This window comes from Loxodonta africana, chromosome 6 (assembly GCF_030014295.1).
Source record: "Loxodonta africana isolate mLoxAfr1 chromosome 6, mLoxAfr1.hap2, whole genome shotgun sequence".
Classification (NCBI taxonomy): domain Eukaryota; kingdom Metazoa; phylum Chordata; class Mammalia; order Proboscidea; family Elephantidae; genus Loxodonta; species Loxodonta africana.
This window is the reverse complement of record NC_087347.1, coordinates 114,543,495-114,687,673: the sequence shown is the minus strand read 5'-3', so window position 1 is coordinate 114,687,673 and position 144,179 is coordinate 114,543,495. Positions and strand designations below refer to the sequence as shown.

At 39.1% G+C, this 144,179-nt stretch overlaps 3 protein-coding genes across 11 annotated transcripts in view; 2 read left to right on the top strand and 1 right to left on the bottom strand.

The window, feature by feature from the left end:
• The window catches only part of ACMSD (aminocarboxymuconate semialdehyde decarboxylase), a 120,505-nt gene extending 105,797 nt beyond the window's left edge, over window positions 1–14,708 (top strand). For both annotated transcript variants that reach the window (XM_010586348.2, XM_064287273.1), the window contains 2 exons: window positions 11,688–11,786; window positions 14,646–14,708. In XM_010586348.2, coding sequence (XP_010584650.1) covers window positions 11,688–11,786; window positions 14,646–14,708 — 162 coding nt within the window. The remainder of the gene's footprint in view (window positions 1–11,687; window positions 11,787–14,645) is intronic.
• A 19,805-nt stretch (window positions 14,709–34,513) lies between these two features.
• CCNT2 (cyclin T2) lies at window positions 34,514–78,510 on the top strand. Of its 8 annotated transcripts, none has more exons than XM_010586346.3 (10): window positions 34,890–35,074; window positions 35,874–35,955; window positions 60,395–60,523; window positions 62,151–62,211; window positions 64,855–64,917; window positions 68,257–68,302; window positions 69,965–70,128; window positions 73,734–73,804; window positions 74,334–75,492; window positions 75,594–78,510. In XM_010586346.3, the coding sequence occupies exons 1-10, from the start codon at window positions 34,917–34,919 to the stop codon at window positions 75,659–75,661; spliced, it is 2,001 nt and encodes a 666-aa protein (XP_010584648.1). In that variant the 5' UTR covers window positions 34,890–34,916; the 3' UTR covers window positions 75,662–78,510. The 8 variants fall into 8 exon arrangements, 7 of the variants coding, with proteins under 7 accessions (XP_023398778.1, XP_010584648.1, XP_003405914.1 ...); XM_023543009.2 differs by adding an exon at window positions 57,762–57,924 and having other exon boundaries at window positions 35,060–35,074; window positions 74,334–78,510; XM_023543008.2 differs by adding an exon at window positions 57,762–57,928 and having other exon boundaries at window positions 35,060–35,074; window positions 74,334–78,510.
• A 6,919-nt stretch (window positions 78,511–85,429) lies between these two features.
• On the bottom strand, window positions 85,430–125,578 carry MAP3K19 (mitogen-activated protein kinase kinase kinase 19). Its single transcript, XM_064287272.1, has 9 exons — window positions 125,423–125,578; window positions 114,008–114,101; window positions 107,429–107,507; window positions 106,223–106,482; window positions 100,446–100,489; window positions 95,856–98,300; window positions 92,549–92,698; window positions 90,597–91,294; window positions 85,430–85,530 (listed from the first exon to the last, which is right to left on the bottom strand). The coding sequence occupies exons 1-9, from the start codon at window positions 125,555–125,557 to the stop codon at window positions 85,464–85,466; spliced, it is 3,972 nt and encodes a 1,323-aa protein (XP_064143342.1). The 5' UTR covers window positions 125,558–125,578; the 3' UTR covers window positions 85,430–85,463.
• Between the last annotated feature and the right edge of the window lie 18,601 nt (window positions 125,579–144,179).

Genomic DNA, 144,179 nt, shown 5'->3' with positions numbered 1-144,179 from the left:
CAATGAGCATCCAAAATCAGGAAAGTATCAAAGATCAGACTGGGAAGGAAAGCAGGAAGCATGAATTGCAGAGGAGTGGTCTTCAGTTCCTCTTTTAAATCATTTGCTTTCTCCCCAGTGAAATAGAACAGACATTCTCCTTAAAAATGTATGTATACGTGAGGAGGCCGTAACACTGGGAACGGAAGAATTCTTGACTAGGGAGCAAAAATAATTTGTAAATTTCAATTTCATTTTAAAGTAATTGACAAATGTAATACAAGCATGGAGCTTTTAAAAATCATGTTCTGTTTTGGAATTGTAAACAGAGGTTAGAAATAAAGACAAAAGAACCTCCAGTGAATCCCAAGCAGGCAGTTAAGAAGGAGATCAGCCGTTGGCACAGATGTGGGTAGACATAGCCGCGGGTCTTCAGAGCTTCTATCAGCACGTGTATTTGCTTGGTTCCATACAGTAATGAATATAGAAATCTAGAATTGGACTTGTTAGTCTATCTACCGTGGGCTTCCTCTAAACTTTATTATAGAACTTTCCCTTATTATTTCATGTAAATGTATTCATAAAGCTTAAGAAAATCTTTTATTTTTGTAAAAATTAAAGTACAATTTATCCTCACAACAGCTTAGAGTATTTTAGAATATTCTAAAGTATTTCATGCCTAGTTAAAGTCAAATTCGATCTTCCATACATTCAAGTATTCAGTACTTCAGCACACACTTGTGAAAGTAACTCTCAAATGGATTATAAGCACGTTTTATTTCAAACTTGCCTCAAGAGAAGAAGCTTTATGAGAAGCACAATTCTAAGACTGAATCTTGGCGGAAATATTGTATGGGGAGAAAAGTGGTTAGATAACTATTGTTAGACTGGATTTAAAAGAAAAAGAAAATCTAGTTAAAGACAACGTCTTTGCAAGACTGGTTAAATGTGTTAGGTTAGGTCGAAGGCTATGAGTCAGTTGAGTGGGTTTCCCAGGAGAATCTCTTAAGCTCTTTAAAGTCCATCAGAAAATTGCTCAAGTGTTTTATCAAGAATTCTAATTGTCCCCCAGAAAGAGCAGCTAGTCACATCAGACCACAAAGTTCTGCTTCAGCTCAGATTTGGAACAACTTTCCTTCTCACATTCCTTGGAGGCCACTTATACCATGCTAAGGAATTTGGGATTTATCTTTTGGGCAATAGAAAATTATTGAAGGATTTTAAGCAGCATTCTGCCATGATCGGCTTTGTATTTTTTTTTATTGTATTTTAAATGAAAGTTTACAGAGCAAACTACTTTCTCAATAAACAATTAATACACATATGGTTTTGTGACATTGGTTGCCAACCCCACAACATATCAACGCTCTCCTCTTCTCAAGCTTGGGTTCCCTGTTACCAGCTTTCCTGCCCCCTCCTGCCTTCTCGTCCTTGCCCCTGGGCTAGCATGTCTATTTAGTCCCGTTTTGTTTTATGGGCCTCTCTAATCTTTGGCCAAAGGGTGAACTTCAGGAGTGACTTCAGTCCTGAGTTAAAAGGGTACCCAAGGGTCATACTCTAGGGTTTTCTCCAATCTCTGTCAGACCAGTAAGTCTGGCCCCTTTTTGTGTGTTAGAATTTTGCTATACATTTTTCTCCAGCACTGTCTGGGACCGTCTATTGTGATCCCTGTCAGAGCAGTCGATGGTGGTAGCTGGCAACCATCTAGGTGTGCTGGACTCATTCTGGTGGAGGCTGTGGTACTTGTGATCTATTAGTCCTTTGGACTAATCTTTCCCTTGTGTCTTTGGTTTTCTTCATTCTCCCTTGCTCCAGACAGTGTGAGACCAGTGGTGTATCTTAGATGGCCGCTCACACAGTTTTAAGACCCCAGATGCTACTCACCAAAGTAGGATGTAGAACATTTTCTTTATAAACTATGTTATGCCAATTGAGCTAGATGCTTTCCAAGACCCTGGTCTCCAGCCCTCAGCCCAGTAATTCGGTCCCTCAGGGAGTTTAGATGTGTCTATGAAGCCTTGGTCAAGTTGTGCTGGCTTCCCCAGCATTGTGTACTGTCTTACCCTTCACCAAAGCTACGACTTACCTATTGTCTATTTAGTGTTTTTCCCTCGCCACCCCTCCCCTCTCTCATAACCAATCAAAGATTGTTTCTTTTTGTGTGTAAACTTTTCATGAGTTTTCACAATAGTGGTCTCATACAATATATGTCTGTTTGTGTATGACTTATTTCACTCAGCATAATGCCCTCCAGATTCATCCATGTTGTGAGATGTTTCGGAGACTCATCATTGTTCTTTATCACTGTGTAATACTCCATTGTGTGCATGTACCATAGTGTGTTTATCCATTCATCTGTTGACAGGCACCCAGGTTGGTTTCATCTTTTTGTTATTGTGAACAACACTGCAATGAACATGGGCATGCATATATCTATTTGTGTGATGGCTCTTATTTCTCTAGGTTATACTCCTAGGAGTGGGATTGCTGGATCATATGGTTTTTCTATTTCTAGCTTTTTAAGGAAGCAAAAAAAAAAAAAAAATTTTCCATTTCATTATCCAAAATAGTTGTATCATTTGGCATTCCCACCAGCAGTGCATAAGCATTTCAATCTCCCCGTAGTCTCCCCAACATTTGTCACTTTCTGGTTTTATTATTATTATTATTATTTGTGCCAGTAATGTTGGGGTGAAAGAGTATCTCATTGTGGTTTGATTTGTATTTCTCTAATGGCTAGTGGGAAACCCTGGTGGCATAGTGGCTAAGTGCTATGGCTGTCGGCGGTTCGAATCCACCAGGTGCTCCTTGGAAACTCTATGGGGCAGTTCTACTCTGTCTTATAGGGTCGCTATGAGTTGGAATCAACTCGACGGCAACGGGTTTTTTTGGTTAATGGCTAGTGATCTCAAGCATTTCTTTATGTTTGTTAGCCTCCTGAATGTCTTCTTTAGTGAAGTGTCTGTTCATTCCCTTTTCCCATTTTTCAATTGGATTATTTGTCCTTTTGTTGTGGAGGTGCTGGATTTTCCTGTAGATGTTAGAGACTAGAATTTTTTCCCAGTCTGTATGTTTCTTTTGTGCTCTTTTGGTGAAGTCTTTTGATGACCATAAGTGTTTAATTTTAGAAGATCTCAGTTACCTAGGTTATCTTCTGGTATTTGTGCATTGTTAGTTACAATTTGTGTCCTGTTTATGCAGTATATTAGGGCCTCTAGCATTGATCCTATTTTTTCTTTTATGATCTTCATAGTTTTAGGTTTTGTATTTAGGACTTTAATTAGATTTCTATTTTTAAATTTAGTATTGATGGAAATGGATGAGACTGGAATCAGGGATATCAGGTAGAAAACTATAGTAGTGACTCAGTTTAATTCAACAAGTAGATACCCATATTAAAAAAAAAATGAACCTTGATCCTACCTCATAACATATACAAAATTTAATTTGAGAATGGTCATATACCTAAACATAAATGCTAAAACTATAAATTTCAAAAAGAAAATATAGGAGACTATCTTCTCAACCCAGAAGTTGGCAAAAGTTTCTTGGACAGAGCATAGAAAGCAAACCACTGCCATCGAGTCAATTCCAACTTATAGCAACCTTATAGGACAGAGTAGAACTGCCCCATAGGGTTTCCAAGTCTGTAAATCTTTACAAAAGCAGACTGCCACATCTTTCTTCCACGGAGCAGCTGCTGGGTTGAAACTGCCCACCTTTTGGTTAGCAGCTGAGAGCTTTAAGCATTGTGCCACCAGGGCTCCTATAGAAAGAAATAAGCATAAAATTTTTTTGAAAAATTAGACTTCATCAAACTAAATACCATACCATATCATAAGACAACATTAATAAAATGAATAGGCAAACCATAGAATGATAGCAAATAGTCACAAAACTTATATTTGATGAAGGACTTATATCCAAAATATAGAAACAACTACTACAACTCAATAATAAAAAGACAAACAATCCAATGTGAAAATGAGCAAAAGGCCTGAATAGCCACTTTCTAAAAGAAGATCTGCAACTAGCCAATAAACATATGTAAACCCATCACCCTTGAGTCAATTTCAACTCCCAGCGACCCTACAGGACAGAGTAGAACTGCCCTGTAGAGTTTCCAAGGAGCACCTGGTGGATTCGAACTGCCTACCTTTTGGTTAGCAGACGTAGCTGTTAACTACTACACCACCAGGGTTTACAAACACCCACTAGAATGGCCAAAACTTGAAGACAGAGAGGGCTTTGTGAAGAGGGTCAGCTGACAGGAGGCCTTTAGTTGGAGCCAGCCTGCCACGAATCCACAGGGTGGGAACTGGGAGATAAACACTTTCCCCTCATTTTCCCATCTCCTGTCTACATTGTTCATTAGCTAACTCCCCTGGAAGCCTGAGGGCAAAGGAACCCTGTTGTGTAGTTCATAGAGGTCAGCCTCCAGGAAGCCAGACAGGGGTGAAGAAGGATCGACTGGATCTAGAGGAGCAAACAAAAGATATCTAGAATACAAGACAATGATGGTCAAGGGACAGAGCAAGAGGGTGGAAGAGAATGAAAGTGAGAGAAACAGGGAGATGATGAGAATGAGCATGATGCTGAACAAATATTTAGATGATGTCCTCAATATTGGATAACATATTAAGTTTTAATTGCCTAGTGGAAGTGTCTACCAGGAAGCCACATAACCAGGACTTTAGGCTTAGGAGGTAAGTCATTGGTTATGGATGAGACTGCCCAGCAGCAAGAAAGAGTGACAATGAAAGACAAGAGGGCTACGATAGAGCCATAGGGAACATCAACACGGGGGGTGGAGTGGTTTCAGAAATGGAGAACAGACAGAGGATGCCCACAAAAGAGACACTGGCTCTCACAGGGAGAGCCAGTGAGGCGGAAGAAAAACCAGAAGGAGAAAAAAAAAGTGCAATGAGATAAATGAAATAAAGTGCTTAATAAATATGTAAAGTTTAAGAAAAGGGTAAGAAAGATAAGGATAGAAGAATGTCCATTACCTTTGGCAGTGTAGTGACAGGGAGAAAGTCAGATGCACTGGATGAAAAAGTAAATGGGTGGTGAAAAATGGAGACTTAAATGTAGGCTACTCTTCTCTTAGCTTGAGTTTTCCTCTGCAAGCAAAACCTAAAAGAAGGGTTTTATTTTGGAAAGGAATTCCAGAGGATGAGAATGGAGGACATGGAAGAGTTGCACAGTTTAAGAAGCAAAGTCAATACAAGGGTGTGTTATCAACTTGCCATCACTTAAGCAACTGGGATTCAATCCCTCTGGAACCTTCCAGGGAGCTATGTAGAATGTGCCTGAGAGTTGTCCACCTGAATTACGAAACGGGGGTGCAATTACATTCCAACTCCTATTCAAAATGTAATACAAGTGATAACAGCAAAAATGATAGTGTAAGGATCTCCAAATATTCTCTCCATCATTGTCAAAATTGTCAGAATCAACTTTTCAGAACTCTGGAAGTTAGTCAGGGGAGCTTTATTCAGGAAAAAACAGGCAAATTTTGATAAGAATATCAAGTCTTGTGGTGTTTTACTTACACTATATCCATCTATCCCACTAGCTCCAAGATAGCCTTGAAAACCAACAGCCCACAGGCCACTGGACGGGGCAGTACAGGGTTGTAGCTCCATCAGACTAAGGCAGAGGTGTAAACTGCTTAATTGAATGTTGAAAATATTCCCCAACATGCACACGTAGGCACTCAGCAAAGACTAGGAGATTTACTGACTCCCAGCATATAAGGAAATCTCTACCTAATTAATACTGATCATTAAGCTAACAGAGCCGACTTCAGTGGCCATACATGACAAGGAATACAGACTTTACAAAATTCATTCAGAAAAGTGACTGAACAAACAATAATTACTAAAAAAAAATCAGAGATGAAAGAGAGATTACTAGCGACCTTTGTTGTTGTTATTGTCAGATGCCATCGAGTTGATTTCAACTCATGGAAACCCCATGTGACAGGGTAGAATTACCCCATAGGATTTTCTAGGGTTCTTTATGGGAGCAGATCACCAGGTCTTTTCTCTGCAGAGCCTCTGGGTGTGTTTGAACTGACAACCTTTCAGTTAGCAGACAAATGCTTAACTATTGTGCTACCAGGGCTCCCTACTACCAACCTTACAGAAATAAAAAGGATTATAAGGGAAGACTATGAAAATCTGTATGCCAACAAATTAGATAAATGACATGGATAAATTCCCAGAAAGACACAAATTATCAAAATCTGACTCAAGAAGAAATAGAAAATCTGAATAGGCCTAAAACAAGTAAAGGGATTTAATCAGTAATAGTGATTTTTTAAAAACTTCCCTCAAGAAAAGCCCAGGATCAGATGGCTTCACTGGTGAGTTCTACCAAAAATGTGTGTGTGTGTGCGCGCGCGCGTGCTTTAGGTGAAGGTTTACAGAACAAATTAGTTTCTCATTAAACAATTAATACACAAATTGTTTTGTGACACTGGTTGTCAACCCCACCATGTGTCAGCACTCTCCCCTTCTTGACCTTGGATTCCCCATTTTCATTTGTCCAGCTTTCCTGTACCCTCCTGCCTTCTCATCCTTGCCTCTGGGCTGGTGTGCCCATTTAGTATCATATACATGGTTAGACTATGTGTATTACTGTTTGTCTTATAGGCCTGTCTAATCTTTGGCTGAAAGGTGAACCTCAGAAGTGACTTCAGTAGTGAGTCGAAAGGGTGCCCAGGGACCATATTCTCGGGGTTTCTCCAGCCTCTGTCAGACCAGTAAGCCTGGTCTTCTTTTTTGTGTGTGTGAGTTTGAATTTTGTTCTACATTTTTCTCCAACTTTGTCCTGGACCCACTATTGTGATCCCTGTCAGAGCAGTTGGTGGTGGTAGCCAGGCACCATCTAGTTGTGCTGCACTCGGTCTGGTGGAGGCTGTGGTATTTGTGGTCTATTAGTCCTCTGGACTAATCTTTTCCTTGTGTCTTTAGTTTTCTTCATACTCCCTTGCTCCAGATGGAATGGGACCAGTGGAGTATCTTAGATGGTCACTCACAAACTTTTAAGACCCCAGACACTACTCAACAAAGTAGGATGTAGAACATTTTCTTTATAAACTATGTTATGCCAATTAAGTTGGTTATCCCCCAAGACCATGGTCTCCAGCCCTCAGCCCAGTAATTCAGTCCCTCAGGGAGTTTGGATATGTCTACGGCTTTGCCTTGGTCAAGTTGTGCTGACTTCCCCAGTATTGTGTACTGTCTGAGACCACTATTATAAAAACTCATGAAAAGGTTTATACACAGAAAGAAACAATCTTTGATGGTTACAAGGGAGGGGAAAGGTGGGGAAGGAAAAACACTAACCAGACAATAGGTAAGTGGTAACTTTGGTGAAGGGTAAGACTGTCTACCAAACTTTTAAGAAGACTTAGCATCTTCACAAAATCTTTCAAAAAATAGAAAAGAATTAGCTCATTCTATGAGGCTGATGTTACCCGTATACCAAAACCAGACAAATAAACCACAAGAAAGGAGAACTGCAAACCAATATTCCTTTTGAATATAGACATAAATTCCCTTAACAAAACTATTAAAATGAACCCAGCAAAAAAAATTTATGTATATGTATAATTACACACCATGACCAATTGGGATTTATCCCAGAAATGTAAGATTGTTTCCACATGGAAATCAGTCAATAGATGTAGAAAAAGCATTTGACAAAATCTAATACCTTTACACCTTTTCACAATTAACACACTCAACAAAGTAGAAGTAGAAGAGAACAGTCTCAGCCTGATAAAGGGCATCTGTGAAAAACCCATAACTAACACACTAATGAAAGTCTGAGAGGTTCCATTCTTGTCACTTGTATTCAACGTTCCACTGGAGGTTTTAGCTGGGGCAATTAGGCAAGAAAAATGAATAAAAAGTATCCAGATTGGAAAGGAAGAAGTAAAACCATCTGTATTTGCAGATGACATGGCCTCGTATATAGAAAATCCTAAGGTATCCACAAATAAACCATTAGAGCCCACAAATGAATTCAGCAAGATTGCAGGATGCAAGATTAAAATAAGAAAGTTGATTCTACTTCTATACACTAGCAATGAAGAACCCCAAAATAAAATTAAGGAAACAAATCCACTTACAACAGCATAAAAAACAACAAAATACTTAGGAATAAATGTAACCTTAGAAGTATATGGTTAGATTACACTTGTATTCTGAAAATTGCAAAACTTTTTCAAAAGGAATTAAAGAAGACCTAAATAAGATGAAATATATCCTATGTTCATTGATTGGAAAACTTAAAACTGTTAAGATGGCAATACTCCCTAAACTGATCTCCAGATTCAACACAATTCCTGGCAAACTTCCAACTGCCTTTTTTGCAGAAATCGACAAAAATTTCTGATCTTAAAATTTATATGGAAATCCAAGGGACCCTGAATAGCCAACACAATTTTGTAAAAGAAGAACAAGGTTGGAGGGCTCACACTCGTGATTTGAAAACTTACTACACAGCTATGGTAATCAAGACTGTGCTGCACTGGCACAAGGACAGACATAAAGATAAATCGATGTACAACAAGGGTGCCAAGACAACTCAATAGGGATAGAATAGCCTTTTCAACAAATGGTATTCAGAAACTGGATATCCACATGCAAAAGAATAAAGTCAGACCCCTTCTTTATACCATATATAAGAATTAACTCAAAGTGGATCAAAGACATAAATGTAAGAGCTAAAACTATAAATGTTTAGAAGAAAACATAGGTGTAAATCCTTGTGAAATTGGATTATGCAATGGTTTCTTAGCACAGGCAACCAAAATATATATATATATAAATTGAACTTCATCAAAATTAAAAACTTTTCTGCTTCAAAAAACATTATCAAGAAAGTGAAAAGACAACCTACAGAATGCAAAAATATTTACAAACCGTATATGTGATGAGGCCCTAGTCTCCAAAACACGTAAAGAGCTCTGGCAACTCGCAATACCAAGACAATCCATTTTTAAAAATCTGCAAAGGATCTGAACAGACACTTCTCCAAAAAAGATACAAAACAGCCAATAAATACATGAAAAGATGCTCAACATAATTAGTCATTAACCCACCACTACCCAGTGCCGTTGAGTCGATTCCGACTCATAGCGACCCTATAGGACAGAGTAGAACTGCCCCCTAGAGTTTCCAAGGAGCGCCTGGCGGATCCGAACTGCCAACCCTTTCGGTATCAGCTGTAGTACTTAACCACTACGCCACCAGGGTTTCCTATTTAGTCATTAGAGAAATGCAAATAAAAACCAGGGTTTCCTATTTAGTCATTAGAGAAATGCAAATAAAAACCACAGAGAAACACCACTTCACACCCACTAGAATGGCTATAATCCAAGACATGGACAATAATAAGTGTTACCGAGAATGTAAAGAAGTTGGGACTCTTAGACATTGCTGGTGGTAATGTAGAATAATGTGATGGCTGTAGAAAACATTTTGGCAGTTTCTCAAAATGTTAAACAGGAAGTTAACATATGACCCAGCAATTCTACTCCGATGTATATACCCCAGAGAAATAAAAATATACATTCATGTAAAAACTTGTACACAAACGTTCATGGAAGTACAATAACCAAAAACAGGAACAACCTAAATGTCCATCATCTGATGAGTGGGTAAACAAATGCGATATATCCCTCCATACAGTGGAATATTATTCAGCCATAAAAAAAGTGTAGTACTTATTCATGCTACAACATGGATGAAACTTGGAAACATGCTAAATGAGAGAAGGCCACTGTCTTAGTCATCTAGTGCTGCTGTAACAGAGATACCACAAGTGGATACCTTTAACAAAGAGAAGGTTTTTGTCTTACAGTCCAGTAGGCTAGAAGTCCAAATCCAGGGTGCCAGCTCCAGGGGAAGGCTTTCTCTGTCTGTTGGCTCTGAAGGAAGGTCCTTGTCCTTCCCTTGGTCTAGGAGCCTCTCAGCCCAGGAACCTCAGCTGCTTTCTCGGTGGTATGAGGTCCCCCCGTCTTTCTGCTCACTTCTCTCTTTTATATCTCAAAAGAGGTTGGCCCATGCCACTATCTAATCTTACAGGTCTCATCAGTATAACTGCTGCTAATCCATCTCATTATATGATAGCAATAGGATTTATAACACATCGGGAAATCACATCAGATGACAAAATGGGGGACAGTCATACAATACTGGGAATCATGGCCTAACCAAGTTGACAGACATTTTTGGAGGACACAATTCAATCCATGACAGCCACATATTGTATAATTCCACTCATATGAAATGTTCAGAATCAGCCATTCTATAGGCCCAGAACGCAGATTAGTGTCTTCCAGGTGCTGAAGAAAGAAGGGAATGGGGAGTGACTGCTAATGGGCATGGGGTTTTATTTTGGGGTGATAAAAGTGTTCTAGAATTAGATAGTGGTGAAGGTTACACAACTTTGTAAATACACTAGAAACTACTGAATTGTGTACTTTAAAAGGGTGAATATTATGGTATGTGCATGTTATCTCAAAGAGAAAAAAAAAGGGGTTCGGTGGGGAGAGTTCTCCCCACCCCAACTTACAGCCCTTCTCCTGGGAAGCAACTAGTATTACTTGCTTTTTAGGTATCATTCCTGAGATATACTATAGATACACAAACATAAATTTTTGTGCCTTTGGGTCCCCTCTTAAAACCTTTTTTTCCCACTCTTTACAATACGATTTTGGGGTGTGTGATATATAGATATTTCCATGGGGCAGTTCACCTCTGTCCTATAGGGTCGCTATGAGTCGGAATCGACTCAATGGCACTGGGTTTTTGGGCATATATAGATAGATACTTCTCATTCTCACTTTAAGATATGCATAGTTTAGTTGGCCAGTCTTTTGATGTTACAGATAAGGCCGTAATTAATTTCCTCGCATATGTTTCCAGTACACATATGTGAATGGGGAATATCTCCAGAAGTAAAATTTCTGGTGCAAAGTTTGTTTTTCTTATTTTATTTTGATAGACTGCCAATATTGATTTAATGTCGCTCGTTTTCATTAGATTATGAGTTTCCTGATGACAGGGACTATGTCTGTTTTGTAGACCAGGGTACATCTAGATTTTGGCATATTGACTGACCTGCTGCTTCATATATCTGTAGACACCGATAAGGCTGTGTGCTCTGTTGCATAAAGTGTCAAATAGAAATGCAAAGCTACATCATTCAAAAAACAATGATTCGGCTGATAGAGCCAGGAATTGGTTTTGTGCTTGTTTTTTGACTTTTCATCCAGTTTTTTTATTTTTCAGTTTCAACTAGTAGCCTTTCAGAATTGGTGGGACCAATTGCAATAGTAATATTCTAAAAGGGATAGAATCTTTAATTTCATCTTAAGACATCAGTATGTTTTATTAACTAAATGCTTTCTAATATTTCAGTAGTCTGTATTTTAGTTACATAAATAAGTAAGGAAGGAGGACGGGGTTGATTTTCAACATTAAGAGACCTAATAGCGACACCTGCTGGGGAAAACATCACAATAAGTTTTGAATCCTTTAAATTTTAGATCGGTTCTATGTTTCTATTAATCAGGAAGAAATTTGTTATTTTACCATAGGAGTGCTTGTAATAAGTAAATATAATTAAGTTGAAGGTTCTTTCATGTTCTATAAAATTACAGATGAAAATATATTTTCTCTTTTTAGGACAAAGTTATTTTGGGAACTGATTATCCCTTTCCACTAGGTGAGCTGGAACCTGGGAAATTGATAGAGTCTATGGAAGCATTTGATGAAGAAACAAAGGTATATTATGCCTTTTACTTCACGGTCTTCTTCCTGAGTTTCCTGCTTTAATTGGGTTTGGTTTCAGAGTGCTTTGATAGGCGATCACAAAGAACACGGGAACCATTATATTTATTGTTCTTTGAAATGTTATTCTATCTCCAGAAATAGCTGAACTATTACAGGGCAAAGGAAAATTAAAAAGCCGATGGTTAATGAAATTGAGTCCTTTGAGTCAAGGAAAAAAAATAGTAACAATCATATTTACTATAAATATTTGTATCTTAGATGACTCATAAGACATATTTACTATAAATATTTGTATCTTAGATGACTCATAAGAATAATAATATCTAAGTTTTTCCTTTAATATTATTGTTACAAATCTACCACTCTCAAATGTTTCTGGTTATTTGGATATTAAAACTAAAATCTGGATCATCAGTGACCCAAGGAATCAAAACCCTCAAGTAACTGGTTCGTTTTGTTTTGTTTGCATTTGACTTTGACAGTGGGTAAATGATACTGAGATGTGCTACAATGCTGCCATTACTGTTCTACCCCTTGGTTAGACGCAGTCTTCTCAGATTCCCTTCCCTTGCTACTTCCACACCCCCAGCCCCACCAAAAAGTCCAGGTTCTTCCTAAGGGTTTCGCCACCGATCATTACCAGGAATCAGGGGTGGCCAAAAAAGAAAACATGGTGATGTATAAACACTTAATAAATGTTAGGAAAGTCTTATTCATAATCCTTTTGCATAATTTTTGGCTTTCTTCTGAACTAGAATCTAAAATTTTCCCTGGACTCTAACTCTCTGCTTCAATCCTTGAAGATTAAAAAAAAAAAAAATTGCCATTGAGTCAACTACCCCTACAGAACAGAACAGAACTGCCCCATACGGTTTCCAAGAAGCAGCTGATGGATTTGAACTGCCGACCTTTTGGTTAGCAGCCAAATCCTTAACCACTGCGCCACCAGGGACACTGCTCACCAATTTTTTTTCTCAATAGGCTTGAACCACGTCAATAGATGCCAAGTAGAGTCCATTCTGATGTGTACTAAAAAAAACAAAACCAAAACCAAATGTGTTGCCGTAAAGTCAATCGTGACTCATAGAGACCCTAGAGAACAGAGTAGAACTGCCCCATGAGGTTTCCAAGGAGAGGCAGCCAAATGCTTAACCACTGAGCCATCAGAAATGTACTAGTTTCAAATTATTAACTGGGAAATCTCAGACTTTTTTATGTAGAAAGTGTCCCCTTTGGCACATAACCATCTTAAGGCACTAAAAATCTTAAATTCTGGAATGTTTATTGAACTAAGTAGGAAGCTGCATTAAGATTTTTCTTAGCTTTTTCTCACAACAAAGGTTGAAAATGAAAAACTTTCTATACAGTTAACCAAAATTAAACTGAAATCAGATTACTCTAAATATCCCAATTAAGACTTTAATGAAATAATAATTTTTATTATTCTATGCCTTTTATTATTATTATTATTGCTAACCAGAAGCCAGCAGTTCAAATCCACCAGGTGCTCCTTGGAAACTCTATGGGGCAGCTCTACTCTGTCCTATAGAGTCGCTTTGAGTTGGAATCAGCTCGACGGCAACGGGTTTATTATTTATTTGTATTTGTATATCACTTCCAAGTTTTCAATAAAGACTGCATAAAAATTATTTATGCGATCACGAATTCAAAATGACATTCTGTACAAGGTTACTCATTGTAACCATTGTTTGTAATAACAAAAGACTGAAAACAATCTACAGGAGAATAGTTAAATAAGTAATAATTTACCCATGCAATGGAATCTATTCAACCATAAAAAAAGAATTAGAATTAAATTTTCAAAATATATTATTAAGCTAAAAAAAAAACTGTAAAACAATGTACATAGTATAATTTGCTTTGTGTACAGTATATTAACCATGTTTTAAAATACTGTCGATATACCTGGGTAGCACAAATGGTTAAGCCCTGGACTATTAACCGAAAGTATGGTGGTTCAAATCCACCCCAGAGGCACCTTGCAAGTAAGGCCTGGTGATCTGCTACCACAAGGTCACGGCCTTGAAAACCCTGTGCAGTTGTTCTACTCTGCACACATGGGGTCGCCATGAGTCGGAATCCACTCGACAGCAACTAGCAACAATGACAAACCTAAGCGTGAGTAGGTGCTCGCCGTTGGCAGCTGTCGTGGAGGCCATTCTGACTCGCAGCAGCCCCATGTGTCACAGAGCAGAACTGTTCCAGAGGCTATCAGAAAGTTACCCCTCAACTCACTGGTGCTTTCTCTGTGGAGTTGATCTAGTCTTTAGCTGAGGCGAAGGCAGAGAAAAATTTAGGAGTCCTTTTTTCATGTGTACATTATATGAGATGTATAGATTTATACAATATTCTGAGACCCTTCAGCCATATCACCTCTCGTTCCAAAAGGGCTTTTATTCAGGTCCATTCAAAAGGACAACACATATGCCTAGAAGCGGGGGGGATGGCCAGGTGACTTCTGGGCACTGTTTCCAGCTCTTTGTTCCACAGGCCCAAACTACCACTTCTCTGTATTGTCTCTAAATAGTCCTTAAGACATATTGGAGGGTCCTCTAGAGGTTTCCAAAGAAAGCCATTTTCCTAAGAGGGCTCTCTCATTTATAAGTCTCTTCCCCACCCTTTACTATCAAGTTTCAGATTTAGATTTCAAATAGTGGGGCAAAACACAGGTCAAGAGGATTCTGGTAACAGCTTCATTGTTTAACCTGCTAATGTTTTTCTTTCATCTTAGGGAGTTGATTTTTTCAAAACCCAGTAAATACTACACGATAAAGTACTTAAAAACAGCCCATAATGATTTAAAATAAAACCTTTCCTTTTCTTTTCCAGGATAAACTGAAAGCTGGAAATGCCCTAGCATTTTTGGGTCTTGAGAGAAAACAATTTGAATGACTGAATTTACTATAAACTTTCAAGAAGATATTCTATTTTTGTTTTAAAGTGTGTGTTGCATGCATTACTGAAAGCCTATTTTGAAATAGTTCACCCAGAAATAGAATATCCCCAAATATCCAAAATTATTCATAACTAAAATGATTCACAAGTGTTTTCATTCTGAAAAGCAGTACATTATTTCATCATGTGAATAAAAAGAATGATGTTTCCAGAAGCTTTTTAATTAGCGTGGCAGAAATGAAAAACAAAACGTCATTAGTGATACATATGGAGAAAGACCAAAACCAGATTCGTCCTAGAGGGCTCGGGTAGGTTATCTACGTTGCACAAATACATGTGAGCTGCACCCAAAATAACCTGTTTCAAATCATTTTTAACACTTTCCATTAGCCCAGAACTGACCAGGGAGAGCTTAGATTCCACAAAATAAATGACATACATATTCTATAACCTCAAGGAGCTAACAGTCCAGTTAACACAGTTAAGGAGGTAAGAAGACACATACTCATGGTATGATTACCAACACATACCGTGTGAGGGTCAAAAAAGAAGAATTCAGTTTAGGCTCAAACTGTTGGGCAGATTTTCACCGAAGGTGGAACGTGGACAGAGTACAGAAGGACGGATAAGTTTTCTTTAGGGTTGGAGAATGGGAAACAGGAAGGCAAAATTATACTATCACGTGCTGCAGACTAAATGACATCTACTCTGGAGAAAAGTTCAAGTCTATAAATTTACATTTACCAGAAGCCCTTTTAGTGTAAAATACTAAGCAGAATTTGTAAAGGTAGCTGCGGGAATTGGGAGGGCAGTACCAAGGCAGCCAGGTTCTCCTCACTTCACTGATGGCCCCAGTGGGCTGCTGAAAATGAGCGTGGTCCTTCGAGGGATGATGAGCATCTGTGGTCCATGTAAGTTTGCTGAAAACCAAAATCAAATATAATTTTTCAAAATTACTCTCTTACTTTGTATTCATTCACATTTCTCTTCCCCGAGTTGAGTATTGACATGCGATTTGTGCTAGACCTTCTCCAGAGTTGTTGTTGTTGTTGTTAGATGCCATCGAGTCGGTTCCGACTCATAGCGACCCTATGCACAACAGAACGAAACCCTGCCCGGTCCTGCGCCATCCTTACAATCGTTATCTTGAGTTCATTGTTGCAGCCACTGTGTCAATCCACCTTGTTGAGGGTCTTCCTCTTTTTTGCTGACCCTGTACTCTGCCAAGCATGATGTCCTTCTCCAGGGACTTATCCCTCCTGACAACATGTCCAAAGTATGTAAGATGGAGTCTCGCCGTCCAAGACAGCTTTGTTCATCCTTTTGGCAGTACATGGTATACTCAATGTTCTTCGCCAACACCACAATTCAAAGGCGTCAACTCTTCTTTGGTCTTCCTTATTCATTGTCCAGCTTTCACATGCATATGATGTGATTGAAAATACCATGGCTCGGGTCAGGCTCACCTTAGTCTTCAGGGTGACATCTTTGCTCTTCAACACTTTGAAGAGGTCCTTTGCAGCAGATTTGCCCAATGAAATGTGTCTTTTGATTTCTTGACTGCTGCTTCCGTGGCTGTTGATTGTGCATCCAAGTAAAACGAAATCCTTGACAACTTCAATCTTTTCTCCATTTATCGTGATGTTGCTCTTTGGTCCAGTTGTGAGGGTTTTTGTTTTCTCTATGTTGAGGTGCAATCCATACTGAAGGCTGTGGTCTTTGATCTTCATTAGTAAGTACTTCAAGTCCTCTTCACTTTCAGCAAGGAAGGTTGTGTCATCTGCATAAAGCAGGTTGTTAATGAGTCTTCCTCCAATCCTGATGCCCTGTTCTTCTTCATATAGTCCAGCTTTTCGGATTATTTGTTCAGCATACAGATTAAATAGGTATGGTGAAAGAATACAACCCTGACGCACACCATTCCTGACTTTAAACCAATCAGTATCCCCTTGTTCTGTCCGAACAACTGCCTCTTGATCTATGTAAAGGTTCCTCATGAGCACAATTAAGTGTTCTGGAATTCCCATTCTTCGCAGTGTTATCCATAGTTTGTAATGATCCACACAGTCGAATGCCTTTGCATAGTTAATAAAACACAGGTAAACATCCTTCCGGTATTCTCTGCTTTCAGCCAGGATCCATCTGACATCAGCAATGACATCCCTGGTTCCACATCCTCTTCTGAAACCAGCCTGAATTTCTGGCAGTTCCCTGTCTATATACTGCTGCAGCTGTTTTTGAATGATCTTCAGCAAAATTTTGCTTGTGTGTGATATTAATGATATTGTTCTATAATTTCCACATTCGATTGGATCACCTTTCTTGGGAATAGGCATAAATATGGATCTCTCCTAGTCAGTTGGCCAGGAAGCTGTCTACCATATTTTCTTGGCATAGACGAGTGAGCACCTCCAGCACTGCATCTGTTTGTTGAAACATCTCAATTGATATTCCATCAATTCCTGGAGCCTTGTTTTTTGCCAATGCCTTCCAAGCAGCTTGGACTTCTTCCTTCAGTACCTTCGGTTCCTGATCATATGGCACCTCTTGAAATGGTTGAATATGAACTAATTCTTTTTGGTGTAGTGACTCTGTGTATTCCTTCCATCTTCTTTTGATGCTTCCTGCATCATTTAGTATTTTCCAGAGTAAAGAGATCTAATTTTTGCTAAACTATGCCTATCCCATTACTTTCACTCTATTGAGCTCATTGCTCCATCTTTTTCTTGTCTCTCCTGTTGCTTTCTAGGACTTTACCCACTGTCTTAGCCTGGGATCTCTAGAGGAGCAAAACTAATGAAGCATATAGAGATATACAGAGAGAGAATTTACCTCAAGGAAATGGCTCACACAGTTGTGGAGGCTGGCAAGTCCTAAATCCACAGGTCAGGTGTCAGGCTGAAGGCCTCTGCTGCCTCACAGGATTGTAGGGGTTGGTGAATCCAAAATCTACAGGTCAGGCAGTAGGCTTAAGTCCCAAGAACCAGAGGTCAGGCGACTAGATGAATGCAGAGTTGAGAAAAAGAACGAGATTTGCCATAACATCCATTTTATACTGGGGGCAGGCCACATCTCCAAGGAAACTTCCCTTTCAACTGACTGGCTGCTCACATCTGATCCCAAAATGGAAGGTGATCACAAAGTGTCTGCCAAACGACTGACGATCACAGCCTAGGCAAGGTGACACATAACAGTAACCATTACACCCACCTACCACTCTGTTTATTATGCCAATGAGCCTAAAGAGAAAAACAAAGTTGAACAAATCAGCTATTAATACGGCTTCATATATGTTGTTATTTTTTCCTTCCCCGTTAATTGAGGGAAATGTCTATTTTTTCAAATATTCTGTATTTAAGTACTTTTAACATAGTGCTTAATGACTGTTTTTTATTATAGAAAGTAACCTGATCACTCCGTTCAATATTATATACACACACACATACATACATATTGTGTGTGTGCATTCATATTCACAGAGTGTTTTCTCTATGCCAGGGCTGTTCCAGAAGTAAACAAAAAGGAAAAGATTCCTTCAACAATGAACTTTACAAAGTTGAATGACCTTTACTTCAATGAGCATACAAAGATTCTTTCTTCAATGGGGAGAGGGGAACATAAATGAAGAAAGAAGAAAGAGAAGAAGAAATGAAGGAAGGGAGGACATTTTTCTTATACTGATAAATATTATGAAGAAATTAAAACAAGAAACTGTGATAGTGCCTGGGGGAAGCATGAGAAGTAAAATAGTAAATTGTGGAGGCAGAGAAAGCCTTTTTAAAGAGGACTTTGAAAACAATTTTTTTTTAATAAATAAACAAGGCTTTGAACTAAGACATGAATGATGGCCATGGGAAAGAGCCTTCCAGGCAAAATGCAAAGGCTCTGAGGCAGGAAAGAGCTAGTAAGCAAGGGAGACAGAGGTAGGAGACAAAACCAGAAAGCTTGGTCAGATCAGTAGCTCATTGTCAAGAGTTTAGATTTTTATATTTTGTCTCATAGGAAGCCATGGAGGATTTTAAACTGATCTGTGACATGCTCTGACTTTTTTTTTTTAATGATGTTAGTAGCTATATAAAGAATTATTACAAGATGGTCAAAAATGGAAGTAGGGAAATTAGCTAGGCAAGTAATAATAATGACTTGAGCAAAAGTAGTAGAATTGGGACGGTGAGATGTGGTGGTAGGTGGAGTCAACAGCACTTGATGAATGTGAGGGAGACAGGAGATATAGTAAAGCTGACTCCTTGGTATATGTACGTGTGTGTGTGCCCACGTGCATATTGCAGTTTATTCAACCAATTTCCTACACTTGGATATGCAAATAATTCCCCATATTTTGCAATTACAAATAATGCTGCAATAAAATTAGATTCATTTCCCACATCATACATAAGGACAAACTCCAACTCCAAACGGATTTGAGATTGAACTGTGAAAAATACAATCATGTAGGTACTAGAAGGAAACACAAGTAAATTTCTCTTTAATCTGGGTGTAAGGAACAGCTTTCTAGGCACATAATCCTGGGGACATTTAGACTTTCATATGTATTTATTGGTAGTAAACTCATTCACATATTAAACATAAACCCGTTGCCAACGAGTCAATTCTGACTCACAGCGACCCTATAGGACAGAGTCGAAATGCCCCCATAGGGTTCCAAGACTATAAATCTTTACGGAAGCAGACTACTACAACTTTCCCCCATGGAGCAGCTGTGGGTTCAAACCACCGACCTTCTGGTTAGCAGCCAAGCACTTAACCACTGTGTCACCAGGGCTCCACATTACACATAGACGCCTCATTCCCAACTTTTTACTTGAGCAGCTGGGTAGATTTATTACCATTTACCATTATGAAGAAGACTATGAAGGGAACAGGCTTGGGAGGGGACCGAATCAACAGTTTTGTTGTTGGACTTGTATTTCAGACATTTAACAGGCATTTAAGCAGGAATGTCCAGTAGGCAGCCGGGTATACTAGTCTGGAGAGCTCAGGAGAAAGGTTGGGAACAGCTCATCAATGTACAGAAGGTATTTTAAAAAATGCGATCAGATGAAATCACCTGGAGAAAAGCAGCAGCAGAGAACCAGATGGACCCAGGATTGATTCCTCGGACTCCCCAACACTGAGAGGTCAAAAGGCAAAGACAGCGTTGGACATTAAGTAGTGAGGTAGGAGGAAAATCAGGAAAACTTGTATCCAGAAGTCAAAAGAAGACAATGTTTCAAGAAGTCCTAACAGCTTTATACATAAAACCAAAACTACCATATTATGGTGTATAAAGGCCCCAACTGTAAATCAATCCTTTTATCCCAAAATTCAGCTCCACTTTCTACGCTCTCATTGTTCATTAATGGCATCGCCCCTTACCTTAATCCTCTCCTTCATCGATAGCAAATTTGTCATTAAATTCAATAGATTCTACACTTTCATATCTTTCATTTTTTGTCTATTCTTTCTCCCTTATAACTTCTAAATAAATTCATATTCTCCTCTCCCATCAGCACTATAATAATCTTATTTGTACCCCTGCCTCTGGGCTTATTCTGGTACAATCCATCCTTCACCCTGCTGCCAAAGAAAAATTTCCAAAGTACTTATCTAATTACATTGCTCTCTTTCTCTCTTAAAATTCCTCAGGACCTAAAGTGATGGCTTCTAGGCTTTGGGAGTTCACTGATCAGTGACATTTTTAAAAGGGGCAGGTACTGACAAAGATTGCTAACTTCTGATTTTGACAAACAAGGACATTTTTTAAAAATCAACTGCCACAAAAACCACATGATCTTATCAATTGATGCAGAAAAGGCATTTGACAAAGTCCAACACCCATTTATGATAAAAACTCTCACCAAAATAGGAATTGAAGGAAAATTCCTCAACATAATAAAGGGCATATATGCAAAGCCAACGGCCAATATCACTCTAAATGGAGAGAACCTGAAAGCATTTCCCTTGAGAACGGGAACCAGACAAGGATGCCCTTTATCACCGCTCTTATTCAACATCGTACTTGAAGTCCTAGCCAGGGCAATTAGGCTAGACAAAGAAATAAAGGGTATCCAGATTGGTAAGGAGGAAGTAAAGCTATCACTATTTGCAGATGACATGATCGTATACATGGAAAACCCTAAGAAATCCTCCAGAAAACTACTGAAACTAATAGAAGAGTTTGGAAGAGTCTCAGGATATAAAATAAACATACAAAAATCACTTGGATTCCTCTACATCAACAAAAAGAACACCAAAGAGGAAATAACCAAATCAATACCATTCACAGTAGCCCCCAAGAAGATAAAATACTTAGGAATAAATCTTACCAAGGATGTAAAAGACCTATACAAAGAAAACTATAAAACTCTGCTACAAGAAATTCAAAAGGACACACTTAAATGGAAAAACATACCCTGCTCATGGATAGGAAGACTTAACATAGTAAAAATGTCTATTCTACCAAAAGCCATTTATACATACAACGCACTTCCAATCCAAATACCAATGTCATACTTTAAGGGAATAGAGAAACAAATTACTAATTTCATATGGAAAGGAAAGAACCCCCGGATAAGCAAAATATTACTGAAAAAGAAGAAGAAAGTGGGAGGCCTCACCCTACCTGATTTCAGAACCTATTATATAGCTACAGTAGTCAAAACAGCCTGGTACTGGTACAACAACAGGCACATAGACCAATGGAACAGAATTGAGAATCCAGATATAAATCCATCCACGTATGAGCAGCTGATATTTGACAAAGGACCAGTGTCAGTCAATTGGGGAAATAATAGTCTTTTTAACAAATGGTGCTGGTATACCTGGATATCCATTTGCAAAAGAATGAAACAGGACCCATACCTCACACCATGCACAAAAACTAACTCCAAGTGGATCAAAGACCTAAACATAAAGACTAAAACGATAAAAATCATGGAAGAAAAAATAGGATCTACCCTAGGAGCCCTAATACAGGGCATAAACAGAATACAAAACATTACCAAAAATGATGAAGAGAAACCAGATAACTGGGAGCTCCTAAAAATCAAACACCTATGCTCATCTAAAGACTTCACCAAAAGAGTAAAAAGACCACCTACAGACTGGGAAAGAATATTCAGCTATAACATCTCAGACCAGCGCCTGATCTCTAAAATCTACATGATTCTGTCAAAACTCAACCACAAAAAGACAAACAACCCAATCAAGAAGTGGGCAAAGGATATGAACACACATTTCACTAAGGAAGATATTCAGGCAGCCAACAGATACATGAGAAAATGCTCTCGATCATTAGTCATTAGAGAAATGCAAATTAAAACTACGATGAGATTCCATCTGACACCAACTAGACTGGCATTAATTCAAAAATCACAAAATAATAAATGTTGGAGAGGCTGCGGAGAGACTGGAACTCTCATACACTGCTGGTGGGATTGTAAAATGGTACAACCACTTTAGAAATCCATCTGGCGTTATCTTAAACAGTTAGAAATAGAACTACCACACAACCCAGAAATCCCACTCCTCGGAATATACCCTAAAAATACAAGACCCTTCACACAAACAGATATATGCACACCCATGTTTATTGCAGCTCTGTTTACAATAGCAAAAAGCTGGAAGCAACCAAGATGTCCATCAACGGACGAATGGGTAAATAAATTGTGGTATATTCACACAATGGAATACTACGCATCGATAAAAAACAGTGACGAATCTCTGAAACATTTCATAACATGGAGGAATCTGGAAGGCATTATGCTGAGCGAAATGAGTCAGTTGCAAAAGGACAAATATTGTATAAGACCACTATTATAAGATCTTGAGAAATAGAAAAAACGGAAAAGAACACATACTTTTGTGGTTACAAAGGGGGGAGGGAGGGAGGGAGGGAGAGGGCTTTTTATTGATCAATCTGTAGATGGGAACTGCTTTGGGTGAAGGGAAAGACAACACTCAAAACAAGGAAGGTCAGCCTAATTGGACAGGATTAAAAGTAAAGAGGTTTCCGAGATAAAATGAAAGCTTCAAAGGATAGCGAAGCAGGGGCTGGGGTCTGGGGAACTTGGTTTGAGAGGACTTCTAAATCAATGGGCAAAACAATTCTATTATGAAAACACTCTGCATCCCACTTTGAATTGTGGCACCTGGGGTCCTAAATGCCAACAAGCAGCCATCTAAAATACATTAATTGGTCTCAACCCACCGGGAGCAAAGGCAAAGGAAGAACACCAAGGTCACACGACAACTAAGAACCCAAGAGACAGAAAGGGCCACTTGAACCAGAGACCTACAATATCCTGCGACCAGAAGAACTAGTTGGTGCCCGGCCACAATTGATGTCTGCCCTGTCAGGGAACACAACAGACAACTCCTGAGGGAGCGGGAGACCAATGGGATGCAGACCCCAAATTCTCAATAAAAGACCACACCTAATGGTATGATTGCGACTAGAGGAATCCCAGAGACAATGCTCCCCAGAACTTCTGATGGCACAGGACAGGAACCATCCCCGAAGACAAATCATCAGGCATGAAAAGGACTGGTCAGTGCGGGGGAGAGAGATACTGATGAAGAGTGAGCTAATTAAATCAGGTGGACACGGGAGAGTGTGTTGGCAACTCTTGACTGGAGGGGGGATGGGAAGATAGAGAGAGAGGGAAGAAGGTAAAATTGGCACGAAACGAGAGACTGTAAGGGCTGACTCAATAGGGGGAGAGCAAGTGGGAGAAGGGAGTAAGATGTATGTAAACCTACATGTGACAGACTGATTGGAATGGTAAATGTTCACTTGAAGCTTAATAAAAATTAAAAAAAATAAATAATAAATAATATAAAAAAAAATCAACTGTCACAATCAATAGAAAGACATTTTACATTAAGGACATTTTATTATAAAAAATGCAGTTACATCATAATCTCAGGATAAAGGATTGTCCATTTAATTGAATAAATTTAACTTTTTATGCAACTCAATTATCCTTCCGTTTCTCCTTCTGCTGTGATCTTAATTATATCTTCGTCTTCTATCTTCATAACCTCTAGCCTAAGATGAAGCCCAAACTCCTCAGCACAATCTGCAAGCCTTTCATGATCTGATCTCCCCAAAGTGATATGTAGTGTTTCACATCCTGCCTTACTTAGTTTTCCTCATTTGTCCTTTAAAATTAAACCAAAATATACCCTCTCAACGAAGATGTTCTGACACATACCAGAGTAGTGAATTCTTTCTGTCATCACTGCCATCCGTAAATACCTCTAACACAGCACCTCTATCATTTTGAATTGCAATTGCTTTTTCCACTGGCCTGGGACTTCCCTGAGAGCAGGACATATGTTTTCAATCACTCACTAATTCAACGGTATTTATTAGGGACCTATTATGTGCCAAGAACTATGCTAGGTGCTGGGATAGAGCAAAAAAAAAACAAACATGTTTCCTGCCATCAGTGGTGTTTATGATCTAGTTAAGGAGACAGGTATCCAGGCATCAAATAAGCAAGCAAATGAATATAAAATTGCTGCTATGACAAGAGCTACAAAGGAGAGGCACACGGTATATAGAGAGCTTATGAGGCTTCGTCAGAAAGTTGGGGAAAGACTTTTCAGAAGAAGTGTGGCTGAGATCTGAAGAGCAAACAAGAGCAAAAAGGTCCAGAGGCAAAGAAGAGTATTCTAGTCAGAGGGAATGGCATAAATGAAAGAAACCCTTCTGGCAGGAGAGACACTGCAAGAAAGAAGACCACTGGGCCTAGACATGAGAAAGCAAGATTTTCGTGGTATAAAGTGGCAAATCATACGGTGCCATAAATCAGTTGAATAATTTTGTCTATCTGAAAAGCAATGAGAAGGATTTTAAGTAGAGGATGACATAACTGTAGTTGAGCACACTGACTGTTTTGAACTGAAAGGTGGCAACAGCTTGAAGAGGAATTTAAGAGGAATAGCTTGGATCAAAGTGCTGCTGGTGGTGGTGGTGCTGGTGGTGAAGAAAAATGTAGACTCCAGAGATAATAAGGAGGGTCAACTGAGAGGCCTTGGTGATGGTTTAAATAATGGGAGGTGAGGTTTAGAGAGATAACAAAGACGACTTCCAGTTTCTGACCTGTGAAACTGAACTAATAGTGGTGCCGTTTATCCAAGAGGCACAGAAAGAAGGCCAGGTTTGTTGGGTAGGATCATGAGTTAAGTTTTGGACATACTGAATTTTAATACCTTTGAGACATACAAAAGGGAAGGTCACGTATGCAGACCTATACAATTTTAATTCCCTAGCATGTAGTAACATCTCCATAAATATCTGTTGAACAGATAAATACTAAATTCCTTACATAAAAACAGAGCTTCCTAAAACGAGCAAAGAAAGGAGCTAGAAGCCAGTCCTAACTGGGTGTGTGGGGAATTCATGTAATTCTAAGTGAAACCCAAATTGCTAGGCCTCACAAACTTGTAACTATTCACAATGGCTTGAGTTCTTACTATCCTGGTGGTAACCCCTCTGCACAATGCCTCCTCCACTATTATTTCTGGACTTCCCCAAAGGAATATCTAATATTTGCTCACAAACCAATCTAACAGTGTCCATGACAAGGTTACTATCTGGTGATAGGTGACACTCTCTTGATGCCATTAGCAGCTGTACAAGGTTCTGGGCAAAGGTTAAGAGAATAGCCTTAGTACCATATATGACCACCTGGCCCTGGAACAACACTGCTCACCACCATAATGTCACAAAGGCTCTCAGGAAAATCACCTTTTCGGCTTTCTCTTTATCTAATACAAGTACTTCTCCAAAATATACCCCTTGTGGGTGGGGGGAATCTCACCACAACCAGATTCCAAAGAAACAAACACCAGTTCATAGCCATCCAAGTACTTCTATCTTTCCCTTTGATAGTACCTTCCCTCCATCTCCCCTGAAAAGGGAGCCAGCTCTCACTCAACTCAATTTACATTATTCAACCTGAAAAACCTGTGTTCAAAGTAATCACTGAAAAGTAACCTCATCAAGATAAGTATCAGCTTCACTGCTGTTAGGTGCCGTGAGTCATGTCCAACTCATATCACCCCTTTGTGTGACAGAACAAAACATTGCCTGTCCTGCACCATTCTCACGATATTAGGTATGTTTGAGCTCACTATTGCAGTCACTGTGTCAATCCACCTCGTTGAGGGTCTTCCTCTTTTTTGCTGACCCTGTACTAAGCATGATGTCCTTCTCCAAGGATTAGTCCCTCCTGAAAATATGTCCAAAGTAAGCTAAACAAAGTCTCACCATCCTCATAAGGAGCATTCTGGCTGTACTTCCTCCAAGACAGTTTTACATCTGTTTAAATAGACCGTTCTGAAGAATTTTTCCAAATCAAAATTGAACAAAGGCACTCTGTCCCTCCTACCCTGCCTGGCCCAATTTCAACCTACCCCTCCCTAGCCCACTCTTGTATACCCCAGTACTTCACTCCCTCTCCCACATGTGCCCGACCTCTACCCACCCCAGCCCAGCTCACTCACATGCATGACAGCACTCCATTCCCTCACCCCAGCCCAACTCCAACCACCCCTGACTAGCCCGTTCACACAAGCCCCAGCACTTCATCTTGGCCTGACCTCTGACCTCTGTCTTCCCCTTCATAACCTACTCACACACATCCCAGCACTCCACTCCTCTGCCCCAGCCCAAACTCCACCTGCACCTACCCACTCCACCCATGCAGCCCCAGCATTCCACCCATGCACCCAGCCCAACCTCCACCTGCCCCAGCTCACCAGCCATGCTCAGTGCTCCATTCCCCCTCCCTGGCCTGATGTCCACCTGGCCCTGCCTGGCCTGCCCTTGTGTACCTGGTGCACAGCCCACCCCAACTCCGCCTGGCCCATGGCCTGTCCTGCTCCACAGGGGCTGAAGTAGACATTTGTGCCAAAGCTCAGGGACTGCACTCTCCCTAAAAGTTGTGAAGGGATCCTGATCACCTGACATCTGGTGGTTCACATCAGGAAGGGACCTGCTCTTGCACCTCCATACAACCCTCTAAAGGAAGTCATACACACCTAATGCCATTGGATCCCCAGGTGTGTGTGGCACACCACGCTTGTCAGTGAAGACAACAAGACAACCATCAGCACCAAAGTCATACACAGGCCAATAACACAAAACAACAATTAAAACAATACATATAAAAGGAAGCAACCCAAAGAAAAAGACAGAGGCTAAGCCCCTGATACATCAAAATAAAAGCAAAACAAACAAAAAACCAAACACATGATCTAAAAATATATATACATAAATAAACAGAATAAAATCCTTAATGCCTCAAAGACAACAGTCAATTACAAATTGCAGGCAAAAATGGCTAAACAAACACAATAATGTGACAGAAACGGTCGATGAAGAAGAACACGTAATAGATCTGCCAGACAGAGAATTCAAAATGCTACTATTAAGACTGTACAAAGATCCAGGAAAAAGACTAAAAGAATTCAGGAAAATAATACAAGAACAAAATGCCAAATTAAATAGAGAAATACCTAAGAAAACAGAAATTAGAAATTCAGAAGCTTAACACTATAATAACAGAAACAACCCAATGGAAAGACATAGAGGTAGAATTGAAACAACGAAAAGAAGAATCAGTGAAATACAGGACAAAATTTTTTTTTCTTTTTTTTTTATTATTGTCCTTTAGATGAAGGTTTACAGGACAAACTAGCTTCTCGCTAAACACTTAGTATATATATCGTTTTGTGACATTGGTTACCAAACATGTTAACTCTCCCCTTCTTGACTTTGGATTCCCTATTACCAGCTTTTCTGTCCCCTCCTGCCTTCTAGTCTTTACCCCTGGGTTGGTGTGTCCTTTTAGTCTCCTTTGGTTTTATGTGCCTGTCTAACCTTTGGCTGAAGTGTGAACCTCAGAAGTGACTTCATTACTGAGCTAAAAGTGTATCCAGGGCCATACTCCCAGGGTTTCTCCAGTCTCTGTCTTTTTTGTGTGTGTCTCTGTGCGTTCGAATTTTGTTCTACATTTTTTTCCAGCTGTGTCTTGGACCCTTTATTGTGATCCCCGTCAGAGCAATTGGTGGTGGTAGCTGGGCAGCATCCAGCTGTGCTAGACTCAGTCTGGTGGAGGTTGTGCTACTTGTGGTCCATCAGTCATTTGGACTAATCTTCCCCTTGTGTCTTTGGTTTTCTTCATTTTCCCTTGATCCACACGGAGTAAGGGCAGTGGAGTATCTTAGATGGCCACTCAGAAGCTTTTAAGACCCCAGGCACTTACTCACCAAAATAGAAAGTAGAACATTTTCTTTATAAAGTATGTTGAACTAGCTGTTCCCTGAGACCGTTGGTCCCCACAGCCCTCAGCCCAGTAATTTGGTCCCTCAGGAAGACTGGAAGTGTCTATGGAGCTTCCATCACCTTGCCATGAGCAAGTTGTGTATTGTGTAGTGTCTTACCCTTCACCAAAGTTACCACTTATCTATTTTTATTTTTTTTATTGTGCTTTAAGTGAAAGTTTACAGTTCAAGCTAGTTTCTCATGCAAAAATTTATACACACATTGTTATGTGACCCCAGCTGCTCTCCCTAAAATGTGACAGCACACTCTTCCTTCCCACCCCGGATTTCCACTGTCCATTCAATCAGGTCCTGTCCCTTTTTGCCTTCTCATCTGGCCTCCAGACAGGAGCTGCTCATTTAGTCTCATGTTTCTACTTGAGCCCCCCATGTGTCTGTCAGTTTGTCATACGGTGGGAGTTTGCCTGTTGCTGTGATGCTGGAAGCTATGCCACCGGTATTCAGATACCAGCAGGGTCACCTATGGACGAGAGGTTTCAGATGAGCTTCCAGACTAAGACAGACGAGGAAGAAGGACCTGGCAGTCTACTTCTGAAAAGCATTGGCCAGTGAAAACCTTACGAATAGCAGCGGAACACTGCCTGACATAGTGCTGGAAGATGAGGCCCCCAGGTTGGAAGACACTCAAAAGATGACTGGGGAAGAGCTGCCTCTTCAAAGTAGAGTCAACCTTAATGATGTGGATGGAGTAAAGCTTTCGGGACCTTCATTTGCTGATGTGGCACGACTCAAAATGAGAAGAAACAGCCGTAAACATCCATTAATAATCAGAGCCTGGAATGTATGAAAGTATGAATCTAGGAAAATTGAAAATCATCAAAAATGAAATGGAACACATAAACATCGATATCCTAGGCATTAGTGAGCTGAAATGGACTGGTATTGGCCATTTAGAATCTGACAATCATATAGTCTACTATGCTGGGAATGACAACTTGAAGAGGAATGGTGTTGCATTCATCGTCAAAAAGAACATTTCAAGATCTATCCTGAAGTACAAAGCTGTCAGTGATAGGATTTTTTATAAGGAAGACCAGTTAATACAACTATTATTCAAATTTACACACCAACCACTAGGGCCAAAGATGAAGAAATAGAAGATTTTTATCAGTTGCTACAGTCTGAAATTGATCAAACATGCAATCAAGATGCATTGATAATTACTGGCGATTGGAATGTGAAAGTTGGAAACAAAGAAGAAAGATCAGTAGTTGGAAAATATGGCCTCGGTGATAGAAATAATGCCAGAGATCAAATGATAGAATTTTGCAAGACCAACGACTTCTTCATTGGAAATACCTTCTTCCACCAGCATAAACAGTGACTATACACATGGACCTCACCAGATGGAACACACAGGAATCAAATTGACTACATCTGTGGAAAGAGATGATGGGAAAGCTCAATATCATCAGTCAGAACAAGGCCAGGGGCTGACTGTGGAACAAACCATCAATTGCTCATATGCAAGTTCAAGCTGAAACTGAAGAAAATCAGAACAAGTCCACGAGAGCCAAAATATGACCTTGAGTACATCCCACCCAAATTTAGAGACCATCTCAAGAATAGATTTGATGCACTGAACACTAGTGACATTAGCCATTAGAGAGATGCAAATGAAAACAATGATGAGATACCACCTCAACCCTGCTAAAATGGCACTGATTTAAAAAAACAGTAAACGACAAATGCTGGTGAGGATATGGGGAGATTGGAACCCTTATCCACTGCTGGTGGAATTGTAAAATGGTACAACCACTGTGGAAAACAGTATGGCACTTGCCTAAAAAACTAGAAGTAGAACTACCTTGGGATCCAGCAATCCCACTGCTAAGTATATACACTAGAAATCTAATACTGAAGACACAATCAGACATACACACACCTATGTTCATTGCAGCACTATTTACAATAGCAAAAAGATGGAAACAACCTAAGTGCTCATCAATGGATAAATGCATAAACAAAATGTGGTACCTACATACAATGGAATACTATGCAGCCATAAAGAATAATGATGATTTCTCAAAATATATGAACCTGGAGGACATTGTGCTGCGTGAAATAAGTCAATCACAAAAGAACAAATACTGTATGATCTCACTATTATAAAAAGACAAGAATAGGTATATACACTGAAACCAACAATACACTGGTGGTTACCAGGGATAGGTTTGCGGCAGGAGTGAGGATCAATCTCTAGATAGTAGACACGTTATTTTTGGTGATGGGAAATACAACACCAAATGTGGGTGAAGTGTGCACAGCTTGACTAAGGTAAATGATGTCACTAAAAAGTACACAAGAAAAAATGACATTTTTGTCAATGCTATGAAATACACAACTGTGCATCAAAAACTAAAAATAGGGGTGTGGTTAGTTGTGTACTTCTGTAAGTATGGACACGTGGGCATATATGCATCTATATGCAGATTTTTTTTCCCAGTCTTGAGGTTGTCTTTTTACTATTTTGATAAAGTCTTTAGATGTAAAGAAGTATTTAATTTTTATGAGGTCCCAGTTATCTAACTTGACTTTTGCTGTTTGTTATATATATGTAAGTGTATGCAGCCATATATATACAAATACACAATAAATCACATAGGGAGCACAAACACAGATACTCTTTAGACTTAACTGAACACCTCGAAGATTGGTTTATGGGGACTGAAGGCTTAAGACCATATGCTCGTGGGACAACTCAATTAGCATAAAATAGTACATAAAGTTTACGTGCTACATCCTAGTTTGGTGAGTAGCATCTGGAGTCTTAAAAGCTTTCGAGTGTCCATCTAAGATTCAGCTATTGGTCTCTATACATCTAGAGTAAAAAAGAAAGAAGGAAATCAAAGACTTAGAAAAGAAACTAGTCCATAGGACTAATAGTCTACATGAACCTCATCTACCCTGAGACCAGAAGAACTAGGTGGTGCCTAGCTACCATTACTGACTGTTCTAATCAGGAACACAATTGATGGATTCTGACAGAATGGAAGCAAAATGTGAAAGAGAACTCAAATTCTTAAAGTCCAGACTTACTGGACTGGTTCAGACTGGAAGACTCCTGAAGACTATTGCCCTGAGGTGCTCTCTAAACCTTGAACCAAAACTACTCCATGAGGTAATCTTTTAGCTAAATAACAGATCGGCTCATAAAATAAATGATACCATCCATGAGTACTGTGCTCCTTTAAAAAATCTATATCAGACCAAATGGTCAACATTTACCGAAAAGCCAAGTAAGGGGCAGGGAAACTACATTCTGGAACAACCAGAACAAAGTAATGAGAAATTTGACACACTGAAAAATGTAAACAATGTCACAGAACAAATTGTACAGAGGTTGTTAAATGGGAACCTAACTTGCCATGTGAACTTTCACAGAAAACACAGTATTTTAACTTAAAAAATTGAACAAAAGTGAATTTTAATTTCCATTTTTAAGTATAAAAAACTACTCACAACTTAAAAAATTTTAAGTGTTTTTGAAAAGTCAACACATACACATTAAAAAAAAAGGAAACAGATCAAGTTCAAATCATTCAGTCTCCCAGTCTCCACCTCCAGAAGGAACCAATTTTGTTTTTTGTATATTCTTGCAAAGATAACATATGATTTTAAAACTACTTACATGTTTACTGTATTTTTTTTCATTTTACTCAAACAGTAGCATCTTACTGTTTTTTCCCCCCCTACTAAATACTTTGGTGGTAATTCCACTTATCAACTGCCTCCTTTCTAATCACTGACTATTGCATAGATGTACCATAATTATTCAACCCTGAATTCACGGACATTCACGTTTCCAGTCTTTCACAATTATAAAATACTGCCGAGAACACCCTTACGACATATGATGTTGAGCTCTTTTCATAGTTGTACAGATAGTTGTCACCTGTATAATCTTTGGTGAGGCATCTGATCAAATCTTTTGTCCACATTTTGTCTTCTTCTTTAAAGTTTAAGAGTTCCTTGTGTATTTTTGGATACAAGTCCTTTATAAGCTATGTGTTTGCAAGTATTTTCTCCCACTCTGTACCTTACCTTTTCATTCTCCTAAGAGCATCTTTCCTAGACCATAAGTTTTTAATTTTAATAAAGTCCAAGTTATCAATTTTTTCCTTCACAGGTCATGCTTTTGGTCTTTTAGCTAAAAACTCGTTACCAAACCCAAGGTCACCTAAATTTTCTCCTATGTTATCCTTTAAGGATTCAGTTTTGTGTTTTACATTTTGAGTTAATTTTTGTGAAAGGTATACATTCATTTTTTTTGTTGTTATTGCATGTGGATGTCCAGTTGCTCTAGCAAGACTATTCTTTCTCCATTTAACTGCCTTTGCCCGTTTGTCAAGTACAGTTGACTATAATTGTGTGGGTCTATTTCTGGGCTCTCTACTTAGTTCCATGAATCCCTGAGTCTATTCTTTGGCCAACACTATACCGTCTTACTGTAGCTCTGAAGTGAGGTAATGTCAGCCCAACTTTCTTCTTCCGTGTTGTGTTGGCTACTCTAGGTCTTTTACCTTCTCATATAAACTTTAGGATCAATTTGTGCATACCCATAAAATAGCTTGCTGGAATTCTGAGTGGGATTGTGTTCAGTCTATAGATCAAGTTAGGAAGAATACTGAGTCTTCTAATTCATAATCCCAGAATATAGCTTCATTTGTTTCGATGATTTGATTTCTCTCATCAGAGTTTTACAGTTTTCCATATATACACCCTGTACATATATTAGATTCACACCTAAGTATTCCATTTTTTTTAGAACTATTTTAAATGGTATGGTGTTTTTAATTGCAAACTCCAATTAGTCATTGCTGGTATATAGTAAAGCTTTTGTATATTAACCTTGTATTCAATGACCTTGCTATAATCACTTATCAGTTCCACAGCTTTTTTGCTAGTATTTTGAGATTTTTCTACCCAGTTATGCCATCTGCAAACAAAGTTATACTTTTTTTTCCTTCCCAGTCTTTATTTTATTTATTTATTTATTCTTATTCCAACAGCTAGGACTGTTAGTACAATGTAGAAAGGAGTCGTGAGAGGGGAACATCCTTGCCTTGTTCTGGATCTTAAGGAAAAACCTAGTTCCTCATCACTGAGTATGATATTAACCGTAGATTTTTGTACATGTTCTTTACAAAGTTAAGGAAGTTTCCCCCATTCCTAGTTTGCTGGGAGTTTTTATCACGAGGGGGTGTTAGAAAGTGACACTTTTAAACCTTGTTTTAAGTCAATCGACCCTGGAACTTCTAGGCAGCTTAAGAAGTGAGGCAAGCAAGGCAGGTAAGAAATTACTTGAGCAGTTGTTCATGATGACTGTCCACTACGACCAAATCAATAGATCCTGTAGTGCAATTAGGGGAGGCAGCGCCAAGATAGAACAGTATGCTGAGCACAGGAACCCCAAAACAGAAATTACAAAATCCTGGAGCTTTACTCACGAACTTACAAGTAACGTTACTTGCCTTTTAGAGGTATGTCTGCTTGTACTGTTACCTTTGGCAAATAGTTAAAATTTTAAACTTTATTCACACACAGTAGGCCCTGGGAGTCCCAGAATGGAGCTCTGTGGCATTTTCTTCCAGGAAGAGGTGAAGGGATTAATCAGTAGGCTATGTGGGGCGTTACCGTATCAAATACTAACGACAAAATTTTCACTCAGTTCTCCCTGCACTGTCTGCCTCTCTCTAGCCTTCTCTAACACAAACTATTACTGTTGTTAGGTGCCGCGAAGTCGGTTCCGACTCATAGCGACCCTGTATATTACAGAACTAAACACTGCCCTGGCCCGCGCTATTCTCAATGTTGCTAGGTTTGAGCATCCCCAGTCTGGAATAAGACCTAGTTTACAGTCTCGACTCCTCCGCTTACTAACTGAATAACCTTTGGCAAGTAAAATAAAGCCACCACCTGCGTGGTTGTGGGATTCAAATAATACAGAGAAAAAAAGCACTCAGTGGCACAAACGTAACCCTACGGGGCAGTTCCACTCTGTCCTATAGAGTCGCTATAAGTCGGAATCGACTTGACGGCAAAGGATTTGGTTTGGGGTTTTTTGGGCACAAACTTGGGGAGTTATTTCCTACACATGTTCCCAGGCTGGATTCCTCTCAGAGCCGCCTGCAAGGCGGAGGCTGTTTTCAATGAACCTGAGAGTCGAAAGCCTACGAGATTGCGGGGACGGATCCAAACGGAGAACTTGGGGTTCCAGCGAGGCCGCGAGCAGAGCAGCTCATCTCTTGCCAAAGCGCGGCCACATTCTCATTCCAAGCACCCTCCTGCACTTCAGACTACACGCCCGGGGCAGACCCAACCGCGCAGCCGCCGGACTACTCCTCCTCCCCGTCAGAACCCAACCTTTTCCCTCCTCTCCTCCCCGCCCCCTCGGCCCACCAATCCTAGACCCAGAATGCACCACGCCAACATTTCCCGTCCGAGCGGGACCCCACCTTAAACAAAACCAAAACCCCAAGGCATCTCCAAGGAGCGCCTAGTGGGTTCGCGCTGCCAGCTTTTTGGTTAGCAGCCGTAGCTCTTTAACCACTACGTCACCAGGCTTTTCAGCCCCACCTTGGGCGCTTCCAAATGACAAGCAGCGCGGAGCATTGTGGTCTCACGGGCGAGACCGAGGCCGGGAGAAATTTAAAAAAAAAAAAAGCAAAGGATCAGAGCCGGTAGGGCCGCGCACGCGCACGCGCAAGGGCGGTGGCGGGGGGTGAAAAGGGGCGGTGCGCGGCCTACGGCGAGCGGAGTGGGGCGGGGTCGCGCGGCCTTGGCGGGGCGTCCGCGAGCCGGGAGGGGCGGGGGGTGGGTGAGGGAGCGGGCGGAGGAGGAAGTGTCATGGCGTCGGGCCGTGGAGCTTCTTCTCGCTGGTTCTTTACTCGGGAACAGCTAGAGAACACGCCGAGCCGCCGCTGCGGAGTGGAGGCCGATAAAGAGCTCTCGTACCGGCAGCAGGCGGCCAACCTCATCCAGGACATGGGGCAGCGTCTCAATGTGTATCCTTTCTTGTTCTAGGCCCTCCGCCGCTCACGCCCTGTCTCTCGTACTGTCCCGGTGGTCCGGCCTGGTGCTCCACGAACATGGCGCCTTGGCTGGGCCTGGGCGCGCAGTAAGGGAAGGAGGGCTCGGGCTCGGTAGGCCGCGAGGGGCCAGCGGAGGAGGGGAAGAGGAGAGAGGGGCCCGGGAATGCGGGCCGGGCGGCGGCGTTGTGTAATCTGTTTAGTGCCGCGCGGGGCGGCGGCGGGGGATGGGAGTGCCGCCCAGGCGAGAGAAGAATATTAGGAATAATCGCAGAAAAGGGGCGGCTGCTTCGGTTTTTCCCGATCCGAGAAGAGGTTGAGAGGTAGGAGGGTTAGAGGTGCTGAAAGGCTCTAGTGTTCTCCGCGGCCTTTCCCCGCGCTCCTCGCCGGTTTGATGGCGGTTCTCTCGTACCTTGGAAGCGCCGTGGAAGTCTTTATGTTCTTGGGATGGTTTTGTATGGATGTGTGCCCGTGCGTTTCAAGGTGTTTGATGTTGAGTTTAGACTAAGTCGTAGCCATTGAAAAATACTTCCTGGACTCTCATAATTGCTGTATTAAAGTGAAATAGACAGCAGTTGTTATTACTATTTTTTTTAGGCTCGAGTCTATTCTTTCTCCATCTCCCACCGGCAGGTTTTTATTTATTTATTACAGTTTTGTAGTTTTGAGAGAATGGGAGGCGTTAGGAAAGAACCGTAGATCAGGAATTTTCCACCAGTTGTTTTGGAAATGGGATCTTGTTTTTCTGAAATATTTCCTAAATGTTACGTTCCAGTTCTCAGCTTACGATAAACACTGCGATTGTTTATATGCACAGGTTTTATATGCACCATTCTTTCACCAAGTTCAACAGAAATGTAAGTATTTTTTTTTACTATCAATTTTTAAGGTAAATTCATAATCAGAAAAAAGTTAGTTGGTCATGGATTTTACTGTTGGAGTTAGTGTTCTAAATTAACAGTAAAGGTAGATCACGTGATAAACGTTTTACTTCAAATGCGGGGTGGTGGTTTTTGTTTTTTTATATTTGTGATCAATTAAACTGCCACGCACTGTTAGGTTTTGCCAGGTCCCTTGAGTCAAACGATGGATTTAAAACATTTTTTTAATCAAAGTATTGTATCAGTATTCTTCTTTTAAATTTTATACTTAACAGTTAAATGATTTCAAATGCTAATGTACAAAATGTAATTTGGGCAGGCTTATTAGTCGTTTCTATGATACATCTTAATTGTGTTGGACTCGTTTCAGATATTTCAAATTGGGCTTAATTTGTTGTGACTTTGTTTTGGAATGACTCTTTGAAACAGTTAAATGTTTGGCAGAAATATTTCATTTGCTAATGCAGTAATTTTTTAAGATGTCAAACCTTTCTGTTTATCACGCATTAGCTTTAGTTGTCGCATTTTTGGTGATTAACACATCAAATCTTCAGACATACTAAGTCAGATATGTTTATGTAATTAGTTTTGAAATAAAATGTACACTCATATACTGGGTACTGATCTCCAACATAATCTTTATCTCTTGACAAATAGAGTAATGGTGTTGTTAGGTGCCGCCCAGTTGGTTCAGACTCATAGCGACCCTACAGGAGGAGAGTAGAACTGCCCCATAGGGTTTCCGAAGAAGCAGCTGTGAATTCACTCTGCCTACCTTTTGGTTAGCAGCTGAGCTCTTAACCACTATGCCATCAGGACTCTAGAGTAATGATATTTAGTTGAAGTTTGTATTTTAAGTTACAAAAAACATGAGTTTTGGTGTTTGTTTATTTCAGAGTAACATGCGTACTGTGATGTATCTTAACAGATGTTTAGAAATATTTAACCCTGCCTTAATTCTTGCCATCTTTCTTTTTTTCACACTTTACTGCAGCTGTTTTTAGAATGTTATTTTGAGAGATATACGTAGGAAAATGAACCATAGAAGACTTCATGACATTTGTGTATACTCATTAGGACCATATTTGCTATGAAAACAAGCCTGTGAAAGGTCCTTAGAATATTTTTGAAATGGAAGGAAAAGCTTTATGCATGGTTTAGATTGGCTTTCTTTTTTAATCTCTTATTATCATTAATCTGATTTGGTTTATCAGATTGGCGTAGAGGTTTATCTTGAACAGTATGTGTTTTTATATATATTTTGCTCTCTTTCGGTCCCCCTTGCTTCTACATTTACTCTTTTAATTCTGTGTGATTCTCGTTCTGTTGTTTTGTTTTCCAAGTTATTTCTTGTGCACAGCACTTAGGTCAATGGCAGTGTGATGGAAGAGAAAGGAAGCCATTTAGTAGTATCATTTAGATTGAAAGCGTTAAATTTTTATTTAAGCTCTTCAAAGTCAGTAATGATCTAGTGAATATTAATATAAATGTGGCTTTCCTACCAGCCCTGGAAAAATGCTGGTAGAAATCACAAGCCTAAATAGTTCTGGAAATTCTTATGTGGCTACACATGTCCCATTTGCTGAATCAGGCTGACTTTTCTACTTCCAGTAAATGATCTCACCACAAGACTTCGCTTCTTTTTCAAACTCTCTCTTTCATAATTTGTTCCTATGGCCTGGTTGGTGTGCCTTTAAACAAATAGCTTGCTTAAAGCCAAAATTCATTGCTTTAACTTTAAATTGACTGAAGCCTAGGTCACTTGCATTCTTTCACCATTTTACTTAAATACCATTGTTTAGTAAAAAAAAAAAAAAAAAAGCCAGACTATTTTTATTACCCTGCTTATTGTCTTAAGTATATATGAACGCAAACTTCAGCATTTCAAGTTGATTCATTATTAGCAGGATAATTGAAATTTGATTTTAATTCCTCATTTGAAAAGTAACATTGCACCCTTCATATCTAACTGTTCTGTTTTTTATCTTTGCTATTATAATACCAAGTGGTTTTAATACCTGTTGGTGCACTTAAATCAGCTGCGCAGGCTCACTGTTTTATCTTTGTCTTCCCCCATTCTTTTAGGGTGAATGTGGTAGTCTCAAATTGAATGTGAGTCACTTTTAAATTCATGCTCCCCACATGATTAGGAAAATTTTTCTTAATAGGCTTATAATGGAATGTTAAAGAAAACTTACAAAAAGCATGAGTCTTTACCACCAAGTAAATTGAACACCATTTGGTATTTAAATCCTATGGAATAACAAGCTTAAATGTTACTGTGCTAGTGACAAATTATATCTAATTTTAGAGTTAACAAATATAAAAGTAAAAATTCCCCTTGAAAAAGTGCTGTGGTTTTCAGAATAAATTCCATGTCAACATGTGTGTTGGTGACCCAGAAGCTGTCTCTTATCATTGAATTATTGCCAGTTTCTCTTGGAGGGTTGGATCACAATAGCCTGCGCCCACAATGGGCTCAAACATATCAAAGATCCTGGAGATGGCACAGGTCTGGGCAGCATTTTGTTCTGTTACACAAAATGTGAAAGGAGCCCTGGTGATGCAATGAATAAGCACTCAGCTGTCGACCAGAAGGTTGGCAGTTCAAACCCACACAGTGGCAGTCTGCTCCTGTAAAGATTATAGCCTAGAAAATCCTATGGTACAATTCTGCTGTGTCACATGGGGTCACTGTGACCCAACAACAACATACATGAGGTTGCCATGAGTTGCAGCCAACTTGGAGGCAAGTAAAAACAACAACCTTTTACTCACTGGGTGCGGTGAGGTTTTATGTCATTGGGATTTGTAATCAAAGAATTTTCTTAGTGAATCAAACTCATGATCAGTCTTTAAAAAAAAAAAAACACACACCTGCTGCCACCAGTTGATTCCAGCTCATGGCAACCCTACAGGACAGAGTAGAACTGCCCCATAGGGTTTCCAGAGAAGGGCTGGTGGATCTGAACTGCCGACCTTTTGGTTAGCAGCCATAGCTCTTAACCACTGTGCTATCAGGACCCCATGATCAGTCTAGTAAAGAATAAAAGCCCTGGGGCCAACAATGCCTTTAAGGCATATACTGAGGGAGCGCATCATCTGCACTGTCAGCCTTAGAGTGGATACTGACCCAGCTTCCCTTAGGAGCTCTATTTGTTTGGTTTGTGATGCATTGCTTTCTTATACCACTTCCACATCTAGTAAGTTAAGGTCAGGTTGTAAAGTGCACACCCTTTCCTAAGTATTTTTGTTGATGCTGGTCTTTCTTATCCATGTGGTCATTTTGATTTTCTCTTTACTTTCTTTAGTTCTGTTGTCTCTTTAATTAACGTACAGCAATCAAAGCTGCATATTATATGCTGGATTAAAATGTATTGTTCTGTTTACATTTCAAGAGTACACAATGAGTTAAGGACCCCTTGGGTTGCAATGAATGGCAATCCACTGGAGGACATCTGGCTTGGTTTGGTTTTATAATGACATCTAAGAATACTTTTCTATGTCATATCTGAGCTTCATTTTGTACCTGTTAGTTTGGTCAGCCACATACAAACGCATATTTGTGTTAAAACTTGATGACCATGTTTTTGCTTTCTCATCATCTTTGTAATCTCCCCCAGTTGATTGACCGTTGATGAGTAGATGTCATTTAAAAATTTGAAGATGTTCTTTTTGCATTCCTTTCTTCACTTGTAAAGACTTTTAAAAGATTTAGAGGAGGGCTATATGTACCTAGAGAAGTGTTCACAATCCCTGTTCTTTGACTAAGAATATAGCACTTCCCGTTATAGTTTTTTAAAATAGTCCTTGGCAGTAGAAATTTATTCAAGGCATTTTTAAAAAAGATTTTATCCAATTCACGCTATCTATATGGTTATTAATACTCAGAGCTCAAAAACTTGTCACACGATTGCATCTCGTGGAAGAAAACCTACATTTTGGGGGGATTGGTCAGATAGAGGATTTTGTTTTAATTTTTTGTTACTGTTAATAGTATAATTTAACAGTTTCTACATGTACAATTCAGTACCATTGATGACATTCTTCAAGTTGTGCAACCATCGTCACCCTCCTTTTACGAATCGTTCCTCCCCCATTAACATAAACTCACTGACCCCTAAGTTTCCTGTCTAATATTTCAAGTTGCTGTTGTCAGTTTGATCCCGTATACTGTAGATAGTTCTTAAAAGAGCACAGTGCTCAAGGCAAACATTCTTTACTAGTTAACTGTTCTTTGATTTAAGGAAGACTTCAGGGAATAGTTTTGGTTTTAGGTTTAAAGATTATCTCAGGACAATAGATTTGGGGGTTCATTTGTTTTAAGTTTAATTGTGAAGGCCCTACATTTCTGTCAAACAGGAACGTAAGTAAAGTGAATGTAAAACGTCTCCTTCCCCTGCCACGGAAACTAGAAAGTAAGCACCGGGGTTTATCTCTTTCTTTGACTTTACTCACAATTGTTATTGCCAGTGTCTAGAAGAGTGCATAATGTAGAGAAGATGGTAAGCAAATAGAATCAATCAAATCTTGTTACTCACAGGTCTAATAAGTGAATCCTCCATTTTTTTCTATGTACATCGTTTATGATGGAAAGCTTATGTATACATTTTTTTTTTTTTTATAATTGAAGGCTTAATATAAACACCCATAAAACCCATTGCCCATGAGTGGATTCCAACTCACAGCAGCCCTATAGGAAGGAGTAGAACTGTCAGATAGGGTCTTCAAGGCTGTAATTTTATGAAACCAGACTGCTACATTTTTCTCCCATGAGGCGGCTTGTGTGTTCGAACTACGAACCTTTTGGTTAGCAGCCAAGTATTTAACTACTGTGCCACTAAACCAAAAAAAAAACAACAATAACAACAACCAAACTCAATTGCCATTTACTCAATTCCAACTCCTAGTGACCCTGTAGGACAGAGTAGAACTGCCCCCATAGAGTTTCCAAGGCTGTAAATATTGATGGAAGCAGATTGCCACTTGCCTCTGGGAGTGACTTATGGGTTTGAACTGCAGACCTTTCAGTTAGCAGCTGAGCACTTAACCACTACACCACCAGGGCTCCTAATATGGGCACATGGTGAATAAAAACAGTAGAAAAGAGGATATAATAAACCTTCCTATTCAAGAGCCACCCTACTCATACCTTTCAGCATCTGCTATTAACAGTTTTTGTGTATCCTTTCAGAAATACTATTTGCATGTATAAGCGTGTATGTACAGGTAGTCCCCGGGTTACGAACGTCTGACTTTCACAACCCGTGGTTACAAACCAACTCCTGTATAGCCTATTATATTAAAAATTCAAGGTATGTAAAGTGATTCGTAATAACAAATGGATGCTGCTTTGTGACATGCATCAAGACATTATTATGATGGTATTATAAGATGTTTTAGTGTGTTCGAAAGCATTTCTTTAATGCTTTTATGCATAGAAAGGTACACTATATACTAAGACAAGCATTGATTGAATTTGGATACAAACCAGCCGTACTTAATTGTTTCAGCTTACATACAAGTTCGACTTAAAGACAGACTTAGGAATGGAACTCATTCGTAATCCAGGGACTGCCTGTATATATCTTTTTCAGCATAAGAAATGGCTTTTCTCTCACAGTTATTGAATCTGGCACACAGCAGCAATATGGAACATACGGAATTGGGCTCCTCCTAGTTTGTGTTAGACGTGGCTATTCTGGGAAAGTAATTTTTAAGATGGCACCAGAAGGAATGGTATAGATTGAATGGTTCGCTACCGGGGTGATTTTGCCCCTCAGGGGACGTTGACAATATCTAGAAACGTTTTAGGTTGTGACAACTTGGGGCGGAAGTGCTACTGACATCTAGTGAGTAGAATCCGGGGATGCTGCTAAACATACTATAATGGATAGGACATCCCCTCCCCCACACACAATAATTATCCAAACCAAAATGTTAACAGTGCTGAGGTTGAGAAACCTTAGGTTAACCTAAAGAGTGGTATGAGTGAAGGTGAAGGTGAAGGCCAAGGGAATACTAAAGCTGTTCTTATTTCCAGTAGATTAATTTTGACTGATAAATTTTATATCTGTTAGTAAGAAATCAAAACTTACTAGTAGTCACTGTACCAAAAAGAATTGGTCGACTTTCAGCTGTTCCGGGAGGTAGTGTGTGATCAAGAACCAATCGTACTGAAAGAAGAAGTCCAAACTGCACTGAAGGGAATGGTGAAAAACAAGGCTTCAGGAATTGATAGATTGCCAATTGAGGTAGTTCAACAGACAGATGCGGCACTGGAGGCACTCTCTCGTCTATGTCAAATTTGGAAGACAGCTTCCTGGCCAACCGACTGGAAGAGATCCATATTTGTGCCCATTCCAAAGAAAGGTGATCCAACAGAATGCGGAAATGATTGAACAGTATCATCAGTATCACACACAAGTAAAATTTTGCTAAAGATCATTCAAAAGCATTTGCAGCAGTACACCACCAGGGAACTGCCAGAAGTTCAAGTTGGATTCACGAGAGGACATGGAACCAGGAATATCATTGCTAATGTCAAATGGATCTTGGCTGAAAGCAGAGAATATCAGAAAGATGTTTATCTGTCCGTTATTGACTATGCAAAGACATTCAACTGTGTAGATCATGACAAATTATGGATAACGTTGCGAAGAGTGGGAATTCCAGATCACTTAATTGTACTCAAAAGGAACCTGTATGTGGACCAGGAGGCAGTTGTTTGAACAGAACAAGGGGGTATGGTGTGGTTTAAAGTCAGGGAAGGTGTGTGTCAGAATTTTAGCCTTCCACCATGCAGACATTCAGTCTGTATGCTGAGCAGATAGTCAGAGAAGCTGGGCTATACGAGGAAGAAAGCAGCATCAGCATTGGAGGAAGACTCTTGAACAACCTGCATTATGTAGATGACACAACCTTGCTTGCAGAAGGTGACGAGGACTTGAAGCAGTTAGTGATGAAGGTCAAAGACTGCAGCATTCAGTATGGATTGCACTTCAACATAAAGAAAACAAAAATCCTCACAACTGGACCAATAAGCAACATCATGATAAAGGAAGAAAAGATTGAAATTGTCAAGGGTTGCATTTTACTTGGACTTATGATCCATGCCCATGGAAGCAGGGTCCAGGAGATCAAACAGTGTATTGCATTGGGCAGACTTACTGTAAAAGACCCCTTTAAAGTGTTGAAAAAAGCCACGATGTTTTCAGTCCTCTCATATACAACGAAAGCTGGACAACAAATAAGGAAGACGGAAGAAAAATTGACGCCTTTGAATTGCAGTGTTAGCAAAGAATATTGAATATGGACAGCCAGAATGCTCCTTAGAAGGATGGCAAAACATCGTCTCACATACTTTGGACATATCATCAGGAGGGACCAGCCTCTGGAGGAGGACATCATGCTTGGTAGAGTGTCAGTGAAAAAGAGGAAAACCCGCAAGGAGATGGACTGACATAGTGCTTCCAACAATTGGGCTCAAGTATAATAGCAATTGTGAGGATGGTGCAGGACTGGGGCACAGCTTCATTCTTTTGTACATAGGGGTTGCTATGAACCCCTCAAACTATTGCCCTGAGGTAATATTTAAACCTTAAGCCGAAAATATCCGCTGAAGTCTTATTAAAACCAAGCAATCGTAAAGACTGTCTGCCTTGAACATCATGCTCTTTTAAGAACTGTCTCTATGGGATTGAACTGACAACAGTAATTCAAAAAAATCAGATAGGAACTTTAGAGGGTGGTGAGTTTATGTTAATGGGGAGAAACAACTCAGAAAAGGAGGGTGAGAATAGTTGTACAATTTGAATATAACCAATGTAACTGAACTGTACATGAAGAAGCTTTTAACTGTCCATATTCAGTATTCTTTGCTAACACCGTAATTCAGAGGCGTCAGTTTTTCTTCCATCTTCCTTATTTGTTGTCCAGCTTTCACGTGTATATGAGGGGACTGAAAACATCATGGCTCTTTTCAACACTTTGAAGGGGTCTTTTGCAGTAGATTCGTACATGGGGGTCAGAGGCGACTCAACAGCACCTAACAACAGTAAGAAATCGCCTGTTTGTAATTCCTCACATTTGTAATCTTTTTTTCTAGTTGAGGGCTTTAGGGCAACTTTTTGATAGTCTTAAAAGTTTAAATTTAGTTCATTAATAAATGCTGCCTTTCTGAGAGGTACTAATGTGTTTCTTAGCCTCTTGTTTGAGTTTGTTATGAATTTCTCGTATATTGGTAGTAAATATTTTCTAGTTTGTCTTTTTAATTTTATGGAGCTTTTTGACATAAAAGTTTTTTTGTTACTCAAATCCGCCAGCCTTTAATTTTGCTTTATTTCGTTATATTTATGCTTATCTGGAAGTGTGTAAGTGTATTGTGTGTGTATATTTTTTTTAGCTTTATTTAATGATATCATGGGAAGGAGTTGTTTTTGTATATATGCTGTATTTTTATGGAAATAATGCATACCTTGTACATTTGTTTGCCAGTCGCACCCTCCCCCGTGAGGCATTTTCATAAGCGCGATACACCCTTTTTTTTTTTTTTTAACAGCAACACGTAAAAAAAATTGGCATAGTAGTGCTTATGAAAATACCTCGTGGGAGGAGGGCACAGTTAGCAAACAAACATAGAAGGCACATGTTAGTTCCGTGAAAATACGGTATATACTTATTTTGTTGTTGAGAATATACATAGCAAAACATACACCAGTTAAACAGTTTCTTCACATACAGTTCAGTTACACTGATCATATTCAAGTTGTACAACCATTCTCACCCTCCTTTTCTGAGTTGTTGCTCCCCATTAACATAAGCTCACTATCCCCTAAAGCTCCTATCTGATTTTTTTGAATTACTGTTGTCAGTTCAGTCCCGTATAGATAGTTCTTAAAAGAGCATCATGTTCAAGGTAGACATTCTTTACTGTTGCTTGCTTTTAAGAAGACTTCAGCGGATATTTTCGGCTTAAGGTTTAAATATTACCTCAGGGTAATAGTTTGAGGGGTTCATCCCACCTTGGTGGCTCCAGAAAAATCTGGATTCCATTAGAATTTGAAATTTCTGTTCAACATTCCCCCCCTTTTTGATCAGGATTCTTTTGTAGAATCTTTGATCAAAATGTTCAATACTGGTAGCTAGGCACCATCCAGTTCTTCTGGTCTCATGGCAAAGGAGGCAATTATTCATGGAGGCAATAAGCCACACATTCCATTTCCTCCTCTTATTCCTGACCCTCAGTGCTCCATGTAAATAGAGATCGATTGTTTTGTCTTGGATGGCTGCTTGCAAGCTTTTAAGACCCTAATCACTGCACAACAAACTAGGAGATAGAACAGAAGCACTAAACGTATTGTTAGGCCAATTAACTGGGATGTCCTATAAAACCGTGGCCCTAACCTCCAAACCAAGGAACCAAATCCCATGAAGTGTTTGGCTGTACATAAGCAACTTCAGCAGCTGCTTTTTTTGTTGTTATTGTTGTGAATATGTCTATCAGACAGCTTTTACCAGTTCAACTTTTTACAGGTGTAGAACTTACTGACAAAACTTAAAATAATCAGCTATGCAGCCCTACCCTCAAGTCAGTGAGATTTTCCATCACTGTAAACTGAAATTCAGTACTCCATAAGCAGTAACTTCCCCGTCCCCCTCCCTCCTGCCCCTGATAACCACTAATAAACTTTGATCTCTCTACATCTGCCTTTTCTTGTCATTTTCCGTAAGTGAGATCATACAATATTTGTCCCTTTGTGATTGACTTATTTCATTCAGCATAATATCTTCAAACTCCATATTGTAGCATGTATCAAGACTTCATTTCTCCCACTGGCTGCGGTACTGTTCCATTGTATGTATATACCACATTTTGTTTATCCATTCATCTGTTGGTGGGCATTTAGGTTATTTCCACCTTTTGGCTATTACGAATAGTGCTGCAATGAACATTAGCGTACAGTCTCTACTTGAGTCTTTGCTTCCAAGTAGTCGTAGCTACATGGTCAGAACCTCTCTAACTTTAGGAGGATAACGCAAATCAGGATCCGCCAGAGGCGGATCCCTGTGAGGTGAAGGTCGGACAGATCTCCATTCTTTGTTTATCCATCTGTTGATGGGCATTTAGGTTGTTTCCACCTTTTGGTTATTGTGAATAGTGGTGCAGTGAACATTGGTGTAGAGTCTCTGTTTGACTCTTTGCTTTCAAGTCTTTTGGGTTTTATAAAACGGTAGGGGTGCTAGTAGTAGCCTGGTCAGAACTTCACTAACTTCAGAAATTATAATATGAATCAAGAACAGCCTAAGGCTGATCCCTATGAGATGGACGCCAGACTTACCTCCACTCGCCAACCTTTTTCCCAATTTTGACACTGGCTTCCTGCACCCCTTCTGCAGCAGCACGCTGTACTTCTCATCTGGGTTCAATAATGCATTGCAATGGCCACAAAGAACTCACAGACAGTACTTACAGTTAAGTGGTTTATGAAGGAATAGGGTACAACTCAGGATCAGGATCAAGAAGGATCGGGAAGCATATAGGCAAAGTCTCCCTTCATCAGTGCAGGACAGCTTTCTCAGCTCCTGTCGACCATGCAGGCCTCCTCCCTGCCTCCTCAGGACAGGCTCCTCTTGGCCCTACCATCTGTCACCACCAACTCTTCAGCAGTGCCCCTTGGAATCCTGTCACTGAGTCCCTCCCCAGCCTATACTGTCTTTAGTGTTAACAGTCCTTGACCCACGTTACAGCTTATAGGCTTTTGCATTCCCAACAGCAATGGGAAAAGGATCCAGTTTCCCCCACATCCTTGGATAAGGGTTTTTTCTGGTTGTTTGTCTTGTTAAATTCTAGGGTTTATTTTGAAATAGTTCATAAATACTTATTTGAGATAATATCCTTTTTTTTTTTAATGGAAGTAAAAAAAGATAAGAATCATGTAAGGGTTAAATACCGAGTCTGAAGTCACACAGCTACAGGGTGACAAGAATTCACACCCAAATCTGGACATTGTAGCCCCATGTAGTCATCGCTATGTCTATTTCCATGAGTATGTGTTAGTAGGAATCTCTTCATAGCCCTGAAGTTTCTCACTGAGAGCAATATGTGTAAAGGTTTGTGATGTGTTAAGTGTAGTTCACCAACTACTTGCATTAGAATTATCAGGATGTTAAAAATACTTTTTACTGAGGAGTGCTTGGACCTATATAATCAGGATATATGTGGTGGGGCTTGGGATCCTCTCCTTTAGCAAGCCTCTCAAGTAATTCTAATGCCTGCTACAGTTGAAGACCTTTGGTTTAAATATTTTTCCTTTATGTATCTGATAATCCATTGTCATGTTGTGGTCATGGGTTTTCCATGACATTAGTTGTGCAGTCACCACGGTATGTTAACACTGTTTCCTTTCGTCTGGTTTTCCTGCATCTTCTTGCCTTTTCATCTTTGCTTTTGGTTTCATAAAATTGTTTATTCTATGGAGCACATTCTTTTTGGGTGTTACCGTTTATCTTACAGGCCTGTCTTTTGCTTGACCGGAAGGTGGTTTCTGGGTATAGCTATAGTTGTGAGTTAGAGGCGCATCTCAGGGCCATAGTCTCCGGGGTTCCTCCAGTCTCTATCAGGCCAGTAAATGGTCTTTTCTTATGGATTTGATTTTTTGTTCTACATTTTTCTTCCTCTCTGTCCGGGACCCTCCATTGTGATCCTAGTCAGAGCAGTCAGTAGTGGTAGCCGGGCACCATCTAGTTCTTCTGGTCTTGGGGTTGTATAGGCTGTGGTGCATGTGGTCCATTAAGTCTTCGGACTAATTCCTCTCTTGAGTCTTTGGTTTTCTTCATTCTCCTTTACCCCGGACAGGAAGAGACCACTAGTTGTATCTTAGATGGCCAGTTGCAACCTTTTAAGATCCCAGATGTTACTCACCGGAGTAGGATGTATAATATTGTCCTTATGTACTGTGTTATGCCAGTTGATGCGGTCATGTTTTATGGGAGTCAAGTCGAATTTTATAGGAACATGTGTTTTGTTCCTTTATTTACCTTCAAAAGTATCTTGTGAAACCTGAGTAGATGCTTATAGCATAGCACACTTCTACTTTTGCACTTTAATTAAGAAATTAATCCAAGAATAATCTTATGCTCAAAATCCATTAATACTACCTGGAAATATGCAGTGCTATCCAGTAGAGCTTTTTCGCAGTAATGAAAGTGTTCTGTATCTGTGCGGTCCAGTATCTTCGATACTAAACACACGTTTCCTGGATTATAAATTTGAGTTTATTAAACTAGATAATTTCAAAATTCCTTTTAAACTTTAAATTGCATGAATGAAAATTTATGCACATTATAAAGTATATGAGTCTTATTCTTCACAGCTAAGGCATTTTCCAGTTGAAGAAATAGACTCAGATAAAGTGACTTGTCTAAAATCATAGCAGCCTTTTATGTGATTATCATGTGAACCTAGGTCCCTTACCTAATCCCATGCCATAATTCTCACTTTTTTTTTCCTAGAGCTCTGGTGGCCCAGTGGTTAAGAGCTATTGCTGCTGACCAAAAGGTCGACAGTTCGAATCCACCAGCCACTCCTTGGAAACTGTATGGGGCAGTTCCTCTCTGTCCTCTAGGGCCGCTATGAGTCAGAATCAACTTGATGGCAACAGATTTGGGGGGGTGTGTGTTTGGATTTTTGGTTTAATATGTTTTAGAAATTGTGCACACTATGTGTTGATTCTAGTGATTTCTAAGAAGGAAATGGGTGAGTGGGCAAGTAAAGAATGAAACTATTCTCAGATTGTGTTGATTCACTTACTCAAAAATACCTGCTCTGTTGGACTAAATCCAATGAGACCTGCATTTATAGGCCCTAAATTGCTCTGTTAGTAATATATCAATCTTATATACTTAGCCTTTATGCATTGTGCATCCCTGCTTTTCCTTATGGTACCTTTTCCTCACTTTCCATCTGACCACAGTCTGTCGCTTTTTAAGACTCAGCTAAAGTTTCAACTCTGTAAAGCCTCCCTCAGACAACTCCACCCTTCCACTTTAAATTTTCTATTTCTGATCTTTTCCTTTGGGTCCTCTTCACATCCTGTTGTAGTTCATGTCCTTGATGTTCTTTAATGTCATAGTACTAATGTATATCTTGGTGAATTAGTTTTAGGCAAACACCCTTGTAACCGCTACACAAGTCAAGAAACAGAACTTTGCCAACTACCCCAGAAGCTCTTCCATGTGCCCTGTCCCAATCTCAGCCCCTCTCCTTCTTCCACAGAGTAACCATATCCTTGTAGTCATTACTCTAAGTTTTTTTTTTTGTTTTTTTTAATAGTTTTGCCATTTGCCGTAGTTCAGTCTGGTCTATTATTAAAGAATTTGATATGCCTTTCAAGTCTCAATATACAGATTTTTCTGCCATCTCTTTTTTTCACATGAATTTTATCTGTTGAAGGACATAGAACAGTTTCCAGCTGTCTGAATTTTGCTAGTTGCATACTTCATGGTGCAGGTATCCTGTTGCTCTGGTTTTGTACTTCCTGTAAATTTACAGTTGGATCCAGAAATTTAATCAGACACAAATTTAATCACTATAGGTAGTGGTCTTCCATCATGAGGCACCTAATGTCTGGTTGGCCCTCTTTTTGTGGTGTTGGCAGCTATTGAAATGCAATGCCTAAATCCTTTAATTTATAGGGGAATTACAAAATGGTGAGACTCTGATTCTATCATTTCTTTTTCATTTATTATTTGGAATATTTTTATAATGAAATATTTGCTTCATCTATTTTTTGAATATCCAGTGGTACAGTTCATATAGGAAAATCAGGATAAATACTTGATTCTTGTCCTGAATTTAACAGCTTTATTGAGGTAAAATGCACATACCATACGTTTTACCATTTAAAGTGTACATTTCAAGTTCGATTCAAGTGGCTTTTAGTTTATTCCCAGAGTTGTGCATTCATCACCACAATCAAATTTGAAGATTAAACTAATATAGTTCCATGCTTGGGGGGAAAATAGATGAAAGTGGAGGAAGTGGAAGTTCTGAGGACTGGGGACAGTCTTTAAATAAAAATAGGCGGCAGTAATTCAGAGAGGATACCAGATTTTTCCAAGTACTCCACATTCCTAACCATTTGTCACTGAGTTGATTCCAACTCCCAGTGACCCTATGTGAGTCAGAGTAGAACTGTGTTCCATAGGGTTTCAGTGGCTGATGTTTAAGAAGTAGATTGCTAGGTGCCATGCAGTGGATTTCTCTTCATATGTGGCTTCTCTGGCCCTGGGTTTGTAGTTTTGCTAAGATGATTTACTAGACCATAATCCTGCAGGGATTGGACAGTTTACAATCAAATATGGTACATAAAATCCTTGCAGGGATTGGTCAGTTACTGTGCAAACTAGGTGACCGTGGCCTGCTAAGAGGATTGGCCAGTTTTGTCATTCTGCTAAGCATATAAGGGCTAATCCCACAGGTTGAGGGGGACCTCACTACCATTAAGAAGAACCGGGAGTGGAGCGCATCCTTTGGACCTGGGGCCCCTGCGCTGAGAGCCTCCTAGACCCAGGAGAAAGAGAGCTATACCACTGAAGACAGCGAGAGGCAGCACTAGACCACCCGTGGAGTGAGAAAGAGCTGAGCACCCTCAGGCAGGAGGCTTGCTGGTAGAGTGGAGTGCCTCTGGGCACATGTTGGTAGAGCTAAAGAGCTGTAACACTTGCCTGAGCCGGGCAGAGGCCAAGAGGAAGCTAGTCAGCCAAGAAGCGCAGCCTGCCTATGAGCACAGCCAAGAAGGAGCTGAGAGCTGTCTTGGTTGGAAGCTGTCCTGATTGGCAAACCGTATTCTGTATCCTGTTAACAAGTTGATCCTCACCCTGAGTTGTAGTCTGTTACTTCCCTAATAAATCACATCATCATCATGGGTATGGTCTGTGGGTCTGCGTGGCCATGGTAATGAATTACTGAACACAGCACAGAAGTGAAGTGCCATGGGGAGGACAGTTGATGTAAAAATTGGTGGAAAAGTTGGAGAGTGGAGGTATATCTGACCTCCACCTCATAGGAATCAGCTTTGTGGGGGACGGTGATTCTCATCCCTCCCCCTGAAGTTAGGCAAGGTGTGATGCCATTAGATTACACTAGGCCTTTCTTCCAAGGTGCTTCTGGGTAGACTCAAACCTCCAACCTTTCACTTAGCGCCATCCAGGGATTCCTCTGTATTCCTAGTAGGTATTTTGTATTACTCTAGCTCAGTGATTGGGGTTTTGAATGCCTAACATGAGTAGCTATTTGCATTCATGGTGTGGTTCATTTCATGTAGACTTAGACATCTGTTCAAATTGTTTTTGTTAGCAAAACAACTAATGGTTTTCCGAAATAACTTCATAGTTTTGATGTCAGAGGTAATCACTATAGAAGAAATAGATTTATACCTTCTGAAAATGAAATCTAATTCTACTTTTAAATTAACAAATGTGCAATAAAGTTATACATGGTTAAGATACATGTTAATCACCAGTATTCACTGAGCTGTGATTAGGCTTACGGTAGACAGTTTCTGAACCATATAGCTTAGTAGCTAAAATTATATGGTCAATTTCTGTATGACTAGCATTTTCTTTTGTTGGTGTGTGAAAGTGGAATTGCTGGGTCATATGGTAACTCTAAGGAGCCCTCGTGGCGCAGTGGGTAAGCACTCAGCTGCAAACCAGAAGGTTGGCGGTTCAAACCCACCACCTGCTCCAGCAAAGAAAGATGTGGCAATCTGCTTCCGTAAAGATTACAGCCTTGGAAACCCTATGGGGTAGTTCTGCTCTGTCATATAGGGTCACTATGATTGGCCGACTCAACGGCAACAAATTTTATGGTAACTAGACACCAATCTTGGATAGCTTTTTAAAAATTGTCAAGCTGTTTTCCAAAGTAATCATGTCATTTTACTTCCCTACCAGAATGTTTGCAGATTCCAGTTTCTCCACATCTTCCCCAACACATGTTGCTGTATCTTTTTATATTGTAGCCATCCTAGTGGGTGTGAAGTGGCATCTCCTTGTGATTTTGATTTGCATTTGCCTAATGACATTGAGCATCTTTTCATATATTTATTGGCCATAACTGGCATCTGTACAAGTGGACCTTACCAGAGGGCATACGCAGGAATCAAATCAACTACATATGTGGAAAGAGACGATGAAAAAGTTCAATATCATCAGTCAGAACAAGGCCAGGGGCCGACTGTGAAATAGACCATCAGTTGCTTATGTGCACGTTCAAGGTGAAACTGAAGAAAATTAGAACAGCTCCACGAGAGCCAAAGTATAACCTTGAGTATATCCCATGTGAATTTAGAGACCATCTCAAGAACAGATTTGACACGTTGAACACTAATGACCAAAGACCAGACAAGTTGTGGAAGGACATCAAACATGAAGAAAGCAAGAGGTCGTTTAAAAGACAGGGAAGAAGGAGAAGACCAAAATGGATGTCGGAAGAGACTCTGAAACTTGCTCTTGAACATCAAGTAGCTAAAGCATACGAAAGAAATGATGAAGTAAAAGAGTTGAAGATTTCAAAGGGCGGCTCGGAAAGTCACTGACATGTGCAAAGACCTGAAGTTAGAAAACCAAGAGGGAAGAACACGCCCAGCATTTCTCAAGCTAAAAGAACTGAAGAAAAAGACTCAAGGCTTGAGTTGCAATATTGGAGGATTCTACAGGGAAAATATTAAACAACACAGGAATCATCAAAATAAGATGGAAGGAATACACAGAGTCACTATACCAAAAAAAATTGGTCAGTGTTCAGCCATTTCAGGAGGTAGCATATGATCAGGTACTGAAGGAAGAGGTCCAAGCTGCACGGAAGGCATTGGCAAAAAACAAGGCTTCAGGAATTGATGGAATACCAATTGAGATGTTTCAACAAATGGATGCAGTGCTGGAGGTGCTCACTTGTGTATGCCAAAAAATCTGGAAGATAGCAACCTGGCCAACTGACTGGAAGATATCCATATTTGTGCTCATTCCAAAGAAAGGAAATCCTACCAAATGTGAAAATTATCGAACAATATCACATACGAGTAAAACTTTGCTGACGATCCTTCAAAAGCAGTTGCAGCAATACATCAGCAGGGAACTGCCAGAAATATCATTGCTGATGTCAGGGGAATGCTGGCTGAAAGCAGAGAATACCAGAAAGATGTTTCCCTGTGTTATTGACTATGCAAAAGCATTCGACTGTTTGGAGCATAACAAATTATGGATAATATATGAAGAATGGGAATCCCAGAACACTTAATGGTGCTCATGAAGAACCTGTACATAGACCAAGAGGGAATTGTTCGAACAGAACCAGGAGATAACTGTGTGGTTTAAATTCAGGAAAGGTGTATGTCAGGCTTGTATCCTTTCACCGTACTTACTCAGTCCATAAGGAGCCCTGGTGGCACAGTGGTTAAGAGTTCAGCTGCTAACCAAAAGGTAAGCAGTTTGAATCCACCAGCTGATCCTTGGAAATCCCATGGGGCAGTTCTTTTCTGTCCTATAGGGTCACTATGAGTCAGAATTGACTTGACAACAACAGGATTCAGTCTGTATGATGAGCAAATCAGAGAGGCTGGACTATATGATGAAGAACGGGGCATCAGGATTGGAAGAAGACTCATTAACAACCTGCATTATGCAGATAACACAACCTTGCTTGCTCAAAGTGAAGAGGACTTGAAACACTTACTCATGAGGATCAAAGACTACAGCCTTCAGTATGGATTGCACCTCAACGGAAAGAAAACAAAAATCCTCACAACTGGACCAATGAGCAACTTCGTGATGAAAGAAGAAAAGGTTGAATCTGTCAAGGATTTCGTTTTGCTTGGATCCACAATCAATGCCTATGGAGGCAACAGTCAAGAAATCAAAGAGTGCATTGCATTGGACAAATCTGCTGCAAAAGACCTGTTTAAAGTGTTAAAAAGCAGAGATGTCACTTTGAAGACTAAGGTGCGCCTCACCCAAGCCATGGTGTTTTCAGTTGCCTCATATGCATGTGAAAGCTGGACAGCGAATAAGGAAAGACGGAAGAAGAATTGATACCTTTGAATTATGCTGTTGGCAAAGAATATTGAATATACCATGGCCTGCCAAAAGAACAAACAAATCTGTCTTGGCAGAAATACAGCCCGAATGCTCCTTAGAAGCAAGGGTGGTGTGACCAAGTCTCACGTACTTTGGCTGTGTTATTAGGAGAGATCAGTCCCTCGAGAAAGACATCATGATTGGTAAAGAAGAGGGTCAGCGAAAAAGAGGAAGACCCTCAGTGAGATGGATTGACACAGTGACTGTGACAGTGGGCTTAAGCACAATGGTGATAAGGGTGGCACAGGACCAGGCAGTGTTTTATTCTGTTGTATGTAGGGTCGCAGTGAGTTGGAAGCGACTCGACAGCACCTAACACCACCGCCACCATTGGCCATTTATATATCTTCTTCGGAGAAATGCAGATATTGTTCTCATTTTTTAATTGCTACTTTGTCTTTTATTATTGAGTTGTTAGAGTTACTTTTAATATTCTGGATGCCCGTAACTTATCAAATACACAATTTGCAAATACGTTTTCCCATTCTGTAGGTTGTCATTTCACTTTCTTGATAGTGTCCTTCGAAATACATATGTCCAGTTTATTAAAAATTTTCATCATTTGTGGTTTTGATATCATAACTAAGAAACCATCACCTAATCCAAAGTCATGAGGGTTTATTCCTGTTTTTAATTTTTGTATATAGATCTACAAACAGCCTACAGCTTTATTTTTTTTTGTCTGAGTATCAGTTGTCTCAGCACCATTTGTGGGAAAGACTGTTCTTTCTTGAATCGTCTTAGTGCTCTTGTTGAAAATTAGTTGAACATAGTGAATTTAAGGTTTTATTCCTCAACTCAGTTCCATGATCTACATGTCCTCCCTTATACTGGTACCACAGTCTTGATTACAGCTTTGAATGTAAGTTTTGAAATTGGAAAGTATAAATCCTCCAACTTTGTTCTTCGTTTCAGGATTGTTTTGGCTATTCTGGTCCCTTGGATTTCTGTGTGAATATTAAGAAGATGGGATTTTGATGGGAATTGCATTGAAATCTGTAGATCAGTTTGAGGAATACTGCCATCTTTACAATATTAAGTCTTATGTGTAATGCTAGTTCTTATTTGTTCAGTGGTCTGAAAGAAAATGTCCTTTTGTAAGATTTATGTAGAGTATTTGAATGACCTATGCAGTGTTAACTGTCCTTCTCAATACTATATGAGGGTATTATATTTGGTGGAATTTTTATTGTGGGCTGGTAGGAGCTGAGTCTGCATAAGGGAGAATAGAGGCCTACCTGTGAAATTCTAAGTGTACTTTATAAGCGGGTTTTTTTTTTTTTAGAAGCATACTTGTAATGCGGAAATACTCCCCCAAAAATAAATTCAAAACTGCCATGTTGAATTAAGCATGTTCAGTATGTATTGTTTAACTACTCTGGAAGTCAAGACTTGTTCTCTGAAGCAGTACTGCTTTTCAGCAATACTGAATACTAGTATTTTTGAGCCTTTATTAAGCCAGCTTTCTTTTAAATGTGATTAGATGGCCCAAGTAATATCAAGCCTGTAAAAGGTTTCTGAAATTCTCAACATAAATTTTCTTATGTGACAATATTATATTCACACATATTTGGATAGGTAAGAAAATAATAAAATGTCAGGTGTAGCATATATTTTCTGTAATGCTGATGTTTTCAGTGCAGCAAAATTGAGGGTTTAAGCTACTTTTTCAGGTAGTACTGGAATTTTGGGTCTATGGACTCAAGCTTGGTGATCTTTCCTATCAATAAATGGGCATTTTGACCTATTTCACTTTCTTCTTTGGAGGAGAGCCATGATTCCCTTGTCTTTCATTATATGTGAGTTTCTACTACTTCTGTGAGCCTAGGACCTTCTTTTTGTGAGCCTTTGCTAAGGTTATACTACTACCACCCAGAAAACCCAGTGCCGTCTACTACTACTTCTCCTAAACTATAGCCTGAAAGTTTATAAGACTCTATAGTCTTATGCAGGTGATTTCTAAATATTGAGTTGTGATACCTCCAACTAGATGGATATTTATTAATGAAGCCCTTTGAAAGCACAGGAAGTAGTTACCCTAGTCTTAGTTGGGCAGCTGTGTGTTTTGGGGGTAGTTAAGGAGCAGGGGAGAAATGGCTTCACCAGCCTATAGGACCTAAAGGTGAAACACAACAGCAGATAAGAATGGGCTCCTTGGCAATCGATGTATTAGCAAATAGAAAGTAGACTTGAAAGCCTTTTTTTTTGCTTCCATTAGGGCTTTTCTGAATGAGTAAAGTTGGAGAGTAATAATACAGCTATGACTAGTTCTTAAATACAAATGTACACGCAAAGTGTGTGCACAAAATTAATTATTAAAATAATGAGGGCCCCAGCAAAAGGACATAGTATACAGAGTAACTGGAACTGACTGATAAACAGCCATCTTCAGTGACTTAGAAATTACCCAACCTGTTAATTCAAACTGACCTTGTCTCCAGTTATCAAAGTTGAAGCCAGCAATGGAGAGGAGAGTGTAGAATGTCAGCAGTGGGGGCATCATGAGCAGAGAAGGGAGACAGCACCCAGGAATGGGCAGGAAAAGAAAGGGAGTCAGACCAACAGGTAGGAATGGAAACAGAGGAATAAAAAAGGAGAAGGGGGTAAAAACAACTGGAGCAAGAAGGAGCAAGAGTAATACAGATGTAAACCATTGAAGTAATGTCAAGTATCATGATTCCAGTGTTTGAATCTGCTGAGCTAGAACTCCAACACAACCTTTAAAGAGTTGCATTTAACCATGGACAGAAGAATGTGAACAGGAAAGAAGGGAATTAGAAAAAAAATAAGTTTGTTAAATCACTTTTTAGTTAAGACCAACACTGACAATACAAAATTGATGTTTACTTTTTCAACATACTAATAGTAATATTTGAGTCATATTGCTCAAATATTACTGGGCACTGTTTGAAGTGCTTTACATATGCTAATTCATTTAATACTCATCACAGCTTTATAAGCAGTTACTGTTACTCTTATTTCACAGGTGCAAAAACCAAGGCAAAAAGAGAATCATTTGCCTAGACTAGTCAGATATCAGAGCCAGGGTTTCAGTGAGGCAGTCTGACTATACTCCAATGTACGTATGGTGTATTTCTGTAGAAATTTGTCTTGTTTTGAGAATGTAAAAATCCCCTTGAAATGGTTGTACAACTGCTAGAGTGACGAACTGTGGACACTATTTAAAAGTTAACGTCCCTTTAGTTATTATTACTTTACAAAGTTTATTAAACTCTGGGTACCAGCACACAAAGATAGGTAATGCATGGTGACTGCCCCCAGTGAACTGAATCTCACTATGTAATTGTTTGTTCACTCAAACTGAACCGAGTGTCTCTACTCCTTCGCCAACAATACTGGTGTGAATTCTTTGGCTTTGAACCAAGTTCATACACGTGCCAGTGGATGTTTGTTGCCTTCAAAAGACGATGCTCACCTCTAAAAGCCATAGACCAACTAGTGATATTGCCATTACCCAAAACTTGTGAAATTCTTTTCTTTTAATAAGCCACACAGCCAAATCAGCTTTCCATTCAAAAAGCAGTAATACCTAGTTTGATGACCTTCCTTAAAGTTAAAACCTCATGTGGATATTCACAAAGTATTTATCTAAAAAGGTGTTTTGTTTTGTTTTGTTTTTACAGCCCTGATGGAGTAAAATGTTTGCAGGCTGTAGAGGAGGAAATGTGAATGGAGTTAGTGGATTTCACCAGGAACTTTGGAAGAGTGTTGGGTATTAGTGTTGCACTGGAGGAGGATGAGAATTGAGCCCTGTTTAGAGGGAACAGAAAGACTTCTGTGAGGAGTGTGGGTAAATAAACCAGGAATCTACTCTGAAGATCACTGCTTGGCTCCCTGAATACTTGATTTTTAAATTATTTGTAGAATTTTAGAATCATTCAGTAGTACACATACTTTGTTTCCATCGAGAAATGGAAAAATTGTGTAGTTTGAAAGTATTTCTTGATATTGAGGCTTACATTTACCACCACCAGTACTCCTAAAAGTTTGAAGAGAATAGAGCTTTGGGAATTCTGTAAGGTTTGACCCAGAAAAAAGCTCATTGGAGACTTTCATAAGTGCCTTTTAGGCAAGTAAGAAAACTTTTGGACCATCTGGCAGTTAAGGAAATTTAACTATCAAATTTGGTCTGATTTAGCTTTTGACTTGAGTATTAATTCTCTTTTTGATATATTGTTCTAGCATTCAAAGGCTGGGAGAAAAGGTCAAGGTTTAGCCATCTGCCTCTTGAATGAGATAATAAATGAGAGATTGTGGGAAACTGAGAATATCTTCATTTCATTGAATGTGTTCCTCACATTTCTTACATTGATGTTGGCTCTTAGATTTTTATTGTGGCATTTGGAATAATTTGAAATTAATATTGGTGCCTTTTTATGTTTACATATGGATTATCCACATCTCATTCTTTCAGTGAACATCGAGGGACAACTACACAATGCTGAGTAATGAGAACACAAATGAATAACTCATTCTCTGTGTTCAAGCCACTTCTAGATTGGAAGGGCAGATAAAATTAATAAACCAGCAGTTAGAATACAGTGTAAAGGCCAATGATAGAGGCATATATAAGTTCCTTTTGAGTAAAGGACTCAGGAACTTTCCCTTGGGAAGAGGTAATCTTTGAGTTAAGCCTTTAAATAGAAAAGGAATTAATCAAACAGAGAGAGTAAATGGTAATGATAGGGAGTTTTAAGTATGTGAAAAAATAACTGAGATAGGGAATAATTGTCTGCTCTCAGTTAACTTCTATTTTCTACTTCTCAGTCTGTCTCCCACCCTAGAGACGGCTATTTATCTGGTATTTCAAGGATACTAAGTAATATTGATGTTGCCTGATTAAATCTCTTGTAAGGAATAATAGTGGTTTATTCTAAACCTGTGAAAACTAAGTTGCTTTTATTGCACATTCTCAATTTTTTTTTCAGTCTTTCCCTTGTAATTTTTAATTTTAAAAGGTGGAAATAAGTTAAAAGCCTACATTGAAATTATCCAGCTCTTTCAGAGTACATTAGTTCTGGTTGTTGGGAGACAAACACACATGATTTTAGATGTTTTAAATATTTATATAGCAGGTAGAGACTCGAAGTGATTTGTACTCCATTTAATCATCTGCAAGTGCAGTTGGATCAGAGAAGGCCCCGTTTAGATACAAAAGCCAGTGATTAAATTCTGCAATGATTCCTACAAGGTGATTGTTTTAAAAACTCTCAGAGGAAAGGATCCATCTTCCCTATACCAGAAATTTTCTCCTTATATTACCTACCCAGATTATATTTTGGCATCATTTATGCTTGCCTCCTCCCAGCCGCCCCCATCTTTGTTTCTCTGTTTCTCTCTTTTTCGGCATTATTTCTGTATAGTGACTGATGAACCCCCAAGATACGGTGAGATGCTGATAATTCATCTCTTAAAAATTATATCCCTGAATCTTGATATTTAGAAATACCATTTCATGAGACATTTATTATATGTAATCTTAGAATGTTACTTGAGTTTAAAGTATACCTTTACCATGTCAGCAATTATTTGTTTTATTACTGACTGTTGGGGTAAATATTTACTCTAAATTGATGTTTCTTTTAGTCAGTATCTTTTTAGTGCTATATTCTTGTACTTTTGTCCTAAGAACATAATCTTGATCTCCACTTGCCAAAGTTTTTACTCTGGTGATTTGTCTTACAGGTTTTTACTCCCATTTTTTTACCTGCTGTAGTGAAGTAATAGAAATATTAGATAACATTTTCGTGGTCAGAATCCTCTTATTTTGCTCTGTAGATCCCTTTTTCTGTCCCTGAAACCAAGATTGCCTAGCTCTTAGCCACAAAATGAATCTTGGCTCAATTTAAAAGAGCCCTGGAAAGTGGCGACTCCATGCCCAGAAAGGGAGCAGAGTGAGGCTGCTTTACCTACTTTTCATCTTGTTTTTAAGCTGTGACTTCATTAGTTTGCTTGAGTTCTTTTTCTCTTTCCTTCTCAATGTGCAAATTAATATTTAAACTTATTTAACTAGCATCTTTTCCCTTTTCCCCTTTGGTATTTTGCTTGTAAAACAAGCAAAATAGATTTTATAGCGTGGGGTTACTAGTTCTGTTTAATGAATAGCTTAATTAAAATTCTTTTATCAATCTTGTCATAGCCCAACTTGCAGTTCATATTATTAATATTACATTCCTTTCCTTGCACACCCCTCCCTTAGAAAGTAGAGGGTTTTTCCAAAATTTGTTTAAGTGACCAAATTTTATCTTTTCTGCAGATAATATCACCCACTGCATTATTTTTGGCTGCAAAAGTGGAAGAACAGGCTCGAAAACTTGAACATGTTATCAAAGTAGCACATGCGTGTCTTCATCCCCTAGAGCCACTGCTGGATACCAAATGTGATGTATGTAAAGTCATGTTTTTTTTTTTGTTTTTCTCTGAAATTTGAAACTATTTCATAATTTGGGCCAAATAAAAATGTAAAGCAGTTAATGTTAACCATCCAAATGCTGCTTATTTTTATTACCACTTTAGAAACGTAATACCAGGAAGCAATCTGGCAGAATCATGTTTTATGTATGTTCGTGAACTCGAATGCCATTCTGAATCATATAGGGCTTTGATTCGAGGTACTTTGATTCAAAGGTACTTTTAAGTGTTTCTCATTTTCCCATTGATCTTCACAGCAAGCCTGTGATATATTTAGAAGGTAAGTCATATCACCTACATTGTTCAGGTGTATATGAGACCAGAGGGTAAATAATCATTTGAGATTAAATTGCCGGCCGATATAGGAATAGAAAACCTCTGAATTTACCTCTAGACCAGTAATTAGTCTTTTTAAAGAGTCGTTCCTTTATTAATACATATACGCTGTTTCTGATAAATGAAGATGCATTTTACCATACATGAATGAACAGCATTTTATTAGTATTTTAATTTTCCTAAAGGGTAATGTTAGTTTCCAAACAATTTGTTATCAGCAGGCTATATTTGAAAGCACCATTTAAAAATTTTCTTATATTTTCTTAAAATGTAGGCTGGAATTCTGTGCCTTTAAAATAATTTTTTGGCATAATTATTATAAGTGGGTTACTTAGGACTAAGTCTATCTACCAGATTATATTCATTCAGTTTGATTTGGGACAAATTTAAGGTTCAGATTAATTTACACTTTGGCAGAAGTATGTCTGATTTTATTACTGGCATGTTTTATCCTAGATGTTGGCTTTAACAGAGTAAAATATTAGTGTAACCATTGAATAAATATGGAATTTGCGATTATTCAAAGGTGGTTCTCATAGTTCCTGTTAATGTTACAAATTCAGAATTATTTCTAGTGAATACTTTAGGGTATTGTGAAAATAATAAAAATATGTTTTAAATAACAGCTCAGTTACCTTTCCAAAGGGGAGCGTCAGTAAATCGAAACATGCTTTCAGTCTCTGGTTTAGCACTGTGTCCTTATATAAATGAACATTTGTGTATGATATATAATTTTCTCACCACCTTAGTTAATTGCCCTGATCTAAAAATGGGATGGCTGAAGTTTTTCATGCCCTTTCTTCCCAGAGTGATTGCAGTAGGGGAACAATTTAAGTTTGAAACTGAGGGGAAAGGTCCTCTGCTGTTTACATTCCCATGGGTGTGTGATACCTTATTTTGGCATTTGTATTGGAGCCCTGATGACACAGTAGTTAAAAAGTGCCCAGCTGCTAACTGAAAAGTGGCAATTCAAACCAACTAGCTGCTGTGCTTTTCTAAAAATTAACCTACCACCTTTCATATTGTCTTTAGGTTTTTGTTTTTGCTTTGTTTATATTTCCTATGTATTAGAAAGTAATTCAGTTTGAACCTGTTACAGAAAATAGGTTTTCTCTATCAGTCTCAGTGTATTTCCCTCATATTTTCAAACTATTGTGGTTCCTTGTAATAAATCTGTAATTCTTGTGGGATTTAGCAGTCCCATAGATTAGTAATAGTGCTGTGTTTATCTGAAGCATTTTAATATTATTATTTTTACATGACAGGCTTACCTTCAGCAGACTCAAGAACTGGTTATACTTGAAACCATAATGCTACAAACCCTAGGTAAGTACTAATATTTTTTTTTTTGCATGTGTTGTTTGGTGCAGTACTCCAAATAAAATGAATATTTCTGGAATGATTTCATTATTGAAGAAAGTTGTTTTAAAACAAGTTTTGGGGTTAGAATAGTATTGTCTGGTTATTAGGAAATCATTTTTCTAAAGTTTAAGTTCAATTCTAAAGTTTAGAATTAAAGTTCAGAATTGAAGGGTAAACATAGCCTTCCCTGTGATTACTTAGGTTTCTAGATAGTTGGGTCACCCACCATAACTACATTTTTGGATTCACTCAGCCCAGGTACTGGTTGGCTCTGATGTGCACTGGAGAATAAAATGGTTCTTTAGAACTGTTGCTTATGATTGTAATATGTATAAACATACACAGCACTGCTTACTCTCCTAGAGCTTACAGTTAGTATTTAATGAATATGGCACACAGTCTTCAATGTGACAATAATTATTTAAATGTTGACCATCCTTTTCTAAAAGTTACATCTTCATATGCAAGGTTCTTGCAACTTAAGTGATCTCTAAAGATGATTTCTGGAGAAGGACATCATCCTTGATAAAGTAGAGGGTCAGTGAAAAAGGGGAAGACCCTTAACGAGATGGATTAACACAGTGGCTGCAGTGTGGGCTCAAGCATAGCAATGTGAGGATGGCGCAGGAACGGGCAGTGTTTCATTCTGTTGTGCATGGGGTCACTATGAGTTGATGGTACCTAACAAGAGCACATCACTTTACTGATGAGAAAATTGAAGCCTAAGAAGGTTATGACTTGTCTGAAGTGATGTAGTTAAATAGTGGCAGAGTTACCATGTTCAGATATTCTTATAAAAAACTGGGCACTCCTCCCATGTTTACTTCTGGAAAATTGAGCAGGTTATGGTGGGAAGAATAATGGGCTTTGGGAAGATCTGGGTTTAAATTTGTGGGTCTGTGACTTCCTTTGTAAGCTTAGGCAGTTTCTTTACCTGTTTTACCTCTGTTCTGTTTATGTGAGGTGAAATAGTAATACTGCCTTCCGTGGTTGAATTTGAAAATGAAAGACAATGTATAAAAAAGTTTGCCACATAGTAGATGTGTCATTAAAAAAAAAAAACCAAACCTGTTTCCATCGTTGATTCTGACTCATAGTGACCTATAGGACAGAGTAGAACTGCCCTGTAAGGTTTCCAAGGAGCAGCTGGTGGATTTGAACTGCTGACCTTTTGGTTAGCAGCCAAGCACTTAACCACTGCACCATCGGGGCTCCAGGTGTGTCATAAGCAGTCATTATTAATTATGGTAGTTACTTTTATTTATTATTCAATACCCAAGTGTTGAATGGAAGTGTGATCGTCAGCACAGCTTTTCATCATGACAGTCTTTTCATTACAAAAGTAGCTTGTTTGAAGTTTTTATAATATAAAGGATATAAAAAATAAAAGCGAGAATCTTCCACTTAATTCCCTCCAAGTCTAATGATTTCACATTAAGTTATTGTTTTATTATATAAAATATATAAATTTATGTGTATAATGGGAAAGTTAGACATTTGAATGATGAAATTAAAAATAATTATAAACTGCTATTATAAAGTTATTTCATTATGTAAAATCTTTATATTATATCTATATTATTTATGAAAGATTCTTAAGCAGGGAGAATGAATACTATTATTTTAAGGGATACATTAGAATTTAGAGGATATACCTGTATGGCCGCCTTTTAAATTATTATTTTGCAGGTTTAATTACAGTAGAAACAGACCACACAATAACATGATAAACCCAGAATGCTTTTGTTAGGATTTTATTCATTTACTAAAGTGAAGGTTCTAGATTGGTATTTACTTTAAAATGAGAGTGAGAAAGTCAGTCCCCCTCAAGGGTTTATTGGATACTGAAAGCTTTTCAACATTTCATCTTTGGTTTTAGCAACAGTGATTTAATGAATCTTGAGACCTAAATGGTTCACTTGCTTTAATGATTTTAATTATTAATGAAATGTAGTTGTAAGCAATCTGGTTGAGACGCTTTGATCTAAGGCATAATAAATAGATAGCTGCTGTTGAGTCAGTTACAACTCATGGTGACCCGTGTACAATAGAACAAAATGTAACCAGGTTTTATGACATCCTCACGATCACTGGCACTTTTAAGTTCATCATAGTAAGAAAATTTAGAAGACTATGTCATTTTAAAAGCGCCATTTCTACCACTGGAGTCCAAAGGTTATTTTTATGAAAATTTTTCCTTTCACATCTTCTAAAAAAAAAAGGTTGGGAAACGTGGTTGAATTCTCTGAGGGAAATTAAAATGGTGGGTCAAGCTTAATAACATTTTCCATGATTTTAGTTTGTTTTTAACTTGAGGACAGTCCCACTTTCATTACAACTTAATTTTAAATAAATATTACCCTTGTTCTTCAGCTAACTTTGATACCTGTTTTCATAATTGGAACAGTGTTTTTGAGAGGAGATAATTTCTTGTCATTGGAGGTATAATGAGCGTATGGAACTAATGAAAAGCTTTAACTTTGTCTTTGGATTTCTTTTTAATAATGAAGAATATAGTAATCATCTGTGGTTGTGTGATGGATGGCATTTCTCAGGCAAGTATTGCAGTGATAAGCAATTGGGGAAAAAAAGTGCTTTTCGTTTCAGGTTTTGAGATCACCATTGAACACCCACACACAGATGTGGTGAAATGTACCCAGTTAGTAAGAGGTAAGTAGTCCCTGAAGCTTTTAAGATGTGTTAGTGCTTTTAGTTACCTGTAATTGATTTATATGCTCTTTTGTGCTTATAGAGTTTTGTTAAGCTTTATTAAAATGAGGGGAAGTGTTATTTTAAAGTATAATTGTTTACTTTTCTGCATCTGCCTATTCCTCTAGTTCTGTTGTGGTTCTTCTGCCTGGTGAGTTAGCCTTCTTTAATCTTAGATGAGAGTCTCATTTCGTTAAAAAATTGAGGGTTTCCAAATCTTAGGACTCCTCCCAACCCCCACTGGGCTGTGCTAGTCCTGTTTCAGTTAACTTTTAAATTGTGGGCCAGTAATACATAGGTGCAAAAAATAATACTAATTTCTGGTTTATGCTGAATTTTCATTGACTTCTTGAAGAATACCAGTTTTAAGAATTTTGAGGACAACTATAAATGTTTCAGATGAAAATTGTGCTTGTTAGATTAGTCATTTTTGGAAATGTTTTGCCCATATTCATTTGAACAGAATTAATACATTTTTAACATTCTTTAGCATTACTAAAAAATGGTTTCCTTTTTATATATAGTGAGAAAATAAATACAGCATGATACATAGTTTGTGGTGTGCCTGTTAGACCTTTTATAAACAGTAGAAGTTTTTGCAGTAGTTGACTGCTTGTAAAGCCTGTGGAACGTCTGTCCCTCCTGTTAATGAATCCTGTGTATCTGTTGTCGCATCCCTACACATACTTCCTACATGTTGTTATGCTTCTTACTTCTGCTTTCCTGTTTCCTGTTTGAAGTGTATGTACTAATAGCAACCACTTGGGACCTGTAGCATGCCTTTTTCTGTTACTTTCTTTTTGAAAATGAAATTTTGCAGTTTCATTCTTTTACCACCAGACTTCTTTAGGTTTATCCTAATTAAAATGGGTAAGACATTTGAAGATCTTTTTGTTTTGTTTTTTGTCTTTACCTAAATATTCTCACATTTTATTCATTCTAAACTGAATTCATTTTATGCCCAGGTAGGATTTTATTACATTAATGACTGCATTCAAAAACAAAAAAAAGCTGTTAAGAACTGGACCTCTAAAATTCCACTTACATATTTGGTGTCTTTTTTTTTTTTTATCTTAAAAGCACATGCTGTGATTTGTAAGGTGTAACATTTAATTATGGTTTCCAGCCCTTATGGTTATATAAATGTATTTCATAGCACATTTTTATCCCCAGTATCACAGTATAGTATAGAATTATATAGATAGCTAAGTGTAAATGTTGAGTTAAGGAAAAAAGCTTAGCGTAGTTAAGCTTGGTCAGAGTAACAGCCATATGATTTGCTTCAAATTGAGCGCCTGTTGAAGGAAGCTATTGATATTGGTTAATATGTATATTATTTATATATTTTTAACTTAGGAAATGAAACTGGGTTTTCAGCTTAGTATTCTTGCTTGAAAGAGCCCTGGTGGCGCAGTGGTTAAAGCACTCAGCTGCAAATCAAAAGATTAACGGTTTGAACCCACCGTCCGCTCCAAGGGAGAAAGAGGTGGCAGTCTGCTTCCGTAAAGACTGTAGCCTTGAAACCTCTGTCCTAGAGGGTTGCTGTGAGTCAGAATTGACTGGACAGCAATAGGTTGTTTTTTGGGTTGTTGTTTTTTTTTTTTTAATTGTGAAATTTGAGTCCACTTCTTTGAAATTCTTTATAAAAGTTTAATACTTCCTGTAAATGTTCTTCTATATCTAATGAATCTAGAGGCATGAGGTCATTTCATCAACCAAAACAAAATATTTAAATCTGTTTTTTTTGTTGTTGTTGTTAATGTTTAAAATGTGACCAATTCTTAAGAGTGCAAACCATATATATGTTGAACTTCATTTTGTCTCACTAACATTTCAGAAAACTGTTTTACATCTCACTCCATTTAAAAAGCATTCTTTCATGTTTGGTGTCTCTTTTTTTTTTCCTTTATTACAACTTCCAGCTAACAAAGAACGTTTTCCTCTGCGTTATTCCTCTGTTGTACAGTGACTGTTCAGAGGTCTTTGAATTTAGATACACTCCTAGGTGAAAACTCCTACAGCAATTTAAAATTATTTTTCCTTCCTTCTCTACAAATTTTAGTGTTTGGGTGTGGAGAACATAAATTTGGTTTCTGTAAAGTCCTTTTTCCCTCCTTCGGAGATGAAAAGATTGATATTATGCTACTTCACTGTAGAATTGGCTGATGTCATTTTACAGGGACCTTTCACTTCTGTGATTTCTCCTTCCCTCCCCACCAGGAAAGAATGCCATACTTAAGTCACTGCCTACAAGACATCTGATACTTTGACCCTCTTCCTTAGCACAACTCTGCTAAGCCCAAATCCCTTTTGTAAAACCTTTGTTTTGGTGATCCACAGGGGTAGCAGGGATTACAGGTGCCAAGGATAAAAAATAGGAGTTGGAAAGGAATTTGAGGCCTATTAGAAAAAGGGTGGAGGTGAGGTGAACTGATCCTAGGTGAGCAGAGGGGAAAGGTATGTCAGTGATTTTGAATGTAATTGAACAAAAGGGGTATTAAAGCAAGGGTATCATCCCTCTTGGGAAGAATAATAAGAGACAGCAGAAGGGGGGTGGGGAACAAAACCGTTTTCAGTGTCTAAAGAAGCTAGTTGTTAAAAACTGCTTTTCTGTTGGGGACCACTGTTAAAGCATCCTTATTCCCCCCTAAAGTATCTTTTATAAACATTGTCTTTAATTGGATTCTGCAAATAATTATTGTTTTTAAATAATACAGTGGAGCTTCATGTATCTACACTTTTAAGATGTTTCTAGGTTGTTTATTTTCTGTTGATGTTTAGTAGCATGGTGAAAAACAGCAGTTCTGAGTTTTGGGGGGTGGGGGTTTGTTTTATTTTGTTTTCTTTGATGGAAGTACTTAAGCCAACTTAAATATGATGACTGAGGATTAAGTCTGGCAGGCAACTCTTTGTATTTTGTATTAGACTTCAAAATCTTCTCTTCTTCTTCTTCTTTTTTTTTTTTTTTTTTAAATCCAGGAGAATGCTTTATTGCACCTTTTAGCTGACTAGGTGCTTAACTTAGTAACAAGTTTAGCCCTTGTAACTGGCTAGCTAAAAGCAAATCGGCTTGTTTCTCAGATCTTTGGGGGATAGCAAGAAACATTTGAGTGAATGTTGTTGAAGATTTTCAGTAGTATAGAAAATGATGGCGCTCTTGTGATATTTGTAAGTAGTAAGTAAAATTTATTTTTTTGTGTACAAAACTTTGAAGTTTTTGTTGTGTTGAGAGCTTTTTTGATGGTAGCATGTTAAAGCTGATAGTATCGTTTTCGTTTTTTTTTTTCTCTTTTCTTACAGCAAGCAAGGATTTGGCACAGACATCCTATTTCATGGCTACCAACAGGTTGTTATCCTGACCCTCTTTGTTGCACTGTTGTAGCACACTATAGCTTCCTTTAATGCAGGGCCCCCTCAATGTGTCTCTTACCCTTGTTGCAACAGGAGACTGGACCATCTACTGTGGTGGTACCTTCCTGTTTGCTTTGCGGTGTATTGTACAAGGGACTTTTGGCACAGAGGGGTTAAATGCACAATGTGAAGTGTAGTGGTGCTTTCTGATGACATATTCTCGATTTGTGAGTGCATAAGTCTAAAATTGGTAGCCTGAATAGCAGCTAAAGATTACAAAGAGCTAAACTTAACGTAGAAATTCGAGCCACTTGGTAAGTATAAAGCTATTTCTAGTTTACAATTATAGTTAAATGACAGTTTTTAAAAATTTCACCTTGATCCAACCCTAACCTTAAAATAGTCATTTAAGTTTTTTTAAATAAAATTTACATAACTTGGGGTTTTTTGTTTTTTGTTTTTTTTTCCCTGTTAAATATCCACTAGTAGTAAACTAGAAGTAGTCAAGTCCTATCATTACATGGACTTGCAGAAGTACAATTTTACTTTCAAAAACTTCCTTTTCAGTTTACATAAAGCAAAGTGTGATGGCTTTGTGGTTGATCATTAAACATATTCATCAATTCTGAAACTGAACTTGAAAATTAGTTTTAAAGAGGCTTTAATATATATTATTCTGTTCTAGATTGATTATATTAATGATTTAAGTTTGTTTTTTAAATGGGTCTTCGGGGAAGAGGGAACCAAACCAGCTTTGTATCGTCCCTAATTTCTTTTGACATTAAGAAGTTTTATTAAAAATTTTAGATTGGCAAATACGAATCTGTTTTCTTAGATACATGCTTTTGAGATTTAACCTCTATTCTTTGTAATTCTGAACAAAAAAAAAGACAAAAATTTGGTTAGAAAAGGCCAGCTGTGACGTGTCATTTTTGGCATATAGTAGAGAGAAAAGTAGTATTTTTTTAATATTTAGCAACATTGGGCCTGGAAGCTGTTCAGCAAAAGGTAAGTTTTCTTTGTGGTTTGCCGAAAAGAAAACGGGGTTTACGTAGATAGGTGTTAAATTCTCTTTGACTTACTTGAGAATTTTGTTGGTCATAAGAATGCTGGTTAAGCCACACCAGATGGTATAACCCCTGATCATGATGTGACGTTAAAATTACTTTGTCAGTTTTATATAGTCTTCTGTTTCTTTTTCTTTACATTTCGCCATGAAATTACAAAAGAAACAAAAATACTACAGAAGAATTCAAAAAGTGTTGTGCTTATATATGTTACTAAATTGTGATTATTGCAAATATACACTAACTTGCCTGATTTTTATAAATAAAGACAAATACTTTGAATTTTGGTCCAAAAACAAATTTTTAGGAATATTGATGTACTCGTAGTATTGATAAAATATTATATATAGTAATAATAACCTGGAGAGTAAGGGCTGGGGTACTTCATAATCTGTATAGGTATTTCAGTACAGAATTTTTATATAACTTACAGTGTTAGCTTTTAATTTAATAAAATAAGGCTTTGTACTCAACTTAAAGAAGAAAACTTACCATTTTGTTTTTGCTCTGATCTTACTGGTAAATATTTTTCTTTGTTTTACATGTATGAATTTCTATGGCTGTTCATTTGCAAACCTGCTCTACAACAGTCTACATCTTACAACCTTCTGTCTTCAGTACAAACCAACAGTGATAGCATGTGTGTGCATTCATTTGGCTTGCAAATGGTCCAATTGGGAGATTCCTGTGTCAACTGATGGAAAGCATTGGTGGGAATATGTGGATCCTACAGTTACTCTAGAATTACTAGATGGTAAGTAGAATCAGGAAACCCTGGTGGCATAGTGGTTAAGAGCTAAGGCTGCTAACCAAGAGGTCGGCAGTTCGAATCCACCAGGCGCTCCTTGGAAACCCTATGGGGCTGTTCTACTCTGTCCTATAGGGTCGCCATGAGTCAAAATTGACTCGACGGCAGCAGGTTTGGTTTTTTAAGTAGAATCAAGGCTTTTAGAGAAACAATTTTTTTACATTAAAAATATTTCTTAAGCTTTTTATTATGGAAAAATTCTCTACTTCTGTATAGGTTTGAAAAATAGTAAATCCCTTTGCACCCATTGTCCCGTTGATTCTGCCCAGTTCAGCCCTGCCCCTAATTTGATGCTAAATCCCAGATGTCGTTTCATCTGTTAATATTTCAGCTTGTATTTCAAAAGACTCTTTAAAGCATAACTATAATTATATAAACAAATGAATAGAGTGAAGATAAGAATTCCTTAGCCTAAAGAAAAAAAAAAGTTGAAGGTATATTAACTGCCACTGAGTATCCAAAGCCCTTTCAGTACTTTTCACAGAAATATGGTCAATAATGCTGTAGGTTGGTAGTGCAAGTATACCTACTTTAAAATGTACTAATTTTGTTGAGTTTAAAATGTGTAGAGTCAAAGTTGGGTGTTAACTCTTCATATTAATATAAAATGTAAAGCAGTGAGCTAAAGGGATTTTCAGGGTGCCATAATTCTTTGCTTGGTAGTGCCACTGACGACAAAATGTATATTGTTGCCTTGCGTTAAATATGAAGAGACAAGGAAAAATTGGGGATACAAGTTCTGTAAATTATGAACATGGAATTTGGGGGTGTCCTGATAAGAAAGTAATTTCTCTAGCTGAGAAATAAGAGAAGCTGGCCAGAGATGGGAGATTTTGGGGAGTATTAGAACATTTTAACCAATACTGTAGATTTTGGAAAGAAATAAGCTATCTAACTGACCTAAACTGGTATGTCAGGTTTTTAGCTTTTTGGGAGAGGGGGCTTTTCCCAATTTCTTTTACAAAACGAAGTTAATGGGAAAACAATTTACATCTGTTGCTTCCGAGGACGTCTGTTACATAAAGTGAGAGACTCCTGTAGCTTTGAAATGTGATCTTCCAATAAAATCTTTCATGTTTTTTTAAAATAGGGGTCAGCAAACTTTTTCTGTGAAGGGGCAGATACTATTTAAGGGTTTTATGAGCCATAAGTCTCAGTTGCAATTGGTCCATTGCAACTGGACAGCTCTGCCATTGTAGCTGAAGAGCTGCTATAGATAATTTCTAAATGAATGGGTATGGGGTACACAAAAACAGGTGGCTAGGTCCATTATTCATTTGGGGAGCAATTAAATAGGAATCTTGGAAACTTAACACATTGAGAATTTTACCATATTATGTCATGTAGTCGCCTTTTCTGCTTTGAGCACTAAAAAAATAACTTAAAATTTAAGATATTAAAATGTTTCGGAGCCCTGGTGGCACAGTGGTTAAGAGCTTGGCTGCTAACCAGAAGGTCAGCAGTTCCAATCCACCAGTTGCTCCTTGGAAACCCTGTGGGGCAGCTGTACTCTGTCCTGTAGGGTCACTCTGAGTCAGAATTGACTCCACAGCAATGAGTTAAGATGTATCAGAATTTTAGTCTGGTGTCTGAAGCATGGAAACCCTGGCGACGTAGTGGTTAAGTGCTACGGCTGCTAACCAAAGGATTGGCAGTTGGAATCCACCAGGCGCTCCTTGGAAGCTCTGTGGGGCAGTTCTCTGTCCTATAGGGTTGCTATGAGTCGGAATCAACTCGATGGCACCGGGTTTTGGTTTTTTGGGTCTGAAGCATCAGTGTTTACTGAAATAACTTACTAAGTGTTCCAAAAATGAGACTGGCTTAGGAAACTTGACCTAGCTGTAAGGTTTTGTTGTTGTTGCTGCTAGTGCTATTGTTATAATGATTAATAATAAACCCCTTGTATATTTCTTTGTGTTTTGGATTTTTCTGTATATTAATTCTGGGTGAGAGGGACCTCTTGTTTTAAGCACCACCTTCTTGATTTTTGTGCATGTAGCTAATTACTTATGTTAACAGTGATTATTTGACAGATCCTTTTTCTCCTCTGCTATAAGTTTTAATAGAGTAGGAAACTTAAGAAAAACAAAGCTTACATTTGTGCTGGCTGTGTACCAAGTTGTGGCCCAGGAACTTTGCGTGCATTTTTTGACAACTCATCTGTTAAAGAAATTGAGTCAAAATAATTACATTTTGGACCCAAAAGTATCATGAATCTGCTAGATTTACTAGGGTCAGAGTAGAAACATGGTCTTTTTTTCAGATGAAGAACCGGAAGTCCAAGCATTAGGTTTTTTTCCAAACTAGATCAAAAAGCTCATAAGACTTTAGTAGAGAACATCTGTGAAATTGTCATAGAAATTGCATCTTGAGAAATCAGTGGCTAGGTTTCTGTTCATGGAGTAAGTATTAGCACACCTTTTCACAGGTTAGTTTTTGGAGAGTTATCACAGCTTGTGAACTTAAAACGGTATCAAATTATGTATGGTCACTGCTTTTTTGAGAGAAATTCTATACTGTATTAATTGTCAGTCTTCACATTTGCCTAGGGTAGTTTTCTTTGGGTATTTTTCCTGACCAGTATTAACAAGCTTATTACCGTTGTCTCTACTGAAAAAACAATAAATGAATGTGTATAGTCTCTGCTGAAGATCCACCCTGCACCTCCCCACCGCCCAGTATTGGGGTCAAATTGGCATTTGGTTAATACTAAGTGATATTCAGATCATTTAACTAATATTAACATTTGTCTTGAGAGTGGCCGATAACTTTATTAATACTATTTTGGGGTGTAGAACTATACACCACTTTGGAAAGGTGGGTCATCTCATTGTAGTCCTAACTTTAAGAAGAGATTGATGTAAAAATATGACCGGGGTAGAATATTAATACGTTGATAGTGTTTATTGCTAGGAATTTTTTTTTTTTTTCATTTTTTTAACATTTAATTATGAATTTTAAAATTAAAATGCAAAACAGTTCAGAGTTTCTTAATCCAACTTCTGCTAATGTTACATAACAATATCATTATCAAAACTAAGAAATTAACATTATTTCAATACCATTAATTAAACTACAGATTTTACTCAGATTTCCCCAGTGTGTTTGCCGGATTTCTCCACTGTAAAATTGCTATTTTTTCTCATTATAATTAATAAATATCTTGGGAGAGATGATGTTGAAATTATACAAATTCCCTGTTTTTCTTCAAACGTTTGCCCACTAATTTTAAAGAATCCACTGATGGCTGTTGTCTACAGCAGTTAGTACTGTGTTGATAGCCTAATGGAGATTTTCTATTTGGGGAGAATTTTATTTTTAATGCTCATAAGTTTTCTAGAGACTATAAATTAACATAATATCGGGGGGCAGGGGGGTAATTTTTTTTAAAGGATTTCAGCTTTGAAAACAACCAGTTCAGAGCTGTGTCTACTTCTGAATAGGAGGTAACAATGAAGTAGATGAAATCATGAAATTCTTTTTTAATATTGCCCACTGGCAAGAAATACATAAGACACCTTCTAAGTTTTAAATTTAAATTTTATTTTTAGAGCTAACACATGAGTTTCTACAAATATTGGAGAAAACGCCTAGTAGGTTGAAGAGGATTCGAAACTGGAGGGTAAGAGAATTGGTAGGGTTTAACAGAATACCAGTTTGTCACTGATCTAACAGTTATATTGCTAACCAAATTTTGAAATTTTGAGTTAAATATTATTCTTTCCCAGTGTTCCTAAATAACTATAGTATATTAGACTCATAAGTTTTATACACTTAGTTTATTCATCTTAATAGTAACCCTGTCAGGTGGACTTTGCTCTGTACTTTATACATTTTCCTATTTAATTCTGATAAATTATGTTGGAAGTATTATCTTCATTTTACAAATGGGGAAACTAATGCATGGAGAAGTTAAATTATTTTCTCGAATGCTGAAGTAAGATTTAACCTGAATCTGATTCTAAAACGAGTGCTTTCAACTTTTTATAGCTTTCTATTGTGCCTCTAATAAGACACTTTTTTACTGACAACATAAAACCTTGAACCCTAAGTGTTTATTTCCATATATTTAATATCGAGTTTTTATAAGCAAAGAAATCTGTATTAAATTCCTTTGCTGTCATTGCTTCTTTTGTGTTTTATTCAAATAGGCTAATCAGGCAGCTAAGAAGCCAAAAGTAGATGGACAAGTATCAGAGACACCGCTTCTTGGCTCATCGTTGGTCCAGAATTCCATTTTAGTAGATAGTGTCACTGGTGTGCCTACAAACCCAGGCTTTCAGAAACCATCTACGTCAGCATTCCCTGCACCAGTACCTCTAAATTCAGGAAATATTTCTGTTCAGGACAGCCATACATCTGATAATTTGTCATTGCTAGCAACAGGAATGCCGGGCACTTCATACAGTCTGTCATCACACCAAGGATGGCCTCAAGATCAAGAGTCAGCAAGGACAGAACAGATATATTCCCAGAAACAGGAGACATCTTTGTCTGGTAGCCAGTACAACATCAACTTCCAGCAGGGACCTTCTATATCACTGCATTCAGGATTACATCACAGATCTGAAAAAATTTCTGATCATTCTTCTATTAAGCAAGAATATACTCATAAAGCAGGGAGCAGTAAACACCACGGGCCAATTTCTGCTACACCTGGAATAATTCCTCAGAAAATGTCTTTAGATAAATATAGAGAAAAACGTAAACTAGAAACTCTTGACCTGGACGTAAGGGATCACTATATAGCTGCCCAGGTAGAACAGCAGCACAAACACGTGCAGCCACAGGCAGCCAGCAGCAGCTCCGTAACTTCTCCCATTAAAATGAAAATTCCCATCACAAACCCTGAAAAGCCTGAAAAATACATGGCCGATAAAAAGGAAAAGAGCGGCTCACTGAAATTACGGATCCCAATACCACCCACTGATAAAAATGCCAGTAAAGAAGAACTGAAAATGAAGATAAAAGTTTCGTCCTCAGAAAGACACAGCTCTTCTGATGAAGGCAGTGGGAAGAGTAAGCATTCAAGCCCACATATTACCAGAGACCACAAGGACAAGCACAAGGAGCACCCCTCCAACCGCCACCACACCAGTAGTCACAAGCACGCCCACTCACATAGTGGCAGCAGCAGTGGTGGCAGTAAGCACAGTGCTGACGGAATACCACCCACTATCCTGAGGAGTCCGATTGGCCTGAGCAGTGATGGCATTTCCTCTAGTTCCAGCTCTTCAAGGAAGAAGCTGCATGTCAATGACGCACCTCACAACCACCACTCCAAAATGAGCAAAAGTTCCAAAAGTTCAGGTAGTTCATCTAGTTCTTCCTCCTCTGTTAAGCAGTATATATCCTCTCACAACTCTGTTTTTAACCATCCCTTACCCCCTCCTCCCCCTGTCACATACCAGGTGGGCTACGGACATCTCAGCACCCTCGTGAAACTGGACAAGAAGCCAGTGGAGACCAACGGTCCTGATGCCAATCACGAGTACAGTACAAACAGCCAGCATATGGACTACAAAGACACATTCGACATGCTGGACTCGCTGTTAAGTGCCCAAGGAATGAACATGTAATCATTTGTTTAGGTCAATTTTTCCTTTACTTTTTTAATTTAAAAGTTATTAGAATGGAGAACTTCCTCCTGACCTAGCAGTGGCAACAGCTGCCGTTGCAGCCACTGCTTCAGTGTTTGTAAGTGCTGCTTTATTCTTCATTCTGAAAAGAAGAGAGATTGTAGTAAACAAATCTTTATCTCCACATATGATAGTGTTATAAATACTGTACAAGCATGGAAGGTGCAAAACTCAGTATTTCCACAATTGCAGCTAAGAACATTAGGATGAATGGCTGGCTGCTTCTAGGAATATGAGATGCCTCAAGCATTCGTTATTTATAATTTGAATACTGTAGCAAGTTTTTTGTTGCTTGGCTTTTGAATGAGTGTAAATTGTTTTCTTTTGTGTATTTATACTTGTATGTATGACTTGCATGTTTCGATGATAAAGGGATAAAACAGTATACTGACAACTGTTTACAAGAAAGTGGAGAAAAATGTACATACATTTTTGTATGTTTAGATATTACCGTAAATACTCAGGATTGGAGCTGCTTGTAAGTATAACAATATACAGAATAACTTTATTTTATCTTGTGTTGGAGTCCGTCACTAATCTAAAGCAAGGTGGCACTTTTTCATGTTAACCTTAAACTCTAGGCCTTACTGGAAGCCACTGAAGGGGGTCACTTCAGTACCGGATGGGTATGCAGTGCCACGGACGGTCGTTGATACTGAGGCACTGAACTTTTGCCCTCAGAGGTTCTGACCAGATTGGCTGCTGAAATAGCCCCTAGTTTTCTGAAGGCTTGAAGAGGAGAAAATAAAGTTTACATTCTCTTGATGTGAAGTGCATTTAAATGTTTGTTGGCTTGTTGCAGTGCTATAAACAGAGCTGTTAATAATGGTTATGTAGGTTATTATGATTTGGAAACTGAATTCACGAAAACTTACACAGTGAAGCATTAGTACTTCTTTTTTTCTTAAACAAGGAACTTTAACACTACATGTTGTAACAGTAAACGGATTGCTTTTCTTTAGCATTCAGAACGACACCATATTCTTAAACATACTCCTTCCCTGAAGTGTGTGTGTGATGCCGTATTTCTTTTTCAGGCGAATGCAGTCTTCCTTATAAAAATGAAATAAAACCTATTGCTCTCTCAATTCTTTTATATATTCTGAGAATAAATAAAAAGATCACTGTGCATTATACCTGTATTTGTAACTTCTGGTTGTTATCAGGAAACTCAGCCTCCAACTTAACCACTAGTGGAGGTTTTACATTTGTACATCTCAATATACTCCTGTTGAGGTTTGCACAGTCATCTGACTTCTGAACAAATGACAGACTAACTTGTTTAAAGCTTCTGTTAGATGCCAGTATATGGCTCTGGTTTATCAGCTAATCTTGAATTTATTCTGTGGTACATCTTCGAGCTGTTGAGTGTCTTTGAGCTGGGCTGAATTCAACTTCTACTGAACTGAAACCTATCTTCGTTTTTCCTCTATGTATATGAATTATTTTTGTTACAAAGCCACTGATATGTGCACAATTGTAATTTTACTCAAGCGTGTTCCAGTTGTAAATACTAGAGTTTAATCCCGTGTTTTATTTAGCAGTTATGTAATTTACCAGTAGTTATATAATTTTTTTAAGGTAATTGTTCCTTCTTTCGTCAATTTTATTTCAATTTAGGAGAATAGGAGCCTATTTCTAGGGACTTTGCCTAGCTAGCATGTCCTAACATTTGTTTTCTTGTCTTGCATAACTTTACTAATCTTTGTCATTACATGTAACTTTGTTGCTTTGTATGGCATAATATTGTATCCATAAACATAATTTTGATAACAGTTATACTTTTACAAGTGGTACATAATCCAAGGACTAGTGTAGAATAAAGCTGAGTTCAAGATGAGGGAGGGAAGGGTTTTGTTCTTGGTTAAAACTTTAGATGTGAAACCTCTAAGAAGCTATCATGTGAATCGAGATAGGGTTATTGTTCTACTGTATAGTTGGGAATGATAATACCAGGAATTTTAATAAGATTTTGTAAAGCTATTTGAAAAGTAGTGAACTTATTTTCAGTATGACATAGAAAACAATGTGAATATTTAAGGTCTGTGACTAAAACTTCACTAAGAATTTGCAGAATTGTTTTGCAATGTGGGAATAAAGGTAATTTTGTTGAATCTATATTGGTGCTAATGATGGACAGTTAAAAAAGGTAGCTAGTGTATATTGTTATGGGTCAGTACTTACTATTAGTACTTCCAAAATTGAATCTGAAATGCTATGTATTCACTTTTCACTCTGTAAATGTAATTCTTTACAATAACTTTATTTATTAAAGGGCAGCCAGTTGTAATTTTTACAGGATTGTGTGAGCTATTCAGACTCATTAACCTCTGAACAGGGTATTAAGCTTTCAGAACTACAGTGGGGATAAATATGGAAAATCCTTTTAAGGTTCATTTCCATTACATGAAAACTTATAATTCATATTACCATGAATTTGATTTAACCATCTCATTTGCATAAAATAGTCATCAGCCTGGTCCCAATAGGCTCAACCAAAGAAAAGACTCCGGTGAATGGACGTTATTACTGAGTCTTCTTGTAAGTAGCCATAAATAAACCAAAATAGTATCATCAAATTTAGGTATGAAATTCCACATGTGCTAAGTACTGTTAAGGTGATACATTTTGATGAGATTTGCAAAAATATTTGAAATATTAAAAAGCATTATCTTTAAACATTCTATAAGAGAGTGATTCATTTTTAAGTTGCGTTTTCCCCAGATCACAGGCTTGTTATCTTTATGCAGAAGCATATTGCAGAGAAAGGCTTTACTTCTGCCTCTTTCACCTTATTCGCCAACAGTGAGCTGTGTCCCTAATTACTTGCCTTGTTGTTGTTGTTGGGTGTCATCAAGTCGGTTCCGACTCATAGCAGCCCTGTGTACAATAGATCAAAACACTGCCCGCTCCTGCGCCATCCTCACAGTCGTCCTGTGTTTGAGCCCATTGTTGGCCTCCACTGTCAGTCCATCTTGAGGGTCCCCCTCAGTGTTTGCTGACCCTCTTGCTTTACCAAGCATACTTTAAAATATCAAGTTCTCTAGAACCAAATAAAAGGTGTTTATTCACAGAAACATTCTCAAAAGCCTAATTTTACAAAACTGGTGGTGGTATCCTTCAGTGGTAAGACTTTGCATACTTTCCTGGTTCCTTTTTCTTGTTTAACCTGAGATCCATTTCTTGTTGGAAGTGTTTAAATCCTGAAAAGTCATGTGATTATCCCTAGGTTTGTCTTTGAAAGCAGTTGCATGTTCATCTTGATCTTCTGTATGTATGCAGATTCATTCTGGTTAAATTTTTTGTATTCAGAGTCATTTAAAGAAAGTTTCGGCCATGATACATGGTTTTCATGTGGGATGTCATGAGGGACTTACTGCATTACTTTGTCCCAATGGGTTGTAATTGCATAGGGAACTGGTACATTTTTTGACCTTTCTTATCCTCTTTGAGGAAACCCTGGTGGTGTAGTGGTTAAGAGCTACGGCTGCTAACCAAAAGGTTGGCAGTTCAAGTCCACCAGGGTGCTCCATGGAAACTCTATGGTGCAGTTCTACTCTGTTCTGTAGGGTTGCTATGAGTCGGAATTTACTCAATGGCAACAGGTTTGGTTTTGGTTTTTTCTCCTCTTTGAACTAAAGAAATGACTAGCAAAGGTCTACTTCAGAAAACCAAATTTAGAATGTTTTTCTTAGTTACCAGATTCCTTGCTTTAAAAGCATTTCAAGTACATTTTTTTTTTGTATTTGAGAATTTAAATTGATGATTTTTATTTCTTAACCAACCTTTGAAATAAACCACTGCTTATATATGCATGAATATCGTGTACTCTGTACGTACCCTGAGTTGATTAGATGTTTCAGGGTTTTGTGTTTAATATGGAAAGAGGTGAGATCTATAAAAGAAGACAGCTTTATTCTCAAGATATCTTACCTTTCGGAAATATCTAAATGAAAAGCAATGTTTCTTGCCTACTACAGTGCTTAAATTGCTTGGTGATTTTTAGTATCTTGTTGGAGAAAAATTTGAGAGCTCTTGTTATGAAGACTCATTGGGTATTTCTGGAAATCAGGAAAGCTGGCGGCGTCTACCCCCAGAGGCTTACTTGGGAGGGAATATTTTACTGCATTTCCCTGCTGAAAGATCAACAAATCCCACTCTCGAGGTTAACTGAGCTCACGAGATGAAATGTGCTGATGTCATGTGCCCACTTGTTTATCGTAGGCTAGTTTAAACAGGAATTCTCGCGTTGGAAAAGCAGCACGTTATGCCCTCTCCTGGGACGCCGGGTTATACTGATGTGTTAATTGGAGAATTCAGAGCTACATTAATATCTGAAATCAGTGAGCAGTTTGATTGTCGTATGCCCGCCTGTGTGTAAGCCAAGTGATCAGAAGTTTGCTTGTTTTGTGAGAAAAGTTTGAAACACACGTCTTTACAGTAGGGATGATCTTGCCAGTGGGACTAGAGCGCTTCGTGTTTTGGGTCTGATACTATGCGTCCAACTCTTCTCCACGGTGTTGATTTGGGCCCAGCCAGCTTTTGCCTCTGTGACTCCCCTTTTTCTATTCTATTATTTACCAGTATCTATTCAGCTTGACAAGGAACCTTGAGGGGTGCAGTGGTTAAAGTACTGGGCTGCTAACCAAAAGGTCAGGGGTTCAAACCCACCAGCTGCACCGCGGGAGAAAGATGTGGCAACCTGCTTCGGTAAAGATTTACTGCCTTGGAAACCTTATGGGATCGCAATGAGTCAGAATCGACTCAGTAGCACTGGGTTTGGTTTTTGTGCCTGACAGGTTCTTTAGGTGATGAGTTGATAAGATAAATTGAAGGTTTATATGGCTAGAAGTAATTCTCATAAAGGTGACTTAACCTGTTCATTGTGGTTCATTAATCTCAAAAGTAAATTCCGAAAGTTATCTAGTTTTATTTATTTCCAAGTGTTGGAAGGAATCCTCACTTAAAACCTGAGTATTGACACTTAAGTTGGTTTAATTTGCCTATTTTCTTTGTTAAATGAGTACATTTTTATATTTTAAGGTACATTTGTTTTTCAAGCAGCTTCACTTGGTTTGAAAAACTTAACCTGTACTCATTTGTTGTCACTAGTGATTGTGATTTGGTTTTCTGAATGTACTCAGAACCCCCAAGGACAATTAAATAAGATGTTTGCTGAAAGAAAATCTAAAATTGGAGTATATGTCTATGTATATTTCAGCTTCTCGGTATCCATACAAGGAATTAATAAAATTTGTTTGTTGACAACATAAATCCAAGGCTCTAACATATCAGTGCGAATCAGAAATAACAGTTGGTGGGAATTAAGGTCTGTAATAAAATTGACTCTTTCGGTCCAAGTAACTTTGGATATCAGAAAGCGTGGACTCTGGGATCAGACTGTCAACCTTCCAGTCTCAGCCCTGCCACTAAGTAGCTGACCTTGGGTGAATGACTTGACTTTTTTGTGCCTTAATGTCCTTACCTACGACATGTCAAAGATAGTACCTATTCATAATGCTATGTGATTTCAGGCGTATGTGGTAAGGGAAGGGTAAATAGAAAAGATGGCATTAAAGAGAATCTTAATTCAAGAGTAGAATTTGGATATTAGGGCAATGGTGAAGGCCAATCCCGGTGCTTCAAAACTTGAGTGTGTTAAACACTTAGTGACTACTATGTCCAGAATTATCCTTAAATCATATTCCTCATCTTATGTTGATAAGACCAGTAAGAGTTTACTCCTTTACCAGCGTGTAATAAGTTAGATGGCTCTTATTTAAGAGCTTTACAAAGTCAGTAATTGCACTTAACCAAATACACCCAAGGCCATCGTTCTTTCCCTTTCTTTTTTCCAGTGTTGTTTTCAATACGATGAAAAAAATGGTGTATGTTTTTGTTTTAGCTCTAGTGTATGATCTGCCTTTTCTCTCTTCCCAATATCATCCAGAAGAAAGTAGGGCATCACTAACGAGGGGTTTGATCAGATTGCCATGGAATTAAGAGGCTTATTTAGAGTCTACAGATATTTAGGTATATGCCCAAAATCAGTTTTCCTTAGTCTTTGAAGTCATAATCCGTAGAAACAACTGCTCTAGGGATGAATTCAGCCATGGTTTTTCCACAGGTTCGAGCACCCACAGCAATAGAACAAAGTACTATTTCTCCAGGACTGTTCGCTATTTCGGCTTTACTGGGACATACACAAATAATGCTGTCTCTTTTCCTTGTTAACTTTAATTGCGGATTACCAGTGATGATAGAGACTACATTACATGTGGTACTTTAAAGTTGGCAGAATCACCTGGAAAGCTTTTAATGCAAGTTTCTGTATTTAAATCGCTGCTTTAAACGAATACTTGTAAGTGCAGCAAGTAAAGACTGGTACTGGTAGGTGATGGCGTTTCTTGCTGCTAAATGGGCGGATTAAGTGGGCTGTTACCTTGGATGTACTCATCACACTCTGGAAGGCCAGGAGTGCTGTAGCGTTCATGCAGAAGGGACTGGATAAAGCAGACGTGAATCCCCCTAAGCACGTACTCCAGAGTTCGCTGTTCACATCACGGCAACTCTCAAAGTCCGGCATGTGGGATTAAAGTAGGTCGAAGTTAGGGAGATTGTATAGAGTTGACTACTTTTAGAACTTGGGAGTTTAAATTCCTTTGGTTGAGCTTGGACCCAGAGCATAAGGAAAATTCAATACATAATGAAACACTTGGAAACCCTGGTGGCGTATTGTTTAAGTGCTACGGCTGCTAACCAAATGGTCGGCAGTTCGAATCCACCAGGTGCTCCTTGGAAACTCTATGGGGCAGTTCTACTCTGTCCTCTAGGGTCGCTATGAGTCGGAATCGACGGCACTAGGTTTTTTGGTTAATGAAACATTTTTGAATGTCATTTGAAAACTAGGAGATGTTGCACTTGGTGAAAAAAGAAGTCCTCATGGGGGGGAAGGCAGTATTGTTGATAAGTGAAAATGAAAAGCTTTTCACAGCATTTAAATAATCCAGAGGACTAACTGAACTAGTGAATTTGTTTATCAGCATCTCAGTGGAGGTTTTTTAAGAGTGAAACTTCAGGATGTAGCTGATCATAAGCTGGTTCTGTAGGAGGCAGCAGGGAAAGGGCTTTTTAAAGTCAGATCAAATCCGGGTGGCAGTCCCAACTCCCACCTACCAGAAAGTTTCTTAGCCCTGAGCCTTATTCTTCATTGATTAAAATGAAGATGATATTACCAACTCAAACAGCAGCCAGAATTAAATGATAATATGCCTCCTTCTAACAGCTTCAAACCAGTTCTTAGTTCAGTCATGGCTGAGGAAGTGACATTGAATCAGACCTGAGTTTTTAGAAGTTGGATAAACCAGAAGGGGACAAATTACAGGTAGAAGCCCTGCTAGAAACTTAATCTCCATTAAAACAAGGGCAGCGGGGGTGTTGCATAGCAACCAAATCTCTTGTCATCAGATTTCATGTCTCAAAGATGGCAGCTGACCACACTGCTTGGAATGTGTTGCTCTCTACAGCCCTGGCAATAATCCAATCTCATGCAAATCAGGCTCCTGAAAGGGTTCACGACGCCTGCCTCTTGTGAGTCTCCCAGGGGTTCAAACCCTGCCTCTTGTGAGTCTCCCAGGGGTTCAACCCATTCCCGTAGCCACTCAGATCACCCAAATTGTAAAAACTCAGATCTGTTCCAGTTCTGCGTCATTGACCATGACTGAACCAGTTCAAACTGGTACAAAGTCCTATTTTCCTGTGAGAGCTCAATGAATACTAGCCCTAACAGCCCCCAGCTATCTCCCAGCCTCCTTTCAGACCCTCTTCCTCCTAAATGAAGATATAATGAGGGAACACATACGGGTGATGATAATAAAGACCATAATTCCAAACAATTGGGTATCAAAAACTGAGTGGCAAAAACAACAGGAAGCCCTTAGGGTCAAGGCTTGCCTATACAAAACTTAAGAATTTTGAAGGTTCTGTTTAATACTGTATTCAGTATTTTATTATTTATCAATAGATGGGTCAATGTGTTAACTGCATATATCTATTACTGTGATGTCTCTATACCTGGTGGCAATGTGTCTTACTCCCTGCCCTTTTCCTATATGGTTTAACAGGCTTGAGTGTATAAATTGCTTCAAAATCAGGTACAACCATTCAGATTTGTAAGAATGCTGAAGATCTCTCCTAAAATGGAAAATAATAAGGTCTACCTTTACAAAATGACGTGTTTCAGGTCATGTTGATACATGAAGGATGTGTTCATCCCTTTTATTATTTTCAAATATGAGAATAAATTTGAGAGAAGGAAGTAAGATACACCCACACCAACCTGTCTAAAGTAACATGATGGCCAAAGTAAAATCTGTTTATCAAATCTGGGCTGCATTTCACACTTATTTCTCAAAAACTTAAAAGAAGCAGATAGATTTTGACAAAGCCTGACACTACTGTTAGAACGCACCTTATAATTCATTGTTTGTTGTGCCCTTTTAAAACAATGGTGACCAATTTAAAAAAAACCTGGTTGTAGCTTAAACCATTGGGTGTCAGTGAAATTGAGTAGATGAATGAGGTCTACAGCAATAGAAACCTTATCAGAACTGCTTAATCCATCAACTTAAAACAGCTTGTAATAATTCTTAACTACCCATTTTCACTATTACGGTGTTTACCAATGCTCTGGAAATAAAGTGAAGAGTGACTTCAGCTGGGATGTCCATTCAAGTGAAGTGAGCAAAGTTCTCTGTAAAAAGCTTGTATCCTCATTAGAGTTCCTCTTAACAGATCTAGCCTTTGTCCCACCAGCTGGTTTTGTTGTGGTTAGCTGCTGTCTAGTCAGCCCCAATTCGTGGTGACTCCATGCACAGTGGAATGAAAAACTGCCCATTCCTGAGGCATCCCCATGAATCAAACCTGAGTCTCCCATATAAAAAAAAAAAAAAAAAATTTTTTTTTAATTCTGAATGTGGTAATGATCTAATTTCACTCAGCAAATAGGTGAAAACCTTAAATCACTGCAAGTAAATAACAGGGAGAGCACCTTGAGGTTTATGGAACCACCTTGAATAGCTTGACTTGTAGGTGGAGGCATCTGAGGCATTCAGGAATCCTCTGATTATGAAATGTCATAACCCTTAGTTGCTCCTATTAGATCTTGAGGCTCCTAGAATCTACGAAATTAAGATTGCTACCAAAGTAAACTGTCTTCTCTCTACCCCTTTTAACTTATCCTCTTCCTTTCTCTAGTCTCCTTTGCAAGAATTGAATCTTTGCTTACAAATCAAAATACAAGTTGTTTTTACATTTTATTTAAACGAATGACTTTAAAGTTGACAGGCCAAAAATAAAAGGAAATTATCATAAAGCAAGAGATTGTGTTTTCTGGACAGTCAAAATTGTAAACACTAATAATTTTTTTTTAAAGAAAATTCTCACATACATAGGTAATCTTGCTGAAGTTTGAGGAGACTAATATGTAATCAAAACTTTCTGTTAGTGACATTTAGAGGATCAGGCTAAATAAGGTTAGACTGAATTTCCAGTAGGAAAACAGGTCCCTTAACCATCATTCCCCACAATTAAACAGTAACGGAGTACCTATAGTGGAACAGGGAAGAAAGTATTGATGCGTGTTCAGTGACTTCTCTTCAAGAAGGAGTGCTTCAGGAGCTGGAGAGCAGAAGGCCGCTCACGCTGGTCCCTAAGAAGGGAAAAACACCCAAAATGATACGCTGCCAACTGAGATCTACTTGACTCAAAATGCAGATTTCAAAGACGGAAGTACAACCTCCGGCAGTCAAACAGACCTAAGTCTGGACTCCAGTTTTCAGCTGTGTGATCTTGGACAAATGACTCAAATTCTTCCCTCATCTGTAAATGGGGATAACTAACTTGCTGGGAGAATTAAGTGAAATAATGAACTTTTAAACAGTGTGTGGCACGCAGTAAGAATTAAAAATATGGTCAAAAGGAATTATTAAAAAGTAGGCCCCACTTTTCCATTGTACTTTTTGTTCAATTTGGGGTATGATTTACACAAAGTAAAATTCACATTTCAAGGCATACAGTCTATTGCACTTTTAATTATTAAATTTTTACTTTTAAAATTTAGAGGTACTGGAGTCCAGAATTGAAAAGACTTTTAAAAGTAGACATTTAAATATGCTTTGGTAATTAACTGAAATTTCATTTTGGGCACTCAAGTGAGCATAAAGGGAGAGAGTTGCTCAGTTAGTACTGTTGTGGATTTTTTTTCCCCCCCTCAAGTAAAGGTTTTGGAAATGTATCAATCACTCAATGAACTAATGAACCAGTCAACAGTTAGCTGCAACGGCCTATTACAGCAACATTCTTTTCATTAAATGTGTTATTCTTTTATAATTTTGAAACCAAAATGACCCCCCAGAAATGGCCAAGTTGAAAATGGAAATAAAGTACTTTTAAAAGAAAGTGACCATACTTTCATTTCAAAATTATAACTTCTCACATACTGGAGGCGCTCTCTCCTGCCTTCAAAATATGCTGAAATCTCTCCTCTCCTCAAAAATCCTTTCCTTGGTCTGGTTACCACTTCCAGTTAACATTTCTATTCTTGCCAAATTTCTGTAAAATGGCCAAGCCCAGTGTTTTTTCCCCCCAGTACTCATTATCTCCTGAAACCCCAACCATTTGGCCCACTACTCCATAGAAATTGCCCTCTTGAAATTAACCATGACCTCATTACCAAATTTTAACGAGCTCATCCTCCTTGTCATCTCTGTAGCATTTGAAATATTCACTACCCACTCCTTCCTAAAACTATTTCTACTTATATTTATGGAAAACTGTTCTCTAAGTTCTTCTGCCACCTTGGGGCAACTGCCTTTTTTCCTTCCCTCTCTTCCTCCCTCCCTTCCAGTTATGTGCTAGACTTGATACTACGCATATTCTGTAATTTCCCCCCTTCCACGAGCATTTTCAAAAACATTTTCCTCAGCCCTCTAATTTTTTTTTTTTTTTCATGACAATAACTATCAGTGGAGCCCTCGTGGCACAGTGGTTAAGAGTTCAGCTGCTAACCAAAAAGTTGGCAGTTCAAATCCAGGAGCCACTCTTTGGAAACCCAATGGGGCAGTTATGTCCTATATGGTCGCTATGAGTCTGAATTGACTCAACAGCAATGGGTTTCGTTTTGATAATTATCACCCTTACAACAACTTTCAAATACGTACCTCCAGCCTTATCACTTCCCTGAGCTTCAGTTCCATATTTTGAAATGCCTCGTTGGATGATGGGGGAGTCCTCGTCAACTTCCTCCCCTTTCCTCTCTCACAACTCCCTATCATAATTGCTTTCATTATCTAGACCCCAGACCATGAAATCTATCATATTTCTCTGTCAGTCCTTTTATCTAATCAGTCATCTTCCTCTGAAATGTTCTATAATTTTTCTCTTTACATTCCCACTCCTTCCGCCACCATCAAGGTCTGAATTTCTTCATGGCTTTCTAATCTCAAGCAGCCTGCATTCAAGGCCCTTCAGTATGTAGGCAGCCACTTGACCTGCCTTCCCAAAGACATTTAATTCATAATATTTTCTCTACCCTAAACCATCCTTCTTCAGAGCCACAGCTCTCACTGCCTGCTGCAACAAAGCTAAACTCCTCAGCCTGACTTCCCAGAGCTTCAGCCTTCTCATAGCTGAATCCCCACCCACACTTACTTCTCCTTGCTCCCCAAAATTCATCTCTGTTCTCTTCAGGCCTTATTCCCAATCTATGCCTGATCACCTCTACTTCTGAATCTTTCTATCCACACCTGCCTCCAAGGAATATTTGTCCACATTCTGGGTCCTTAGGGTCCTTGCCATAGAATTTCAGAAGATAATTATATGCTACCTTCTATATGACACTAATTGGGTAAGGTATATTAGTATTCTCCCTAATGGTTATTAGCTATGGAGACCTAATTATGTATCCCATACTCTGCTAAGCAATTTACACACGCCATTTCATTTATCCTTCACAAGAAACCTATTAATTTATGATTGGGGTGTGAATTGTTTTGTTGATGAACAAATGGTTGCAAAGTAGAGCCTTACAATTTCCAAATGAAAAAGGCTTTGCTTAGAGTGGGTTCACATTTGAAAAGCCGCAGGATTGTTTTTAGTTTTTGTCACTGTATTAAGACAATCACTTGAAGCTTGTTCTTTAGGAGAGTTAGCATTTTTTTAAATCGTGAATTTACTCCATAACTCTCTACTATTTTAGACTCTTGGTATTCATTCAATAATTTATTCAGTAAATATTTGAGCGTCTAGAAACTGCTCTTCCAGGTACTGGTGGCTGAACAGTGAACAAAACACACCAAGTCCCTGCTCCCGTGAAGCTTATGTTTTAGTGGGAAGAGACAGGCAACAAAGATATTACAGGTCAGATGGTGACAAGTGCAATGAAAAGTGGGGCAGGGTAAGGGAGCAAGAGGGACATGGGGCACTATTTTAGCCAGTCAGGAAGGAAGGTCCTCTGAGAAGGAGACTTTTGAGCAGAGACCTGAATGAAAGAAGGGAGCCAGACATGAGGCCGTCTGAGGGTATGCCGTCCCAGGTAGTGAGGACAGCCTAAGCAGCCCTGAGACAAGAGTAGGTTTGGCAAGTGGGAGACCCAGGAAGGAGACCAGTATGCCTGAAGCAGAGCAATCAGGGAAAAAAGTGGTAGAAAATAAGCTTGGAGAGGCACCGCAGTACTGGTCAGGAAGGGCCTAATAAAGTCAGGGCAGGGACTGTGGATTTTATTCTGAGTGAGACGGAATTGTTTTCAACAGAGAGTGGAAGAGATTTGACATATGTATGTTTAAAGGGTCCCAGTTCTATTTAGCAAGATCACCCTATAGTCTTCTCCAAAGGAACTGAGCCCAAGCAGAAGCCAGGGAGTAAAGCCAAAACTCATGAAATGGAATCTTCAGGTGGTAAGCATTAAGGGCATCACTGTAAAGCATATTCTCAGTTGGTTCCCTCATACTCCTTTGAAGAAGAGTTGAAGTGTTGGGTAGAAACTGCCCTGACTTCCATAAAATGGAAGATTCTACCCTTTCTCTTTAAAGATCTTTTTGTGTGTGTACGAATAATGGCAAAAGAAAATAGAGAATATAGCAAGTATTTTTTAGCTATGAGCCAATAATAAACAATTGTTAAATTTGGAATAAAGCAACTAGTACTTGTTTTAATAGTCTCCAAAACTAGTACTGGTCCATATGATATACCCAACACCTTTTTGGCTCTTTTGCATGTTGTTTTTTTGGGGGGAGGTGGCAGGGGGACAGGGGCAGTGGCACTGTGCCTGGGGCTCTGTCCAGCATATCCATGTGGGGACAGGGACACTCATGGTGTCTTTGCATCTAGGGACGCACAGAACTACACCCCTGGAGTATGTGTTCCTGCCCTCACCCAAGTGATTCCCCTCAAATTATCCAGGACAGGCCGATGCACACATGTGTTGGGGAAGGGAAACAGAGTGAAAGAGAGAGGTATAGCAGGCAGACAGAGAGACCTGTGGGCTCTGGGCTTCATTAAGAAATGCAAAATGAACCCCTGGGAGTTGGGGGCTGCCATATGTACTTGCTGAAAGCTGGAGCACTTGAGTTTTTCATCTAGGAATAAGAAAGCAAAGACATAAGGGTGAAGGAAAGAACACTTCATTGAAAGACAGGAAATCTTTGAGTCTCAAGATTCCTCATCCTGCACATGCAACTAGATTTTAACCCTCACTAGGCTGGGTAGATTAGGCTGCTCTGTATCATCCTGGAGGGCATTTTAACCCTCACTAGGCTGGGTAGATTAGGCTGCTCTGTATCATCCTGGAGGGCATTTTAGCCCTCACTAGGCTGGGTAGATTAGGCTGCTCTGTATCATCCTGGAGGGCAGCGGTGAGCTCCAGCACCCCCACCCCTACTCTCTAACTACCTCTCCCTCCCCCCCGACACACACACATTTTAACAAAAGCCATCTCTCTACTTTTATATGTGTTATTCTTTGGATTAAGATTCCATATAAGCAAAGGGCTCCTGTCTATGAAAAGTTTGAAAACCATAACACCAGTAATCTTTAAATCCCTTACAGCTGTAATATTTTACCTAGAATTTTATTTGATAGGTAGGAAAAGGGATCAGAACACGTGGGAAATAGGCAACTTTCTGGGGCTTTTCTGCTTCCCCAAATATTCTCCATTTAATGCTTGAACTGCTCCAATTAGAGATTTGTTCCTCTGGCTCAAAATGTTTCTTCTCACTTTAAATGCAAGTATTTCTGAGGAAACCAATACACTAACCTAGCCTTTCATCAACCACCTAATATGAATGAGTTTCTCACACACTTTGCTGAGAGCTGGTTTTGGTAGGAAGGAAACCAGAACACTGGCTCCCTGAGATGGAAGGGAGGTTAGGAAAGGGTGATGCCATTTTCACCATGGACATCCCTGGGAGATGTCACATTGGTAAGTGAGTAGATATTTAGCAATTTTTGCAAACCCATTGGTTTGGGGAAGTATTATGGGGACCTGATAAAGCATTTCACTGAGGGACTTTCTACTTGAAGCATTGCCCCACATACTCTGATACAGAAATGAACATAATCACCCAATATGGTTAATCACGACTACTTCCAGCACAAAAATCACTCCCTACTTGCTTTCGTAAGAGAAGCAGAGCTTTTAAGGGGCCATAAGTTTCAGGAGAAATGACAGCTGCTTGTTATTTCTGGCAGATTTGGAATCCGGAGATTTCCGTTTCTTACCTGGTGAGGCACACACGCACGAAGTCTGCAGCGTGCTCTGAGAAGTGGTCTGGCAGAGGCGGCATTAGCCCTCGGTGCGCTCCGATGTAAAACATGGCCGCCATCCTGTCCATGGAGGCCAGCGGAGGCTTCCCTGTGGCCATCTCAAACACGGTGCAGCCAATGCTCCAGATGTCTGACTTCCTTCCATAGCCAGACTCGTTGATGACTTCCGGGGCCATCCAATATGGAGTCCCATGCATGGACTTGAGCATGTCACTGTGAGTGCCATTTAAGCCGGCCCAGGCCAAACGCTTGGCACAGCCAAAGTCAATCAGCTTTATTATTCCGGTTGGCATGAGCATGACATTATTTCCTTTGATATCTCGATGCACCACACAGTTCTCATGGAGATAAGCAACCCCCTGCAGGATTTGTTTTGTATATTTACAGAACACCATCTCAGGCAATGGCCCAAAACGATTTATAATACTAGAGATTGAACCGCCGGGAACAAACTCCATGAAAATGCTTACTATGTTCTCTTCTAAACATGTCCCCAAATAGGCCACAATGTTGACATGTTTCAGTACTTTGAGCAAATCTACTTCTTCCTGCAGTTTTCGGTATTCTTTTTCAGTAGATAATTTATCAGAGGTATCCAAAGCCACCTGTTTTACAGCTATTAGCTGGCCCTGGCTAGTAAGACCGCAGTATACCTAGAAACAAACCAATACCTTATTAAATACAATTGACATAACTTGTCCACAAAATGCCTCATGTGACATTTGCCTTTACCTTCTTCCCCCAAACCCTTGCCCTTTCTCTAAATTGATACATCCTCACCTAAATGCAAAGTATTTAAAATAAACAGATTCAATATTTCAGTGGAGCTAAGATGGAAATGAACAGCAATATGAATGGAATTGGTTAGAATCCTGACTTCACCATTTCCAGCTGTGGAATTTTGGGAAAGTCTACAGACTTCTGACCTTCAGTTCTTCTCATCTGTAGAACTGAAGTAACAACATTTGCCTCAGATTTCTAGGTTGACTACATGAGATGGTGGTTTGGGAAAATGCCTCACCCAATGAATGTTAATTTAAAAAATGTTTTTCTTTGAGATTTAAGTAGAAAAATCTCATGTATCCAACTTCCATCTGATGTCTAAAACAAGAAAACAAGAAATCCTTAAGTTTCAAGAATGTTATTGAAGAAAACTCCCATGTTAGAAACATTTGAAAAGCACCACAAAAGTCCCCATCTATGTAAACCATGGATTTGGTTCTAACCTCTGGAGTGTTGGGATTTACATCCAGCCCTGCCATGTAATGGTGTTGTGACCCAGGCAAGTCCCCGAATAGGAAGGACTGTGAAAAGCTCTAAATCTCTGTGATATCAGCGGCTTTATGTCTTTCTACCTTCTCACTGATTCCAGAAATGCCCCCAACTAGAGCTGAAACAGGTCCTATCTGGGGACCAGTCTTTTCTTTACTCATATATGTAAATGCTACCTAAAATGCTAAGGCTTTGGATGGTCTTTATGCAATTCGAAACCTTAAGGTGCATCTTCTGTTTTTGCCACCTGCAATGATTCTTCCAACTGCTGGTAATGTATCCTGAGCTGTTGAGGGCCTTGGACCTGGGAGAGTGAGAGTCTGCTGCTGCTATGGCCATTGTGTCACCACATGGAGCTTGTGAATGAGAGTCATACTGACAGATACACAGACCAGATCCTGATGACATTGTTTGACCCCTGAAGGCAGGATTGCCTGAAGCCAAACTTGCTCCAGAATGTTCAGTTACAATAAAGCAATACACATCGTTTTCCTCAAGCCACTTTAGGTTGGGTTTTCTGTTACTACCAACTGAAAGTCTTCTAAGTGAAAGAGTGTGTGTTGGAGCTAGAGAAGAGGGATAGGTCAAGGAGGGCTGAGGATTTCTAGTTTTATTGTGTTTCCAGTTTGACTTACTGTGCCGTAGGCTCCCTTCCCAAGGATCTCACCCTTGGTCCACAGGATAGGCTCTCCATACTTTAAACTATTTTCAGAAAATGTCTTCTTTTCATTTGAGTTGAGAAATTTCTCCTCCCTGTCATAAATCCTGAACCCATTACTGTACTTCTAGAACAATGAGACAAATAGAAAGGTCACCATTAAACTTTGAGACGTGGGGGTGGGGTAAGGAGTGGGTGTGCAGTAGAGCCTTCCTTTCAAATGCACTTGTCTTGGGCCATTCTTATTGTTCATGGTAACATCTGGATACATAGAGTTCCCAAAACATGGCCAAACAGGATATCTTCATTTTTTACCTCATCCTCGATAAACATTTCTAAGTCACATTTTGCCTGTATATTTTATAGGGGTAGGTCTTGGGCCTGCTTGACTTTGGACCTACATGGACCTGCAGGCTACTTACCACTGTCTCTTGAGAGTGAGTGCTCTCAAAGTTCCGATAATCAGAACGGACATACGTGTTAGTGCATGCTAACATATGTACACTCCTCAGCAACCCACCCCCTCAAGTCTGTCTTCAGAATTTCCATTATTCTGGTCAACTTGCCCATAAAACACAGTCAAGTTGGGACAGAGAAACATACACGTAGTCATACACAAATTCACACAAAGATGCATATACTCACACACACATATTTATATATGCATTTGCACAAATGTGCATACACACAAATACAAAATATACAATTCATAAATACACATGCATAAATATGCATCACACAGACACATATGCATCTATGCACATACACTAAAACACATACATACATAAACATATACACTTATATACGTACATACATACATACACAAGCACACACAAACACCCATCCAGGTACATACACACACACATGCACACGCACACGGTAGTAAAAGGAATTTTGGTGGTCAAGACCAGCATTAATAGACTGAAGAGTGATAGTCCCCTAAACCCTTGCTACTCAAAAGATAATCTGCCGACCAGCTGCATCAGCATCATCTGGGAGCTCATTAGACATGCAGAGTCTCAGGCCCCAGACATACCGACTCAACATCTGCATCTTAACATGATCCCCAAGAGCTTCTCAGTCACAGTAAACTTTGAGAGTCACTTCCCTAGAAGTCAGGAAATATATACATCTTTGTAGAACTTAGTCCATGTTTTCCAATTGGTTGGTCAGGACCAAACGTGCTTCTTTTTGATCTCCCGTTCTAGTAATCTTAAGGACAAATAGCAGCAATGATGCAGCAAAGGCATGGTGGTGGCACTTTGTAGCTTCCCAGCAAATCCCGCATGGTTTCCTTTCTCCTGAAGGTCCACGCGCCTCTCAGGGCCATCTGGGTTCTTCCTCACCATCCACTCATGTTTCTATCCAAACTGAAATTTAAGGACTACTTGGAAGGGAAAAGGTTACAAAAGGTCCATTTTTACTCCTTGATTGCAGAGTGGGGCTTTAGGGTGATTGTATTTACTGGCATGCTAGCTCTCCTTCAATTTGAAATTGCAGAGCTGTGGGCTCATCTCATAAACATGCAGGCGTGCAACCCACCTCCCAACCCAGCCTACAGGCATCTCTGAATCACTGCCACCTCCCAGCAGAGACCAAGTTCCCATGAGGGCAGAGCTGGCCTTTTAGGACAAGGAGCATTCTCACTGTGTAGTGATTAAAGGTGGCGCTGGAATCAGAATGCCTGGCCCCACCACTCAATAGCACCATGACTTCAAAGCCTCAAGTTGCTCATCTGCAAAATGGGAACATGTTAGAACCTCTAGTACCTATCTCATAGACCTATTATGAAATATAAATGATATAATGAACTTGATGCATCTCACCCATTCATGTAAATTCCCAATACACGTTGCCATCGAATCGATTCCAATTCATAGCTAGCCTATAGGACAGAGTAGAACTGCCTCTCTGTGCTCAACCACTGTGCCACCAAAACAGAAAACCAAACCCGTTGCCATCCAGTCGATTCCGACTCATAGTGCCACCAGGGCTTCTTAAAAATCTCAATAAATCTAGCTGAAAACCTTGGTGCATAGTGGTTAAGAGCTACAGCTCCTAACCAAAAGGTCAGCAGTTTGAATCCACCAGGTGCTCCTTGGAAAATCTATGGGGCAGTTCTATTCTGTCCTATAGGGTCGCTATGAGTCCTAAGTGACTGGACGGTAAGGGGTTTGGTTTTTGTTTTTTTTTGTATATAGGGTCACTATGTGAGAATCAACTTGATGGCAAGAGGTTTGTTTTTTTTTTAATAGTATAATTACTTACCTGTGTATTCTTCTAATCATCTATGTAAAATAGTTATTCTTGAGCCTGGTACAGTGTGATACTACCTGAGTTAGTGTTCAATAAGTAATATTTCAGCCTAACATACTACTTCTGTCTTTAGAATTACTGTACACTCTGAGGTTCGTGTACCTCATGAACAAAACCCAACTCTCTGTGGCTATTCTTCTCCCACACCCCTACTCTCATGCCAAAAAACAAACATTCCAGGATGGTCTGCCTATGCATCCTTGAGGTCAAGGGCTGAGTCTTGTGTACTACCCTGTCCCTGGATTTTAGCCCTGTGCCAGAAACACAGTAGATGTCAATAATATTTTCATTGTTTTCCAAAGTAGTCAACCATCTGAGAGCAGACGCTCAGCTGCGGGGGGATCTTTGCGAAATATACATTTCACATATTCACATGATTTTGGAAGAAGATGATGAACCACTTCAGGGGCGCTGTTCACTTCTTCCTATCTCACAGACCACCTGGGGCAAAGCTTTACCCATAATTATTTCTCTGCTGATATTTGATTGAAAAGGTCATCACTGAAGAAAACATTGCCCTACTTAAATAATTTTACTCTATTAATTTATCTAAATGATTCCATTGCAGTGTCAGGCTAGTTAAATTCCAGAAGTAAGGCAACATAATAAAAAACATCTTAGCCTGGGGTCAAACCCAAACCTGCTGCCATCGAGTTGACTCAGACTCATAGCAACCATATACAATAGATTAGAACTGCCCCCATAGGGTTTCCAAGGCTGTAAATCTTTATGGAAGCAGACTGCCACATCTTTCTCCAGCAGAATGGTAGGTGGGTTCCAACAGCTGACCTTTCAGTTAGCTGATGAACACCAGTGGGATTCCAACCTGGCTCTGGTATGAACACTGTGGCCTTGAAGAAACGATTTAATTCTTTAGGGTTTATGATTTGAAAATAAAGGGTTTGAACCAAATTGTCCCTAAGGCCCCTTCCAACACCAAATGAATCTCTGATTCTAACTATACCAACCTGTGTTTTGACATTCGTTGCCTCTCTGCCCAATTCTTGTGTCGTACTTACTCTCCTACTAAAGTCAAGATTTAGACTTTCAGGATCTGTTTCGTCTGCCATTATTTGGCAAGAGTTGTCTTTTTCATCAAGAGCTAATAGTTCCGCAGCTAGACAACATAAGAGTTCATCTGTCAATTCTTCATTCTTTACAGAGTTCAGAATTTCCTGGGAAATTGAATTTTCATCATTTAAAGCTTTCCCAAGCATTTGACATGTAATTGATGTATCTGATAAACTATCATCATCCAAAGAATATGCCCAATTTTTATACCTTTGGGAAGTTGCACTTTCTTGTTTCTCATGGAAAGAGACGCTTGTGAGTGTTTTAGGCTTATCTGAAACACCACCAAATTCTAGATCGTCCGTTAGAATTTGGTTGGCCTTTAAATTGCTGAGAGATGCTTCATTCTGCTTTTCTTGCAATACATGTTTGTTGGAATTCTTCTCACTGGGCATTGCCCGGCTGTTTTCTGATGGAATCTGGTGATGTAGCTCTTCAAGTTCATGCAGATCTCTGAGGCTGGTGGCAAGCAGTTGATTGTTAGAATCACCTCCTTCATTGGTAGACTGTTCCAGAGAGACCTCTTCAACAATGGACAAATCTGAAACAGGAAGGAATTCCTTCTGTTCAATCAACTGCTCAGGATACTGAGCCAATTTCATGGGCGAAACGTCATTTTTGAAAGATAGAAAGTCATTTCCGGAAGACTTTCCCTGCCAGTCTGGTTCTGCAATACCATCATCATTTTCACTGCCTTCTAGATTCCTAGCTACAGGCTTGCAACTCTTTTCTTTAGAATGTAAACTTTTGTGCTTTTGTTTAATGCCAAGAGAAGTCTTTGGGGGTTTACTATGTGGTCTTTTCTGAAAATGTCTGGTTCTGCCATTGCTGCTTCTCTCACCGTGTGAGGATCGACACTTGTTGGTGATACATCTGCCAGATGGAGCTGAGGATATCTCATGGTAATATTTGTTTTCATGTCGTCCAGCCTCTCTTACATGACAATAAATAGGGGTCCCAAACATTTCATAGATTCCAGGTCCATTGCCAGTCGAATTGATTTCTTTGAACATGTCACTATACTTAAGATCTAGGTAATTTAGGTTCGGTTCTGTTGGCTGAACAGAAAAAGGAACCGAAGATTTTTTTATTACCGGATTTTTACAGATGCAAGGGAACGATGGCCGTTTTGGCTTTAGAGCGCTGTAAGTTGATTGCTTCTTTTCTATCTGCGGTATTCTCCTTTGAAACTTGGGTGATTGCTGAGGCCTGGGGTCAATAAGCCCTAAAGCAGGGAAAACTTGGGTTTTTATGCTGGTTTTATGCATGGTAGGCTTAACGGACCCTTCAGTGGAGCTCATGAAACTCTGAGGTATCCTGTTACTTATCTTGGTCTTTGAATCCAACTTATTTCTATAGGGTTTCATCTTATGTTTGTCATTTTCTTGGTGTGCAAGTATATTGAAGCTATTGTTGTTGGTATGAAGAGTACCCTTTCTTTTTTGGAGGCTTGGTTTGGCTATTGCTGGTTCCTTGGGGTCTCCATCTCCAGGGAAAGTAATGCAGATAAGAGGCACCATTTCATTCATTTCTGGTTTGGTTGCTTCTGCTACTGATATTTTTATGTTTGTCTCCATGCCGCTATGACCTCCTGGGAGCTTTTCAGTGGGGTCACCGGAGACTATATTGGAAAAGCTTTTAAGCACAGGATACTCATCTAATTCTTCATGATTTTGCTCAGTTGCTTCACTTTTATGCACTGAAGCATGTTTTGAGTCGATTTTACCATTTCTAGCCTCTTCATCCTGGCCCTGAGTTACCTCTAAATACTGGGTTTCTTGGAGCTTGCTTGGGATGGTACAGGCAATTTCTGGTTCTTGTTCATAGTTTCTGAGTATTAAACACTTTTTATTTCTTGATGAAAGATATTGAGAGTCTTCTCCTACTTTTCTCACTTCACTTCCATGGTAGCCAGTATCCCCTTTCATATCAATGAGAATACTGTCTTCCTCATAATTCTCAAAGCACACCAAAGACTGCCCTTTTTCAAAGCGAGAGCTTTCAACTTTGTTACATCTTTCTGTTTCCTTGAGTTTCCAATTCTTCTCCACTTCTAGGTTTTCTCTGTGAAGGTGAGCGTTCTGAAAAGAGCACATGTTTCTGGACCAAATGGAGCTATCAGACGATCTGAGAGTCTGATCCGAAAACACCTTACACAGGGCTTCCTGTTGCTTGTTTGATGGTCTAAACTCATCAGATTGACTAGTGGGCTCTAAGATCTTAGGTACAAAGGATAGGAGGCTTGGAATGTGTTTTTTTCTCTCTTTATGAGCCTTGTGATCTTGTGGGATAGTAAGGAGACCAGGTCTCCTGGGCAAGAGTGACAATGGTGGCAGAGGGAACTAAAAGGAAAGAGAGAAAAAACTAATGAATGCTGATGCATGCATAAGTAGTTGTAAACTGGTTTAAGGTAACCTGAAGAGATTTTAAGATTCTCTTTAGGAAGGCCTTTAACGGACAAAGCTATTCTGGAGATCATAGTTTTTAAAACTAAAATCTCATTCCCAGTTTTTTTTTTTTTTTAAACCAAGACAAAATGATACTTATAAAAGCCAAGATTATAATAAATGTAAAGATTGATAGTTATATATTTAAAAATGAAGGCCCTATGATTTGAAGGTAAGAGACATTTTATTTGTCTTGTCTTTTTATTTATTTTCCATAAGATTGATCTAACATTTTTGAAATCCCCACTTAATTTTGAAATTCCCTCTTAGAACAGTTTAAAATCATTGTTCACATGCACTTTAACAATGATCATTAAGTTACTAACTCAGAATTTTTATGCAGGACATAACTGTTCTGAATTGTTTTGCTGGACTGTTTTACTGAAAGTAGCATATAAATGTGCCATGCTTTACACTTGAAAGTTAGCAATCCTGGATGGCTTTTAATTTCTCCTTTGCCCTCCATTTTCAAACTCAGCCAGTTTTTATTTATCAACCTCTAGAGGTCAGTGTAACCCAAAGCATAACATTCAGCTTTGTGGTCATTAAGTGATAAACTCACTTTCTAAGTATTTCGTATTTAACTTTACACTTCACTGTGGCCTTTCCCTATGTATGCAGGTTCAATACTAATTATATTGGCATTTTAATAAACATGGATCATGAGTCGTAATTGAAAGCTTTATATTCAACTACATTCTCTTGACACCCATGTGTAAGAAGGAAGGAAAAGGAAACCGATGCTGGGAACTTAGGTGTTAGAAACAGTGAGATGCTATGCAATCCTCCAGCTTTACTGGTAATATAATTTTCTTACGATTCTCAAAAGTAATTTAAGAAATAAAGGCAAATTCTCCCCGTGCTTAGTCATCTCCCTAGTAGCATTCATTAAACCTTTTTAGGTCATTAAACTTCTTTTTATAACACTAAGCAGTGGCCAAGGTCCCTAGGTGGTACAAACGTTTTGCACTCAACTGTTCACTTAAAAGGTTGGTGGTTCGAACCCACCCGGTGGTACTGTGGAATAAAAGGCCCAGGGATCTGCTTCCCTAAGACAACAGCCAAGAAAACCCTATGAAGCCGTCCTACTCTGTAACACATGGGGTCACCATGAGCCAGAATCACTTCAATGGCAACCAACAACAACAAACAACAGCTACGCATAAGTATGTTCTCAAAGGCTTATAGGATACAGAAGACAAACATAGTTGAGAGCGCTAAAGAATTGCAAAGGTCTGTCCAAATGCTTTACTCGAATTTTTTCAAAAATGATTTACTTGTTAAAAATAAATAAATAAAGTTGTCATTGAGTCAATTCCGACCGATGGCAACCCTATATGTGTCAGAGTAGAACTGTGCTCCATAGGGTTTTCAACAACTGCTTTTTTTAGAAATAGATCTCCAGGCCTTTCTTCCAAGGTGCCTCTGGGTAGACTTAAACTGCCAATCTTTTAGTTAGCAGTTGGCCACGTTAACTGTTTGCACCACCCAGGGACTCCTCACTTATAATTAAGACAAAACAAAACAAAAAACCACTGTTGTAGAGTCAAATTCCTGTGAGTCAAATTCCTACTCACAGGAAGGACAGAGTAGAACTGCCCCTTACTGTTTCCAAGGCTGTAATCTTTATGGAAGCAGACTGCCACATCTTTCTCCCATGGGGCAGCTGGTGGATTCAAACCACCAACCTTTCTGGTTAGCAGCTGAGCCCTTTAACCACCGAGCCACCAGGTCACCTTATGTAATTTCTAGATGTGTTAAAATAAGACAAATTAAAATATGTCTAAGACAGGCTACTTCTTTATATATCCTTATGCGGAAATAATGGGAAAGACCCCCAAAAAAGAAATGAACATAATAACATGGCATAATTTTCCCAGAAATTATTTGCTACTCTGTAAACTATATGAGTTATTATTTTTCCAAGATGTGATTGCTGAAGATTTTGATTTGAGTTCTTTGATAGAGTTTATCTCTAATAATAAAAAGTTCTTTGATTTTAATCCTCTAGTCAGAAACACTAAAATAGAGTAATCTTACCTCTATTCTTCTGCTACTGTGCTGCATAACAGAGGTAGAAATCTCTATAACAAGAAAAAACAGTAATAATTTGGTATTCTTAGTAGTAGAGTGAACGCAGTCAGACTTAGGTCAGAGTTTGGGGGTGGAGTGATCTTGATGGTAAGGTCTGAGGAAAAGTTACAGAAATTTGAAAAATTAAGAATTTTTTCCCCTGTGTAATCTATGTGGAGGTGGATATGGAATGAGTACACAAAACTTCAGGCTACTGCCACTGGGAGGGAGGATTGTTCTCTGTCTCTCTCAGACATACACACACGACTAAATACTTACATTCTGACAGGAAACATGAGATCTCTGGATCAGAGAACAAACCATCTATTACTCACAGGGCTTCTTAACACCAGTTTCCTACACCCCAATCCCTCACAGGGCTAGACGATGAAAGCCAGACTTTTACCCACACATATAGTGAGGTTGCATCACAAAAGGGAAGCCTGAAATTATGAGACTTGGAGCTTATATACAGGGTGGCTTGTCCTTCCGTCCATTTTACCCTCCAGAGAAAAAGAGACCTTTACTATGAAATGTAAGCAAATGTCTCCAGATGAAAGGGGAAATGTGTTTCTAGGTTTTATTATCCTAGATTGTAAGCAAACATCTCCTGGGGACAGAAGTCTCTAAATCTCTTTGGAGCAATATACTATCTCTAACTTCCAAGGCAGGTTTGCCTTTCGATCATCCTTAAACTTAATTTCCTGGTACTTTTTGTTCAGAAAGCCTGGACTGTGCAGACATGTAAAAATATCCATGGACAATTGTGTCCCAACTGTTGTTTGAACTCATACACGGCATAGATCATAGATTCTGTACAGCACACCCAAGGAGTGGGAAGAGGAAGGGAGAGATGGGATTTACTAGGTAGTATAAATTTTTTTTTTTTTTTATAAAACCTAGAAGATGTTCATTTCTTTTTTAACCAGTTGTGGATTTTGACTCATGGTGACCCCATGTGTGTTAGAGTAGAACTGTACTCCATACGGTTTTCAGTGGCTAGTTTTCCAGAAGTGAATCACCAGGCCATTCTTCCGAGGCGCCTTTGGGTGGACTCAGGCCTCCTACCTTGTCGTTAGCAGCCAAGTGTGTTAACCATTTGCACCACCCAGGGACTGCTCCCTTCTTACTAAAAAGTCAGAATGGCCCTCCAAAGCCCCACCCATCCACCACAGCTTAGAGTTGAGGCCCAAAACTCTAATGTCTTCATTGGAGTCAAAGCGAGTCGCATAAATGGATAAAGCGGGACAGGTGGGGACAGAAGTGAACTGAGATCATTTGCCCCAACTAACAAGACATCCATTATCTTACTCTAACTCATGGTGTCCATTCTAGATGGATGGCCCAGCACTGGCAGATCTTTCAATTGTCAAAAGAAGCCAGAGAGCTGGTGATTTTATGTGAAATCCCCCCTCTTTTTTTTTTTCCTTTAAATGTTGTGGAGATCAAACAAATTACATCTGTGGGTCAATTTCAGTTGTAGGCTGCTATTTGAAACCTCACTTCAGAGAGAAACAGAATTCTCTGAGAGGTAATGCAACTCAAGAAGCCATCCTCAGGTGAAAAATGGCCACCTAAGAAGAGGTTCCCAATAGAAGCAGTACAGGCTGGCCAAGCTGGCCAAGATCCTCCCCCCACCCTACATGCACAAATATTTATCGAGTGTCTAAAGAATGGCCACTGTCCCAGAAGATGGCAATATAGTCATAAACAAGAAAGACGAAAATCCTTGCCCTCATAGAGGTACAGTCTAGAGCAGGAGATTTTCTGTTGAAGCAATATTAGAAGTTAATAGCAGAAATACAACTGAATATAATTTATAGTTGGATACATATATCTAACAACCTGAGCTTAAAAAAAAAGAAAAACAACTTTCAGATATTTTTATAAATATTTGGACAGATATTATCCAGTGTGAGTTAGGATGGACGTGGGGCAGAAAGGCACTCTTAAAAATTTCTGGTAAGAATGTAAAGAGGTAAAATCTTTCTGATGGGTAATTCGGTGACTCATGTCAAAAGACTTGTAACATGTGTGTAGAATTCCAGTTAAACATGGCAGATTGAATGTCTATCTTTTTCTCCACTCTCTCTACGACCTCACAAAAATGATCATAAAAAATTAAAAAGTGTAAATAAAGACAAAGAAAATCAGAGCATAAAACAGCAGATGAGTGATGTCAACAAAATTTTGGACAGTGAAAACTGTATAGGTGGGTGTCTTAGTCATCTAGTGCCGCTGTAACAGAAATACCACAAGTGGATGGCTTTAACAAAGAGAAATTTATTTTCTCACAGTCTAGTAGGCTAAACGATGGCAGTGGGTTTGGTTTTTTTTTTTTTTTTTTCTTTAGTAGGCTAAAAGTCCCAATTCAGGGCATAAGCTCCAGGCGAAGGCTTTCTCTTCCTGTTGGCTCTGGAGGAAGACCCTTCTCATCAATCTTCCCCTGGACTAGGAGCTTCTCTGTGCAGGAGTCCTGGGTCCAAAGATGCACTCTGCTCGGGGCACTGCTTTTTTGGTGATAGGAGGTCCCCACATCTCTCTGCTTGCTTCTCTCTTTTATATCTCAAAAGAGATTAGCTTAAGACACTATCTAATCCTGTACAGCTCATCAGTATAACTGCTGCTAATACATCTTATTAACATCATAGCACCAGGATTTACAACATGTAGGAAAATCTCATCAAATGACAAAATGGTAGACAAATATGCAATACTGGGCATCATGGCCTAAGCAAGTTGACACATATTTTTGGGGGACACAATTCAATCCATGACAGTGGGTAATAACTTATTTTCTTCTTGTCAGTTTTCTCTATTCTGCTCAGAGCCTGCAGGAAGAGATCTCAAGAAGAAAAAAGAACCCCAGAAAGGCGCAGGAATTGAAGATACCAGGTGCCTCTGAAGGTGGGGATGTAGACAAGGCTTAAACTGGAGGGCTGCTTTGAAATCTGTACATGAAGTAGATTCCAGAGTTGCTCTTCTCCATTTCTGGCAGATGACTGGCAGTTTATTCTCTCAAGAGCTTGAAACAAAAATGCTAAGGAGCTAGGTACAGCTCAGAGCAGAAATGGGGTGTTGGACTGAAAATAAGAGGATTAAGTGAAAGTTGGGGTCCCTGGGTGGTGCAAAAGGTTAATGTACTCAGCTGCTAACCTTTCAAAGGCTGGAGATTGAATCCACCCAGAGGCACCTTAGAAGGAAGGCCTGATGATCTACTCTGAAAAACCAGCCATTGAAAACCCTGTGGAGAGCAGTTCTAGTCTGACATACATGGGGCCCCCATGAGTTGGAATACACTTAATGGCAACTGTTTTTTTAAGTGAACGTCTGCACACTGAAATGTGAAGCTCCTCGATGCCAAGACCATTGGCTTCCAGCTATACCTACAGGCAGCTGCTTGGCTCATTCCTCTCTAGGGAAAACTGGCCAAGAGAAGAGCCAACAGTTAGGGAATTCCTCAACCAACCATCCAGATCTCTGCCCATTCAGCTCTTTTGAGGCTCACTCAAGCACGCAGCACCTTGGAGCAGCTCCCACTTAAATACAAATAGACAACCAAAGAGCAATATATATGTGAGAAGATTAGGCCGCCACGATTCCCACAAATTAACATCGACCAAACATGAGCTCACAATAAGAGATCTTCAAACACTCAAGAAAAAGAGCCACCATCAGTGCAAGTAAGCAGAAACAAGAATCTACATATTTGGACCCCCAGAGATTTCATGTATTAGAATATAAGACCGCAATGTATTAAATGCTTAAAGAAATTAAAAAAAATCAAAACAGAAGACATTCTCAATAATGAACAAAGCGTATCTGAAGAACAAATAAAACTTGTAGAAATAAAATATAATTGCTGAAATAAAAACTAAATTAAAAAAAAAAAAGGATGGATCACAACCATATACAACTACTACTATAATGAGATACACTCCCTACTCACCAGAATGGCTAGAATTAGAAAGACCAACAATACCAAATGTTTATGAGACTGTGAAGCAACAGAGCTTATACATTGCCGATAGAAATGTAAGATGGTACAATCCCTTTGGGAAAATCTCTGATCGTTTCCCAAAAACTAAGCATGCACCTACCCTATGATCCAGTAATTCTTATCTTAGGAATGTACAAGAATAATCACAGCTGCTTTGCTTATAGTAGTAAAAAACTGGAAACAGCTCAGATGATCATCAATAGAAGACTGAATGAAGTATGGAATACTCATACAATGAAATATTATCCAGTTATAAAAAAAGGAATGAACTATTAATATACATAACAATATTGATAAATCTGAAAAACATACTAAGTGAAAAAGCCTTATACAAAGCAGTACCATATTTTTTGCAAATAACTCGTCCACACATATAACGCAAGGAAATGATGAGATTAAGTGCTGACATATACCACGCATGTTTTATGACATTTCTAGAAGTGAATTTCAGCCTCATTCACCCGTCCTTCTATATTACAGGTAAATCATATCGTTCTGTCCATTTTCTTTAATCTCCTGCTTATGTGTACAAGAGTCCAATATATTACTTTTGATCATAATTGTATAGTAAAGGCAAAAGCCATGGTCAAGAAGTCATGGATTGAGTTTGGTAGTCCCCTAGTGTTATGGATTGAATTGTGTTCCCCCCCCCCCCAAATATGTGTTGTAAATCCTAACCTCTATGCCTGTGGTTATAATCCCATTGGGAATGTGTTATCTTTGTTATGTCTATGAGGCAGGATTAGTGTAGGGTGTATCTTGAGTCAATCTCTTTTGATATACAAGAGATTAAACCCAAGCTAGCAAGCAGAGATGGGGAGAGAGAGATGCCAAGCCACATGAAGATCACCCAGGAGGAGAAGCTCAGAAGAGACAGAGCCTTCCTCCAGAGCGACAGAGAGAGAAAGCCTTCCCCTAGACCCAACGCACTGAATTCAGACTTGTAGCCTCCTAAACTGTAAAAAAATTAATTTCTGTTTGTTAAAGCCACCCACTTGTGGTATTTCTATTACAGCAGCACTAGATAACTAAGACACCCAGTAAACAAACAATCAAAACTGTGTATTTATTTCTACTAAGTTGATAATTATAGCACATTAGCTCAACAGCTGAATTGGAAAACCTCATCACACAGTCTTGAGTAAAACCATGAGGCTACGACGTTAAGTCTGCTTATTTCGTAGTTTGATTATGTCTTCTTAGTGTCAATGTCTTTGACCAATGATCATAAGTCATCTTAGTTGAATGCTTGCAGCAAGTAAAAAAAAAAAAAAAAATTGGCTTAGTGTGCTTACAAAAATAACAGGGGGATTGCACGGTTGGCCAAAAAAATGTATAACAAGTGCGTTATTTGTGTAAAGATACATTATATGCTGTAAACCAAAACCAAACCAAACCCAGTGCCCTCCAGTCGATTCCGACTCATAGCAACCCTATAGGACAGAGTAGAGCTGCCCCATAGAGTTTCCAAGGAGCACCTGGTGGATGCCAACTGCCGACCCTTTGGTTAGCAGCTGTAGCACTAAACCACTACGCAACCAGGGCTTCCTTATACGCTGTACCATTTCATTTATTTGAAATTCTAAAACAGGCAAAACTAACCTGTTATGGAAAAAACTCCAAACAGTTTTTGCCTTGCTCGCTTCTGTATCTTCAGCATTTAGAAAAGTGTCTGGAGCATAGTAAGCATTCAATAAAAATTATTTATAGACTGAAAGAATCAAAGAATCACTGTTCAGCTTACCTTCAGATTTTCTTTGCTGCCCTTTTGGAAAGTGAAGAACATCTTCTCTGGTTACAGACTTGGAGCTGCTTGGTTCTAAGCAAGCTCTTGGCAACAAAAAGTCCAAGTTCACATCGCAGACCTCCTTGGAACTTTCCTCTTTTTCCCGGAGGAAAGTCTGCATGGCCAGCGTCTGTGTCCTCAGGTCCGCCATCTCGATTTCATTTGGGAGAGAAGCAGACTGTGCTCTTGTCCATTTTTGATGTGCTGAGGTTATCTGACTAAAAGAAGTGGGGAGGGGGAACAGTTTGATTTAAAATTCACTCCCCAGGCTTTCTGGGTCTCCAGTTCTCAGTAGAGCCTGATGGCACTAAAAAGTTCAGAGAATTACTTCCAAATGGCACTGCTGAACGGAATGTCTGGATTTCTTAGGCAACAAGACCTCTTCACCCTCCTTAGTTGCTCCCCACCCTTGGCTGCCCTCCACTACTCTCAGTACAGTTGCCTGAATGGATGAGGCCTAGGTCTACTTCCTTGAGCAGAGAAAACAGAGGTGCAAAGAGAAAGCACAGGGAGGCACCCTTTACTTCTCCAAAGTGCTTCTCAAACTATCTCAATGAAAAACCAGTTTTTAAATTTCCCAATCCATTGTGGATGGCTACTTTTGTAAAATATAGTAAACACAAATACTACAAAAATGAAACAAGAAATGGGAATGTATAAAAAATAAGTCCCAATTTTTTATTATCAGATCAATGAACATAAAACTACTTTGTCAAATGGTCAAATACGTCAATTTTTCAAAATGATTACCCTCAAGTTCTGAACAGATCTCATTAGGGACTGGTCCCAGAAGGACCACGAAACCAAATTTTGGGTAGGACTGCTCTAGAACACAGATCGGCAAACTATCACCCCTTGGCCAAATCTGGGCTGCGGCCTGTTTTTGAAGATAAAGTTTTATTGGAACACAGTTCCACTCATTTGTTTGGATAACATTCATGGCCATGTTTGTGCTACCATGGCAGAGTGGAATCATTGCAACAGAGATCATCCAGCCCACAAAGCCTAAAATACTTACTATCTGGCTCCTGCCACAATAAGATTTATTGTCATCCTTACCCTTGGGGATTATTTGGGGCTGAATTGCTAAAAATGTAGGTTGCCGTACAAGTATCATCATTGATACTTACATTTCTACCTAACATTTCAAGGAATATTCCTTACTTGTTTTCTTTTGACTCTTCTTGGCTCTTTTCTTGGGAATGAATGGCATCTCTTGGAAAAGTAACAATAATCTCAACACCTATAGAAGCACACGACAATAGCAGAAGGAAGAAGCAAGTAATGAGTTCAATGATAATAAGGAAAAGCTCTTTGTTTTCAACTGTTTGGCTAATCTGTTCTTAACTGTTAAGGAAGAGACATTAACCAGGGACTGAGATTTAGAAATCTTTGTATCTTTCCTATCCAGCATATATGTTAATAAATAAATGGTTGTTTAAAGAGCAAATAATCTGTATAATAAATCTTGGCAGATTTAAGATAAAGTCCTAGGATTAGCAGTGTTGTCTCCTGATGGAGAAAACAAGGCTTAGTTCTGTAAGGAGGTACAGATGACACCCACCTCCCGGGACTATTTGAAGATGAAATGAGACAATTTATGTAGTCCATGGGAACTTGCTCGTACTTGTCATTTTGGTCATCTCCTGTCTGATTCTTTAGAACTATTCCCAATATAACCCTTAATACAGAAAGTTCCAACTTACGGAATTGATGTTTGCTTCTGTGTATCACATAACACATTGAAACTAATTTATATAAAACACTATGAACCATCCTAAAATTGCCTGTCCTTTACGGTTTGTTCACCCATTCATTTTTTCTCCCGTTCAACAAATTTTTATTAAGCATCTCCCAATCCCAGTGCTTTGTGCTGAAGAAGAAATAAACAAGATGCAGCTGTGGCCCTAATGTTTTTAGCTGCCATCAAGTCAGCCCCTGACTCATGGTGACCCCATGCACAATGGAACAAAACACATCTCGGTATTGCACCATCCTTATGATTGGTTATGGGTTGGACCTCTGTGATCCACAGAGTTTTCATTGGCTGATTTTTGGAAGTAGGTTGCCAGGCCTTTCTTCCTATTCTGTCTTAGTCTGGACACTCTGCTGAAACCTGTTCAGCATCATAGCAACATGCAAGCCTCCAGTGACAGAGGGGTGGTGGCTGAGCTTGAGGTGCATTGGCCAGAAATCCAATCCAGGTCTCCTGCATGGAAGGTGAGAATTCTATCACTGAACCAGCACTGCCCCCTGTGGGCCTAAGTAGAGAAGATAAATAAGAAAACAAACAGTCCAGCGAGTTGACCGTTGTGACAAGTGTGCAAATGGTGTTGTGGGAACACAGAGAAGTCTCCTTCCAGGAGGACACCATGCTTGTCCTGGTTTTTGTTCCAACCCACGTATTTGTCAGAGCCATTTATTCAGTCCACACATACCAGAAGGAGCAATGGTTTTAATAAGCTCCACTGATTGAATGTTAAGAAAGCAGAGCAGAGAGGACAAGGGTAGGGTCATGAGCCAGACAGATTTGGGTCTAAATCCCTCCTCTGCCACTTCCTGGGTAAGCCTAGAAAAGTTGCTTAATAGCAGCTCTCATCACTAACTCAATGACTAGGTTTTTATTATTTTTAAAGAGCTTTGGATATTTTGTCAAATATATAGGAACCACCATAGTGAAAACATTTTTATTATTCACTTGTCATACCTGTGTCATTTATGAGAGTAGTACATTAAAAAAAAAAAAATGAGTATTTGCAAAAGGAAAACTCTTTGTTTACAATAAGGTAAACAATAATAGCATTTACTGTCTTGGTCATCCAATATTCTATTTTGTGGTACTGTGAAAATGTGTCTAGTTCTGGTTCGCTTGATGTTTTTCAAATAAGACAACTTGAATGCATGCTTTTTAATATTACACAATAGCAAGGAAAGCTTATCTAAAAAAAAATTGAAGTTCCCTTGAAATGGTCATTTTTTTTTTTTTTTTACTTTTCAAGGATCCTGTCACTACACTAAAAAAAAAAAAAAAAATAGCACAAAATGAGAGGTTTGGAATTATATAGCTGAAAGGAACTTAGAGGTCATCTGATCCAAGCTCTTCACTATAGAGATGAAGACAGTGATACCTGTGAGTTTGTGTGACAAGCTCAAGGTCGTTCTTGTGTTTAAAAGGGAAACGGATGTCCTTTCATAACTTTTTTTAGTCATCCTTGAGCGTAAATGCCTAGCTGACATGTTTGAGTAAGGAAAACATGTAACACACATCCCTGACAACTGATCTGTCAGGGAAAAGAATGTTTTAGTACAAAGACTAGGAAGTTAGAAACTGAGTGTGATGGTTCGTTTTATGTGTTAAGTTGGCAAGGCTGTGGTGCTAAGTTGTTTGGGAAAACACTAGTCTAGTTGCTGTTATAATTAACATATGATTAAATCAGCAGATTGCCTTCCTCATGTGGATAGGCTTCAACCAGTCAGGTGAAGGCCTTAAGAGTAAAAGGGGAGTGTCCCTAGGGTGTGTTCTGCCTCTAAAATATAGACGTTTTCCCAGAACTCCCTCAGTCTTCACTCTTCCCATCACCTGACCTACAGATTTTGGGACGCAAGCCTGCAGGAGTCTCCAAACCTGTCATCTCACCTACGGATTTGGGACTTGTCAGCCCCCTACAATCATGTGAGCCAATTCTTTGAAGTAAATCTCTGCTTCTCTCTCTCTGTCTCTGTCTTTCTCTGTGTATGTGTAAATATGTCACTGGTTCTATTTCTCTGGAGAACCCTAAGACTCTGAGTAAGGTATATTCATATAAGCACATTCTTATGAATGACCACACTTTTACAATTATTGAGAATTAATAAACCCAGAATGTTTGCAAGTGAATTTTATGTTTTCAAAGGTCTGTTAATTTAGTAGTTTTCAAAACCAAGGAACAAAGATGCAATGAGCAAATATTAAAAATATGTATATGTTTTTTAGAAATTGATAATCGTTAACGGCTGCCATCCTAACTGTTGGTCCTAAATGGCAAAAGAAGAGTACAGGATATACTGATTATGAAATCAGTTGGGAACATACAAATGTTCGCTTCTTTCTGTCCCGTGAATACTGTGAGTGGCAGTGAAGTGGTGAGTGAGGCATCTGAGCTACCCAGGGCCAAGGCAAGGAAAGATGACGTATTATCTCCTGTAAAAGTTAAACACTTGCTCCTGTCTGAATGCCTTTTTCCACATAGGAAAGTATGGATGTAATCCTTCCAGAAAATGGAAATAAAAGGCAACATTTAAACATAGTCAGAAACATATTTTCTTCATAGCAGAGGTAAAAATGACATTCACAAAAAGTTGGAAAATGATCATTAGTTTGCGGTTAATGTTAAAGCCATCATTAAAATGAAAAATTTAAATGCGACTTTTTTTTATCCTCACATTCAATGAAGAAAAACTATTTTCTTCAGAAGAGTCTTGCTTTCTCCCATTTTCTCCTTGTTCTGTTTAAACCGATGGGTATATTTCCCTAGGTTTTGGCGTCGAGGTTCTCAATACTTTGATATGTGCTCCACATTTTGATAGTTTCCTAATTTGCAAATGTCACCTTCCTGATGTAGAATTTTTTTAAATGACGTTTTCCAACCTCCATTACAGTACAGATAGCTACCCTGAGAGACTGATTTGTGTGAATAACATGAAAACAGACAGAGTGCAGGTGAAAACAGGTAGAGCGCAGGTGAAAACAGAGTGCGGGTATCCTTTTTGCGGGAGTGGGTGTCGGACGAGGGAGGTGTTCTAAGGTTAATCGTGAGGGCAGCTCCCTGTGTGGCAGAAGGAGCATGAGCTGGGGGTCAGCGCAATCAGCTTTGAAATGTAGTTATGGGAATTTTCCCTGAAAATCCAGCCTAGAGTCTCTTCCTCCCCTGTGGTTTTTCATCAGCCTATAAACTTTAATAGCGCTTTTAAAATGGCTTGCTTTTTAACCCAGATAGAGTAAATTCTGTTATCTGCTACTAAGAATCCCAACGCATATATACTGTTACTAAAAAAACAATTTAGAGCCCAATCATTTCAGGAAATACGTTCTCATTTACCCCTGAAAAGAGTAATTTTGCATGCCCTATTCCCAGCCTGTGAGGTTTGCTTCTGTTATGTTCTGGGAAAATAGCTGATTGAGGAATGCAAGATTTTTTGCACTAAGAAAAAGAATAAGGAGTTTTTTGGGGTCTACAAATTGTATTTTACCCATTTTTATTTGCAAAGCCCATAACAAAGCAAATGCGTGCTGCAGGAATACTTACGTTCTCCATAAAGAATCTTAGGGCCTGTGGAGGGGTCCAAACACTGTGGAGTTTATGTATTTTTACTTAGTGATGCTCCTTTTTAATAGAATTATATGAGGGACAAATAGATACAAATTAAAGATTAAATGTGTATGCTACAACACAGAACATGCTGTCTACACCATAAGGTGTTGTAAGTACTTCAAACACTAATAACTTAGGGTACGTTAGAAACAAGATGTCAATGGGATTTAAAGAGAGTTATTCATATCTAGGAAACCCTGGTGGTGTAGTGGTTAAGTGCTACGACTGCCAACCAAAGGGTCGGCAGTTCAAATCTGCCAGGCGCTCCTTGGAAACTCTATGGAGCAGTTCTACTCTGTCCTATAGGGTCGACTATGAGTCGGAATCAACTCGATGGCACTGGGTTTGGTTTTGGTTTTTGGGTTGATATCTAAGATCAATACAATGCACAATGATGCCCAAAACATTCTTATTTCAGACTTCATGACTGAAAGCAACATTAGCTCAGTTGAAGTCTCTGTCAACTGTGAGAAGAAAATTCATCGGAAAGATAATTGTTCCTTACAAATTTGTAACCCAAGCTTTCAAGGCTCAATACTGCAAAGAACTTAGTAGAAATGCTGTATGATTGTTATGGTTCCTATATGAAAACCCAAAATGTTATGAATCATCTTAAAAAGAATTACCTTTTCATAACATAGTTTATAAAGAAAATGTTCCACATTCTACTTTGGTGAGTAGCATCTGGGGTCTTGAAAGCCTGTGAGAGGCCATCTAGGATATTCCACTGGTCTCACCCCTTTGGGAGCAAGGAAGAATGAAGAAAACTAAAGACACAAGGGAAAGATCAGTCCAAAGGACTAATGGGCCACAACTACCACAGCCTCCACCAGACTGAGTCCAGTACAAGATGATGCCTGGCTACCACCACTGACTGCTCTGACAGGGATCACAATAGAGGGTCTTGGACAGAACTGAAAAAAAATGTAAAACAAAATTCTAACTCAAAAAGAAAGACCAGACTTGCTGGCCTGACAGAGACTGGAGAAACCCTGGTATGGCCCCTGGACACACTTTCAGGTCAGTAATGAAGTCACTCCTGAGGTTCACCTTTCAGCCAAAGATTGAACAGACCCATAGCAAGACTAAAGGTGCACACCAGCCCAGGGACAAGACTAGAAGGCAGGAGGGAACACGAAACCTGGTAATAGGGAACCCAAGATTGAGAAGGGAGAGTGTTGACATGTCGTGAGGTTGTTAACCAATGTTAGAAAACAATATGTGTACTGTTTAACGAGAAACTAGTTTGTTCCGTAAACCTTCACCTAAAGAACAGTTAAAAAAAAAAAAAAGAATTACCTTTTAAGTAATTCAAACAAAAATCACCTCCAAGTGGAGCTGAATAAACACTTAACCTCTCAGGAGGTGCTTCAGCCACAAGGAACAAAGAGACTTCTGAGAAGTCAGGTTTGAAGACGTGAAAGTCAAAGGCAGACCACAAAGACCAGGATTTGTCTCTTTTAATTAGCTCCTTTCAGGGTTAATACTGTTAATAAACTTAAATGTTATCCAACTATTCTCTGCCCTCAGCCTGGGGGGAGGGAGATTCCTTCCGAGTGAGTTTGAGAGAGGCAAGAGGCTGCCCAGGAGGGGGCAGCATCGCGCAAAGGGCTGAAGACAGGAAATGGCTGCAGCACCCAAGGTTCAACGCAATGAGAAAAACAAAGGCATCTAAGAGAGCAGCTTCCTGGAGTGTTAGAAATGGAAGTCAGAAGACTGCCAGAGAGAAATTGGAGCACTTCCAATAGACATTTAATTTTAAAAGTTTACAAGCAAACAGGTGATAGACAAATGTGATAGCTGTGATGACTATTTTCTGAAGCAGAACTGCAAATATCTTGTGATCTGTTAAAAACAAGGGCATTTATGGGTATTACAGGATAACAAATTTTAAATGAGTGTTGTTCCAGAAAATTCTGGACTTATGGCCCTTAAAATAAAAGACTGAGACTTGAGATTCTAGTTCACTACCCCTAAACCTCAGGTCCCCTTCAAGGGAGGAGGTGAGAGACAATAGCTGATGGAGAAATCTTTGGCCGTGGAAGGGAAGAGATGCCTGGAGCTGATTCTGAGACGAAAGATGGGGGCGGGTGGGGGGTTTGTCATACAAGAGGGAAAGGGACAAAGAATGGCTGGCTGAGCTGGAGTGAGGTGGAATAAAAAGCCAGAAGAGGGGTGCCCGTTTGGGGAGGAGCAAGGACAGAAAAAGTTGCCAAGACTCACTGACCCACTGATATCGGCCAAGGAATAGGACTGTGAGAGGTTTTTATTTTTCTTTGTGTTCTTCTCTGTTTTCAAGGTTCTATACTGAGCACTTTTGAAGTTGGAGTTGGGGGGATCCCCCAAAATCAATGTTTTTTTTGTTAACATATCAACAATAGAAGTCCAGTACCTTCTGTCCTGGGTGGCCAGCCTTGTGTATCACCACTTGAATCTCCTTCACGAACCAATATGGAATGACTACAGTCGTCATCTTGGTCAAACTCCTAAAATATCATAAGACAGAAACTCAATTATTCAATGCGCTACTCTGTTGGCAAAGTGAATGGTGATTTTTCTAGGCTAAAGTTTCACAGTGTGAATTCCTTTTAAATTGGATAAAGTATTTAGGACTAAAATAATGGGAAAATATCTGCCCCTAGAGCACCAGGCTCAGACAAACGTGGATGTGATTAATTGCATAATCAAAAACAAAGATCAAAGCTAAAATCACTTAGACATGTAAAAATTCAATATTTTATAGTTTATCATGTCAGCATCCAGGCTACTAATCTTGCACAAATTCCATCAGGGTAGGTAACTGGAAACAATCCTTTTGCCACAGTCACGGTGAACAACCCCAAAGGGACATGATATTTTCCATATTGCCTTCCAGGGACACCATTTATAAATGATGACGATGAAAATCCCTGCGCCTTGTGGAAGCTACAGATATAACCCTAGACTAAAAGGAGGCAGCAAAGCTGATTAAAGTTTTCACTATGACGGCTTTCTGACTGAATTGTGGTGCTTAGCCTCTCAAAACTCCTCTTTCCGCTCTAGAAAATAATCATTATGCTAAAACACAAGGTGGAAATCCAACCTGGTTTATAAAAAGTACTTTGAGCTCTCCAAAGAGAGAATGTTTTCTTATGAGAATCTGTTGTTGTTCTTCGGTTCCTTCATTAGGAGCTGTTACTACTGATTCTGCACTTTGTAAAATTTCTGAAACCGTGGTAGATTCAGGTAGTTAAAGCAACACCATCACAATCCAGATAATGCAATTAGCTCTCTGACTTCTATGGTCTGGGTGAACCGTGTATTTGAGAGGAATTTTGCAGTCTTTGCCTTAAATGCAGGTGCCTGTCATCTGACAGTTCAGACAAATGGCCAGTCTTAGTCACAAAGGCTCTGATGTTTCATTCACTAATTCCCCAAAGAGCTCAAAAATCTTTTCTTCATTTGCTCTGTTCACTTAAGTTGTCACAGAAAATAATAAAATACTGCCGTAAAGATATGTTAGGTACTCAATCATAAAACTTAGTTGTCATACATCACTTTTATGTAGCACTTCATACTTTTAAAGCACTGTCTACCTTCTGGCAAAGGTTAGGTGCCTAACTTAGGCCACCCTGGCGAGCAGTGGCAGATGGGAGAACTGGACTGGTTCACCCTTCTCCTAGACTGTTAATTTCACTGCTTACTCTTCTCTGCATTTCAAAAGTTCCACCACCAGCGAGATGGATTGACACAGTGGCTGCAACAATGGGCTCAAGCATAACATCAACCGTGACGGTGGTGCAGGACCAGGCAGTGTTTTGTTCTGTTGTACGCAGGTCGCTATGAGCCAGAACTGACTCGATAGCACCCAACAACACCTCTGTCTAGCAAATTCCTTCTCCCTCCCAACCAGTTACAAGTAGGGTTTACTGTTTCTAGAATATATAAAAATAGAGAAAAGTATTATTTGAAAAAGCGGGAGAAAAAAAATTACCCATAATCTACCAACTAAAAAGCAAACATTGTTAATAAGTACAGTGGTTAAGAGCTACGGCTGATAACCAAAAGGTTGGCAGTTCAAATCTGCCTGTCATTCCTTGGAAACCCTATACAAAAAAAAAAAAAAAAAAACCCATTGTCTTCGAGTCGATTCCAACTTATAGTGACACTATAGGGCAGAGTAGAACTGCCCCATAGGGTTTCTAAGGAGCACCTGGTGGATTCCAACTGCCAACCTTTTGGTTAGCAGCGGCAGCACTTAACCACTAAGGCCACCAGGGTTTCCAATGGAAACCCGATGGGACAGTTCTACTCTGTTTTATAGGGTCCCTATGAGTTGGAATCGACTTGATAGCAACGGGTTTTTTTTTTTTTTTTTTTGGCTAATATACAAATCATACTTCCTTTACCTTTTCTCCAAGTTTTTTAAAAAAATTTATCTGGCTTTTTCAGTTTGATAAATATAAATTGCATAAGCAATTAGAGCTCAGCTGCTAACCAAAATGTTGGCAGTTCGAATCCACCAGCTGCTACTTGGAAACCCTGTGGGGCAGTTCTACTCTGTCCTATAGGGTGCTATGAGTAGAATCAATTCCATAGCAGCGAGTTAAGCAATTTACTAAGTAAACATCATTTTAATAGCATTTAAAACGCCTTTCCCTTAACAAATATCTATCAGAGGGCCATGCCATTATTTATTTAATAGATTTCATGATTCTTACAATAAAAAAACCCAGAACCCATTGCCATCAAGTCAATTCTGACTCATAGGGACCCTATAGGACAGAGTAGAACTGTCCTATAGGGTTTCCAAGGAGTGGCTGGTGGATTCGAACAGATGATCTTTTGTGTGTGTGTGTGTGTGTGCGCGCGCGTTAGATGTAAGTTCACAGCTAAAGTTAATTTCTCATACAAGAATTTATACCCATATTGTTACGTGACCCTAGTTGCAATCCCCACAATGTGACAGCATGCTCCCCCTTTCCACCTGGGTTTTCCGTACCCATTCGACCAGATTCTATCCCTTTCTGCCATCATGCTGCTGGAAAGGAGCTGCCCATTTAGTCTCGTGTATCTACTTGAACTAAGAAGCACACTTCTCATGGGTATTATTTTATGTTTTCTAGTCCAGTCTAATCTTTGTCTGAAGTGTCGGCTTCAGAAATGGTCTCAGTCCTGGGTTAACAGAGAGTCTGGGGACCATGTCTTCTGGGGTTCCTCTAGTCTCAGTCAGACTATTGTCTAGTCTTTTATGTGATTTTGAGTTCTGCACCACACTTTTCTTCTGCTCCGTCAGGGACTCTGTTGTGTCGCCTGTCAGGGCGATCACTGGTAGCAGCTGAGTACCGTCTAGTTCTTCTGGTCTCAGGTTGATATAAAGTCTGTGGTTTATGAGGCCCTTTTTTCTCTTGGGCTAATATTTTCCTTGTGTCTTTGGTGTTCTTCATTCTCCTTTGCTCTAGGAAGTTTGTGACCAATTGATGCATCTTAGATGGCTGCTTGCAAGCTTTTAAGACGCCAGGCTCCATTCACCAAAGTGGGATGCAGAACACTTTCTTTAAAAACTTTGTTATGCCAATTGACCTAGATGTCCCCTGAAACCACGATCCCCAGACCCCCCGCCCCAGCTACTCTGTCCCTGGAAGTATTTGGCTGTATTCAGGACATTTCTTTGCTTTTGGTTTAGTCCAGCTATGCTGACTCCTTCTTCTCCTTTGGCAGTTCCAATCACTTTTCATTTTTATTCATATAAATAGCTGCAACTGGTCATCTTATTGTGGTTTGAATTGCCATTTTTTGATTAATAGAAAAATTGGAAATAGTTTCAGATGCCTGTGGACCATTTGAATTTTTTCCTTTTAGTACGTACTGTTTTTGTTCAGACCCTTAATCTAGAGCACTCTATAAGACTTCAAACCATATCGTTACCATTTTGTATAGTTACAGTGATTCAATGGAATTTTTATGCTGAATGTTAGAAACCAGTAGTCTGCATTTAGAAGTGTTAAATTCACAATTGTACTGCTTTCCCTGCTAAACTTCTACTTTGATTAATGGACTGTGGTCAGTCTCAACTGCTCAATTTATTTATCAGTTGATTCTTTAGGAAAAGTTTGAAGACAGCAGAGTGTGGGCACGCCTACCTATAATGATGACTAGCATTTTTATCCATAGTGTCAGGCACTGTCCTATGCACCTTATATATATTAACTCATGTAATCCTCATGACAACTCTAAAGATAGGAACTATCTTCCCCCTTTTATACAAGAGACCCAGAGATTTTAAGTAACTTACTCAAGGTCACGTAACTAGCCAGCGGGAGAGCCAGAATTCACACCCAGGTTCTAAGGTTTGGCTCCAGAGCTCTTAACCACTCTGCCATATCGTCACCATGAAAAGTTTGAAACAAAGAATTCTAGCAAGAACCAGAAAGAAAAGAATCAAACACAATGAGCAAAATGAAGAGAAAAGATACTCAAACCTACCTTACAAGTTTTACACAGAAAAAAAAAAGTGTGTGATACCTACAGGTGAAGTGCCTGACAAAAATTTCTCCCATGGAATACACTGGAAAACAATAACATCACAAACAAAAAGAATAGGAAGTAATATCTTACTTTGAAGGTGATAATGGAAATGAAGATTCTATAACAGAAACAGCTCAGAATTTTCTTTTTAGAACGCCAAATATGAAAGGTTTATGATGTGCTTCGGTGCCACAAAGAGGAAAATTGAAATAATGGAACCCAGTAATCGCATCTGTCTGTCAGTTTGTCAGAAGCCCTGGTGGCGTAGTGATTAAATACTACGGCTGCTAACCAAAGGGTCCGCAGTTCGAATCCACCAGGTGCTCCTTGGAAACTCTGTGGGACAGTTCTATTCTGTCCTATGGGGTCGCTATGAGTCGGAATCGACTCGAAGGCACTGGGTTTGGTTTTGGGTTTGGTCAGTTTGTCATATACTGTGGTGGCTTGTGTGTTGCTGCTATGATGCTAGAAACTATGCCGCCAGTATTTCAAATACCAGAAGGGTCACAGGTTTCATGGTGGACAGATTTCAGTAGAGCTTCCACACTAAGACAGACGAGGAAGAGAGGCCTGGTGTTTTATTTCTGAAAATTACCTAGTGAAGACCCTATGGATCACAATGGAGTGTTGTCTGATATCATGCTGACAGATTAGCCTCCTAGGTTGGGAGGCACTCAAAATACATGATAGCAACAACAATGGACTCAAGCATATCAACAATTGTGAAGATGGTACAGGACCGGGCAACATTTTATTCTGTTTTATGTGAGGTCGCCATGAGTCAACTCAAGAGCAACAAACATCAGCCATAGTGAATGAAGGAGAGAAAACACCAGAATAGCAAATCCCAAACACAGATTGACAGTAACGCAAGAGATGACAAAGAAATGGATTATAGTGTTCTAACCTGCAAACAGTGAGGTACCAAACACACAGAAGAGAAAAACTGCAGAGAAATCATATGTAAGTAAATTTGGAAAAATGTTCCTCAGATGAAAAAAAGTTTGGGAGAATCCATAAAGAGCCTCTGAGGAGCAGCCCTATAAGCAAGACAGCTGCTTGTATTTGTAAACTATAAAAATCTATTGCAGACAGCCATAAAGAAAAGTGAGCTTTCATTCAAACGAAAGAAGTGGAGAATGGCCTTGGGTTTTTCAGTTTAAACACTAGAGAAGAAAAAACAAAGGAAATAGTAAAAAAATTAATTTTTCCCTCAAAAATAAGTTCTAAGATTATTTCAACCAGAATAAGAAAAAAATATAGTAGAAGTTCAAAAACAGTTTTCCTGTTATGGGGGCTGCAGGGTGGAGAGGAAAAATGTGCTGTCTTATTACAGGGAGAGCAGCTGGGAGTGCACAGGGGGTAGGGGGCGGTATATGGCTTTTTGTATGAGAGACTGACTTGGTTTGTAAACTTTCCCCTAAAGCAGGATAAATACACGAAAAAAAAATGTTCTAAGATGAAGAGGTTTTTAATCCTTTGAAAAGTAAAATTGCTTAAATATATCATAAAAATGAAAAGTAAATGTGTTTGTTTTTTATCAATTTCTAACACCAGACAGTAACTTTAAATATTGGCCCCTAGATATTTTGTTTATATTACTATGTAACATTAGTAACCAAAAACAACACAATCTGCAATATTGTGACAAATCTACTGGATAGCAGGGTTTCTCAGCCTTAGCACTACTGCCATTTGGGGCTGGCTAATTCTTTGTCATGGGGCCTGTCCTATGCATTGCAGGTTGCTTGGCAGCATTCTTGGCCTCTGTCCACTAGATGACAGTAGCACCTCCTCCTTCATTGTGACAACCAAAAATGTATCCACAGTTGCCAAAAACCCCCTGGGGGCAAAATTGCCTCCTGTTGAGAACTACCATAGTAAGCATCTTTGGAAAAGCCTATTAATAATTGCTACTATCCTTCACAGACTGACCTATTTAGAAAAGTTATAAATGCACAAATATTTAAATATATAAAAATATATAAAACATTTCCATCGTACCTCACCCCACCCCATGACCCAGAAGAGTCCTGATTTAACCATTTTCGTATTTTAAATATTTAATTAATTTAAATTTTTATTAAAATCCAGCACGTACATTTTCTTAAAACCAAATAATGGGAAAAGACATTAAAAAGTTATGTCTCCTTCCCCACCTTTTCCCTTAAAAGCAACCACTTCCAACATTTTAGTACTTTCTTCTCCATAATGCTAAGAGAGATAATATATTTATCCTGCTATCTCTTGAGTCATTGAAATTAGACATTATCTACTGACTCCTTATTTTGGTAGATGGCAATTTAATTTTCTTCTACCTTTCTCTCCCATCCTCCCCGAAAATTCACCCACTGTCTCTTTTTTGGGTTTTGTTAAAATAATATTCAAAATTCAAATTATGATTATGTGGGTATTGCAGTACGTATTAGTACAATGGTAAACCAAAAAAATCAAATCAATTCTGACTCTGGCGGCCCCATAAATTACAGAGTAGAACTGAACTCGATAGGATCTTCTTGGCTGCAGTCCTTGAGGAAGCGGATCACCAGGTCTTTCTTCTGTGGTGCCACTAAGTGGGTTCAAACCACCAACCTTTTGGTTGGTAGTCGATCACAAACCACTTGAGCCAACCGGGGACTTAGTACGATGGTTGTTGTCAGGACTCATACAGACCCTACATAAAACAAAGCAAAACACTGCCCAGTCCTTGGCCGTCTTCACAACCAATGCTGTGTTTGAGCCCATTGTTGCAGCCCTGTGTCAATGGTAGTGTCATATAATGATGCTTTCTTTCTCATATACATTTTTTTCCTGAATAAAACTCCAATTTCTTTTCTAATTGTTTTATTTATTTTCTTCTTCTTCTTTTTTTTTTTTAATGCGTAAGTCTTCCCAACCTCCAGTGGCCTCCTAATACAACTCTCCACTTCGGTAAATACACCAGACAATATATCATTTCCATTTCCTCCCTGGAAAACTCCATTTTCTTGCTCCAATGAGTTCTTTGTTCTCTATGCCTGCTACAGGCCTGAAGTCCTGGGACTTGCCTTCTCCATTATACCAGGGATTTCCTCCCTCTGATGTGTTAGATCCCAAATCCCCTGAATCATAGATCCTATTGTTTCCTCTATCGTCATTTACTTCCTTAATTTAATAGAGCACATAGCAGCTTCCTAAAACAGATGTATGAGAAATAAAATGTTTGAGCGTTTGTGTGTCTGAAGCTCTAATAGTTGGTAGACAGTTTGTCTGGGTATAGAATCCTAGGTTGAAAAGTATTGTTTTTCTCAGATATTCGAAGGTATCTGTCCCGCTTTTCTATTGCTTTTAAGTATAGTATACATTCAGAAAAGTTTACATATCATATGTGAATTTTTATAAACATAACACATTCAGGTAACCAAGACTCAGATCAAGTAAAATAATATATCACCAGTACCCCCAAAAGACACGCTTGTGCAGCCAGCACCCTGCATTCTAACACTGTAGGTTTGTTATGCTTCCTTCTGAACTTCATTTGAGTGAATCATACAGTATTTACTCTGTTGTTTCTGGCTTCTTATGCTCAGCATTATCTTTGTGAGATTTGTCTCTATTATTGTGTGTAGTTGTAGATCATTCATTTTGATTCTCATTTATGTATACTTTTCCACTATGTGGACATACTACAATTTATTTGTCTATCCTTTCTATCGTTTATAGGCCATTTGGGGATATTACGACTATTTCTGCTACTACATGTCTTTTCATAAACATGTGTATGCATTTCTGTTGGGCATATACCTAGGAGTGGAATTGTTACCACACTTACTGCTAACCAAAAGGTTGGTGGTTTGAATCCACCCAGAGGTACCTTGGAAGAAAGGCCTGGGAATCTACTCCCAAAAAAGTAGAACATTGAAAACCCTGTGAAACACAGCTCTACTGTGTGACACACATGGGGTCACCATGTGGCAGAATCAACTTGATGGCAACTGGTCCTTTGTCTTTCTATATATTCAGCTTTAATAGATACAGCCAAACAGCTTTCCAAAATTATAACAATTCATAAATACATGATTGTGCTATACCTTGCCAATCTTTGGAAGTTTTTCAATTTAAATTTTAGCCATTCTGGTGGCTCTGCAGTGTTATTAGACTGTGGTTCTGATTTACATTCGGTTTAATGACTAATAAGCCGAGCATTTTTCATATATTTTATTGGCCATTTGGGTATCCTCTTTTGAAAAGTGCCTAATCAAGGCTTTTGCCTACTTTTCCAGTAGGCTATCTATCATTGATTTGTGGGTGTTTTTTTTTTTTTTTTTTTGATTTTTTCTGGATACAAGTCCTTTGTCAAATTATATAGTATAAATATATTATTTCACTTTGTGAGTTGCTTTTTTATTATCTTAATGGTGTCTTTGGATGAACAGAAGTACTTAATTTTAGTATAGTCCATTTAATCAAATATTCTTTTGGGGCTAGCATTTTTTAATACAATTTATTTTATTTTGTTGTGTTGTTAGAGAGGTATCCCACCACATCCCACTGATTGTATGATACATCATTATTTTATTTTAAAAAATAAAGCACTGATAATTCAACTATGACATTTGTAAGCCATCTGATTTCAAAGCTGTTAAAACACAAAATACGCATCTTAGAATTGATAGCAGCTAGACGGAAGAAGAAAGACAAATTGACTGTTTACAAAAGTGTGAAAGTAATTCAGTGGAGGAAGGATAGTCTTTTCAACAAATGATACTGGAACAACTGGACATCAAAAGGCAAAAAATGAACCTAAACTTGACATTTTATAAAAAATTAACTCAAGATGGATCACAGACCTAAATGTAAATCGTAAAACTATAAATCTTTTAGAAGAGAACATAGGATAAAATTGTGATCTAGGGTTGAGTGAAGCTTTCGTAGACAAACACCAAAAACATGATTCATAAAAGAAAAACTAGATAAATTGGTCTTCGTCAAAATTAAAACAATCCATTCAGCAAAACATCTGTTAAAATGATGAAAAAACAGCCAAAATTTTCTCACTGACTGGAAGAAAATATTTGCAAATCACATATCTAGAATATATAAAGAATTCTCTAAATGCAACAGTAAGAAATAAATAATACAATTAGAAAATGGGCAAAAGACTTGAACAGATAATTTACCAAAGAAGATGTATGAATGGCAAATAAACAAATGAAAAAATGTTCAACATCAGCCATTAGGTAAGTGCAAATTAAGACCAGAATGAGATGCCACTAAATACAAGTTAGAATAGTTAAAATGAAACACATTGGTAGTACCAGATACTGGTGAGGGTATGGAGAAATTGGATCTCTCTTCCGTTGCTAGTGGGGATGTAAAATAGTACAGCCACTCTGGAAGAGTCTGGCAGTTTCTTTAAAAGTTAAGCATAAACTTACCATATGACCCAACATTTGGACTTCTGGGCATGTGTCCGAGAGAAATGAAAATTTATGTTCACACAAAAAATCTGTGCATGAATGTGCATAGTAGCTTTATTTGTAAGAGCCACAAACTGGAAACAACTGAAACAACCGAAACATCCTTCAACAAGTGAATGGCTACACAGATGGTGAAACCCATCCACACGGTGGAATACTACTCAGCAATAGAAAGGAACAAACTACTGACACATGCAACAAAGAGCAGTATGCTGAGCAGGAAAAGCTAATCTCAAAAGATGGCATGTATAATTCCACTTGGATGACATTCTGGAAATGACAAAATCATAGAGATAGAGAACAGATCAGTAGTTACCAGAGTTTAGGGAAGGGCACCGGGTGTGACTATAAAAGGTTAGCATGAGGGAATTCCTTTGTGGTGACAGACCGTTTCCGTATCTTGATTGTGGTGATTCGGGGACTATAATGTCATAGAACTACATACACAGAGAGAGAGAAAGAGAGAGACAAACACACAAACAAAATAAAGTGTCAATGTCCCTGTTTTTATTATGTACCAAAACCAAAACCAAAAAAAAAAAATCCGTTGCCGTCGAGTCAATTCCAACTCACAGCAGCCCTATAGGACACAGTAGAACTGCCCTATAGGATTTCCAAGGAGCAGCTGATGGATTCGAACTGCTGATCTTTTGGTTAGCAGCCGTAGCTCTTAATCACTGAGCCACCAGGGCTCCCTATAATGTACAGTACTATAATTATGATAATAGTCTCTATTGGGGGAAACTGAGTGAAAGGTACATGGGACTTCTCTGTACTATTTTTGCAAGTTCTTGAGTCTATATTTCAAAATAAAAAGTTTTAAAAATTAGTTTTTTCTTTGTTGTTTTGGGATGAATTTTGGAAGAAAAAAAGAAGCAAAAGGTCTTTATTCCACTGTCTTAAAAACCACTTTACTTTCATTCTTAGATAATATAGTCCATACCTCATTAACTTTTTAAAAAAATAAACCACTCTGTGACCATATTTTTGTTAACAATAAAATATAGAGTAGAAAGAATTTTTTTAACTCTTTGGGCTATGTTTATTTCTTATGTAAAATTCAAAAGGTACGAACAAGTACACAGAGCAAAATAAATCATCAGTTTCTTCCCTGCAGGCAACCACTGTTAACAGTTTCCTGTGCATCTTAGGTATCATTTCACAGGTTTCTATGGGTCACGATTTTTATTATTTGTACTGTCACCGTACGGTAGGGGGCTCACAGGCAGGGCTAGTAAGCAGCCAGGAGAAGGCATCACCTCTGTGGAAACTTGTAACGGATTTGACACGGTCAGATGAATGATCTTTCCCTTTTCAGTACCAACATACATAGAGACAAACTACATTTTATTATTTAATACGGACTCAGCTTCCATAATCTTCCATGTTATTATATAAACACACACACACCATGCATGAGACTCAGAGTTGCCTAGCTAATCCCTGCTCTGAGATTAAACTCTTAGAGCGCTGTCTTACCAATTGTGCTTTAGATTTTTTTATTACGCTTTTAAAAAATATAATAATAATATGTAAGCCCCCCCCTCAAAAAAATAAGAAAACACCCAAACTCGTTGCCTTTGAGTCAATTCTGACTCATAGTGACCCTACAGGACAGAGTAGAACTGCCCCATAGGGTTTCCAAGGAGCTGCTGGTGGATTCGAACTGCCAATCTTTAGGTTAGCAGCCATAGCTCTTAACCACTGCGCCACCAGGGTTCCATAATAACATATAGTTGTTATAAAATATTCAAGCAACACAAATGAAGTATATGGAGAAGGTTATTGATCTTTTGTTAAGTAGTTTGGTTTTTTCTTTTTCTTTAAAGGAAGTATCTTACCTCACTGCTGCTGAGGCTTTGCAAGGTTATGTTTTGATTTTTGGTAACTGTTATCGTATCAGTTGGAGAAGAGTTTGTATCATGACAAATGTCAAGCAATGATTCAGCATGTCTTTCTGCCAAAAGAAACATCATAATGTGTTTTGATAAGCTTTAACTCCAGCAATTTCACAGGAAGATCTAGAAGAATGCCTCTAGGTTTTAAAATCAGCTCCATTTTGTCAAAAACTTGCCTGAAATAGTGGTCTGGGATGCTGAGGCAGCTCTGGTGACAATTTTCACAGGGAGACAGAATGATTGAGGAAAAACAACAACAACAACAGGCTTTGGTGGTAACCGCTATTATTGAAGGAGAAAAATAAACAAGTACCTTGGAATTTTGAGCAAAGGAAACATTTTTAAGAGAGCTAGGAAGAAATTGACATCTGAGTATCTAACATATCGTAGGCTCTATGAGAAACAGAAGTTACCAAGAGTCAGATTTGGTTTGACATCAGTCCAATCACCTCATACTTAATGTCTACATTCTTCTTGGAACACCTTCTCCTGGGTGCTGGGACGTGAGCAATAATGTTTTAATTATTAAAACTGTCAACAGCTAATGCAGATTAGGGAAGTCCTCCTCATCAAAGGTCCATACATAGAGAAAGGACATCTGTCCTTAATGTTTCTGGAAGACGACCCTCATCATGGACTTCCACTGGTAGAGGGTTGGAGGAAAAAGCTCTAGAACGCTTCCAACTAAGCCCTAGTGCTTCCATGCAGTCCAGGGTAGAGAAGGCCAGTGCTGGCTGGGTTGCCACTGGATCTTCCTTCTCTGAACCTCCATGCTACTCTGGAGCATCTACAGTCATTTCAAGGGGAGTAGGAGTGATCTCAACACAATGCAGCTAACAACTGAAATCAGAGTCCAACAGACCACCCACTAATTAAAAAAAATTTTTTAGATTACTTTTTTTCCTTAGTGAACAGAATAAAAGATATCATGAAATAAAATAGTGGTCAACTGTGATCACTTCAAAAGTTTAGGATTAACTGATTCGCTTCAGGCAAATTTCCTACATGAAACCTCCAATAATGAGCTGGAAGTTGCATCTGCTCTATAGCTTCCAAAGAAAAAAGTGCTCAGCTACTCTAAGCACACTGGTTTTTCCTGTGTCGTACTTGGAAGTCAATGCAATGGACAGAATTCTGAACACTAAACAGTGACTCTCATTTAGTTCCTGGGGGACATTGCTCTCATGTGTATCACCCTCTTGTCATCCTGACTACTTCATATAAGTATGGACTCTTCAATGAAAACTTTCTCCTCTTTCAATGGCTCTTCCGTTTATCTTGTAACTGAAACAAAACTGAACAGGCGATATAACTCAGAACTTCCATTTTTTCACTATATTTTCCTTTAACCTCTACAATCTATCCTTTGTCTCCTTCCTGTCACTGAAATGTCTCACTTCCTTAATACATCTGTTTTCTACTTTCTTTTCCAATGTGATATTGTTCCACACCTTCCTTCTGGTAACTCTTTCCTGATTCCCCTCCTACCATTATCACTCCCTACTCCCTATGTACCCACCACTATCTAACTGTGGGTGCATCCCTTGACTCCATCCCCTACACTTTTCCCACCATCATCAATCCTTTAACAATCTCATCCACTCCCAGGTCCTCACAATATTCTTTCTGTAGATAACTCCCAATCAAACATATCAGCCCATCTCTCCCACAAGTCTAGTCCTACAGAAAATTGCTACTTGAGAGATCCAAGGTTCCATCAAATTCAGTATTTTTAAACTCATTACCCTGACCCTGTTGCCGTTGAGTTGATTCTGACTCATAAGGTCCCTCCTGCCCAGTATTCTCACCAAATCAGAATATTCCCCATTTTATTGGTTGTCTTCCTATCTCCTCTTGTCCTAGGCCTGAAACTTTGAATAATCTTTGACTCAAGTCTCAAATTTGTCTCTCTGTCCCCTCTATCCACTTTACATCATTAAGTTCTGAAACTTTTTCTTCCACAACATCTCTCAGACTCACCATACCCAACACCTCTCAGGCCCACTACCACCCCACCCAAGGATTCTTTTCCTGGATCTTATCACCGCATACATGGGCACTTCTATAGTTTCTTATGTTCTACTGCTATCCATAAGGTTTTCACTGGCCAATTTTTTCAGAGGTAGATGGCCTGCAACTTCTTCCCAGCCTGTCTTGGCCTGGAAGCTCCGCTGAAACCTGTCCACCATGAGTGACCCTGCTGGCATTTGAAATACCAGTAGCGTAGCTTCTAGCATCACAGCAACAGGCAAACCACCACAGTACAACAAACTGACGGAAGAGTGGTAGCTGACAGACTTCAGTATGGATTACTCCTCAACATAAAGAAAACAAATATTTTCACAACTGGACCAATAAGCAACATCATGATAAGTGGAGAAAATATTGAAATTCTCCAGGATTTCATTTTACTTGGATCCTCAATCAACAGTCATGGAAGCAGCAGTCAAGAAATCAAATGACTCATTGCACTGGGCAAATCTGCTACAAAAGACCTCTTTCAAATGTTAAAAAGTAAAGATGTTGCTTTGATGACTAAGGCGTGCCTGACCCAAGCCATGGTATTTCCAATTGCCTCACATGCATGCAAAAGCTGTACAATGAATAAAGAAGACCTGAGAAGAACTTCTGCATTTGAATTATGGTGCTGGTGAAGAACAATGAATATACTATGGCCTGCCAGAAGAACAAACAAATTTGTCCTAGAAGAAGTACAGCCAGAATGCTTCCTTAAAAGTGAGAATAGGAGACTTCATCTCATGTACCTCATGTTATCAGAAGGAACCAGTCCCTGGAGAAGGACATCATTCTTGGTAAAGTACAGGGTCAGAGAAAGAGAGGAAGACCCTCAACTAGATGGATTGACAGAGTGGCTGCAACCATGGACTCAAGCATAGGTGCAGGACTGGGCAGTGTTTCGTTCTGTTGTACACAGGACCACTATGAGTCAGAACCCACTCAAAGGCACCGAACAACAACAGCATAGTTTCTTAGTAGAGCTCTCTACCATAAGTCTGTTTCCTGAGTCCCTTGCTTAATATTCCTTAATGAGTCTGTTTTATTAAAAAAAAAAAAAATAAGTCCATCAGCCTGACGTTTAAGGCTCTCCCCTAAATGGACCCGGTTTCTTTGGTACCTGGTCATATGTTTTCCTTTTCTCTAACATGAACTTTCTTTTCCAGTCTCCTCTTTTCCCCTGAATAAGCCATGCTTATCGCATGGTGCCTCTGCTTCACACAATCAAATCTCACACTGTTTTCAAGGATCAGATTGAGTCTCATCTCTTCCATGAAATCTTCCCATGGTAGAAAGGCTAGTCAGTCCCTGGGCAGTGCAAACAGTTAACATGTTCAGCTACTAACTAAAAGGTTGGAGGTTCCAGTCCATCCAGAGGCACCTCAGAAGAAAAGCCTGGCAATTTACTTCAGCAGGATGGGGTTATTAGGCATTGAAAATCCTGTGGAGTACAGTTCTACTCTGACACACATAAGGTCACCATGAGTCAGAATCGACTTGGCGGCAACTGGTTACTGGTCAATCATTACCTGACACAACCATACTTCTCCCAGGAAAAATCCTCGTCACTAGACTCTCAGCAAACCACATGACACATTTTGGTCACAGTGGATTGAAGTAGGAGTCACCTTACCCAAAGCAGCCAATTTACAGCTTTGCTAGGGACTTGTGATTGTGTCTCAGCCCCAAAACACAGGCTCTATCAATCAGACTCCTCTTTGGGAATATAGAATTGGAAAACTGAGTTACTGCTACTGAGAGCTCAGGATGTGGCCCCAGGGCTAAGGCAGGCATTTGGGGGGCTATGTGGAAGCTACGTAAGCAGAGGAAGCTGGTCTGTGAGAAAGGAGAACAGAAGTGAAGCAGAAGCCAGAGATCAGGTGGCCCTAGACAGAGATGGAAAGAATTACTTTCTTAGTTTCTTCTGTTTTCCACTTGCCAGTTTATATTCATGTGCAGCCCAGCGGTCCCTTACTTTCTGACACATGTATGACCTTATTCTCCCCACCCGGTATTTTCATGAAGCATGAGAATAGTGCTAAATTCTCCAAATAGCAGAGTACATGTTCTGTCCCTCCCTTAGTCTGGTACACGCTCATCCCCATGGGAGAAATGACTAACTTAATTGGTGGATCAATGAGACCCTGACCTACACTACCCATGGTGGGGTCACTGTGCTAAGGCACCACATCTTGCTGCCTTGGACCCCTGGTTTCCTGGCACAGGGCTTTCCTTGCATTTCTGGTGTCCACGCAGTGAACGCCTGTGGGCAGGCCCTCACCATGCTGTGGGGAGGAGAAGAGGGGGAGGGTAGGACACTTCTCAGCTCTGATCAATTTAGGGTGGGAGCTGGGAGACTCCAGCACACCCCACACTCATACCACGATCACAGAACCCAACACAGCAAGTGGATCTATCAGTGAAGTTCTGGAGGTAGTCAGTTCATGAGAGCCAATTGTTAAATTTTGGCGAATTTTGCAAGCTAGTTGTTAAACACAGCTATTAATAAAAACTGAAAAACCCGTTGCTGTCAAGTGGATTTCAACTCATAGTGACCCTACAGGACACGGTAGATCTGCCCTATAGGGTTTCCAAGGCTGTGAATCTTTATGGAAGCAGATTGCCACATCTTTCTCCCATGGAGTGGCTGGTGGCTTTGAACCACTGACCTTTCAGTTAGCAGCCGAGCACTTAACCACTGCACCACCAAGGGTTCTTTATTAAAAACTAAATTACTGACAACATTCCATTGAGTGAAATAAGTTAAAAAGGCAAACACTGCATGATCACACTTATATGAAAAATACCTAAAAATTTATATGAGATACCCAAATATATAGAAAATAAATACATCGTGGTTACTAGGAGTGGGAGGAAAGGGGAAAGAGGGAACTTTTGCTGAGGGGGCATTGAGTTTATGTTAAGATTGGTGGAATAGTTCAGAAAAGGATAGTAATAATGGTTGTACAATACGAAGAGTATAATTGTTGAATTTGTGAGTGTTCAGTGCATGCAGATTCACACATAATAATAAAAATAAAGTATGTAAGCTTACAATTAAGCAAACTATAGTAAAGAAAAAGCTAATATATACTCAAAACCCATCACTTCTAAATTGTTTACAACACTTTGCTATCCGCTAAGTTCTACATCCTGCATGGCGGGAACACTGTATCACGCTGTGCTCTGCGTACATCCTCCCAATGCTGCATTTAGAGACATCAAGTTGGTAGCTTGTAATTGGCTCTGGTGGGGGTATTTACACCATAGAATGAGCAGATGCTGCAAAGCGTGACTCCCAGTCCTCTCTAAGCGACTGCTGTTAAACATTTACCAGCATGCCACTGTTTCCTGGTCACTTACTTGCCTGGCCCGTTGATAAAACTCATGCTTTCATTCTCATTTGGGGTTTAGCAGCCCAGTGGAAAGGAGTAGTAAGCCTTCAAGTTAGACTGTTTTCCCCGTTTATATCAAATGCCCTCTTCTTTTTCACTTCCTTCTATATCATTCCAGCCTTCAAGAACCACTGTACGTCCCTCTTCCCCTTCCAAGTCTACAGCAACCCCTTTCTCCTGAATTAGTTGTGTCTCCAACAACAGTGTACACTTGGGAAAGTCTGGACCGCTTCTTAGATTTCTTTGCATCCCTAGAGCACCTAGTCATGGCTCTTGTACAGAGTCAACTGCTCAATAAATACTTGCTGGTTTGATTTCTTAAAATGGATTCATCAAATAGATGTAGAGAAAGAAAGCTTTCTTTTTTAATTTTATAGTTTATAATTGATTGTTGTCATTTTTGAGAATATACACAGTGCAACGTATACCAGTTCGACAATTTCTACTTTTACAGTTCAGTGGCACTGATTCCTTTCTTCCAGTGATGCAACCATTCTCACCCTTCTTTCTGAGTTGTTCCTCCTCTATTAACATAAACTCACTGCCCCCTAAGTTTCTATCTAATCTTTCCAGTTGCTCTTGTCAATTTGATTTCATACAAATAGATCTTAAAAGAGCACAATGCTCAAGGCAAACATTCTTTACTAGTTAAGCTAAACTATTGTTTGGTTTTAAGAAGATTTCAGGGGATATTTTTGGTTAAAGTTTAAAGATTATCTCAGAGCAATAGCTTTAGGGGTTCGTCCAGCCTCCATGGATCCAGAAAGTCTGGATTCTATAAGAATTTGAAATCCTGTTCTGCATTTTCCCTCTTTTGATCAGGATTCTTCTATAGAGAGAAAGAAATCTTTCTACTAGGGATTTTATAGACAAGGAATTGTGTACATGCAGTAGAAATACTTGCCTGGTTTTGGCATAGAATTCATTAGAATGTCCAGTAAATGTTGTTTCCTCAAACTCTTTATTTGTGACACATAATGTATTGCTGATTTCCCACTAAAGTCACAGAGTTTAGGATCTCTATAAAGAAGATAATCAACAAAGATTATTTAGTTAAATCTGTTGAAAAATAAAATCAGCATCTTAAGAGAAAGAAAACATTGACATCACGTAAGCAAAAGCAATTTTATGAAGTTTGGATATAATAACAACGATTTCAAAATGTGTGTGATACAGGATGATATTTTTCAAGATTTAAATGATAATATTATGCTTTATATCTTATTCCCACCCTATTCTAAAAAAATTCTAATATTTGCAGAAATTTTCCAACTTTGGGCAAAAATTTTCATAACTTTTTAAGGATGTTTAAATCAAGTAAAAATGAAAATGTCTTGAGGAATTATTGTCTTATTGTCCAAAATAGCTTTTTTGATTGTTTCATTTTCTTTCTTTTTTTATTGTGCTTTAGGTAAAAGTTTATAGCTCAAGTTAATTTCTTATATAAAAAATTATACACATATTGATACGTGACACTAGTTGCAGTCCCTATAATGTGACAATGCACTCCCCCTTTCCACCCCAAGTTTCCCGTGTCCATCCAACCAGCTCCTGTCCCTTCCTGCCTTCTCATCCTGCCTCTGGACAGGAGCTGCTCATGTGGTCTCATGCATCTGCTTGAACTAAGAAGCACACTCTTCACAAGGATTATTTTATGTTTTATAGTCTAGTCTAATCTTTGTCTGAAGAGTGGGCTTTGGGAATGGCTACAGTTCTGGGTTAATAGAGTGTCTAGGGGCCATGACTTCGGGGGTTTCTCCAGTCTCAGTCAGACCCTTAAGTCTGGTCTTTTTACAGGAATTTGAGCTCTGCACCAGAGTTTTCTCTGCTCCCTCAGGGATTCTCTGTTGTATTCCCTGTCAGGGCAGTCATTGGTGGCAGCCAGGCACCATCTAGTTCTTCTGGTCTCAGGCTGATGGAGTCTCTGGTTCATGTGGCCCTTATTTTCTTTCTAATGATTTAGCTAAACTGCTTGCTTTCTTGATAGCTCCCTTTACCATCAAACATGCAGAACAGCATAAACTCCGTCTTTAAACTTAAACTAATATGCTTATTTCACAGGCTCTTGGCTGAGCAGAGGGATCTTGTCATAAAATCCAGAGTTTTCCTCTTGACCTGAACTTTCCATTTCTCCTTTGCCTTGCCCTATGGTACTTCTGCCCAACTGGCTGATTTTAGGGCTCTTTGCAACAGCACAAATAACCTGTTATCTTCTCTGTACTGTACTGAACCCTAGGATTAGTCACTGGCTCAGAGAGATCTAAAGTAAATGATGAAAATCCTATTCACAGATTATGGTGAGTGAAACAATGATAAAACTTGATTCACTTGTCACACGCTGGTACAAGGAGCAAGGATCATGGTCTCCAACCTAAAACCAAACAGTAATATGTTGTGATCCACAACAATATTCTCTTACAGCCTTTTCTCTACCAAATGTCATGGTCCAAAGGAAACAGCCCAGACTAGGAATTGAGGACTGACTATTGCGTGGCCTTAAGCAAGTTGTTTAACTCACTGGGCCCTCAGTTTGCTCATCTGCCCAGATTAGTGTTTTTCTCAGTGGGCGTCCTTTGATCTCCTGTATTCTGGATCCCACTCCAGACCTACTGGACACCATCTCTAGGGTAGTATCCAGGAATCTTCATTTCCAACAATATCCTCAGATGTTTCTTAACGCTAAAGTCTAAACTACCTTCAGAATTTCATATTCATTAACTGAGCCTTTTATAAGATCAGGAGTCCCTGGGTGGTACAAAGCGTTAAGCGCTCAGCTATTAGCCAAAAGGTTGTCAGTTCAAATTCACCCAGAGGTGCCTGGAAAGAAAGTCCTGTAGGTCAGCTTGCAAAACTTCAGCCATTGAAAACCTTATGCCACACAGCTCTATTCTGAAAACACATGGGGTTGCCATGAGTTGGAATTGACTCAACGGCAACTGGTTTGGTTTTTGTTTTCTACGAGATCTTGTGGTCTTGACTATACTTTTGTTCTTGATGTTTCCTTCTCCTTTTTTCCCCGGAACAAAATTCATATGAAATGGTGAGAAAGGGCATGTGTTCTTGTTTGATGGCAAAATATCCTGATACCAGCTTAAGAAAATGCAATTCTAACAAGACAGGCTGTTTATAAACCCTGTATTTTTTTTTTTTTAAAGTCGTTTACCTCCCTTCTTCTAAAATGGCATGTTGACATATGGTAATTTTTAGATAAATGGAGATCCCTATTATAAATGGGCTTTGATAGAGTGACACGATGCTTTCTGAAAAAATTAGTAACATCCTGGAGGGGAGAGAGATACACCCTTAAGAATTATTTGACATTCCCATTAACTACTGAAGCAGTAATTATTTGCACAAGTAAAACAAAGAGGTGGATATCATAAGAATAATAAATAGTAATGTACTAATATGTAACATCTGTACACCACTTTGCAATTGTGAAGTCCCTTTGTGAACATGCATATGCATTTTACATGTACAACAAAAACAATCTGTATGTCTAAGTTTACAGATTATTTCCCCAAATAACAATGGCATAGTTGCCCTACAGCTCATGTGGACTGACCACGCATACTCACGCGTGATGTCTGAGGAGCTCGGACAGAACTTCCGCAGGTCTGTAGACTGTTAGCATGTCAAGACTCTCAAACAGATCCACATCTCTCACAGCCAGCATCAGAGCCGTCAAGCCATGTTGGTTTGGGAAATTTATATCCAGGAACTTCTCAGATGTCTTTAAAAACATGAAAGTTTATTTCTGTTATGTTTTTATTGTTTTGTTATTTATACGAATCTTTGCATTTTCATTGCTCGACCAATTTCTCATTGTATCTTCAATATATTCACTCACGATTATCCATCCTGAGAGGAAGCTGATGAGGTTGAAGAACACAGGCTTGAGTCTGAATCTTGCCTCCTTAACCTGGTTGTTTAACCTCCCTGATAGGGTTGCCGGGCAAAATAAGGGACACCCAGTTAAACGATGAGTGATTCTCATTGGAACATACTAACACTAAAAAAATTATTTGTTTATCTAAAATCCAAATTCAATTGGTGTCTTTTTTTTTTTTTTTTTGAACTGAATCCAGCAACCCTGTTCACTGACATTCAGAGCCCTCAACTGCAAAGGAGAATTAATAGTGTCTTCCTTGCTGGGTTGTTTTAATGGTTGTTGTTGTTGTTAGTTGCTGTCAAGTCAATTCCAATTCATGGCAACCCCATGTGTGCAGAGTAGAACCGATCCAGAGGGTTTTCAAGCCTGTGACCTTTCAGAAGCCGATCACCAGGCCTGTCATCTAAGGTTCCTCTGGGTGAGTTTGAACCACCAAACTTTTGGCTAGTAGTTGAGTGTTTAATTGTTTGCACCACTCAGGGACCCCTGTTTTAATGGTTAAAGGTAGACTATGAAAAGCATTTAGTAGAGTATCTGATACATCATAGGTACTCAGTAAGTATTTGTAGAATGAATGAATGGTTCACAATAATAAAGCAGCTCACTTAACTATCTTTATACAGGCAAACTGAGGTAGATGCCTACAAGTCGTTTGTTTCATTGAAGGTGAAATTTAATTTGGATAATTCAGAACAAAAAAAGCCACTTTAAGGCTAGATTATCCAAACTATTTATCTTATAAACCAAAGTAACTCACTAATTTCCATTTCTTTTTCTCTTTCTGTCATTTCAGTATAGTCAAAGTGTTTCCACCTCAATTTCTCCAGGGACAAAACAAAGATAATAATATTACCTCAGAGGGGAGCTGTGGGAATTAATTAGTTAATTTTTTTTTTTTTCAGTCCCTGGAAAGAAGTCACCTCTTCTATCAATGTTTGTTATTAGTTGGACCCAACATGAAGGTTTTAAGCTGAGAATAGTCTTGCCAGAGCACGTCAATTCAGCATCTGTTGACTAAGCTCTGGATCCAGTTATGGGACGAGTTTCTTAAAACACAGCTAGTAATCCTTAGGTTTAAAAAACGTGGTTATGAAAGCAGACACTGGGTTACAATGCAATCACAGCTGTCACAAATACCGTTAAATGTGCAATGTTTAAAAAAAAAATTCTAAGCCTCAGATCATGATGTGTCACAATTTTAGACTATCATTTAGTACAACAAAAGCATTTAAAGAGTCCCTTAGATTTTGTTGCATCTACCCATGGAATCCCTGGGTGGTGTAAATGGTTAAGCCCTTGGCTACTAACTGAAAAGTTAGTGGTTCGAATCCACCTGGAGGCACCTTGGAAGAACGACCTGGTGATCTACTTCTGAAAGATCGCAGCCATTGAAGCACAGTTCTACTCTGCAACTCATGGGGTTGCAATGGCCGGAATAAGCTTGATGGCAACTGGTTTTGCTTTGTTTCCCACCCCCGTCCCCGCCACCTTGAACTATAGGGTGATTAGAATATCTTTCACTTTTTTAAATCTGTTTGTGTCTTTACCATAAGGGAATGGAAGAAACTGTTTCCTAGCAACAATTGATTTTTTTTCCCCATTGTAAGGTCATGTGGTCTGACAGTATCTTTGCAGGTAAATACCAAGAGTATGCATTTACCGATCACCAATAATTAATGCCCTTGTTCATGCATACGGTTTTGTAAATTGCTTTGGGAAAAAGTACCTACAGGCAGAAAATCTAAACAAGAAGACCAATACCCTAAGAAGACAGCACTTTAAAAACATTTCCTCTTGACTGTTTTAGTCACAGCTAAATATTGTGCAAGGCACATAGGCTCTCTGATTCCATTTTCAGGATAAAGATAATAACTGCAATTGGCCCAAAGGGAGCTAAACAGCAACTGTACAAATGGCAATAATGTCAAGGGAACCCCTTTGAGCAAGTTGACAGCTGTCCTCTGAGGACTTCCTGGGAGCACATCATTTCCCAGTGGTGCCGCGTGACTTCTTCTAGCATTCAGATGAAGGAAAGTGGAAATAGGCTGCTGCTGCCTTCTTTATCTTGTTTTCCACCCCAGTGTCCCTTTTGATCCTATTTCTTTCTCATATTCTCTGTCTGAAACTTTCTGAAGGTGCACTTACGAAGAACTTATTCTTTTAAAGGCATCATATAAAATTTATGAACTTCTTATCACCCATCCGAAAGCAGAAGCAAACAACAATTTAACTAACCAGCAAGTGTCCAAGTCGTTCGAGATCACCTTGCCACGCGTTTTGTAGAAGCTGCATTTGAGGAGCCTGAGTTCCATGGGTGGCCAAGAGAAGCTGTCTTTGGACATTGCAATTTGCTACATGGACTGCAGTTTGATTGCTGTAATTGCAAAGGGTGATATCTGCTCCCTTTTCCAGAAGAAATCCAACAACCTGCAACACCATAACATTTTTATTTAGCTTATTTGAGGTCCAACAGTGTCTTCAGAGCTGGGTATAAAACTAACTTAGATGTGGCTTTGATCTGTGGTATAGGAAAGGAGAATGAGATGTGAATAACAATGAAGAATTGGTCTGGATGCCGGTTACTGCTATCTGCCTTTTTAAATTTGGTAAAAAAAATTTAACAAGACATAGATAATTTTCAGTAGCTATTTTTTTAATATCTGAAACGTTTATGTTAAACCCACATAAGACATTGAAGTCCTATTAGGATTTAGATTATAAAGCGTAAAAACCCAAAGATTCCAGGCATATAGGCTCCTGAATACTGCAAGTATTCGAAATTCCGAAGAAGTTAACCAGTCGCTGTTGAGCTGATTCTGACACATGGTAACTCTACATGTGTCAGAACTGTGCCCCATAGGCTTTTTCAGAAGTAACTCACCAGGCCTTTCTTCCAAGGAGCCTCTGGGTGAACTCAAACCTCCAATCTTTTGGTTAGTAGCCAATCACATTAACCATTTGTACCACACAAGGACTCCCAAAATAGTAAAGGCATAACTTATTCAACATATATGGGTTGGGTGCTTGGAATGCAGCAGAAATTGTCTTTGGTGCTGGGATTCAAACGATAAACAAGACAGGGGATCAGCCTTCAAGGAGTTTACAGTCTAGTGAGATGCACAGAGAGATAAAAAAGGCAATTGCAACAGAGTGTGATAAACACAATGTTAGAACTGAACACAGGAGGCCAAAGGACACTTAGAAGAAAACTTTTAGGGACATCTAGCTCAATTGGCATAGCACAGTTTATAAAGAAAATGTTCTACATCCTTCTTTGGTGAGCAGCATCTGGGGTCTTAAAAGCTTGTGAGCACCCTGTCCAGAGCAAGGGAGAATGGAAAAAACCAAAGACAAAAGGGAAAGATTAGTCCAAAGGACTAATGGACCACAACTATCACAGCCTCCACCAGACAGAGTCCAGCACAACTAGATGGTGCCTGGCTACCACCACCAGCTGCTCTAACAGGTATCACAATAGGGGGTCCCAGAGAGATCGAGAGAAAGATGTAGAACAAAATTCAAAATCACACACACACACAAAAGACCAGGCTTACTGGTCTTACAGAAACTGAAGAAACTCCAAGAGTATGGCCCCTGGACACCCTTTAACTCACTACTGAAGTCATTCCTGAGGTTCACCCTTCAGCCAAAAAATTAGACAGGCCTATAAAACAGACAGTAACACACATAGTTCAGCCATGTATACGAGACTAACTGGGCACACTAGCCCAGGGGTAAGGATAAGAAGGCAGGAGGGAACAGGAAAGCTGGAGGAATGGAAATGTGAAACCCAAGGTCAAGAAGGGAAGAGTGTTGACACGTTGTTGGGTTGGCAACCAATTTCACAAAACAATACGTGTACTAATTTTTTAATGAGAAACTAATTTGCTCTGTAAACTTTCACCTAAAGCATACACACACACACTCACACCTCTAAAAAAAGAAAAGAAAGAAACTTATTAACCTGTCTTGGAGGGTCAGGGAAGGTTCCTTGGGGAAAGTGATGTCCAAGTTGATGCCTAAGGGACCAGGCCCAGTTAACTAGGCAAAAACTGGGGAAAGAATTGTCCCACGCAAAGGATAGAGTACGAACAAATTATTGGGTTCAGGAGGGCAAGTAACATTTAAAGCTCTAGGAGGAGTTAGGTATGGCTGGAGCTCAGGATGGGAGTAAATTCACCTAGAGAAGTTCCCACAAATCCCTATGAAGAGTTAGGGCTCTATCTTTAGGGAAAGTGGGGAGGGAAGAGGGCATTAAAAGGTTTTAAACAGGGAAACAATGTGATCAGATCAGCATTTTAGAAAATCATTGTGGTTGCTGAAATAGATTGCTTTTGGGTAGAGCACAAATGGGGAGACAGGTAAGGGACTGCTGCAGTAGCCTCATGGAGAGATGGTGGTGACTGAACAAGGGAAGTGGCAGTGGAAATAGAATGACTGAGTGGGTAATCAAAAATTGACATAGATTGGTCATTATTAGCTATGGGGGCTGATGGTGAGCCAGAAATCAAGGGTAACTTCCAGATTTCTGACATCAACCCACTTTCTCTATCTTCTCTGCTGCCACTGCAGACCAGGCCACCATGATCTCCTGCCAGAATCACTGCAACAGCTTCGAATGGGTATCTCCATTTCCAAATGCCTTTGCATGCCTTGATGGCCCTGCATGATTTGATCGCTAACTATTTCTCCAAGTTACCTCATCTTGTGCCACAAAGATGTTTTTTGAGGCATCTTCTACATTTTGGCTCAAATGGTGGGTACAAACAAAACCAAAAACCCAAACCCAGTGCCATCGAGTCGATTCCGACTCATAGCGACCCTATAGGACAGAGTAGAACTGCTCCATAGAGTTTCCAAGGAGCGCCTGGCAGATTTGAACTGTCAACCCTTTGGTTAGTAGCCATAGCACTTAACCACTATGCCACCAGGGTTTCCAGTGGTGGGTACAGAGGTGTTTATTTCATCATTTTTCTTTAAGTTATATACACGTTTCCATAAATTATTTTTTAGCATATATACTATATCTTGGGGGGCCCTAGTGGTGCAGTGGTTATGTATTTGGCTGCTAACCAAAAGGCCAACAGTTGAAATCCACCAGCCTATCCTTGAAAACCCTATGGGGCAGTCCTACTCTGTCCTGTAGGGCCACGGTGAGTTGGAATTGACTCAACGGCCGTGGGTTTGTACTGTATTTTATCATTTTAAAAAGTGTTAGTGGAAGATGCAAAAATTCTCAGCAAAATTCTAGCCAATAGAATGCAACAACATATCAAAAAAATAATTCATCACCACCAAGTGGGATTCATACCAGCTATGCACGGATGGTTCAACATTAGAAAAACGATGTAATCCATCACATAAATAAAACAAAAGACAAGAACAACATGATCTTACTAATTGATGCAGAAAAGGCATTTGACAAAGTCCAACACCCATTCATGATAAAAACTCTCAGCAAAATAGGAATAGAAGGGAAATCCCTCAACATAATAAAGGGCACTTATACAAAGCCAACAGCCAAAATCATCCAAAATGGAGAGAGTCTGAAAGCATTCCCCTTGAGAACAGGAACCAGATAAGGATGACCTTTATCACCACTCTCATTCAACATTGCGCTGGAGGTCCTAGCCAGAGCAATAAGGCAAGAAAAAGAAATAAAGGGTGTCCAAATTGTTAAGGAAGAAGTAAATGTACCCCTATTTGCAGATGATATGATCTTATACCCTGAAAATACCAAAGAATTCACAAGAAAACTATTGGAACTAATAGAAGATTTCAGCAAAGTATCAGGATACAAGATAAACATACAAAAATCAGTTGGATTCCTCTATACCAACAATGAGAACTTTGACAAGGAAATCACCAAATCAAAACCATTTACGACAGCCCCCAAGAAGATAAGATACTTAGGAATAAATCTAGCCAGAAATGTAAAAGATTTACACGCAAACACACACACAAAAAAACTGCAAGAAACCAAAAGAGACCTACGTAAGTGGAAAAATACACCTTGCTCATGGATAGGAAGACTCAACATTGTAAAAATGTCAATTCTACCCAAAGTGATCTACAGATACAATGTAATCCTGATCCAAATCCCAATGACATTTTTTAACTAGATGCAGAAACAAATCACCAACTTCACATGGAAAGAGAAGAGGCCCCGGATAAGTAAAGCATTACTGAAGAAGAAGAACAAAGTGGGAGGCCCCACACTGCCTGATTTTGGAATCTATTATACCACCGCAGTAGTCAAAATAGCTTGGTACTGGTTCAACAGCAGATACACAGACAAATGGAACAGATTTGAGAGTCCAGACATAAATCCATCTACAGCATATGAGCAGCTGATATTTGACAAAGGCCCAAAGTCTGTTAAATGGGGAAAAGACAGTCTTTTTAACAAATGGTGCTGGTATAACTGAATATCTATTAGCAAAAAAAAAAATGAAACAAGACCCATACCTCACACCATGTGTACAAACTAACTCAAAATACATCAAAGACCTAATATAAACCTAAAATGATAAAGATCATGGAAGAAAAAATAGGGACAATGCTAGGAGCCGTAATACATGGCTTAAACAGAATACAAACCATAACTGATAAAGCACAAACAGAAAAGAGAAACAGATAACTGGAAGCTCCTAAAAATCAAACACCTATGCTCATCCAAAGACTTCATCAAAAGAGTAAAAAGACAACCTACAGAATGTGAAAAAATGTTTGGCTATGACATATCCAATCAGGGTTTAATGTCTAAAATCTACAAGATACTGCAAAACCTCAACAACAAAAAAACAAATAGCCCAATTAAAAGATGGGCAAAGAATATGAACAGGCACTTCACCAAAGAAGACATTCAGGCAGCTAACAGATACATGAGGAAATGCTCACGATCATTAGCCATTAGAGAAATGCAAATCAAAACTACAGCAAGATACAATCTCACCCCAACAAGGCTAGCACTAATCCAAAAAACACAAGTTAATAAATGTTGGAGAGGTTGTGGAGAGATTGGAACACTTAAACACTGCTGGTGGGAATGTAAAATGGTACAACCATTTGGAAATCGATTTGGTACTTACTTAAAAAGCTAGGAATAGCTGTACCATATGATCCAGCAATCCCACTCCTTGGAATATATCCTAGAGAAATAAGAGCCCTCACATGAATATGCATACCCATGTTCATTGTAGCACTCACTACTCACAATAGCAAAAAGATGGAAACAACTTAGATGCCCATCAACAGATGAGCAAATAAACAAATTATGGTACATACACACAATGATAAAGGACAATAATGAATCCACAAAACATCTCACAACATGGATGAATCTGAAAGGCTGAGTGAAATTAGTCAGTTTCAAAAGGACAAATATCGTATGAGATCCGTGTTACAAGAACTCAAGAAAAGGCTTAAACACAGAAGAGAACATTCTTTGATGGTTACAAGAGCAGGGAGGGAGGGAGAGGGGAATTCACTAGCTAGATAAAATGTAGACAAGAATTATCTCAGGAGAAGAGAAGGGCAACACATGATACCAGGGAATTCAGCACATCAAACACTTTGAAGGACAGAGTAGCAAGGGGTGGGGTCTGGGGATCATGGTTTTGGGGAACATCTAAGTCATTTGGCGTAACAGTTGATTAAGAAAATGTTCTGTATCCAACTTGGTGTCTGGGGTCTTAGAAGCTTGTGAGCAGCCATCTAAGATGCATCAATTGGTCCCAACCCACCTGGCACAAAGGAGAATGAAGAACACCAAGACAGAAGGAAAACATTAGCCCAAGAAACAAAAAGGGCCACATAAACCAGAAACTCCATCAGCCTGAGACCAGAACCAGATGGTGCCTGCCTGCCACCAATGATCACCCTGACAGGGAACACAACAGAGGAGAAGAGTGGGGCGCAGAGCTCAACTTCACGTAAAAAGACCAGACTTAATGGTCTGACTGAGACTAGAGGAATCCTCGAAGACCTGGCCACTGGACTGTCTGTTAACCCAGAACTAAAACCATTCCTGAAGCCAACTCTTCAGATGAAGGTTAGACTGGACTATAAATCATAAAATAATACTCGTGAAGAGCATGCTTCTTGGTTCAAGCAAATACACGAGACTAAATGGGTGGCTCCTGTCCAGAGGTGAGATGAGAAGGCAGAAAGAAACAGGAGCTGGTCGGATGGACACAGGAAACCTGGGACTGAAAGGGGAAGTGTGCTGTCACATTATAGGGATTCCAACTAGTCTCACATAACAATATGTGTCTAAAATTTTGTATGAGAAATTAACCTGAGCTGTAAACTTTCACCTAAAGCACAATTTTAAAAAGTTAGTGGAAAGGAGTCAGAAGAGAAAAAGAGCTAGGAATATAGCCAAGACAGAGGCTAACTGAGGCAGCAAAGGTGGCAGGCAGGGTGGAGGGGCCCCTTGCATTTAAAGTCCTAAGAACTTGTGGATGCACCAACCTGTACTACCAAAACCAACCAAATCCATTGCCGTCGAGTCAATTCCAACTCACAGCAACCCTATAGGACAGAGTTGACCTTCCCCATAGGGTTTCCAAGGCTGTAAATCTTTACGGAAGCAGACTGCCACATCTTTCTCCCGTGGAGCCACTGGGTAGGTTTGAACTGCCTACCCTTTGGTTAGCAGCCGGACACTTTTAACCATTGTGCCACCAGGGCTCCTTCCAACCAGTGCAGTTAAGTGAAATTTGTCTTTTTCACCCTAGTTTTTCCTTTCTCAGTCCCTTTTTTCTTTTTGCTGCCCTTTCCTAATCCAAGTGCTCATGTTGTTACCCCTTTCACCTGCGTTCTTTAAAAGGGTCATGCGTGAATGGATGAACCAGATGTGGTACAATACATACCATGAAGTATTACTATGCTGTAAGGAAAATGAAGTTCTAATATATATACTACTTGGGTGAACCTTGAAAACATTATGCTGAGTGAAATAAATCAGTCACTAAGGGACAAATGTTGTATAATCCCACTTATATGAAATAACTATCATAGGTAAATGTATAGAAACCAAAGGTTACCAGTGGTTACCAGGCATGGAAAGGAGGGAGAAACAAGGAGCCATTGCTTTAAAGGGCACCAAGCTTCTGTTAAGGGTGATGGAAAAATTTGGAAATGGATAGTGGTGATGGTCACACAGCATGATGAAAGTAATTGATGTCACCAAATTATACATGTAAAAAATGTTGAAATGGGAAATTATATATATACTCACCATGATAAAAAATACATTAGTAAAAAAAGTATAAGTTCCATATTATAGCATAAATAACCAATAAGACCCAAATGGGTTATTTATTCATTTGTTTATCCATTTAATAGGTATTTACTAAGTAGCTAGACTTGTCAGGCACTCTGCTTATAGCTG

What these genes read in the sequence shown, in the direction of transcription:
- MAP3K19 (XM_064287272.1), bottom strand. Translation starts at nt 125,557, where the DNA reads ATGATGTTTCTTTTGGCAGAAAGACATGCTGAATCATTGCTTGACATT. An exon ending in GCAGCAAAGAAAATCTGAAG is followed by an intron (nt 100,490 to 106,222) that starts GTAAGCTGAACA and finishes TTCTTGTTATAG; the next exon opens with AGATTTCTACCTCTGTTATG. An exon ending in ACAGTAGCAGAAGAATAGAG is followed by an intron (nt 98,301 to 100,445) that starts GTAAGATTACTC and finishes CTTTCCTTTTAG; the next exon opens with TTCCCTCTGCCACCATTGTC.
- CCNT2 (XM_003405866.4), top strand. Translation starts at nt 34,917, where the DNA reads ATGGCGTCGGGCCGTGGAGCTTCTTCTCGCTGGTTCTTTACTCGGGAA. An exon ending in TGCTGGATACCAAATGTGAT is followed by an intron (nt 60,524 to 62,150) that starts GTATGTAAAGTC and finishes TTTACATGACAG; the next exon opens with GCTTACCTTCAGCAGACTCA. An exon ending in ATGTACCCAGTTAGTAAGAG is followed by an intron (nt 64,918 to 68,256) that starts GTAAGTAGTCCC and finishes CTTTTCTTACAG; the next exon opens with CAAGCAAGGATTTGGCACAG.